We start from the raw sequence: 119,365 nt of genomic DNA, 5'->3' as shown, positions 1-119,365 counted from the left end.
TAACTGACTGTGTCACATTAATTTCGCATCATAAAAGCATTTTGAGATGCAAGTACATTTAACCACGTAGACGGAGTCGCTCACAGCCGCATGATCTAACGCTCTTCGTAAAGCGCGCGTGAGTATTTGAAATAGAAAGCAGCTTCTGTCTGTGATTTTCATATTTTTAATATATAAGCCAACTGCATTCCAAGATATATGATGCCTTCGTAGAACATTTGTAAGTAAAATACCGGCGGGCGAGACTGCGCATTACAAAAGTAACATCACGCAGACCGCGCGTCTCTCATATCTTGTGCAATGAAGCCCGCGAATGTCCTTGTAATTCGCTTCAACTTTTCCGAACTTTATTAAAGATTATTTCTCGTAAGGTTCGAGTGGTGTCGTGTGTGTGTGTGAGAGAGAGAGACAGAGGACAGAGAATACGGTTGTTTATAAAGCACACGCGTCATCACGTATCTGTGTTTAAAACTATTAAGCTCAGACATAAATCTGAAATTATCTTAATCGATACAGAATCGTTGGAGAGAATCTATAACACAATATCACATAAATTGAACAAACTGTTATTTCCTGTTGCCAGGCCCAGAGCCATAGAGAGAGAGAGAGTTGCGACACTCTCTGATGTCGCCGCTATGGCTGTCACGTGGTTCATGTAAGCCCCAATAGTTCCAAAACGTACGCTGGCTGTCATGTTCTTCTATGGGACAGACAGCAGCGATTGCATTATTGAACGGTAAATATAAAATAAAACACACACCCAAGTACTTTTTCAGCTGTTATAGCATTATTGCATTTTGTTAATGTCAGTTTTGCATTTGGAGATAAGTTTTAGGCTATATTTTTGGAGGGAAAAGCTTAGTGTTCATGTTCGCATGGGTAGTAGCACTGGCTTTAGCGGCTCTAAATTAACTTTTCCATATCATTCATCTGATGATGGACGTCTCATGATATTTATTTTAGCAAAACTGGGCTGTATTAGGCTATTGATTCCCGTGATTTTGCTTATAAATTTTGATTCAGCCATTAGCCTACCTTCGTGATCACGCAAAGAGGTCTGCCGTGCCCGTGGCGGTCCGTTCAGAATTCGCTTAGAAGCTAGCTCACTTCTTCTGATGAAAGTGGCCACCCCCAGGACCACAACGTGAAACATGATCATGTTAAGACTAAGAATATTATTTTAAGATTAAGGCCATACACATTATCAAAACTATAACAGATTAAAAACGAATTTAAGCATGGCTGATACCAATGAAGGTTTTCAAATAAAATATTTTTTATTAAACAATGACAGACAACAAAAATGTGTGCTTGTGTGTGTGAACAAGAAAAACAAAAACCAGGGGCAGGTGATCCATGAAACAGACAGGACTGGTGCACGGGGCGTCAGCGTCAACGCTTGACGGAAGGCGTGGCTGAAGTTTGGCACTGACGCCATGGTCATAGCAGCGTCAGCCAATGAAATTTAAAATGTATCCTCAGTTTGCTGCTCTTGAACAGGATGAACGTGATTGGCTGCCGCCTGCCTACTGTATTTGCATAGAGCGATCCTATTGGCTGACGCTTCCGTCTGCGGCGCTTCACTGGCGTTGCTCGCGGCAGAAGTTGAAAAATTCTCAACTTCTGCCGCGAGCAACGCCAGTGAAGCGCCGCCGACGGATCCACAATTCTTTTCGGCAACGCTTGACGTCACCCATTCAAAGTCAATGGGAAGCGTTGACGCTCACGCCCCGTGTGAACGTACCGTAAAGGTCCAGCATTGTTCTCACAAGCCGCTTCACTCAAGACAATAATAACATAATGAAAAGTTAGTATATCCCAAAAAATTTAATTAAATAAAAGTTGCTATAAAGGTGGTAGCGACTCATTACCGAACTCTTAGCTGACGAAGTCGCGCTAGCTAACTAACGTTAGCTAGCAGGCAGTGCTTGAAAATTGGTTGAAACAACCAACATAAAATATACATAATTACGCTGTGCATGTACAAATGAAGACCAGTATAAGCATCGCAAAGGGCCTCTGATACAATATAGACAGTTGACAATTCAAAAGAGGTCGATATTTCGGCAACTTAACTCTGGAACAACTCAACGCGCAGCAATGTAAGTGAATGGTGTCCAACGCCCAAATGACAGTGTTTGGAACTATTCCGATCTTCATATCCCGGAAGTAGGCGGTTAAAAGCGCCGCCATTATTTACAACGGAGGTCTATGGGAGTGTCGCAACTCTCTCTCTGTATGGCTCTGGCCAGGCCTATATGCGTAGCGTGCCAAGTTGATGCTTCATCTGCAATACAGACGCGTGTCACGTGACCAGACTGTAATTGCAGCTTTGCGGTTAAAAAATCGCATTTCATCATATCGCGATATTATCGCAAATGCAATTAATCGTTCAGCCCTACTGATGCCCTCTCACTATTTCGAGTGAGATTCTGAAGTGTGCATACGATGGACACGTTACTTTCCCATGAGGCCACAGGAGAGGATTTATGATTGGAGGAAAAAACGAATACAAACATTTCGGACTCAGTGTGCAACTGTAACGGTCACCAGCTGGAGTGCCCTTGAGAACCACCAGAGGGCACTCCACACCAGACTCTCCTATTCACTCACTAACTACATTTCCCATAACTCACTGCCCGGACTCATCATCTCTGATTGCATTCACCTGTGTCTCATCACCCTGTTAGTCTCAACCTATTTATACCATGTTCACTCATTCACACACTGCGAAGTTTTGTTTGTGTTACACTGCATCTCTGAGCGTTTTTCCCTGGTTTTCTTGTTTCTTGGTTTTTTGGATATCTTGCCTTGTTCCCTGGATTACTCTCTTGCCTCTGGTCCCTGCCTGTTTTGTTGGTTTGTTTATTTGTTTGTTTGGACTGCTTACCTGTGTTTCGACCATTGCCTGTTTATTGGATTTCGTCTTTGGATTACCCCTCATTAAAGCTGCATTTGGATCTCTACCTTCGTGTCTCGGAGCAGTTCGTAACAGAAAACTTCGCCACACCCAGATCCAGCAGCTATGACCTCCAGCAATCCAGCAGTACGGATCTCTCCTGATCTTCCCAGCATGAGCCGGGAGTTTGCTGGACAGATCGCGGCCTTGGCCCTGGATAGCCTCGATCTGTTCCAGTACACCTGGGGGTTTGTTCCTCTCGCTGCCTCTTGCTCTCTAGGTGACGAGGCAATTAAGTTGTGCTACCGGCTGGGGGCTAAGGAGGTCGACCCAAGGGAGCTCCCCGATCTCTCTGGTCTGGATTGGAGAGAGGCACTCTCCAGATGTCTGGAGAGCTTCCTTCCGTGGCACGCCATGTCACCGTCTGCACTTCACGCCAGTCCAGCCGAGCCCGCACTTCACGCAAGATCTGCCGAAGCCAAGGCAGTATGCGTCATGCCCGCCGCCCCTGAGACTGAGAGCGTCATGCCCGCCGCGCCTGAGACAGCAAGCGACATGCCCGCCAAGCTAGAGCCTTCACCGCTGGTCTCGTCCAGCACAGAGCCCTCTTCGCCGCTGGTTCCGTCCAGTTCAGAGCCTTCTTCATCGCTGGTCCTGTCCAGTTCAAAGCCCTCTTCATCGCTGGTCCTAACCAGCTCAGAGTCCTCTTCGCCGCTGGTCCTACCCAGCTCAAAGCCCTCGCTGCTGGTCCCGTCAAGCTCAGAGCGTGCTGATCCTGATCCAGAGACTGTTCACGTCACTTATGCCGAGCCAGAGACTGTTCTCGTCACTTCTGCAGAGCCAGAGCTTCACGTCAGTCCTGCCGAGCCAGAGCTTCACGTCAGTCCTGCCGAGCCAGAGCCAGAGCTTCACGTCAGTCCTGCCCCTGCCGAGCCAGAGCCAGAGCTTCACGTCAGTCCTGCCGAGCCAGAGCCAGAGCTTCACGTCAGTCCTGCCGAGCCAGAGCTTCACGTCAGTCCTGCCGAGTCAGAGCTTCACGTCACGTCCGCCCATCCAGAGTCTCGTCCAGCCGAGACTGAATCTGTTCCTGAGCCTGAATCTGATCCTGAGCCTGAGCCTGAGCCTGAGCCTGAATCTGATCCTGAGCCTGAGCCTGAGCCTGAGCCTGAGCCTGAATCAGTTCCTCTTCCTCTTTCTACGCCTGTGTCTTCGGACAAGATGGCCGACTCCACGCCTGTGTCTTCGGACAAGATGGCCGACTCCACGCCTGTGTCTTCGGACAAGATGGCCGACTCCACGCCTGTGTCTTCGGACAAGATGGCCGACTCCACGCCTGTGTCTTCGGACAAGATGGCCGAAACCACGCCTGTGTCTTCGGACAAGATGGCCGAAACCACGCCTGTGTCTTCGGACAAGATGGCCGACTCCACGCCTGTGTCTTCGGACAAGATGGCCGAAACCACGCCTGTGCCTTCGGACAAGTTGGCCACCGCCGAACCAGTGTCTCCGGACAAGATGGTCTCCGCTGAGCCGGTGTCTGGTCCTGAGCCAGTGTCTGTTCCTGTCCCTGTGTCTGTTCCTGTTCCTGAGCCGGTGTCTGTTCCTGTGCCATGGTCGCCTGGAAGGTCGTCTCCTCCCTGGCCGCCTGAAGGCTCGTCTCCACCCTGGTCGCCTGCACAGCCTGCTCCGCCCTGGTCGCCTGCACAGCCTGCTCCGCCCTGGTCGCCTGCACAGCCTGCTCCGCCCTGGTCGCCTGCACAGCCTGCTCCGCCCTGGTCGCCTGCACAGCCTGCTCCGCCCTGGTCGCCTGCACAGCCTGCTCCGCCCTGGTCGCCTGCACAGCCTGCTCCGCCCTGGTCGCCTGCAGAGCCTGCTCCGCCCTGGCCCTCCGCCCTGCCGGAGTCTTCAGGTCCTCTTCCGCTGCACGGGCCTGGCCCGCCATCCCGCCCCCAGGTCCGCCTCCGCTCCACCTCCCTCCTGGAGAATTTTGAGCGTCTGGAATCCGCTCCTTAAAGGGGGGGGCTATGTAACGGTCACCAGCTGGAGTGCCCTTGAGAACCACCAGAGGGCACTCCACACCAGACTCTCCTATTCACTCACTAACTACATTTCCCATAACTCACTGCCCGGACTCATCATCTCTGATTGCATTCACCTGTGTCTCATCACCCTGTTAGTCTCAACCTATTTATACCATGTTCACTCATTCACACACTGCGAAGTTTTGTTTGTGTTACACTGCATCTCTGAGCGTTTTTCCCTGGTTTTCTTGTTTCTTGGTTTTTTGGATATCTTGCCTTGTTCCCTGGATTACTCTCTTGCCTCTGGTCCCTGCCTGTTTTGTTGGTTTGTTTATTTGTTTGTTTGGACTGCTTACCTGTGTTTCGACCATTGCCTGTTTATTGGATTTCGTCTTTGGATTACCCCTCATTAAAGCTGCATTTGGATCTCTACCTTCGTGTCTCGGAGCAGTTCGTAACAGCAACCTTAAGCTATGCAGCCCGAAATGATTGTATGCGTTTTTTCGTATTCGTCATTCGGTGGCTCTGAATTGTCAAAACACCTCTCAAAATGCTTGCATTTTGAATGCAAATCCAATTATTTTTATGATGGACAAAAGTGCACCCAAATATGCATACCATTTATTATCTGACTTATTTGTAAGGGCAGTTTACATGACGGGATGCACGCGACAGATCCGTACGATAAAGATGATGAAGTAGTATGTCCAAAAGTTGCCTACTTTTTTGCTACACATTCAAAAGTAAATACATTTTCTTCACAAAAAGAGTTTACTTTTATGGCGTAGTGTAACAAGGCGAATTGGGACGCAGCATATGGCTTTACACATGACGATCGCTCTGATTGGTTTTTGGAGTTTTAGGTCTATCCAATTGCGCCGAGAGGCATTTGAGCGACGTCCGTTGGTGACGCCCCTTTGGAAATGATTTGTCTATGGAGCTTTGCCAGACCATAACTCAGTTACTACTGAGAATGGTCTGGTTTTAACCAGGCTAGGCGCACGCCCTTCTCACCTTCAAATGTATGTATGTACGTATATATATACAAATACAAAATCATAATTACATTACATTTTACATTACCATAATTACATTTTCACTCTGGAAATGTAAAAAGACAGACATAAAGATAAAACATAATTTGGTTAATTTCTGACATGTGCAATAGATGGACTAACATAGAAATTATATCATAGCCTAACCCAAAGCTTTGGTACACAAAATAAATAAATAAGTAGATATATTATACATAAATATGTTCATATATACCATCCAATACATGTGGTCTTAACAACAAATATTCATAAAAACTTTACTAAGTTAACACTCATGATAGATTGATGAAGTATCTCATAACCCAGAGCTTTGGCACAAAAGATAAATATATTAGTGAATTGTGTATTTTATTTTATATTCATGTCAACCTCACATCATTCAATACACTGCCTAGCCCTAGAGTAATGGATTAAAGGAACTGTTTGTGCTCCTTACTTTCACAATGATATATTTCTTCAATTTCTCATTAAAAAGGATCAGGATATTTCTATTTCAAACAACATTCCACACGACGATCGATGGCCGTGACGTCATCCGATGTCGTCGCCTCGAGGGAAGTAGGCCTACATAATTTTTTTTTTTTTTTTTAACTAGGCTACATATCAAATTCAAAACAGTATTTAAAATTAAATACACTTTTTCTCACACTAACATTGTTAAACACGATCCTGGGTACATGTTCAAGTTACTATTTCACAATTGTAACCAGAAATCGATTTTATATTAGCATTTTCCCTCGTGAAATGTTGTTTCATGGTCTCTCCAGTCGAGGAGAGAGTGACCTACTTACACAAAAACTTCCAGTAACTCATAAATTAATTTTCATCAAACATCTTTTACACATCTGTTACTGATCATATACTTACAATTCGCTGATTAATATTGTTGGATTTGACTGTTTTAAGCAGAGTGCGAATTACCCCACCATAATTGGGGGGTACTGGCTCTCCTTCACTTCTTCTATGACCATCATGGTCCACTACCATATCAATCCCCACCGTGATCGCCAAGTGCAACATGTGTTGTGCAACACACATACAAGGTCTAAACATGCGACAAACTGATAATCAGTAGGCTACAGAATATCTCATTGTTATTATATATCCAAAAGAGAACAGTTTTGATCAACTCCCAAAAGTTAGAAGTTAAGTGCACTGAAACACCATTCTAATTACTAGTAAATAGTAATACCTTTACAAGAAGCCTATTGCCTATTTCAGGGTTTTTCCAGGCTCAAAAGGAGGCGGAGATGGTAAAATCATAATAATGTATTTTAATAATAAGATAATTAAATGTGTATTTTTTTGTAGATCATCATATAGCCTAATGTGTTTTCCACCATTTTTTCTGTTGGTGGAGCTTGGTACCTCTAGGGGGGTAAAGAAAATGTTGTAAATTTTAAAGATAAATTCATTAATCTGGTGCACTTTGAGTCACCCGAATCCACTATTAAAAACAAATAATCCACCCGCAAACCGCCTATATTTAGATATCTGCATCTGATCATCACATTACAATTATTCAAATTCTCAATGTTAAGCATGATAATATGGTAACATATCACACTGAAGTGGCGGCCGAAATGAGCTTTCTCGGCAGGGTGGCTGGGCGATCCCTTAGAGATAGGGTGAGAAGCTCGGTCACTCGGGAGGAGCTCAGAGTAGAGCCGCTGCTCCTCCACATCGAGAGGGGTCAGCTGAGGGGTCTGAAATTGCTTTACATTAAAATGTTCCTACAGTGAAAATAGTATCCTATATGACAGATTATTTTAGCATGATGTATTCCCCATTGATAAATACAGTGCAAATAGTTCCGTCTCTTTGGATAAAAGTGAAGTGGAAATAAAAACCAATAATAGGATGAACTGTATCATGATAATATGTCCGTAACATTAGATGTCCGTAGATGACCTACCGTACCCATAACTGTTACATTAGAATTAGGGGATAATACAGTTTGTAGGCTACAGTATAAAAATCATTATGTCAATAAAGTTCCCATTAAACATGAAAACCCAACAACAACCCAATGGGAATATATCCTTGTTGTGTAAAACATCTGTTCATAATCTGTGATTATTACACAATTCCTAATTTTACAGTCGGCTCATATTCAGAATGTCCTTTTCGTTTAACGCCAACGGCCGCACAAATGGACTTCCTTTGTGAAGCATTACAAACTACAATGGCCTAAACAGAACTGGAACCTTTGTAAGATATGCGCTCGTCTTCACAAAAAACTAAATGCAGGGTTTTTAAACATCTCGTGTGGAGAAAATATTGTTTATTCTGGTTAGTATGGCAAGCCATGGCAAAAAGCAGGATAACTTGTAGGCTATAGCTTACTTGAAAGAAAAACAAATTTGCCGAGTAAAAACAGAGTTTGTGTTGTTGAATCATATATTTTTTCTAGTAGGCTACAGCGCTTATGACAAATAAAAGTTCTGGATGGACAAACATTAAATGCAAAAACCAGTGTGAATAACAATATCTTAAAATAAACTAGAGAGTGGATACACAGATATGGCCTATTTATGAATGAAATTCATGCATTTATTTGTCATTTAAACTGATGCAAACAGGGAAAGAGAGTAGAAAACACTTATTATCCTGTCGCTCCCTCTAGTGGACAGCATTAAGTATTACGGCCTTCATTGCTCAGATAACGCAAGTCGATGGATTTTTTGGGAAAGTAAGTCTGACCAGTTAGAAGCAAGTTAGACCAGTCTGAGGGTCTGAGCTGAGTTTGGTGAAGCATCAAAGTTCTAGCCGGAGTCAATTTCTCATAATAATAATAACAATTAATCCCAAACCTGGTAATTTTGTCAGTATTTAATTTACATTCACTGATTCTGGCTTCTCTCTTTTCTGTCTCTTTCTTTTCATGTGAACTGAGTAGGCTACACATGCTTGTATTCAAAAATATAAACTTTATTTCTATTCAATTTTCAAAATTATTTATAGCCCATATAGGCTGTGTTACACACGCCCGTCTGCCTTTTGATGTAAATAAAAGACTAGAGTGGTAAATGTTACGGGCATATTGTCATGGTACAGTTCAGCCTATTATTGATTTTTATTTCCACTTCACTTTTATCCAAAGAGACGGAACTATTTGCACTGTATTTATCAATGGGAAATATGCTAATATAATCTGTCATATACTGTAGTTCACATTATTGGGGTCGCTTGCAAGTCGCAGCAGCACGAATTACGTGACCAGCAACATATTTCTGCTTCAAATATTGTGTGTAGTTAACAGTGAGTGGTGGTTTCAGACATTATTTTATTAAAGTGCATTTGTCAGTGCCGCTCTCATACTGACTCTTATTCTGCCTGACAGAAAGAAAAGCTCGTAGCTTACTGAAGGTGGAGCGGTTTGACCAATCAGATGAAAGGGGCGTTTCAGCGGCGACCACATAACGAAAAATGAAAAATCGAGCCAAAATCTCATTTTTCGTTTTTTAAACTAAACTAAAAAACGAATAAACAAGCTGGTTTTCATTTCTCGTTATTCCCTTCCAAACAGGAAATGAAATGATCAAAAAGTACACGGACCCAAGTGCCAGTGGGCTACTTTTCACAGTACTGTAGCTTTGCAGGAAGGTTTCTTCTTAAAGCATCTTGGAGACGTTCCCGCAGTTCTTCTGGATTTAGTTTGTCTCAGTTTTTTCTGTTGAGACAAAAGGTGTTTTACATACAAGTCCATAGCAATACATAATAAATTGTAATTCCTGTAAACTGACAGTAAAAAAAAAAAAAAAGTAATTCATATTATTTCCACTGATGTGCCACTAATGGACAGAACTCTTGTAAATTAAAGAGCTAATAGGCTGTTGGTAAAGTCACACATCACTGCAGCTGCCATTAGAAGCTCTGGTTCCCAGTAAAAGGAGAACTACTGCTCATGCACAATGACTAAATCTAATCAAAATTTATTTCCCAGCCGGGTCCGTCACTTGAAAGTTGAAAGTTTATTTGCACATATAACATTTAAAATACAACTTTACAAATCCATAAAAGAAGAAAACAAAAATACTGTGCGGGAGAGAGTGAGAAGACCTTAAGGTCTTATAAAACCACCTCCCCAAAATCTCATTAAATGGACATAAAATTACATGATCAAGCAAGACAATTTAATCAATACATCAATCATTTTAATATAACAAATTAACAAGATAAACTTATTTACATGTTAACATTATTTTCAGCTCTCTTTTGAAAGAGTTTAGAGTGGTTTTAGTCTTTAAAGCAGGGTCTAAATGATTCCAGAGGGAAGGCCCTCTGTATTTCAGTGTAGATTGATTAGCTGTAGTTCTACAGAAAGGAAGATAAAAATCTTTGCAGTGCCTTGTAGAGTAGGCATGAAAATCCGAAGAATACATGAAAAAGTTATTAAAAGCTCTGGGCATAATATTTGTCATATTCACATACTTATACATAAAAATATTTATGCAATAGATGTTAACATTAAATATTGTCAAAATGTTATATTTTATGAAAAGCGGAGCAGATGATGACAATCTATTTGAATTAGTCATAATTCTTAAGAATTTCTTTTGTATTAATAAAATCTTATTTAAATATGTTAGGCATGTTGCACCCCAAACAATATTACAGTACAGAATGTGGGGATAGATTAAACTGTAATATAATGTTTTCATACATGAAATATCAATTAAAGAGCGAACTCTACTCAGTATACCAACAGATTTCATTATTTTTCTGCAAACATATTGAATATGATATTTCCAGGTTAATTTTTGGTCGACAATGACACCTAAAATGTTTATTTTTTGGTTCACTTGGCAAATTTTTAAACCATCAATTGATACCTCTATGTCCTGACAATCTCCTTTGTTTTTTTGTGCTAAAAATCATAAAATTCGTTTTTTGTATATTAAGAGAGAGTTGATTAACTTTAAACCATTTAGAAATATTTTGTAATTCTTCATTTGCTTCTCTTATCAATGTGTCAATGTTAGAATGAGATAATAGAAGACATGTATCGTCTGCAAACATGAGTGGCATAACATTTTTACAAACAACTCTTAAATCATTGATATAAATTAGAAATAATAGAGGTCCCAAAATGGACCCCTGCGGTACCCCACATAAAAGTTTTCCCCTACTTGAGCTCAAATTGTTAACATAAACAAATTGCTCTCTCTCTTCCAAATAGTTTTGTACCCAAGTTAAGGCTATATGTTTAATGCCATAATTTTCTAATTTTGCTAAAAGAATATTATGATTTACTGTGTCGAATGCTTTCGACAAGTCTAAAAATATACCAATAGTGTTATTTTTCTCATGCAGATTTTTTGTAATTTTGTCAACAAACTATAAAAGAGCCATTTCTGTAGACATGTTCTCTCTGAAGCCATACTGGTGATCATAAAAGATCACATTTTCTGTCAAGTGTTTTAATATCCTTTTATAAGCAAATTTTTCGAGTATTTTAGAAAAAAAAAGTAAAAGTGAAATAGGTCAATAATTGTTAAATAAATGTGAATTCCCAGACTTAAACAAGGGAATTACTTTAGCTAATTTAAGATCTCTTGGTACAACGCCTGTTTTGAGTGACAAAGAGAGAACATAAGTTACAGGCTCAATAATAGAGGAAGCTACTTTCTTTATGAGACTAGCTCTAATTTCATCATGTCCTGGAGCTGTGTCCTTCATCTTTAATATGATTTCAAGCACTTCATTAGGAGTTGGAGGAACCCACTTATTGGGTTCCCCGGAAACATTTCCGTTGTGTTCTGTTCTATTTGCAGCGCGTTTCTGTATTTGTTTGTGTTGTGAACTTTTGCAGCGCGTTTCTGTATTTGGTTGTGTTGTGAGTATTTGGAGCACACATGTGTTGTGAAACTGATGAAGATGTTTTCTTAATTTGTAGGTGTTTTTCTATTTGCATGTGTTTTCTTCAGTTGCAGCGCGTTGAGCTCTCTCGGCCACCGTACAAAGCCCATCAGTGGCTAAACCCACAGCTGCATCACGCAATCAATCCAAAGTCCTTCACAATTTAGCCATCATGGTAAGCAAAGTTCAACATTCAAATTTCATTACCTCACACTTTGTTCTAAACTAAAACATTTATATAGGAGGAGGCTATACAATATAAAGATGTTTTACATACAAGTACATAAACATAATACATTACATGATCATGAATAAATTGTAATTCCTGTAAACTGACAGTTAAAAAAAGAAAAGAAATTCATATTATTTCCACTGATGTGCCACTAATGGACAGAACTCTTGTAAATGAAAGAGCTAATAGGCTGTTGGTAAAGTCACACATCACTGCAGCTGCCATTAGAAGCTCTGGTTCCCAGTAAAAGGAGAACTACTGCACATGCACAATGACTAAATCTAATCAAAATTTACAGTTTTAACTCTATTTGATCTTATGACACAGTTCGTGTCAGATTTTATTGCTAATTTTACAATATGTTTGGAGATTTCAGGAGTTCCCCCATTCAAGTAAATAGCAGTTAGCCTTGCATAACCTAAAAAAAGTTGCTTGGAGGCTTTGCAAATATGGCTTGAACTGATGTTCATTGAAAGCAGAAAGCTTGTCATACTCAACTTTAGCAGAAACCTTGATTTGTTTAGTTTTTCTGAAATTAAACAGTCTGAATAGCCTTTCTTATGGTATAATATAAATAATAATCTGTTTTTGTGTTCAAGCAAGAAAAAACACATGTTGGCTTGGAGTCACATGATGCTTAGCATATTTTTTAACTGTTTCTTTCAGAATTATTATGAACCATTTTTAAAAGTTTGACGTTCTTATATTTTAGATGGAGAAGCTGAAAGCTCTGGGATATGTTCCTCTTCTTCTACTAGGGAAATGTTCGAAGGCCCATAAGTGGACAACGGAGGTCCAGTGTCCCTTTGAGTTCCCACCTGAGGGACATATGGTGATGGACAAAATGCTCATCCTCTTTGAGTATATTTTACAGGGTAAATTGTATTTGCAAGCACTGATACCTAAATACTGTAGCTATACAAGTTTCTATGTTAAACTACACTTTATTTACAGTTTTTCTCCATTGGTTTGGCTAATTTCTTGAAACAGAAATGACATTCTCAAAATAACATGGACAAACCTCCAAACCACTTGGCAATTGTTCACAACAGAATTGAATTTCTCATTCATTTCATCAAATTGCAAATGTCTAAGTACATGTCTCAATGTCTCAGTACATCTTTGCAAATGATTAAGTACAGGTAGCCTATATTTAGCACAATTCCCAAGTGAATAGATCTTGTTGATCTAAACTGATTGTTGATTCTCAGTCTAATGGTTGTTCGCTCCAAAACGTGTCAGCGTCATTTCATTGTATAAGTCATTACATGCACAATAGTCTGTTCAGTTGTCAAAATTAGTCAAGAACATAATACTGAATATGAATATCATATATATATATATATACACCATATAATATTATTGGCCACCGGGCCACGGTGGATGTCCCAGGCCAGCGAGGGGGCAATATAACTATGTGTGCTGCCATATCTGAGAATGGTGTGGCCACTCACATCCCCAGTCTTGGCCCATATACTGTAATACACAGAACCTCCTCATCTTCTTGGACTGCCTTCATTTTGATTTGATCCCTGAAAATGAGAGAGGTCTCGTAGGGCCTCACCTACCACAATATGTCATTGTATGGGACAATGTGAATTTCCACCGTGGCCCGCTCATCAGGGCCTGGTTCACTACTCATCCAAGGATGGTCAAGGTGTTCCTACCACCTTACTCTCCTTTCCTCAATCCTATTGAGGAGTATTTCTCCGCTTGGAGGTGGAGAGTGTATGAGCATCGGGCTCAAGATCAGAGGTCCCTGCTCCAGGCAATGGACGCTGCGTGTGAGGATCTTACAGGAGATCAGTGTAGGGGATGGTTGCGACATGCACGCTGTTTCTTCCCTCGTTGCATCGCAAGGGAGAATATACGCTGTGATGTGGACGAGAATCTGTGGCCAGACAGACAGCAGCGTGTGGATGGCCAGGAGGGTGAGGAGGACGGTGGCCAGGAGAGGGAGGGTGAGGAGAGCGACCACTGAAGAACTGTTAGTTGTGAAACTCCAGCTTTATTTACTGCACTGTAGGCTGCATATCATTTTTTGTTTGTGTGTTTATATTACAGTATATTATGCTGTAAACATTTTCTTTTTACTCTGATGTATGGAAGTTGTTTTATGTGTGTGAATGATAATGGTTACAATTTCCTTGGCAGTATGAGTGCAGTGTGTGATGTCAAACCTTGGAGGCTACTCTTACCCTAAAATCCTATTTCTTTTTTCAGTTTTATACACAATTGTATTCTGTTAGCTAGACAAAAAACAGTACAGTAACCATTGTCAATGAAGGACTGGGCTAAGACTGAAAGGTGGACATGAGGGATATTTCAATGGTCCTCTGCCATAGTGACAAAACATCTAAACATTTTGACTTGCAGTGCTTACACAATGCCAAAGGGACGAAGCATTTTGGGGGCACTGACTGTTTAAATGAGAAGGAAATTTAGTTTTGAAGCATGAATGAACAGTTTTGGGAGAGATATGAGCTTTTTCAAGTGAGCTATAGTGTTGTGCTGAACTGTAAGACTGTTTTGCAAAATTATCTTAGAGTTTTGAGAATGTAATTTCTGTTTCAAGAAATGAGCCAAACCAATGGTACTGAAAAAAAATAAAAAAAAAATATATATATATATGACTTTAATGGTACTTTTTTTAAAGGTTTAAGTCCAGAAGAAGAACAAGAGGTCACAGAAGGTAATGAAGCAGAAAGGCAGGACTTGAAAGAGACTGTAGAAGATGAAGAGGACATTATACTGGAAAACAATGTAGAAATGGAAAGACTGGAGGATGAAGAGCAGATCGAAGAACAACAGATAGAAAGTGGGGAGGAAGAACCAGAGAGACCTGTTGAGGAAGGAGACATGAAAGTGAAAAAAAAGACTAAACAGGCAAAGGAGATGAAGAAACAGGTAAAGAAAAGAATGATCAGTGCACTTAAGATGAAGGAAATGGAAGAGAGAAGAGAGATAGAGGGAGTCGTATTAAAACCAGAATGGTGAGTAGAAGAAGATGGGCTGAAGCAAAGACTCACTTCTATTACTCATTAATAATGCCCAACATGGCAAATTAATCCAACCTTCTAAATAAAAGAGCAAAGTGTTGATTAGAAAAGTGAACACGTCATCCCAGCTGCCGTTAGAAGCTCCGGTGGCTCTAGAAATAGACAGTATTCTGAGATTCGTGTGTATGACGCTCATGCCCATTGGCTGCTCCAGTCTGAAAAGTTTTTTGTTTTTCTTTATACTGTAGGGAAAACATTTTATGAGACTGTAGTTGTCAAATTTTATTGGTGATTTCAAATCTGAAATTTTATCTTAAATGTAATCATTTAACAGTTTTGGAGAATTGGATGTTTCCCCATTCAGAGAGATAGGAGCTGCACTTGGATGACCAAAATCCCTCTGGCTCTCCCTTCATGTCAGTGTCTGGACACAGCTTTGAATGCCATTTGAAAGACATTTATTAGGCTAATAGTTTGACGATCCAGACACAACTTTATTTAGTTTTTCTCAGTATATGGAGTGGACATTAATGAATGATTGGGAATACAGATTTCACTTCTCTTTAAATAAAGCTTATTATCTGCCTGTTATTCAGTTACAACACTTATAGATGCTTTTGTATTTCCATCTCCAGCCTGCAGGAGTATCGCCAAGGACTTCAACAGGGGGATTCACAGCCAATGATTGATGATGCATTTCAGCAGCGACCATTGCAAGTTCAAGTTTACAATGCTTCTTCATGCTTCGATCATCCATGACCTTATCATTGGCTGCTGTCTACCTATATCAATCGTGGAAAATGAACATTTCAGACATTTTTTACACACCATGGATGAAAGATACACCCCAATCTCCAGAACAACAATAACCAGCAAACAGATACCTCAACTAGTGATGAGAGTGAAAGAGTGCATCAAGTCCAGTCTGGTAGATCAGAAATCAATCTCTGTAACTGCTGATATATGGTCAGATCTTACCTGGGAGTCACAGCTCATGTTCTCAACTCTTCAGCCAGTGGGTACACTCTGAACGCCTACCTGCTGGACTGCAGGAGATTCAAAAGGCGTCACAGCTCTGAAAACATTTCAGCTGCATTTGATGAAATACTAGATGACTACAATATCAGTGATAAGGTAGATTTTATCATCACTGATAATGCAGCTAACACCAAGAAGGCTTTTAAAGTCATTATGGCAGACCACTCAGATGACAGTGAGGATGAGGAGGACATGGTTGGGGAACAGTTAGATACAGATTTTCTTCTTGGTTCCCGTCAACGGCTATCCTGCTTTGCCCACAGTCTTCAACTGGTTATCGGGGATGGGATGAAAGAAGTAAAAGTGATGTCTCAGGCAATCTCAAAAATGGCCAAACTTGCCAGTCTGCTGCACAGTGGCACGATTTGAGGCTGTTTTTGGAAGTGGTAAAAGCATTCCAGTCTCAAATGTCACGAGGTGGAATTCGCAATTCAGACAAATACAAGCAGTCATCGAATTAGATCATACTGCTCTAACTCAGATGTGCTCAGTGGACTTTGAGAATGTTGTCCTCAGCTCACGTGAATGGGCCCAGTGTAGAGAACTTACACAAATTCTTGGACCGTTCGCTGAGGCCACTGAATTGACCGAGGGTGCCAAAATTGTTACATCAGCATGGTTGTCCCTACTGTCCTCGAGCTACATTCTCATTTAACAGAAATGGATAGTGAAAAGAGACTCTGTAGGCCACTGACCAACATATACATGCTGGGAGCGATGCTGGACCCCCAGTTCGGGATGAACTGGGCTGAGATGGATGTCAGAACCAGTGGCAGTGCTACCACCATACAAAATACTAAGAAGGAACTGCAGAAGTCACTAACAGGTATTTATTTCAAAATCCCCCCTTTAAAGTACAGTGTATTTGCAAGGTTATTGAAGTGGAAGAAGAAGTGAGTCAAATTTACTTCTGTTTTCTTTTTTTCCAGACAGCTTGATCGCTCAGGCTAAGAAAGTGGACCTGGACATCTGTGAGGAACCCACAGAACCAACACAGGATTCTCCCCCAAACGCCAAGAGTCCACGGCTCCTGGCAAAAGTGAGGTACATACATACCTGGAGGATATTCAGAGCTGTCCGGCAGAGCAGGATGCCCTTGTATTTTGGTTGAAAAACAAGGACAAAAACCGTCATTTGCATGCCCTAGCTGTCAAAGTGCTTTCTGTACCTGCTTCTTCAGCACCAGTTGAAAGAGTGTTCAGTGCTGGAGGGCTCATTATGAGGCCCCATAGAGCCAGTTTAGGAGCGGATATGCTCTCCTTCCCTCATATTTCTCAAGTGTAACAAAACACTTTTGTAAAACTGAATAGTTGTACTTACCTCACCTGCAGACAGAATGCTACACTCTAAAAGTCGATAATTTACTCAGATTTGTTTTTCCTGTTATAGTTCATGTTAAAAAAGCTTTTGAAGAATACACCGTTGTACAAATGCTTGTACAGTTAAGTATACTGTGAAAAATGATTCTTATGAATTTCTTAAACACCTGATAAAATTCTGCAGTTTGTCCTCAAATAAAAAGAACATATGTTAAAGGACAAGTTCGGTATTTTACACTTAAAGCCCTGTTTACAGATCGTATCTGATGAAATAGAACGGTTAAGATTAAAATTTGGACACATGCTCCTGTCCCGAGAATTTTAGGTTTATTTCGCTTTTGTGGACCTATTTTTCCAAACGCGTCACACCCGTGATTCTTCCGTTGAGAGCTTGAATAATAGACACTCCAGCCCAGTTGGTGGCGATAATGCACCTTTGCCAATTTCAAGCAAACCACGGGCATTTCATTGAATACACAGAAGAAGCAGAAGAAGAAGCGGCGGAGTAATACCGTAAAGGTGCTGCGGTCTCACAGCAAGTCAATGGAGTTGGACAAAAACTACGATAAAACCTGTTGGAATGCATCTTTTTCAGCGATTTTTGATGGAACATATCAGTGAACACCCCCTGACCACTCGGTGAGTTTCACGTCTTTGTAAACGAAAGTTTAATGTGTTTTTAGGACGGAATCTTCCAGTGCATATAGACAACCATTGTGGGGGTGGGGGTGGGGGGGGGGGGGGGGGGGGGGAAGCGAAATAAACCTAAAATTCTCGGGACAGGAGCATGTGTCCAAATTTTAATCTTAACCGTTCTATTTCATCAGATACGATCTGTAAACAGGGCTTTAAGTGTAAAATACCGAACTTGTCCTTTAAATTACACTGTGTTCATTGTTGTTTAACCAAACTTTAATGTTTTCTGAAAATACAATGTCTTTCCTATTAACCCACGTCCAAATAACAATATAATACAATACAATATTTTTTTCAGGGAAGGCATAAACCAACCATATATATATATACCAACCACAATATAGCTTCACTGCACATGAAGACACTTCTTTTCTACACTACTGTGTACATCTGCAGTGAAGCTATATTGTAATTTAGTTGCTCAAATGCTCAGTACTAGTACCTAGCAGTGGTAACAGTAGTGGGTTGGTGTTTGTATATCAGTTCTAACACTGCTATTATGAGGTATCACCATATGTCATCATTCTGTTTTCTTTAGATAAGAAGATTATATGATATCAAGGGGAATGTCTATACTTAAAAATCCTGGGTGTTGTGACACTGTTTTTGCTTTTAGATCAACAAATAATAACCCAAAATGATTGTCTTGATAATGTCATGCATAAGACTTTTTTTTCCTGTCCTGGACTCGGCCTTGACTTGGACTCGAACCTCTTTGGACTCGGTCTTGACTCGGACTCGAACCTCTTTGGACTCGGTCTTGATTTGGCTCGAACCTCTTTGGACTCGGTCTTGATTTGGCTCGAACCTCTTTGGACTCGGTCTTGACTTGGACTCGACTAGTCCTGGTCTTGGACTCGACAAAGGTGGTCTTGACTACAGCCCTACCAAGAGGCATTTCAAAGATGGCCACTGAGTGAAATGACTTTGGCTAAAGCCAGTACAATGAGCAAGGAACAATGTGAACTTGAACTAAGGCTAAAAAAAGTTTTGTTTTACTTCACAGCAAGTCAGCTGTCAACATGGCAGCAAAGAGAAAGACACAGGTATAAAATGTTATACAATACAGTTAGCTCTTTGCTAGTCTATTACACATTGTCATCCATTTGGAAAGTTCTCATAATATTGATGTTTATATTTGTTTCAGTGCTGTTTAGATTTTTAGATGTTTAAAAATTGTTTTGCATTTTAACTTTTAGACATTCTCTGTTCAAGTTAAGTAATTAATTCATTTCTAACCAGATTTTACATTTGTACAGAATGTCCATTGCATGCGTCTCTGGACGTATTTCCAGTGGAATTTGTACCCAAGATGCGTCTGAGAAAGGTTGGCATTAATCTGTATTTCAATCTGTTAATGTTGTGTGTTAATAATACCGGTGAAGTTTTCATGTACAGAACATTAATTTAAATAATTTATTAAATGTCGGCGCCAATGGCCTCGTGGTCAGTGCAGACATGTAGCGCCTTTGCGCTCGGGCGGCCCGGAGTCCCGGCTCGTGGACCTTTCCCGATCCCATCCCCCGTCTCTCTCCCACCTCGTTTCCTGTCATCTCTCTACTGTCCTGTCACAATAAAAGGAAAATCACCCAAAAAAAATTATAAAGTCATTAATTTATGTTTTTGCTCAAACTATGAATGGATCAGTATCCCAAAATATTTAGCTCTGTTGTAATGTTAAGAACTCCACATTCAGTGTATGCTAATGTCTAGGGTACTTTATTGCAAAAAATAAACATCTGGAATGGAATTCATATTTGCTTACTGATTACAGTATGAGTACAGGCAGTGCAAAAGAGCATACGGTTAGAAGATCACACACCAATACACAAACAATGATTAATAAGGTGAAGAATTGTAAATTCATATTTTAATATAAAATATTCTGTACATTACTACTGTGAATATAACATATAATCTAACTATATAACATGTAGAGTTCAGGTGTATATTTCCATTGCTTCTGAATATGTTAACAGCAGTTGTTGAAGTTGCTCTTCAGTCTGAGTGGCATTTATGGGTCAGTTTTGGTTAAGATGATAAGAATCCTAAATGATGAATTGGAATTCAAATTTCAGATTTCATGCTTTGATGACAAAACCTGCTGTAGTGCGGATATGCTGGAGCTTTGCTTGTGGAGAAAGGTCTTTTTAAGTGGTGGTGAAAGCTGTCTGTTAAGGTTAGGGGTTAGTTTCTGTTGTAGTAGCATTCACCTTTCAGCACGCCACCTTTCGTTACGTACATCCCTCGACCTGCAGCTTCCCCTGTCTCTGTCTCTGTGCTGGGGGTGTTGCTGGACCACAGTAATGACACATGAGGATGGAGGCTTTCCGTGGTGCTTTGTTAAAAGTTTTTGATGAGTTACGTTAAATGCTTTAAAAATGTAGTAATGATATGTAATGATATGTAATGATATGTAGTGATATGTAAAAATTGAAATGTAATGATGATTTGTTTACTAATTGGCTCTTTATTTTTACCTAATTCAGAGGGACGTAAAGAGGTGTTGGTGCATTGGTTGCCTTGTCCATCCTGGTAAGAATAAGTAAACCGACATGGCAACTTAATTCACCTCTGTACATTTCTCATTTATTGATTGTTGTTTTTACTTTTTTCCCAGTAAGAGGACATGGCCACACACCCGGCAGCCTGAAGATCATGTTCAAATTACTCTCACTCAATGTTAAGTACATTACCGGTACATGAAGACATTTGTTTGTTTGTTTGTTTTTGAACCACAGTTTCTGTTATAGTGGACAAATAAAGGTTTGTGTTTTCACTATGTCCAATTACATCTTTTGACCTTTAAAAAAACACCACATTTGTATGCCTGAAATATCCAGGAGCTGGAGCTAATCCCAGCTAGCACAGGCCAAAGGTAGAAAATCCCCCTGAACAGGTGACCAGTCTGTCACAGAGATGACACACACAATATAGCCTCTAGTTCCTGATTAACTATACCTGCATGTGCGGAGGACACTGGTGAAACCCGTGGTGGTAGTGGCGCAATGGATAAGACACATGCCTTTGGTGTGAGAGACCCGGGTTCGAATCCACTGTGAGACACCAATGTGTCCCTGAGCAAGACACTTAACCCCTAGTTGCTCCAGAGGCGTGCGACCTCTGACATATATAGCAATTGTAAGTCGCTTTGTATAAAAGCGTCAGCTAAATGAATAAATGTAAATGTAAACCCACAGCAACACTGGGGAAACTAGCATTCAGGAAATATGAAGTCATTTTTTAGTCTTACATAGTCATTTTTGAATGTAAGCCCATTGTGTGTGTACAGTATAATATATATATACGGTATATACTTGTCTATTCAGTAAATGTATGGATATGAACAACCATATTCTCTCTAGACTAGAGGCTAGATGTATATTATATTAGCACATAGACACAGATTGCTCCAAATGGGCCCAGTGAGTTGAGTCTAGAGAAAGTGAAGAACCACTACTGCATTAATGCATAAGAACATTTGGTAAATACCATAGTAGAATGATCAAATATTTACCCTTGTATAGTCAAACAATGCTTTTAATAATACAAAACAGAGAAGTTTTTCAAATAATAGTGCTTACACATCCCTTCTGATCAAATTCAATTGGGTGAGAAAAAGTTATAATATATATTTAAGATGAGAGAAATTGTGGGAGGAAATATTATTTGCAGTCTTATAACATTGTATATATGTTATTATAGTTTTTATATATGCTCATTACATATATGCTCATTATAGTTCAGCTGGTGAGATAATAATGGAAAGGTTGAAGGGTCCATTTCCAGGAAACACAGAAGTGATTAAATGTATACCTTTAATACACTATAGATACACTAAATATTACAGAAGCACTTTGGTCAAGAAATACTGCAACGCTTTAATAATTATCAGACTTTTTTTTGTAAGCAAAGAAAAAAAAAGTTTCACTGTAATCAACAAATCTTTTGCTGCATCAGGTTAAACCCACAATGCAATCTGTCGTTTTAGTTTGATATTTAATGGGGGCAAATTTAGTAAGTTTATATTTAACAGGGTAGCAATTGTGAACAATTTTAATAGAGAATTAATTTGGATTTCTTCACCACTACTACTAACCGGTTGGATGACGCATTAGTGATACTGAAAGCTGATTGGCCTTGATGGTTATATATGCGGAAAGGGGCCAATTTAATTAATTTATATGATGTCCGATTTATTCTCCCTTGTGGCTTTTTCCACGGGTTTTAATAATAAAACTGGTCTGAAAGAATGAATATCATATTAAAGAAAACGTCAACATTAAATTTTAATAAATCAGAGTCGATGTGCGCGTGCGTGATTCGAATTTTAGTTGCTAATAGTAACGCATTTTATGAATTCTGCAATCTGCATGTATCCGCACTTCACGATCGACCGCTGTCTGTTGATTGAGAGACGAGGAGAATTAACAGACTTTTTGCTGAGACTTTGCTGACACAAAACTTGATCTTTCAAAGCTATTTTCTGGATTTCTGAGGAGACTTTTATTGTAGAAGGACATCGGGGGATATATCCTTTATATAGAGTTACATTTTTGAAAGCGTTATATAATTTCGGAGAATATTTTTATTTGTTTGTTTAATATTTTTTTCAGGGGTGAAAATTTTTATTTCTGAGGAGATTTCTATTGTATTGTGTTGTGTTGTGTTGTGTTGTGTTGTGTTGTGTTGTGTTGTGTTTTGTTGTATTGCAGTTTGGAGGATATACGTTAACTTAGATGGCTCACATGATGGGCGAAGGAGGTGAGTGCTTTAATTGTTCATTTATGGTTTATGGTATGATGTTGTACAATGACTGACGTTACATTAATTTGATGAACCCATTTGATCACATTTATCTGATTCCTTGCATGCGAAATAAAGTTTTGAATTTGAGTAACTTAACTGAAGTAAAAATTTGTAATTGACCACAGACATTGATTACTGATTATTATTATTAAAATATAACTAACTATGTGATATGTGAAATATCCATCCTAAGATAACTCCAGATCCAGGAGAGCTGCTTTCCCTCAGACGGCTGGTGGTCAGGAGGTTTGGAGACCCGATTCTGATGACCGTGATGATCAGGATCCGCTGCCCCGAGATGGACAAAGTAAGTTACACAATTTCCTTACTTGAGTGAAAGTAATATTACTCAGTTACAAGTAAAAGTTGAAAAGACTGATTTTTACTCAAGTAAAAGTACAGAAGTACTTGTTTTTAAAAGTACTTAAGTATCAAAAGTAAAAAGTAAATGTCAATGCATTGTTTTATTATTGTTGTTTGTAATACTTACAGTACCTTATGCCTCTGAATCTATGCCTGCCTGCCCTCATATCAATATGAAATGTATTTCTAGAACACAGTTCCTGTAGTGGGATTGAATGAGAGATTGAATAAGTGCTCTCAATAACGTCCACAATAGTTTCGGACACCCAGTTTCGGGCTGTTCCCTCAAATAGTGCCCTATTTAAAGTTTTTTGGCTTTTAGTATGAATATGTCAGCCACTGTTATAAGCTAGTGTGCTCCAAAACAATGACATTTAGAAGACCAAACCCAACGTTGAAAATGAAAATCAGATTGATGTCAGAATCCAACTACTTTCTACTCAAGGACCTTGACAGAAATGTAGTGGAGTAAAAAGTACGATACTTGACTTTCAAGTGTAGTGAAGTTAAAGTAAAATGTTTCCAGAAAAAATAATACTCAAGTAAAGTACAGATGCTCAAAAAGTGTACTTAAGTACAGTACTCAAATAAATGTGCTTTGTTACTGTCCACCTCTGCCAGACCCGACCCAGACACAGAGTCAGGATCTTCCTGGATATCTGAGTTTTCTGTTTCTGTGTCCACAGGTCAGGCTCACGGGACGAAGGCGAAGGGGAACCCAGATGATGGACGTCCGTCCACTTCATCTAAACACACTCGCAGAGGTCAGAATAGGCTTTTAATAAAGAAGTTTAATGGCTTAGTTTGTATTTCTATTTTCAATGTCTGATTTGTCAACTAAAGTAACGGTAACACTTTATTTTGATGGTCCCTTTTGAACATTCTGTCGACTATAAGTAACTTTGCAACTACAGACGGGTCTAATAGTTGTTTTCATTCGTTTTTTCTTCATTTCACCAGGACGTTGGAAGAGGCCTGATTGTTTCCTCAGGTTCTGGAAGGCTTTTAAGGCTGTTTTCTGCTGCTGTTCCAGGAATGTTGTGGAGCCTTTTATTCCTCCAGCTGATCCTGTTCCTGAACCATCACCACCCTCTCCAGATCACTCCGGCGTCAAGCCAAATAATGGTAAATCATTATTTCTCCAACATTATTTTAAACAGTATTATCTTGTTTTCCACTCAAAATAAGGCTTGTTTTTACAGAATATTAAAATGATTTCCCCCATTATAATATTATTTTCTCGACCTGCGCTGACAATTTTTAAATAAAACAATGGATCTAGCAACAGTTTTTGATGTCTGAAATGTTCCATCCTCAGGCTGGTCCAGATCCTGGAGAACTGCTTCCAGAGATTCTTCTCCGTGCTTCACGTCATCCTCAGCTTGGACCTCACCCTGGTCCTCACCCCGCCCTGAGACCCATGTCGAGAGGATGTGTAGAGAGTCGCTGAGTCTGAGCAGCCGAGGCTCGTACTGCTCCGAGTGGAGGTGGAGTGGCGATGGATCGGAGAGCCCAAAGCAACAGGGTTTGTCCAGGTCCGACAGCCTCGAAGGGTTTCTGTGTCCTCCGCTGCCGGGTCAAGTTCCTGTCGAGCCAACAGGGTGCCGAACTGCTCAGGGTGCCGTGGAGGCTTCTCCAGTGAACAAGAGCTCAATAGGTGAGACTGAAATAAGGCCGGGCAGTGTAAAGTCTACAGATAGAGATTTTGCTATTTCATGCATAACTGAGTCAAGTTAAAACAATACAAATAACAATAAAACAATGGATCTAGCAAGCTAATAATTGTCTCACATTTTTCTGTTTGTTTTTCAGAGTCCTTTGAGTCTTTCTATAACGTGGAAAAGATGATTGGATCCGGAGGATATGGCAAGGTGTTCCTGGGAACACGCAAATTTGATGGCAAAAAGGTAAATCTTACTGAATTGTACAAACATTTTGCTCTTGCATGCATCAAAACACATTTAAAACAATTTACAGATGGTTTAATAAGATGTTTTTTTTGTGTGTGCAGGTTGCCATCAAGCGGATGCGCAAGATTGACAACGATCTTTATCTTAATATTGTAAGTTGGCCAAAACCTGAATGTGTATGGAGTTGTTTAAGTGCAGATTACTGTAGTTAATACACCCGTAGGAAGCATTAGGTATAAATGTGATCAACAAATAAGCCTAGAGGCACCAAATAACTTTGAGCTGAAAAGGCTCTTTTGAACGCATCTAAAAAGATCAAAGAAAAGTACATTTCAAAATGATGTTTTCTTCAGATTTTTACCCAGCTAACCTTCTGTCTGCTTCTTCTCTCTAGCCTGGGAATCCCGAACCTCTCGTTACAGAAGTGGCGCTGCTGATGATGATGAGGCGAGAATCCATAAGCCCCTTCGTCATACAACTGTACCAGTGGTTTGAAGAGCCTAGAGGATTCACTCTGGTTATGGAGTATCCGGAGCCCTGCGAGAGATTGCTGGACTCAATCACTCGTGATCCTTGGAATGACAGGTTCTCACAGGTCGTCATGAGACAGGCTGTGCAAGCAGTGCAACACTGCATCCATCATGGTGTTTTCCATAATGACATTCATTCACAGAATTTCCTGTTGAAGAAAGACACGCTAGAACTCAAGCTGATAGACTTCGGCTGCGGTCAGCTATTTAGTAGTGAAGGCTACGAGAGCAACATATACAGGGGTGAGCATTTTGGGAGTGTGGAAACCTGAAGCTAGTGACTTACTAATTATTTGATGATGCTTAAAAAAAAAAAGCTCAACGATGTGCAAATGTGTTTCTTACAGGAGTTCCGGATTACTGCCCACCTGAAGTCTTGACAGAACCTCGATTCCACGCCGTCCCTGCAAATGTCTGGTCTCTAGGAGTGTTGATGTACGAGGTGTCGAACGGATGTCTTCCTTTTCTTAATACAACGGAAATCATACAAGCCAAAGTAACATTTGAGAACCGCAACTTTTCCAAATGTGAGTGAATAATGATGAGAACATTGATAAACACACACATAAAGCAAACAATTTGTATAGAAAGTTTAACGGTTGAAGTGTGTCAGAATTTTTATATATAGCGAAAATGCCAGGTCACATGGTCATGACTAACCAGCTCTCTCCTTATTAAAATGTGTACAGACTGCAGGGATTTGATTGGACAGTGTCTATCCCGGGATCCAACAAAACGCCCCAGCTTAGAGCAGATGTTACAACATCAGTGGTTTGATCGTGATCTACACTAGATTGGAGAAGCTGAGGAGATTCACACGATCAGTTTCAGGTGTGTGGAAGTGTAACAGGCAGAGTAGGATTATTATCTTTTGTCTTAGATTCTGGATTATTTGTAGTGAGATTTTCAAATTTGTGTTCATTGTAATGTTCTTGTTATAGTCAAATCACCTTCATTTATATAGCGCTTGATACTATACAGATTGTTTTAAAGCCGCATCCCTGTAGTAAACAGGAAAATAACAGAATCAGTAAACCAAACAGAATTCAATTCTGTTCTAGTTCTAAAAAAACATTCATGAGTTGACTTGTTCTTATACTCTTTGTTTTGGATAGGAAATAACACACTTGCTGAGAGCTCTGAGCTGGAGACTTGACCCGAAGCCAGAAGTCCAACACCAACCTGACAGAAACTCAGAGCCTGTCCACGTCTGAGCAAGAATGTGTTTATTTTGTTTATATTTTATTTCACATTTGTATCTCTTGAATTGGAAATGTTGCATGTATATTTGTAATAAATGTTAAAGAAAATCGTAAATGGGCTTTTTCGTTGTGACTTGTTTTGGGATCCTTTATTAATTTGGATGTATTTTTTTTATTATTAATATGGATTTATTATTATGCAACAATAACAAATACAAAACAGTAACAAACAATAATAGACAAAATAGATACAAATTAAATGAAAACAATATCACAGGCAGAAAAATGGCACATCTTTCACACTGTTTACATGTCTGACATTTATGTATATTGTGACATTTGTTAAACATTTATGATGGTTTATTTGTCCATCCTTGTGATATATTGACTCACTCACTCACTCACTCATCGCCATCTACTGGTGTAATGATGGAACAGAGAGGAGAAGAGGAATCAGGAAAGGACTCTGAAATATGAGTGTTTTTGGTGCTAAACAGACACTGAAGAGGACATAACTGGACAACACTATTATATCACATAATAAACTATTATCTTAAGTCATTAGTGCAGTTCATGATAAGAATCATATTAATAAAAATAAGAGTTACACAACTGGCTACTCGTGCCCACACACAGATTGGCATTGGAGGAGTTTCACTTTTATATTTTATACACTTTTTTTATATTTAGTTTCAACAAAATATCCCTACAAAGATGACAGTTTCGGAAATCCTTTTCCTTCTAGAACCATTTTTTGGTCCCCATGAGGAAAACAGCTTAAAGGCGTGGTATAATGGCCTTTTCACAAGATGTAAAATAAGTCTCTGATGTCCCCAGAGTGTGTATGTGACGTTTTAGCTCAAAATACCCCACAGATATATTTATATAGCATGTTAAAGTCAAAAACCAAGCGGCAACCTCCCTGTCCCAATTCGCCTACTTATACTCCGCCCTAAAAGTATGTACTCTTTTTGTGAAGAAAAAGTGCATACTTTTGAGTGTGTAGCAAAAGAGTAGGCAAGCTTTGGGACATACTACTTCGTCATCTTTAACGGACAGATCTGTGTCGCGTGCGTCCTGTCACCGTAAACTGCCCTGTCAATCATCTTGTCACAGTTAAAATCCTCCATTCAATCTAATTTAATTTCTTATCGTTTCGGAGAGAAATGTAGTTGCACGTTGATCTGCCAGTCGTGGGTCTTTCATGCGGAGACTCTCCTCGTGTGTTTGCAATTTGAATATAATGATGCATTTAAAAGTTATGGCTAAACATATCTTTACAAAAGTTCACAATGCCGCTGCAGATGCAATATAATGTGGACAACATTGAAAAAATACATTTTCGTCATGTTAGATACTGATCTTTAATCACTCAAACCCCTTTATCTAAACCTCTCTACATAAACGCCGGACTCGCGCGTCCTCCATGTCTGTAGTTTTTTAACACTTTTCACTCGTGTTTGTAGTTCTAACTGAATCCTCGTCCAACGCGCGATGGGTTGTGGGCAATATTAGCCGTGCGCATCGATCAAAAAAAATATCAAAAAGTAGTCTTTTAGAATATCTAAATATATATCTAAATAAAAAAACGAGATAGAGAAATCATGTCTAAAAAAAACAATGGGAATCAAAAAGCCTCTCTATGTATTTATATAGGGAGCTGTAGTATAGCCTACAGGCGCTTACAGGACATTACACACATTTATATTTTTTAAAGCCACTGGATGGCGCTTTTCTCACTTGAAAATTTATTTTTTTAAAGGCCTGCACTCTATTTTAGTGTGAAATGTTGCATTTATAAAATAAATAAAAATTATATATATATATATTCTAAAGGGAAAAAAAGCTCATACAATTTTTTTAATTAATGCAAAGTAACATAAAAACCTTTAAAAATTCAAAATAATTATTGATTATATTATAATATAATTTAAAAAAATATTATTGAACAAAAATATATTACATTGGTTTTCCTGGGAGGAAAAAAGTAAAATTTTAAGGCTTCGTCACTTTAGACCGGGAAGAAGCCAAGTGTGACTCCTAAACGAAGAAGCCCAGAGGGTTAACCCTTCAGGTGCTCTTCGTCATTTCTGACCCGAAAATATTCTGTTTTGAATTTTTAAAAATCACAGCTTCATCAGAATGTTACGAAACTTGGTGACTTTTATGGCATTAGATATGTGAGAAAAATTAGAGGTCATGATCCGAGCATGCTAAGTGGTCGTAAAAAAAAATTGTGCCTTTTGTGCTCTTCAGTCAAAAATGACCGACCATATAAGAAATGAATGGGAAATTGACAGAAAGTTTCTGAGAATTTTTGCAGCACAGTTTACTTAAGCACAGCACAGATCGCGCGCTCACTCACACTTAACTTCGGAGAATGTGCTGGCACACGGAAATCACTCTGCTGTATTACAAACCAAAGAAACACTATAAAAATATAATAAACATAAAACTATTACATATATTACATATATCTTCTTATTAATAAATATATATTACATTTTCTTTATCTTTTTATAAGCCTGCCTGAAGAAGGTAGGCTATTATAAATACCGAAACGTCGCAAAAGGCTTGTTTGATCATTTTATTTGTAATTTATTTTTCATTCACATTATTATTTTCTCATTGCACTTACAGGATGGATGTCTTTAGAGGCTGTGTGAGACAAATAAACACTCCACTAAATAGACTCAGACTCTCCAGTAGTTCTCCAGTTTTCAACAGAAATACTTATTTACCTTTTAACCCAAACGCACACTTCCGTGCTAGAGAGCCAGAAGAGAGCTCAAGAGAAAGGAGAAGAGATAGAGTCAAGGCTACACACATGGATGACCGAAGAGATGGTCATGACATGCGTGAGTTCACAAGCAGATCTAAAGGGCCCAGGCCTGGCTCCTCTCATAGACTCACTGCTTTCCACAAGGATTAATTCAGACTGGTCAGAGGTCCAAACAGATCTCCAGTGGTTTTGACCATCGTGCAGTGGTCGCAGGCCCATACAGGCCTCCCACAAAAAATAGGGGGAAACGAAATAAGAAGAAACGAGGGGGAAAACAACACAATAGAACTCCTTATTTTGACCACAATCTCCACAACCACGCAGAGTGTGAATTTTTTGAGGACGTTGTTGGGTCCTCCTCCTCAACAACAAAACCACTTCACTGCCCAGCACTCGGTGCCCAACCAGCACTTTCAAGAAAGGAGTTCCTTGTACAGTTTCCCCTCACGTTCCTTTTCCAACCAGGGAAACAAAAAGGTTTCCTTTATAAACCATGGGGGTAGATTTAGAGACATAGACATCTCTATAGACAGGGAAACACCAATACAAAAGAAGAAAAGGGACAGGACCCCTCACTAATTGCCTCGGGAAAAGACAGATTCGAGGGAAGGCTCAACTCCCGTAGGATCACACAGAGTAATGAGTAGGCTACATACCCGCACAACCAGCACTCAAAAGCACGATCAAATCATTTTACGATTTCATCAGATTAGTGCATCATTTGAGTAAAGTGACCACAAAAGTGACCAACAACCAACCAATCACTTTCCAGAGACTCACGCTGCTCACAAACACGGTTAGGCCAGCGTTCCCCGGAGAGCAGGTTGGCTTGATGCTCGAAGGCAATGCCAAAAACTGGTCATTCACCACTCAGCTGATTCTAGAACAGCACTATGAAACCCTGATAGAAGAGGCTTTGCAAAACAATCACACAGAATGGCCAAAGGCCTTTGAGATCGCTGCTGGTTGAGCGGGTAGAAATTTTCAGAGCCAAGTTAGTACGGAGGCAATCGAGCAGGCAGAAGCCTTAATCATGGCAGAAATGCAGAGCACTTCAACAGCACAGGTGGTTGAAGTTACACGCGCACCGACTTGTGCGGAAATAGTAACATTGGGCGGACATATATCCACCTCCAATGTTGCTACCACCACACAGGTGGCGTGCACAACACCACCACACACAGCCTGCACTGCCCCATCAGTTCGGCCCAGGGACAACGTGCAACACATTGAGAGACAGACTTCACCGGGAAGTGTTAAATCATCACATATAAAATGTCGTTTCACGAGTTCACACGTACATGAAATCTAATGTAGAATTTATGCGTATTTGGCTTGCTGTCCAGGGGAGGGCTCGGAATTTTGCCCGAACCCAGAGTACTCCCCCCTATACTGGGGTAGACCCAGCCGAGTGTGAGGTGATGGGGTGGTGGAGGGATGCTGAGAAACTTGTCGTGAGACAGAAGGTGAGGAAAAGCTTTATTTATACCGGCTTCCTCTTGAGCTGATTGGTTGATTACCTGAACGTGCTCCTCCGGAACTTTGTTACATAAAACTTCATTTAGGATGCAGGCGTTCATGTTTTTGAATGAGCCGGAATTGGATATTTCTTTCAGAGTATGGCATGAAGGAAAGGCGTACATGGTGTATGCAAACTCTGGAAGTATGAAGTGTTTTGAGTGTGGAGATGTGGGCGATAAAAGGATGGCGTGTCCACATTAAGCTCAGAACAGTGAGGAGGCTGCAGGCCATGGCCGCCTGAAGGTCCTGCTCCGCCATGCCGCCTGAACCAGCACTGCCCTGGAGGCTACATGCTCCATATGGGCCACGACCTCATCAGCCTCCAGGACGCCCCCCCTCCCAGACACTTTTACATTTACATTTACATTTACATTTACGGATTTGGCAGACGCTTTTATCCAAAATGCACTTATTAGATTGATGACCCTCCTGGAGAAAAAGTGCCTTGCTCAAGGACACACTGTGTCACAGATCACCCTAGCCACCATCCTCTTCACTACACTTTCCAGCATCCCTCCTGATCCCCACCTGCACATCATCTACAATCACACACACCTGCACCTCATCATCACCCTTATCCAACCTTACCCTTACCACTGTAAAGGCACACTCCTCACCACAGCTCCTTTTCCGACCTTGTTTGTTTGTGTTATGTAGACTCATCTCCCTGTCTCCAGCGATCTACCTCGATCACACTTTGGACTTTCCCTACCTGCTCACCTCATCCCTGCACCTTTATTGTCAATAAATTCACTATTCACCATCATTCTTCCTCTCCTGTGTCTGTATCCGTAACACACTGGTGGTGGCGACTGCGGAGATCGAACCAGCAACCTTCTCCTCACCAGTTCAGAGGTTTAACCCACTACACCTGTGAAGGCCCTTGAGGTTAGCGGAGAAGTCTCTCCCTATACACATTTCCATAAAGCACACACGGAGATGCAGTTGTAACAACAACAAAAAATGTGGTTTATTAATCACAATCTCAGGTTTACATTCTTGGAAGTTTAATTTTGTATTTTTGCTTGGAAAACTGCCACTGTGAAATGCGATACCATTGCATGCAATTGAAGAAATGTCTAATTTCTGAAAGAGGGAACGGAGATGTTATGTCAGAGCGACTGATGAATTGGGATCTAGCCAATGCACACTGGTGTGCGAGATTTGCATCACCCACCCAGCCCTGCGATCCCACTTCAAGTTTTCCGCTGAGGAGCCGAGACGGTGTGTCCCGGCCGTTCAGCGGTGGTACAGCAATTGTGGCAACGGGACGTAATGTCTCCGTTCCCTCCTTCAGGGAACGAGGGTAACAATAGTAACCTAGATGTTCCCTTTCAGTCAGTCACGTTTGACGTTATGTCAGAACGACTGACGAATTGGGATCCCTACTAAAGCGCCACTATTGCTGCCTCTTCCAGCGCTCTGCATAAGCCACCTGATACCCCGCACCTACTGGGGGGGAAGATGGGCCGGGGCTTTACGCATAGAAGATCGAACACTGCTGCTCCTCTGAGACTATTGGATAACACTGGGAAAGCCTGCCTCTTCCAAGCGGAAAGGAACGCTACAGAGACTACATCTGCCCGCAGGGAGGTAACATGTGGAGATTAGGGGGATTCAAGAGATGGCAGAGTGGACTCTGCTAGGGAAAGATAAATAAATACATTTTTGTCTAACTGTGATTTTGTATGTACATTTCTGAAATGCATAACTTGGACAATTACCTCTGAGAACAGATCACTCTAAATTTGAATGTGGACTCATGTATGTTCCGTAAAGCTGCTTTGAAACAATGTGTATTGTAAAAAGCGCTATACAAATAAATGTGAATTGAATTATGCAAGTATAGTCCATTGAGCTAGCTGAGCCATCACTCACAATGCACTCTTGCAGCAAGGCATACAGAGTGTGTTGTGAATGTGACAGAAAATCCTGTGTGTGTGTGTGTGTGTGTCATTAGGTGGGAAAATGTGTGCACTTTAGCATTTAAGCTGACTTTTGGTAAAAGTCGTCAAACAAATTGTAAAAAGTAGCTCAATTTGTTGCTAGGTGCTTTTTAAAAAATCAGTTGATAGTCTGAAAAGTTGCTAGCAATTTTGTTAAATTTAGCAACTTTTCAGACTAAGTTGGCATCACTGCTTTCACGTTTAACGCCAACCAGCAGGGGGCAACAAAGCTAAAACATGCTGATTAGCAAGAAAATGGTTGGTTTTGTGAGCATTCTAGAGTTGAGTCCCATGCTGATATGTTGTCATGGGTTTTATTTTGTGTGTCTGCTCATATCTATAACTGCTCCAGTGGCATAACTGATACATTCGGTCATCAACATTTTTCAGTAGTAATGGTTTATTTTCCCGCCTGAGATTCATCTGACAGACCTCAAAACATTCAATCTAATTTACAGTTACCGAAAGACATGAAAAATGATCTTTGGGCAGTTCATGCACAGTAGGCATCTTAGTACAAAATTACAAGACAAAATAAATAAACTGCATTGTAAAATATTTACAAAGAAAATCAAGACAATCCATTCTTGGCATCTCGTGCATCTTCCAAAAATATACAAACGCTTTTTTTAAGGGGTGTCATTGCAAACAAAAAGCCCAGAGATATCCAGGCGTTAACAGTCAGTCTTTACCCTTTAGTTACCAGAAACACACGGATGTGTAAAGGCATCTTCATGTCAAACGCCTCACGGCTCACAGACCGTATAGAGTTAGACTTCCTCTGAAACTTTTCACAACCGAAGACGCCCGATGGTGCAGATTGTCCACATCAGATGCAGAGACAGTCTCATGAGTAGCTCTCGTTCTCATCCCATGTGGTCATCCATTGCTTCTTCTCAAAGGGATCTAACATGACCTTTCCGTCTTTCAAGAGACGCGTCTCCTTACGAATCCTCACCGCATGATATTTCGGAACGCTGTCCTCATATTTGGAACGTTTGAAAAATCCACACTGACAGAGAAAGAAGAAAACCTCATTAAGAATCATTTTAAAAATGGGTACATTTAAAAAAAAAAATCACTCTGAGTGTGTATGCTTTGGAGAACACTGAGAGATGGGACATGCTTGACAAAACAGGACACGTAGAAGCACATCCATCGACACAATACGAAACAAAACTGAGCTTCACACGGAAAGAGCGAAGCACGCTGAGCAACATGAGTCTTTCCCTTGCTTTGGTCAGAGCAAAGGATGAGTTAGTGAGTTAGGCCACACGTCATGCAGACACCAATCTGCTGCAGCGATCGTGTTTTACCCGGGTAAGGAGAGCTAGGCCTCAGTGGACAGTTTGTCTGAGGGCTGAGTGTGAATCTCAGCTTTGTGAATTGCGGCATCATACTCGTCCTTCTTGGCCCGCTTGAAGAAACCGCACTACAGAGGGGGCAAATTCACGGGTCATTGCAAACATGTCATGAGAAGGTTTGTACTACATTTGTACTGACACAAATGTTCATGGATTTAATATGCAGTGGCCACAAAAAGCATTTGGGCAGTAAAACCTGAATAAAAATGTGTGAATGTCATTGAATGAAAATATTAAAGCCAGTATCATCTGCGTCTCACTCATCATTTTTCCTTCATGTCTTTAATCGGGGTTTTGTGATTTTTAGTAGATGTAAGAAGATCGTTCTCAAGTTTACACAGGTGTAGAGAATTAAACTAACTATCAACATAATCCACAACTAACCCCTTGTGAAAAATAAGTGCATTTAATTGGTTTAAATGTGCACTTGTGACGTACTTCAAATCCTAAAAGTAAAAAAAACTTGCAGATAATACAAAAATAGTTAAATAAAAGGTCACTTACATTTTAATAATGTCAAATTAAACCTTTTACTTTAAAATAATTTTTTGTCATGTTTTAAAGAACTTCTTTTTCACAAAGGACACCTGATAAATCAATGTCACAATGTCATATCCATTGTTTTGTCATTTAAAACTTTATCTATCTCCTACCTATCTATCTATCTTGGAACATGACCATGACTATATATATATATTTATAGATAGATAGATAGATAGATAGATAGATAGATAGATAGATAGATAGATAGATAGATAGATAGATAGATAGATAGATAGATAGATATCGAGGCCATGAATTAAATGGATAGTTCACTTTGAAATAAAATTTTGGTATGTTGTAGCTTACCTCAAGGGCATCCAAGATGTAGGTGTCTTTGTTTCCGCAGTAGTTTCAATTTTGATATTTTTAGGTCAAACCGTTCTTGTCTGTCAGTCATATAATGCAGGTCTATGGTCACCACCTCAAAGAGCATGCACAGAGAAGTCCAAATTAAACAATTCCCCATCGTAAGTACACATTGATGGCCTAAGACACAAAACGAGCGGTTTGTGCGAGAAAACTAACAGTATTTATATAGTTTTTACCTCTTGTACACAACCACGTTCTGGCTTAGTCTGCGCAAGCGCCGGAAAGCGCCGGAAGTGATCTCTCGCGCGTGTACGTCACTCATTGTTTACACAGAGATTTCGGAAGTGTTACCTTTCACTGTGAAGATCTAAACATATTTAGACGTACAGGAAATCGCAATGGAAGACGATTTCGATATATCAACAGACAACTTGCGCAGACTAAGCCAGAACGCGCGCACACGTCACACAGCAGGATGCGCACGCGCCCTCAGATCACTTGGACATGGTTGTGTACAAGAGGTAAAAACTATATAAATACTGTTAGTTTTCTCACACAAACCGCTCGTTTCGTGTCTTAGGCCATCAATGTGTACTTACGATGGGGAATTGTTTAATTTGGACTTCTCTGTGCATGCTCTTTGAGGTGGTGACCATAGACCTGCATTATATGACTGACAGACAAGAACGGTTTGACCTAAAAATATCAAAATTGAAACTACTGTGGAAACAAAGACACCTACATCTTGGATGCCCTTGAGGTAAGCTAAAACATACCAAAATTTAATTTCAAAGTGAACTATCCCTTTAAGAATTATTTCTCGTTTTAAGTAAATATTGCACACGATACAATATTTTGTTCCCTCAATTTTATACATCGGTTTTACCCACATGTCTTGTGCGGTGCTACGTATTTTTGTGGAATCTTTCTTGAAAATTTGATTTTAGTTTTATTTAATGAAATGACATTCATTCAAGTGTACAGTACAGGCTTGTTCGCACCAAGAACGATAACTATAGAGATAACTATATTAGCGTCCACGCCTGTGATGACATAATTCTGTTTTTCTAAGTGTTTGCTTGACTGTCACTTTAAATCCTCGAGCTCATTACATCAGGATGGATTCTGATTGGCTGTCAATGTTTTTATAATTCATGAGCTGGGTAACATCATTCTGAAAGTGATTCTGACGATATCGTTTCTCTGTGCCGTTATTGTTATAGTTGTGGTGTGAACTCTGCTATTCTTTAATATTTAAAACTATATCTTTATCGTTCTCTTTATAGTTATCGTCCTTGGTGTGAACGGGTCTTAAGTCTCCAAATTCTTTTTAGGGCCATGAAAATAGTAAATACCAGAATAAATAACATTTATTAGAAAACAAAAACAAATTCAGAACAGAGAAGTCCACATACAATATGAGCTTTCTACCAGAAATACTCCTTAAAGGACAAGTTCGGTATTTTACACTTAAAGCCCTGTTTACAGATCGTATCTGATGAAATAGAACGGTTAAGATTAAAATTTGGACACATGCTCCTGTCCCGAGAATTTTAGGTTTATTTAGCTTTTGTGGACCTATTTTGCCAAACGCGTCACACCCGTGATTCTTCCGTTGAGAGCTTGAATAATAGACACTCCAGCCCAGTTGGTGGCGATAATGCACCTTTGCCAATTGCAAGCAAACCATGGGCATATCATTGAATACACAGAAGAAGCAGAAGAAGAAGCGGCGGAGTAATACCGTAAAGGTGCTGCGGTTTCACATCACGTCCTACAAGTCAATGGAGTTGGACAAAAACTACGATAAAACCTGTTGGAATGCATCTTTTTCAGCGATTTTTGAGTGAACATATCAGTGAACACCCCTGACCACTCGGTGAGTTTCACGTCTTTGTAAACGAAAGTTTAATGTGTTTTTAGGAAGGAATCTTCCAGTGCACATAGACAACCATTGTGGGGGTGGGGGGGTGGGGGGGGGAAGCGAAATAAACCTAAAATTCTCGGGACAGGAGCATGTGTCCAAATTTTAATATTAACCGTTCTATTTCATCAGATACGATCTGTAAACAGGGCTTTAAGTGTAAAATACCGAACTTGTCCTTTAAGCAACTCTTGTCCATGTGGCTGATGCCCTTGGGTTTTTGTTAGCTTTATGTTTGGGTGTGTGAGTGTTTTATTACCTTCCAGAGTAACAGAACTAGGAGAGCCAGCATCAGAATCCCAGCTAAAACCGCCACAAGAATGATCCACCAGGGAACTCCTCCGAACGGAGTCGCTGTCGTCTCTGGGAACACGGTCAGCCTCACCTGGGCATCAGACGTACAGGTGTTCAACAAATGTCTCTAATGTCACAGACTTAAATGTGTTACACTTTAGGAAACTGTGTTACCTGGGTCTCAGCATTTTTAAGGACAATGTTATTGGCGGAGACATCCAGACTTATGGAGGCTTTCACTATTATATCAAGGTAATTGTAGGACGCATAATCCTGTTGTTGAGAGGAAAACAAAACAGATTGCTTTAACAACCTCAGGCATTATTTCAAGGGAACAAAATAAGCCCTCGTCATTGTCCTTACTTCAAGGAAAGTGGAATTCCACAGCCGGGATTTTAAAACGATGACTGCAGTGCTGTCCAAGCCCTGAAGGGGGCACTTCATCTCCACACATCTGGCATCACCACTGCATGACTATGAGAAATAATAAACTTCACGTTGTTTTGGTCCAATCATTCCTAAAAATGAAAGTTCACTACAAATATAAATAACTAAATCTCATTACCAGAATCTTGTGCTTGCGTTTGTCAGTGAAGAGGGATACTTTACTCCCGTCAGATGGTCTCCTCTCCTCCAGCTCACGCTTTCTCCTGGTTGACGTCGACTCCTAAAAGAGTCACAGATGTGTCTACTTTTTGTCCATGTTTTCAGCATCAATCTCTGCCAGAAAGGTTAACTCTAAAAAAAAATTTCTTGATCTAGCATTATTTTTTATTGAGTGTTCATCAGAGGGGTCCGAGGCCCTTGGACTTTTCTCGCACTTGAATCATGAATACACACACAAACATTTTTTGAAAGGATTCGAGGAGTTTTGTGGTTGAAATTTTAAAAAGTAACAAATCCTTCCCTCGTGGGTCAATTTGACCCCCTTAGGAATTAATGGAATGTGAGGAATTCTTCTGAACACATAGAAAAAAAAGCTCAAAATTCAAACAAAAAATCTTTACCAAAATCTTTTTCATAATGTCTGTATCTGAATGCATACTGAAAGGAACTGACTTTAGGACCCAGCGGAACAGCTCATTCGCTCCATGTAGAGCTATAAGGCCGTCAAGTGGCAAGAATCATGAAATATTGTGTTATATATATGTTTTTTTCCACAAGAGGTCGGCAAAGACAAAGACCCAATGTAAGATATTTTGAGCTGAATTAAAAAGGTCATGCATGAAATTGTGAGTTATTTTGAATATAAGTTGAAAGAATGTGGGGAATATGCTTAAATTACCATTTATTTATTATGTATTGATCAAATCTAATAATTCAAAGGTAAATAAAAAAAATATATATGTGGAATCTATGTGTACCAGATGCGTTATGTTGCTGTCTGGGTCAGATGTAAACTAAGACAGGAATATATCTGGTACCTCACTCAGTCTGAGAGGGTTTATCTCTCTCTCAGGTGAACAGGTGACTAACTGCAGGCCCTTGGTGTTGATCTTCATCAGATAGGCCACTTTCTTTAGGCCACTGGATGTTTAGGGATGCAGTGCCAAAAGACTTCAGAGGCTTTCCCAAATTAATCACCTGCAAAAAAAAGAAAAAGAAAAAATCTTAGGCTAGAAGTAGTGCTTTGCAAAAATGGCTGAAGTGATATCTATAAAGGTGTATAATTCTTTAGTTATCTTGGCATTTACTCTGAATTCATATTCGATCAAGCTGCCGACTTCCTCCTCTGTCTTCATGGCACTCATGCCTCTGATTCGACCTCCAAAATAGACCTGAGACGGCTTGGCAACCCTGATACACAACAATCAGCAATCAGACACTGTATAAACATATCCGCTGACATGTGACAGGACGTTACACAACTAAGACTGAAAAAGAAAGGTGCTTAATTGTGTTGAATGTGCACTTGTGTACTTACATTTTTTAAGTATATTTAAAAAAAAAAAAACACTTGCCTGAAATAAAAGGACACTTAAGTGTACTTAGAGTACACTTTCATGATTGTTTCTTAACAATTAAGTACACTTTTAAAAAGTGTGCTTTGTAATATTGTCAAATTCAATGTTTTATTTTAAATCATTGTTTTACTGATCTTTTGTTTTGTGCACTTATTTTGATGAGTTGACTAACAAAGCATATGTAAGGTACTTGATTATAATTTTAACCTTAGTGTGTTATTTTGATTTTACATTTTAAAAGTCAATATATTTTAAATGTACTAAATTGCAACTTCATTACAGATGTGTTTTCAAATATATAAAAATATGACAACTTTCAATAGAAAGGACATACTTTGCCATCAATGCCTGTCAGCCATACACTTTAACCATATTAAATACTGTATTTCACAAAAGTAATTATGAAATTGCATAAATATATATTTAAGTCCAAGCACTCTAAAATCCAGCTAATTATATGTAATACAAATATAAACTATAATACATAATTATAATTCATTTTGCACTTTTCTTTTATATTCTTTTAAAGTATATTATTTCTGTAATAAGTGCGCTTTTTATCAGTATCCTAATGTGTTCTTTTTCAAAGGGGAGTCATTCTACTAAGTTTATGATGGCAGAGATACAGTACACTAGTAGTTATTAGCAGCTGCTTTTAACCTGGGGTTAAGTGCTTTTCTCAAGCGTACAGTGCTGACATATTGATTTCTGTATTTCTACAGCTTCATGGTAAACCCTGCTTGAGACTTCGCCTTTGAATCAGAAGCCTTGACCCTTAAACACTTTATTCCCTTCCACTTTTTGAACATTTTCTTTATTTTTATTTAAAATCAACACCTCTCTGAACTGATTTATGATGGGGAAAAGGAAAAAGAATGAGTTTGGAAAAAGGTGGATTCGAGCTCGGTTCGGTCACCACGTCCTGATATTCCTGGGTCAACATATTTTGTTGATCCTAGAACAACATTCCTGTCCGAAACTTTAGTCCTAACCCTATCCCTACACTAACCTAACCTAACCCTACCCATAACTTATCCCTAAAATCAGAGGGAAATGATAGGTGAATAACACTGATGTAGAAGCACCTAACTGTGGTTGTAAGCCTAAACTTGACATAAACTATAAACTTGTTTGGTTAACTAAAAAATGTTGGTTGCGCCAAAAGCTAAGGCCACTTGCCTTACTCTTCACGACAGTGATCTGTTATCAGACAGGTTTCTTTTGTAATTTTGTCAGGCTCATCTAGACAATGCTGTGCAGAGTGAGTGTAAAAGCCTCTGCCAACAAGGCAAGTAAATAGACACTCCGTTATGTTTACAGTGAAGGATCTAAAAATGCATTGACTCTTCATTAGATTTCTGTGCAGTAAACTGTGAGTATACCTCAGTGATGGTCTTGTTGGGTACAGTGGAGTCCAGTATTGGCACTAGTTGTGGCAGCGAGCTCTGCCGTTTGCCTCTCTTAGCACTCTGAATGGCCACAAACACCTCGATAGGAATCGCTCTGAGCTTATCCCTGATGCCTTCCTGAAAACCAGAGCACAGCAGATCCCACTCAGTCAGTGTATCGACATAACATTTCATTAATGAGAGCTTAGACAGAGGCTGAATGTCATAATAAAAGTCCCCAAATCCAACAGGAGAATTATAGGAATAGTGTGTCCAGAAATTGTAATCTTTTAACAATACTTTTATGGTGTAACTTTTGAAGCTTGAAAAATCCAGTCTCACATTCATTGTAGTTGTACAGAAAAGCACAACCATTACAAAATCCGTTATAAGTTCTCATTTTGTGTTCCACTGAAGAAAGAAAGTCATATGGGTTTGGAACAACATGAGGGTGAGTGACAGAATAAAACATTTAGGACAAATTGTTACTTTAAAGTTGCCATGAAAATTAAAATTCATCCTATCTATTTTCTAAGTGCATGTTATAACATATTGTGAATGATTAATCCGTGCATATGTTTCATTTTTTTAAAGTGTTTTGACCTTGTAATGTTCAATCAATTTGTCAGACTTCTCTCAGGTGACGAATGCAGAATTTCTCCAATCATTTAGTCTGCTTAAAGAGGACCTATCATGCTTTTTTACAAGTTCAACTTTCTTTAGTGAGCATAAAAAGGTCTGCAAAGTTAAAAAGCACAAAGCCACTCCAAAGGGAGTTATTCTCTATATCATTGAACACTGTTGAACTCCCTGAAACGTCTTGATTGTTGTCATGAGTTTTCTTCCGAGAACAAACACATCACAATATTCCCAGTTTAAATCATTCCCGCCCAAGGTATACTCAAAAAAAAAGGGAGCGAGGCCTGGTTGAGCTAAGCCGTGAGTTAAACTGTGCATCAAATCAAGGTCAAATTTGATAGCAATAGTTACTAATCGGGTGTCGGTGAACATGTCAAACTAGCGATCAAAGACTTCAGATTTTTAGCCTAGGATCATCAGAAGAATCTTTTAGGATTCAATAAATTAGTCTCAGACAGCTAAATCGTGGCCAAAATCATACAGTGTGCTTAAAGTTTTTCCTTCGTACAGACGACACCATTGTCAAAATGATCCCCATTCATACGAATCCGTGAAAACAACTAAACGAGTAATTCTGCTGCCAGGCCTTTAGATGGCGATGAAACACTATAGACTGAACACTTAATACGCATGTGCATGACATCATCGGCTTCAGAGATTCACGTTTTTGTTGTTCACATGGAGACCGTTTTCAAAAACTTGCACTTTGAAACCCGTTTTTAAAAGTTTGCGTTTTCAGGAACCCAAAACGCTGTTGTCGTGTAAATGAATGGCCAAAACAATTAAAAGTTTTACGTTTTTAGTTGAAAACGGTGTCGTGTAAACCTTAGAAAAAGGGCATAATATGGCCTCTTTAAACTCGCCCCTGCAAGCATCCAATCAACAACCGATGAACCAAGCGCCCTATACCCACATTTGTTGTTTATGGACAAAAAATATGGAATAAAATATGGAATAAAATGGAATAAATATGGAAATATATTTACAATATGGAATAAAACGTCTATCACTAAGACTTCAAAGCTTTATTTACTTGTAATCTGAGTTTGGTCTTGTAACAAGCTTTTTTGTTTTGTCCTCTTAGCTCCAGAGTGCCGGTCGACTGGAAGTCCTGATCCATCTCGTTCTTCTCCAGAAACACAACTCTAGATGGGAGACCCAGCTTCCTGCGGTGCCACTCTGCCTCCAATGTACAGGAAATGGCTGGAAAACAAACAAAAACTGGTTTAGAATGTGTGAACCTTTAGACCTCAGAACAAAGAAATGCACTTATTTACTCCAGTGAGCATATCTAGTCTTCTGTAACAGCATTATTAACACAGAATACAATTGGATTAAATCTTAAAGTCCCCCTGTGGTGAAAATCAAGCTTTTAATGTTGTTTATATGTCTATGTGGTATTTTTAATATGCTTTAAGACAAACCATGTGTAAATTCATAATTCAACACCATTGCTGAGTATTTTCTCCTTAAAACTACAGTGAACCAAAGACAAAAACACGGTTTGAAACCGCTGGTGTTTCTGAGTTTTCTCACAAACTACCTTGTAACCAATCAGATCAACGTGTGATCGTCAACGAGTGGATCTCTGAGCTGCTGTGAGTGAGTGGAGGCGGGGCTCATTTGCATATTCATAGAGCCACACATTTTTTTCAAGGAAAAAACATTTAAATATGTCATTTTGGTAGATGAGTTTTAAGGGATAAAATGATTGACTACAGGGGGACTTTGAGGCACGTTCACACTACGAACAAAAACTATAAAGAAAATGATAACTATATCAGTGTCCACTAGCCTGGGAAAACCCAGACTACTTCCGGCGAATTTTAATTCTCTCTCCAGGATAGTCTGGAGAAGAGCCCATTCAAACTCATTTCTGTGCCGCCGAAATCGCGGCACCAATCAGAAACGTTTGGGGAGGGATTTACATGATGACGACAGCGCAGCGACGCTGAAGGAGATTTCATTACAAAGATGGATGCCGCCGTGGAACATCACTCGTTCGAATCATAGACAGTATATAAACGAATCAGTTATCGCGTCTGTTTTGAGCCATTTAAACTTACCGTTTTCGTTAAAGGGATAGAGGGCGCGCGCGCATCCTGCTGTGTGACTTGTACGCAGACTGCGCGCGCCCTCAGATCACTTGGACGCGGCTGTGTATAAGAGCTAAAAACGATATAAATACTGTTCGTTTTCTCACACAAACCGCTCGTTTCGTGTCTTAGGCCATCAATGTGTACTTACGATGGGGAATTGTTTAATTTGGACGATGGGGAATTGTTTTAATTTGGACTCTGTGCATGCTCTTTGAGACCGTGACCAAAGACCTGCATTATATGACTGACAGACAAAAACGGTTTGACCTAAAAATATCAAAATTGAAACTACTGCGGAAACAAAGACACCTACATCTTGGATGCCCTTGAGGTAAGCTAAAACATACCAAAATTTAATTTCAAAGTGAACTATCCCTTTAAAACCGGAGCAAAGAACAACACTCGAAGCATACGTCATCTCCTTCATCGATCTGACTGGTTTTATGACTATCCAATTGCGCCCAGAGGAATTTGAGCTACGTCGGTTGGTGACGCCCCTTTGGAAATGATTTGTCTACATAGCTTCCCCAGACCCTATACTCAGTTTCAACTGAGAAGGGTCTGGTTTTAACCAGGCTAAGTGTCCACACCAATAGACGATAAAAATATATTACAGTATAAGCGCGCTCTACCGCTTTAAATCCTAGAGCTCTTTAAAGTCCCTTTGATTTCTGATCGACTGTCAATGTTTTTATGGTTCATCAGCTAGAAAAAAAACATAGTTGTAGACTGATTCCAACTTTATAGTTATCGTCCTTGGTGTGAACGGCCCTTTAGACTAAACAATAAAAAACTGTAATAGATAAGGAAAGTTTCTCATTATAAGAGCATAAACAGACTTACTGATCTTAGGGTTGTAGGTGTGAGGGTTTGCTCTATATGTGAAACAAGCTTCCACAGTCAAGCTGTGAAGAAACACAAAATTATCTCAAAATGTTCAAAATGTCAAGCACATCTATGAGCGATGCTTTCTAAGTTCTTGTTTTGTCAGTATCTCACCAAATACTGTTGCCACACGTTTTCTTCATCAAGTCAATTTCCTTCGGTGTCACCTTGATGTCTTGCTTGATGCTAATAACCGCTTTGGACCTGAACACAAGACGGATGTTGTTATAGCATCTCAAAAATCTCCAGGTAACAACTTTGATATTAGAAGTGACCTATCAGCACCTGTAAATAAAAACTGTGTCAGAGAGCGACCCAACGGCGAGATCAGGGTACGAGTTCTGATCCAGGTCCATATTTCCGGCCAGAGAATAGCCAAACATCTTAATATTGTGCTGTTTGCCCTCCAGTATCTGCATGATAACATTGGATGTCTTAGTGTTTGTTGATAAAGGCTTTATTCATTTGTTGAACACACTGTGTATAGACTAAAACCATATTTTGTTTTAAAGGTCACAGAGTTAGTACAAAGTTACATCAGAAGAATGTCAAAACCAAAGTACAATCAGATGTTAAAATATGTAAGTATCAATTTTTTTTCACCAATGTTTTATCCTGAAAATGGAAAACCTTTTAAACTGAATAACACTGGAAAATGAATCAATTTCTCACTGATGTGTTCCATTAAAATGGCAGACAGAAGAGAAAACGGAGAGAGACAGAAATTGGAGAGTGTCTAACCTGAGCTGGTTTGGTATTGATGCCGTCAGCAGACCCGTGGTAGATGTACACACTACCAAACCCTGAGTCTGCATATGGAGCTCCTACTGCAATATCTGAGAAGCAAGCAGGAAGAATATTAAACAACCTCGAACCTGAACAAACCAAAACTAAAAAATCAACTCCTGCATCCAACCTTCAAAAGAATCCAGATTGATGTCTCCAATGTTCTCCACAGCCAGTCCAAACATGGAGTCTTTGGTTCCGTTCAGGCGAGTCGGAGTGACGTCCTTCCACCTTCCAGCTTTATTGATGTAAACGTACACAGCTCCACCCACCTCCTCGTCTCTCTGGTAGAACTGGGGTGCACCAACCACAACATCCTGCCAACTGGAGGGACAATACACATGATTTAGCTGCCCACCCTTGTGAAAAAGTACAGAGCCCCTAAATGTCAAGTCAAGTCAAGTCACCTTCATTTATATAGCGCTTTTAACAATATAGATTGTTTTTATAAAGCAGCTTTACAGTGATAATAGGAAATTAAAGTAACAGAGATTGTTTTGGCTTTACAGCAGCTCTAGAATAAAGTTATTGTCCAGATAAAGTTAGTTTTTGATTGATTCACTTCCATTGCAAAGATCATTAGTTATTAACTTAGGGGCCGGGCAACTTCCCCGATACAAAACACATTGTTGTCTATGGTGTAAATATGAATTAAACCAAAGTAAAGAAGATCTTGAAAGGCCAATATCATACAATTTATCTAAAAGAAGATAATGATCAACTAAATCAAAAGCTTTGGTTAAATCAATAAATATGGCACCAGTTAATTTATTAGAATCGAAAGAAGATGTAATATCATTGGTAATTTTTAGAAGAACGCTTGTTGTAGAAAAATTTGGTCGGAAGCCAGACTGAAAAGGAGATATAATATTGGAGTCATTAAAATACTTTGATAATTGATTGAAAATGATTTTTTCAAATATTTTCACCACGCTATTAATTATTGAGATTGGTCTATAATTATTAATGTCATGTTGATCACCGTTTTTATACAATGGAGTAACTCTGGTACGTTTCCAAGATAATGGAGTAGTGCATGTTGTCAGTGATAAATTCAATAAATCAGACAACCAGGACATGTGAGGCCATTTTCAGAAACTTGATTTCCAACCCATCTGGGCCTGCGCTGCTATCTGAGTCTAAACTGTTGATAACCTGCTGAACTTCTACAGGACTGATGAGTCTAAAGGAGAAGGAGTTTTCACAAATATGATTAGGAGTATTAAAATTTGAATTGAAATCAGAAGAATCAGAGGGTATAGGACTACCTTTGGTAAAGTATTGATTAAATGCATTGGCAATTTCAATGGAATCATCAACAATTTCGTTATTTATTCGTATGAAATTAGTTTGTTTTTTGGATGAAAAATTTGTTAAATTATTAATTCTATCCCAGAATATTTTGGGATTGTTATAATTTGTTGCTAGACAATCCTTAAAATAATTTGCTTTAGCATTTCGCGTTTTTGTTGTACATATATTCCTCAACTTCTTATAAGTATCCCATTCTGTAGAATCCCCTGTTGAACGATATTTTCTCCAAGCTCTATCTCTATCTTTGAAAAGATTTATTAAATCGCCATTTATCCAAGGCAAGTGTCTTCCCTTAACTTTGATTATTTTCCAAGGTGCATGTTTATCAATAATTTTGGTGACTTCTAAATAAAAATAGTTCCATGCATCTTCAACAAAAGGGATTAACTGAAATCTATCCCAGTTGATGTTAGTCATGTCCTGGATAAAGTGTTCAGAATTAATATTTTTTGATTGTCTGGCCCTAATTAATTTTGGAGGTAGTCTAGGTATGTTTATTTTCCAGACACAGTAGATCATAGAATGATCGCTAAATGAGTCTGGCAAAACTCCAGATGAAATAATCCTATCTGGATGTGTGACTAGGATCCAGTCTAGCAAGGATGATGAGTTAGAATCCTTTCTGGTGGGTTCTGTTATAAGTTGTGTTAAATTTGAACTACTAAATAAATTACGATCGTACCTGCATGAGCCAGCTAACCAGTTATTATTAAAATCACCCAAAAGTATCATTTCAGTGTGATCATCAAGGGAATTAATAGTTGATATAATACCTTTAGTGGATTCAACCGGAGCTTTTGGGGGTCTATAAATATTGCCTATTATTAATTGTTTATTTTTATGAAGAATTATTTTAACAAATAAAAATTCAAAATACAGGGGATTCTCCTTTGGTGTAACAAGTTCTAAGACTAGAGTTGAGGAAATATATGTAGCCACTCCTCCTCCTCTAGAATTACGATCAGCTCTGTATAAGACATAATTGTCAAGTTTTATATCATCATCTGATCTCGTACTATTGAGCCAGGTCTCGGAAAGTGTGATTACTTTAGGTTTATTATAAGTAAGCCAGGCTCTTAAAAGGTCAATTTTGGGTAGTAAACTTCTAATATTCAGATGAATGATATACATACCTTTACTGATGTTCATAGTACAGTTTTAATATGACAGTAAACAAACAGTCCGACAGACGAAACATGGCAATAGCAAGGACTAGCTGTAAAAAGGTAGAAAAGAGAGCTTATACACTCATTCACATGTACACACACATTTCTACATAAAAACATAATCTAAACAAAAAACAAAACAAAAAAAATAATAGGAAATTAAAGTAACAGAGATTGTTTTGGCTTTACAGCAGCTCTAGAATAAAGTTATTGTCCAGCTAAAGTTAGTTTTTGATTGATTCACTTCCGTCGCAAAGATCATTAGTTATTAACTTAGGGTCCGCTTACACAACACCGTTTTAACTGAAAACAGAAAACTTTTAATGTGTTCTGGCCACTCAACTACTTACTTTGAAATAAGTAATAATAAATGGACCTTTTCAAAAATAAAAATAAATATATACAGACTTTTGTGTGCGCATGAGAAACATCCGTGAATTGTGAAAGAATGGTTGGGAGGAGCATGAAGAATCATTTTCACACATGAATTAGCACCTCTGAATCCAGACCTTAAAATCATTGAAAGTCTTTGTCTATAAAAGATCAAAAATTGATGCTTGTCTTGATGGAAATAAATGTTGTGATGTTATTTCCATCAAGAGGTGCATCAGTCTTTGGTCAAGATCTTGTATTGACTATGCAAGAATCCAGCACTCTGTAAAGTCTCCTCCAGCACATCCCAAAAACTTTTAATGAATGGAAGGTCTGGACTCAGAGGAAATGAGTCATGTGTGAAAATGATTCTTCATGCTCCTCCCAACCATTCTTTCACACGTTGAGCCTGATGAATCCTGACATGGTCATCCTGGAATATGGCCATGATGCGTCTTCCTACATGGCTGTTTAAGAAATGAAAATCTACACACTCCATCAATTAGGGCTAGAAGAACAGTTGCCAAACATATAACATGCTAGAAACTTAATATTCACTGTAATAATGATCCAATCATAGACTGTTAAGCACTTGCCTATTTAAATCCAAACAATTACATTTTTTTTAAAGAATATACTTAAGTGCAAACTGAGTGCAATGTTTTTAGACACTTAAGTACATGTTATGTACAATTAAATGAAAATGTATTATAGTTTAAATGTATATTAAATTCAATTAGCTGAACTGCAGAGTTCTTTTGAGCCACTTAAGTAGGATTTAAGTACATCTTTTAATAATTTCAATTTAATAAAGTCTCTGAAAAAAGATTAAAGTGTACTGCCAAATGTACTGAGAAGCATTTATGGTAAACTAAGATATAGTTTAAAATACATACTAATTTCTTTTGAAACCTGTAGGTCAAGTATTTAATTATATTTTAGATGAAACATTTATAATCATGAATTTACAATTCAGCACATTTAAAATATATGAACTTTAAATTTGATATAAAACACACACTAGTTAAATAACCAAATACTTCACATGTGCTTTTGTATGTTAGTCAACACATCAAAATAAGTGTATACTTCTTTAAAACATGACAAAAGATGGTTAAAATAAATTATTTAAAATGTACTTTAATGTAAAAATTTTCATTTGACATGGCACTTAATAAGTGTGTTAGGAGACACAGTCATGAAAGTGTACTCTCTTTAAGTACACTTAAGTGGCCTTTTATTTGATTAATATTATATTATCTGCAACTATATATATTTTTAAAACTATACTTTTAAGATTTGAAGAGCACTACAAGTGCACATTCAATACAATTATTGGTAGGATTTTATTTTACAGTCCCGTTTCGCATGAACATATGTACTTATTGTAGTAATGACACTAACCGGGTAATAACTAGGTACTAACTCTGAACCTACACCTAAACCTTAACTTAACCCATGCAATTACCTTATATTACTCAATTCTTTCTTAGGTAAGAACACTGTAAGTACACATACTGTAAAATAAAGTGCAACCCAATTATTGAGATTGAGCAGACTTCGTTTTCACAAGGGCACTCACAATCTACCCACTCCTTTTCATAATAAACAACATTTATTTTCTACAGATCTTGTATCCCTCACCCATCTCCATTTAGGTCCACCACAGCAACATCATATCCAAACGAGGACGCGAGTCCTGGTCCTTCCAGAATGTGTTCAGACATGAGCATGGTGGAGGCTTCTTCTTGCTTGCGCAGAAACACCACTGCACCGCTGTGATTGGCTCTCGGCGCTCCGGACACGATGATGAGTTTCCCTTTTTCTGTGATACTGTGGCCGGAATCCAGAGAGAATCCTGTGCATATGCAAGATTCAGTGTCACAAAAAGCATGAGCATCAAAACACACATTCACATTCACAGACACACACACACACACACACACACACACACACACACACACACACACACACACACACACACACACACACACACACTCACCTAAGTAACTGTTGGCTGGTACTGGCACTAGACTTGGATCAAGGCGGTTTTCATCCCCGACCTCATAAGGACCATCATCAAACAAGCCCATTTCCAGCAGAGTGTTGTTCTTCTGCTCGACGCGCACTATACCTAGAGAACAGATGTGATGGGGTGAGTGCTAAACGACAAGATTAATGTGACACAGGAAAACAAATGAGTTCTGGTTATAAGAAACATGTATTTAATTGTGCAAATTCCTGCGGAAAAAAAAAGTGGTTAATTGTATTGAATGTGCACTTGTAATACAAATCTTGAAGTATATATTTTTAAAAACTGTAAGGTAGATAATGTAATATGTATGAAATTAAAGGCCATTTAAGTGTATTGAAAAAGAGAATAGTGTCATGACTGTTTCTGATCACACTTTTTTTTCTTATCACACTTTTAAACAGTGCACTTTGTAATAATGTCAAATTAAAAGTTTTATTTCAAAGTCATTTTTGAAAAGTAATTTTGTCATGCTTTAAAGAAGTACACTTATTTCAATGTGTTGACTAACACTACAGAACATGTTAAATACTTGATTGTAACTGTACGGTGTTATTTGCTATTTTATTAAAACATATTTTTAATGTACTAAGTTTTAACTTCATCATTACAAATGTGCAATTACATATATTTTTAAATACATAGCATATACATTTCTATAGAAATGACATGAAAGTATATTTCAGTTAACCTTATAATATATACTGTGGGTATCAAAAGCACTCAAAAGTTCAGCTAATTGCATTTAATATAAATTTAAACTACAACACATTTTCATTTAATAGCAATTAACATGCTATTAAGTGTCCAAAAGCATTACATTCATCTGGCACTAAAGTACATTCTTTAAAAGTGTATTATTTCTGTAATAAGAACAAGTTACACTGGAATAAAACTGTGTGAATTAAGAAAATAGTTAAAGAGAAATGTTGCAGTGCTCCTCCTCACCAGTGGGGGTCCCTATGCATTTAGAACATAAGGCATATAAATGCATATAAAATGTAAGTAAAGACACTGACTATTTTTATTGATCACTCCATCATAATAAATAAATGGTAGCAATATGATCATGGTCATGAGGTAAGACCATGCAAACAATGACCAGTGAGTCACTTCTGACCTGCTCTCAGCCTCATTCGACACACCCAGACCACACACAGTCTGTTCAATAACGCCTGATGTGTACTCTGCTTTGTTCTGTGAGTATTTCTGTTAGATAACCTGTACCTTTTAACGTTTTGATGGACAGAATGCACGTTATTTTTCAGTTTCACAGTTGACCAGACTTTATGCCTACAAAGTCTGGCTGTATGAGGCTACTTCTGGTCTTCTATACCTCAAAGTTACCACAGAATCCTATCAAACGTGTGTGTGTGTGTGTGTGTGTGTGTGTGTGTGTGTGTGTGTGTGTGTGTGTGTGTGTTTCAACATCGCTCCTAAAGCACACAAAAACACAATTTTATGTATTGCATCAAATGTCATTCCTACCTTTCCAGTTGTACGCCCCTGGCGCTCCAAAGATGTCATAATGGTAGTCTTTAGTGAAGGTGGCAGCCAAGCCTTGCTAACAGGCGCCGAATCGTTCATGACCCCGAGTGTGGCCGTCACAGAACTTCCAGTTCCCCCCATCCTCGTCTGATTGGCTGTCGATGCTCAGGTCTTGACTGAGCATGTAGCAGCGTCCAGTGATGTCACGCGCCTCCTGGGGTGTGTTCGGGAACAACAGACGCTGGTAGCGATGGGCACATGTCTGACACAGAAAGAAAGATAAAGTACGTGTCATTGTGACATTGTGTGACACAAATAATAAATCTAAAATGTCAAAATGATGACAATGTAACTGGAAGTCAATTAATGGTCCATTAGCATTCAACTCTGTTCTTGACGTACCACAATCTTGCCTCCAGGTCCTTGGCTCTGAACCGTTACACCCATCCACTGGTTCTCCTTATTCTCCACAAGAACATCAACTGTGAGAGTCACCGTGAACAGAAACCAAGTCACGATTAGAATTTCAAGATCTATCAGAAAATCCTGGCACTGCTGACTAGATGAGCATTTAAACCAATAAAACAAGAAATTATATTCACGATAGCAGTCATCTACTGCGCCTGGATTCTCATGTGATATTGTTCAATCTCGGGTACACAGATTTTTTGAAGCTATAAGATGATTTTTCTGCTCACCATCATTGTCAAAGTCCACTCGAGTACAGTCATCAGGATGGGTGGTGATGTCACAGCTGTACAACCCACCTGTGATGTTTGCTCCCTGATTGGATAAAGCCCTGGCTGTGGGAGCACCAATCAACAATCTGTACAAAAGAAAGAAAGCAAGAATATATGAATATATATATATTTATTGAAAAATATTGACTATAAAGATAAAAATATAATTAAAACAGACTATTTATGATATGCATTTTTTGCACTTGCTAGAATATTGCATCATGCTAATACAGTATATGTCTACTGGAATTAAGGGTGTTGCAATATACTGGTACTGACAAAAACTGTGATATTTAAAACTTAATTACTGATACATCACATATTCTAATATCATAAATAAACCAGCGACAAGTAACTATCTGCTTGATCCTCCAACACAGTAGGTGGCGGTATTGCACATGTCGCTGGTTGTCACTCATCATAAAATAACAAAAAAGTCGACAACGCAGTGGCTGCATCCGAAATCGCATTTCCCTACTTTATAGTAGGTGAAAAACAGTATGTGACAAAATAAGAATGTCCAATTTCACCATACTCACAAAAGAGAAGCAAAAAAGTACCCTGATGATGCCCTCTCACTATTTCGAGTGAGATTCTGAAGTGTGCATACGATGGACACGTTACTTTCCCATGAGGCCACAGGAGAGGATTTATGATTGGAGGAAAAACGAATACAAACATTTCGGACTCAGTGTGCAACCTTAAGCTACGCAGCTTAAGATCCTTGCACACTGAGTCCGAAATGTTTGTATGCGTTTTTTCGTATTCGTCATTCGGTGGCTCTGAATTGTCAAAACACCTCTCAAAATGCTTGCATTTTGAATGCGAATCCAATTATTTTTATGATGGACAAAAGTGCACCCAAATATGCATACCATTTATTATCTGACTTATTTGTAAGTGTGAACTTGTGAAATGGTTATCAGGAGGTCGGGTCAAGGAAAAGTTCAGGAGTGTGGGAGGCGTGCGTCCGTGACCTTGGTCTGGTTCTTGCCTGTTCGAAGTGGTCAGTGGACAGATGGTCTTTCGATTTTTTTATTCCCTTACCAGCCCGTGCGTCCGACTAAGAGCTTCGGGCTGGCTCGGTTCGGTCTTTGGTTGCGGCGCACGCTAGCCTGGGAAAACCCAGACAACTTCCGGCAAATTTAGATTTGCTCTGCAAGTAGTCTGGCAAAGAGCTCATTCAAGGCCATTTCCATGCCGTGGAAATCGCGGCACCAATCAGAAACGTTGAGGCGGGCTTTACACGATGACGATCGCTCTGATTGGTTTTAGGTCTAGCCTATCCAATTGTGCTCAGAGGCATTTGAGCGACGTCTACTCCGTTGGTGAAGCGCACCAACTTTTAAATGCAGCATTATTATATTCAAATTGCAAACACATGAGGACAGTCTCCATGAAAGACCCACTGGCAGATGAACATGCTACTACATTTCTCTCCGAAACGGTAGGAAATTAAATTCGATTTAATAGAGGATTTTATCTGTGACAAGATGATTGACAGGGCAGTTTACATGACGGGATGAACGCGACAGATCCGTCCGATAAAGATGATGAAGTAGTATGTCCAAAAGTTGCCTACTTTTTTGCTACACATTCAAAAGTAAATACATTTTCTTCACAAAAAGAGTATACTTTTATGGCGTAGTGTAACAAGGCGAATTGGGACGCAGCATATGGCTTTACACATGACGATCGCTCTGATTGGTTTTTGGAGTTTTAGGTCTATCCAATTGCGCCGAGAGGCATTTGAGCGACGTCCGTTGGTGACGCCCCTTTGGAAATGATTTGTCTATGGAGCTTTGCCAGACCATAACTCAGTTACTACTGAGAATGGTCTGGTTTTAACCAGGCTAGGCGCACGCCCTTCTCACCTTCAAATGTATGTATGTACGTATATATATACAAATACAAAATCATAATTACATTACATTTTACATTACCATAATTACATTTTCACTCTGGAAATGTAAAAAGACAGACATAAAGATAAAACATAATTTGGTTAATTTCTGACATGTGCAATAGATGGACTAACATAGAAATTATATCATAGCCTAACCCAAAGCTTTGGTACACAAAATAAATAAATAAGTAGATATATTATACATAAATATGTTCATATATACCATCCAATACATGTGGTCTTAACAACAAATATTCATAAAAACTTTATTAAGTTAACACTCATGATAGATTGATGAAGTATCTCATAACCCAGAGCTTTGGCACAAAAGATAAATATATTAGTGAATTGTGTATTTTATTTTATATTCATGTCAACCTCACATCATTCAATACACTGCCTAGCCCTAGAGTAATGGATTAAAGGAACTGTTTGTGCTCCTTACTTTCACAATGATATATTTCTTCAATTTCTCATTAAAAAGGATCAGGATATTTCTATTTCAAACAACATTCCACACGACGATCGATGGCCGTGACGTTATCGATATCGTACCCCACCAGGGAAACACATTCTTTTCAAATGTAAAATATAATTGATTTATAACACTCACATACGATCTTGGTTTCATATTCAGGCTGATTATATACATTTATACCCAGTAATTTATTTTTACATAATAATTTTCCCTCTTGAGGCACTTCCATCGGAAAACAACATTCCACACGACGATCGATGGCCGTGACGTCATCCGATGTCGTCGCCTCGAGGGAAGTAGGCCTACATCATTTTATTATTATTTTTAACTAGGCTACATATCAAATTCAAAACAGTATTTAAAATTAAATACACTTTTTCTCACACTAACATTGTTAAACACGATCCTGGGTACATGTTACTATTTCACAATTGTAACCAGAAATCGATTTTATATTAGCATTTTCCCTCGTGAAATGTTGTTTCATGGTCTCTCCAGTCGAGGAGAGAGTGACCTACTTACACAAAAACTTAGAGTAACTCATAAATTAATTTTCATCAAACATCTTTTACACATCTGTTACTGATCATATACTTACAATTCGCTGATTAATATTGTTGGATTTGACTGTTTTAAGCAGAGTGCGAATTACCCCACCATAATTGGGGGGTACTGGCTGCTCCTTCACTTCTTCTATGACCATCATGGTCCACTACCATATCAATCCCTACCATGATCGGCAAGTGCAACATGTGTTGTGCAACACACATACAAGGTCTAAACATGCGACAAACTGATAATCAGTAGGCTACAGAATATCTCATTGTTATTATATATCCAAAAGAGAACTGTTTTGATCAACTCCCAAAAGTTAGAAGTTAAGTGCACTGAAACACCATTCTAATTACTAGTAAATAGTAATACCTTTACAAGAAGCCTATTGCCTATTTCAGGGTTTTTCCAGGCTCAAAAGGAGGCGGAGTTGGTAAAATCATAATAATGTATTTTAATAATAAGATAATTAAATGTGTATTTTTTTGTAGATCATCATATAGCCTAATGTGTTTTCCACCATTTTTTCTGTTGGTGGAGCTTGGTACCTCTAGGGGGTCCGGGGGCATGCCCCCCCGGAAGAAAATGTTGTACATTTTAAAGATAAATTCATTAATCTGGTGCACTTTGAGTCACCCGAATCCACTATTAAAAACAAATAATCCACCCGCAAACCGCCTATATTTAGATATCTGCATCTGATCATCACATTACAATTATTCAAATTCTCAATGTTAAGCATGATAATATGGTAACATATCACACTGAAGTGGCGGCCGAAATGAGCTTTCTCGGCAGGGTGGCTGGGCGATCCCTTAGAGATAGGGTGAGAAGCTCGGTCACTCGGGAGGAGCTCAGAGTAGAGCCGCTGCTCCTCCACATCGAGAGGGGTCAGCTGAGGGGTCTGAAATTGCTTTACATTAAAATGTTCCTACAGTGAAAATAGTATCCTATATGACAGATTATTTTAGCATGATGTATTTCCCATTGATAAATACAGTGCAAATAGTTCCGTCTCTTTGGATAAAAGTGAAGTGGAAATAAAAACCAATAATAGGATGAACTGTATCATGATAATATGTCCGTAACATTAGATGTCCGTAGATGACCTACCGTACCCATAACTGTTACATTAGAATTAGGGGATAATACAGTTTGTAGGCTACAGTATAAAAATCATTATGTCTATAAAGTTCCCATTAAACATGAAAACCCAACAACAACCCAATGGGAATATATCCTTGTTGTGTAAAACATCTGTTCATAATCTGTGATTATTACACAATTCCAATACGAATAGCACCGGGAGGCGTCTGTTATTCTCTGCAATGATCAGTCCGCATTTTTAAGCCAGCTAATTTTACAGTCGGCTCATATTCAGAATGTCCTTTTCGTTTAACGCCAACGACCGCACAAATGGACTTCCTTTGTGAAGCATTACAAACTACAATGGCCTAAACAGAACTGGAACCTTTGTAAGATATGCGCTCGTCTTCACAAAAAACTAAATGCAGGGTTTTTAAACATCTCGTGTGGAGAAAATATTGTTTATTCTGGTTAGTATGGCAAGCCATGGCAAAAAGCAGGATAACTTGTAGGCTATTGCTTACTTGAAAGAAAAACAAATTTGCCGAGTAAAAACAGAGTTTGTGTTGTTGAATCATATATTTTTTCTAGTAGGCTACAGCGCTCATGACAAATAAAAGTTCTGGATGGACAAACATTAAATGCAAAAACCAGTGTGAATAACAATATCTTAAAATAAACTAGAGAGTGGATACACAGATATGGCCTATTTATGAATGAAATTCATGCATTTATTTGTCATTTAAACTGATGCAAACAGGGAAAGAGAGTAGAAAACACTTATTATCCTGTCGCTCCCTCTAGTGGACAGCATTAAGTATTACGGCCTTCATTGCTCAGATAACGCAAGTCGATGGATTTTTTGGGAAAGTAAGTCTGACCAGTTAGAAGCAAGTTAGACCAGTCTGAGGGTCTGAGCTGAGTTTGGTGAAGCATCAAAGTTCTAGCCGGAGTCAATTTCTCATAATAATAATAACAATTAATCCCAAACCTGGTAATTTTGTCAGTATTTAATTTACATTCACTGATTCTGGCTTCTCTCTTTTCTGTCTCTTTCTTTTCATGTGAACTGAGTAGGCTACACATGCTTGTATTCAAAAATATAAACTTTATTTCTATTCAATTTTCAAAATTATTTATAGCCCATATAGGCTGTGTCACACACACCCAGAGCCGTCGCATAGACTGTGCGAACTGTGCGACCGCACAGGGCCTCGCGCCAATAGGGGGCCTCGCAATCCTGCTGTTTTTTTTTTTTTTTTTTTTTTTTTTTTTTTTTTTTTTTTTACTTTTTTAAACATCTCGCGGCACGAATGTAACAATTCTACAAATAAACAAAACATATCCAATTAACTGGCAGAGCATTCATTTCGTTCGTTTTTTTTGAAAAAATAAGAGAAGATCTAACGCTGATTTAAATCAAGTGATCAAAGTGCTCGCAGTGTTTTCTCGTGCGGCTTGCGCACACGCCGCACTGTCTTCACTTGGACGCGCGCTTCAATCCGTTGTGGATACTCTAACATAATGCACACAAATGTGTCCCTGCTTGATATACAACCTGATTAACATATTCGGTTTTGATGAGAAAAAAAAAAACTAACGTTATACGAGAAAAATAAAACCATTCGAGATCGGAATCGAACCTACAATCTCTGACACGCTAGGCAAACGTTACACCCCTGGACCATTAAGATACACATTGATTAAATGGGCGGATTCGTAGTTGGACAGTTGATTTTTTTCCCCTCTGAAATAAATAGCAAAAAGTCATAGCTGAGACTATGTCCATGATTATGTATTATTCTACTTGATGGAAACATTTTACAGCAAGATTATGCGTGCAAAAGAATTAGAACAGCTACGTCCGTGTGACTGTAATTCCTGCGCAATTGAGCATACACATCAAAGAGCAGGGCCTCGCACCCCACCTGCGACGGCACTGCACACACCCGTCTGCCTTTTGGTGTAAATAAAAGACTAGAGTGGTAAATGTTACGGGCATATTGTCATGGTACAGTTCAGCCTATTATTGATTTTTATTTCCACTTCACTTTTATCCAAAGAGACGGAACTATTTGCACTGTATTTATCAATGGGAAATATGCTAATATAATCTGTCATATACTGTAGTTCACATTATTGGGGTCGCTTGCAAGTCGCAGCAGCACGAATTACGTGACCAGCAACATATTTTTGCTTCAAATATTGTGTGTAGTTAACAGTGAGTGGTGGTTTCAGACATTATTTTATTAAAGTGCATTTGTCAGTGCCGCACTCGTACTGACTCTTATTCTGCCTGACAGAAAGAAAAGCTCGTAGCTTACTGAAGGTGGAGCGGTTTGACCAATCAGATGAAAGGGGCGTTTCAGCGGCGACCACGTGTGCAAATAAAACATCGAACCCAGAGCCATAAGGTGTGTTCGACATCGGCTGCGGCTGGATGTAACCGATCGGCGAGAGTAGCCGCGTGCAGGCGGGGAGGAGCTGCAAACGGAGACGTGAAGTCGGACACTTTCTGGTTCCCGTAGTGACCGCTCACGTGGTGTTCGCGTACTTTACCACAGCTGCAGTGAAATAAATGTAATATTGGCCAAATAATACACAGATGTTTCAGAGACATTTTCATTCAATAGGCCTACTTTATGTACTGCTTCATACAGCGTCTGTTTGAACAAGAATAAAGTTCAACATAATTGCTACTATTAATGAAGTGGAGTCTATACGTTTTTTAATCAGTTTTAATTTGATAAACATGACACAATATAACATACGACATGAAAAGAGTGTTTACTGTTATAAAAAACTGATTTGTGAGCTTTAGAGTAACTAAAGGTGTTCGAATAAACACGAAACACACGTGATCGTTGTCATGCGGTGAATCCGGCCAATCGTGGGACAGCTGTGTCGTCATCAGCCCTCCTGCAGCCCAGTGCAGTCGCTCCTGAGAAGCTGCGCTGGCTGAGTTCTCCGGCTACTCTCGAAATGCTCTCGCGGTACTTTGATGGCATATGTCACAGTCACGTGGCGTCGGCGCTGTATCAAGTCGGACAAAATTTCTAACCGGCATGCACTGCTTCAAGTCAGCCGCCGATCGGTCTGCGCAGAGCTGTATGAAGTCGAACAAGCCTATAGAGAGAGAGAGTTGCGACACTCTTTGATGTCGCCGCTATGGCTGTCACGTGGTTCATGTAAGCCCCAATAGTTCCAAAACGTACGCTGGCTGTCATGTTCTTCTATGGGACAGACAGCAGCGATTGCATTATTGAACGGTAAATATAAAATAAAACACACACCCAAGTACTTTTTCAGCTGTTATTGCATTTTGTTAATGTCAGTTTTGCATTTGGAGATAAGTTTTAAGCTATATTTTTGGAGGGAAAAGCTTAGTGTTCATGTTCGCATGGGTAGTAGCACTGGCTTTAGCGGCTCTAACTTAACTTTTCCATATCATTCATCTGATGATGGACGTCTCATGATATTTATTTTAGCACAACTGGGCTGTATTAGGCTATTGATTCCCGTGATTTTGCTTATAAATTTTGATTCAGCCATTAGCCTACCTTCGTGATCACGCAAAGAGGTCTGCCGTGGCGGTCCGTTCAGAATTCGCTTAGAAGCTAGCTCACTTCATCTGATGAAAGTGGCCACCCCCAGGACCACAACGTGAAACATGATCATGTTAAGATTAAGAATATTATTTTAAGATTAAGCCATACACATTATCAAAACTATAACAGATTAAAAACGAATTTAAGCATGGCTGATACAAATGAAGGTTTTCAAATAAAATATTTTTTATTAAACAATGACAGACAACAAAAATGTGTGCTTGTGTGTGTGAACAAGAAAAACAAAAACCAGGGGCAGGTGATCCATGAAACAGACAGGACTGGTGATGGCCATAACAATCCTAAAGGTCCAGCATTGTTCTCACAAGCCGCTTCACTCAAGACAATAATAACATAATGAAAAGTTAGTATATCCCAAAAAATTAAATTAAATAAAAGTTGCTATAAAGGTGGTAGCGATTCATTACCGAACTCTTAGCTGACGAAGTCGCGCTAGCTAACTAACGTTAGCTAGCAGGCAGTGCTTGAAAATTGGTTGAAACAACCAACATAAAATATAAATAATTACGCTGTGCATGTACAAATGAAGACCAGTATAAGCATCGCAAAGGGCCTCTGATACAATATAGACAGTTGACAATTCAAAAGAGGTCGATATTTCGGCAACTTAACTCTGGAACAACTCGACGCGCAGCAATGTAAGTGAATGGTGTCCAACGCCCAAATGACAGTGTTTGGAACTATTCCGATCTTCATATCCCGGAAGTAGGCGGTTAAAAGCGCCGCCATTATTTACAACGGAGGTCTATGGGAGTGTCGCAACTCTCTCTCTCTATGACTCTGATCGAACCCATAAACCGATTTGTAAACCACTAACGAAAAATGAAAAATCGAGCCAAAATCTCATTTTTCGTTTTTTAAACTAAACTAAAAAACGAATAAACAAGCTGGTTTTGAATCCGTGTATCATTCGTTCAGTCGTTTTTTGAATTAATATTGAATATAGGAAAATTTGAAAACGGTTCCTTTTTCGTTTTTTAATTTTTTCCAAAAAACGAAAAACAAGAATTCAGCTGGACTTCTCGTTTTTCGTTCTCAGTTAGAAAAATGAATAAACAGCTTGAATATTCGATTTCTACACGTGGGCGGGAATTAAACGCCCATTTCATCTGATTTGTCAGCCGAAGATCAAACTGTTCCGTCATCAGTTCTGCACAGCAGAATAAGAGTCCTCCGTTGTGCGGATTCTTAACGCATTTATTGCAAATACATTTAATCTTTTTCTCATCAAACCACCAGACTAACGAATGTCTCGACACAACCCGTACCGGGGAATAGACTAGATAGGGCTTTCTTCTGTGTATATATAAATTCAACTACGCTTTGCATCAGCTGGCTATATGGGCAGGATAAATGACGGCTGTTAGCCTCGCCCAGTAATTAAAAAAAAAAGAATATTATATAATATAATTAGTTGTAAATTAAATATTTTTAACACTAATACAAAAAGAAAAGAATAATGCATTGACTATATAATAGCCTATATTAACGTTAACGTATAAACTGTCATTCAGACTGACTAGCCTATCTAACAACTGGAGAAGTTTTATGACGTAGGCCTTGTGTTTTATTAAAATGTATTATAATTTATACTACAGGGCCGTTGAATGCTTGAATCTGATTGGTTGACGAACGTTCTAAGGTGTGCATTATTTTCAGGGAAACGCACGGCTAAAGTAGTTCCAGGCAGGTCTTGACCGCATTACCGTTCCATATCACTTCGCGTAGTCAACTGTAATAACGGAAAATAGGATACAATTCATAACAAGAAAAAGCATTTCGCCCCATGCGCTTGATCTGCAATTTTCAATGTCTAGCTTCACAATCAATAGAAACATGCAGTTTAATTTGAATAAATAAACTATAAAGTCCTATCTAATCAATAGAAAATTAAACTGAATATAGGCTAAATAAATGGATAGTCCTGCAGCACGGATTTTTATTGCAGATCATTTAACAAATAAATAATTATTGATAGGCCTACTTGTTAAAAGGGCTTTGGGTTTCATTTATTTGGCTAGTCTGTCATCTGTCAATAATAGAAAGAAAAAAAGAATGAACGAATTAATTAAAACGAATTGAATTAATTAATAAATAATAATATTGACGCACATGCTTTTCTGTCTCATTATTGCAACATCTCTCTCTAATAACTGCATTAATAACTGCATAAAGCCGGGAACACACTTTAAGGCCGGTTATGAATGTAATTTGATACTTATGACTGATCATGCCCAAACGCGTGTTCAGCGCGTTCAGTCTGTGTTCAAAGTCGGTGTTTAAAATCTGCTGCAGTCGATGAAAACAGTCAGAGAATGTGTCAGCGAGTCGTGTGTCCCCAGCATTAGTCTGCTATCAGCGGCTCTAACCTCCGTTACTAACTCTGAAATGACGTTTTGGAATTAGCAACGAAGGCATGGGATTAGATGCGTAAGAAATTAGTCCTACATACAAGAGCGTTTTAATGACAAAAACTTTACAAACGTCTTGAAATACATAATCTGAACAATGTTTCGAGGTGTGGTAACTGTAGTATAAGCGGAATAATTGACTTCAGGCCGTTGAATTATTAGAAAAATAATGCACACCCGAGGTGTAACGGCCACTCCGCTTCGCGTCGTGACCGCATTACCACCTCGGGTGTGCATTATTTTTCTAATAATTCAACGGCCTGTCGTCAATTATTCCTTACTTATATCTCTAGGATGCGCGCTTGTGCGTGGCGCGCCGGGTCATGTTGAGAGGGAAACGCGCGCGTCACATTGTAAAAAAAAAAAAGCATATTCATAAATAGTGTAAAAGACCGGTAAATAAAATACAACATTAACAAACAGTATTAATAACATAATATGCGTATTTTAACGAGAAACTGAAACTGTACAGAGCAGACGTTGGTTTCGGGCATCTCTCATTCGTCCAGTAGCCTATCCATATTTGCAATGTAACATTTGGATGCTAATTAATAATGTAAAGAAGGCTTCGTACTTCATTCGAGTCCCAATATACACGTAAATCAGCATCTCCACAGCAAGGGAAATTAGTTTGGAATGTCAACAGACCAATTAAGCAGAATAACGTTTTATATGTTTGGTTGACTGTGTTTTATTTTAATAACGAACAGGCTGCGAGGCCTGCGACACCCGACATCACTTGGATGTGTTGCTCAACGGGGGATTTAATAGCTACTGTCGTTTAATACTCTCATTCGAAACAGTAACATTTATATGTCTATTTGTGTACTTTCAAAATGACTACAACATATCATGCCTTTGAAATTATTATATAAGAATAATTATTATTATAAATGATTATTATATTCTTTCTGGCGCACACCAAAAATCAACCAAAATAGCCTACAGCCAATAGCCTTCTTGGCGCGCCTATATATTTTTGAAGGTCAACATTAAGATTAATCACAGCGTGCTTCATGTTAAAAAAAAAAACCCCGTGACTTGACTTTACAATCCGGAAAATAGCAAATTATTTCACGGACCCCCTGGCACTTGAGAACTCCTGGTCTACACAGAAGAAAGCCCCATCTAGTCTATTCACCGGTACGGGTTGTGTCGAGACATTCGTTAGTCTGGTGGTTTGATGAGAAAAATATTAAATGTAGTTGCAATAAATGCGTTAAGAATCCGCACAACGGAGGACTCTTATTCTGCTGTGCAGAACTGATGACGGAACAGTTTGATCTTCGGCTGACAAATCAGATGAAATGGGCGTTTAATTCCCGCCCACGTGTAGAAATCGAATATTCAAGCTGTTTATTCATTTTTCTAACTGAGAACGAAAAACGAGAAATCCAGCTGAATTCTTGTTTTTCGTTTTTTGGAAAAAATTAAAAAACGAAAAAGGAACCGTTTTCAAATTTTTCTATATTCAATATTAATTCAAAAAACGACTGAACGAATGATACACGGATTGTTTTCATTTCTCGTTATTCCATTCCAAACAGGAAATGAAATGATCAAAAATTACACGGACCCAAGTGCCAGTGGGCTACTTTTCACAGTACTGTAGCTTTGCAGGAAGGTTTCTTCTTCAAGCATCTTGGAGACGTTCCCGCAGTTCTTCTGGATTTAGTTTGTCTAAGTTTTTTCTGTTGAGACAAAAGGTGTTTTACACACAAGTCCATAACAATACATAATAAATTGTAATTCCTGTAAACTGACAGTAAAAAAAAAAAAAGTAATTCATATTATTTCCACTGATGTGCCACTAATGGACAGAACTCTTGTAAATGAAAGAGCTAATAGGCTGTTGGTAAAACACACATTACTGCAGCTGCCATTAGAAGCTCTGGTTCCCAGTAAAAGGAGAACTACTGCACATGCACAATGACTAAATCTAATCAAAATTTATTTCCCAGCCGGGTCCGTCACTTATTGGGTTCCCCGGAAACATTTCCGTTGTGTTCTGTTCTATTTGCAGCGCGTTTCTGTATTTGTTTGTGTTGTGAACTTTTGCAGCGCGTTTCTGTATTTGGTTGTGTTGTGAGTATTTGGAGCACACATGTGTTGTGAAACTGATGAAGATGTTTTCTTAATTTGTAGGTGTTTTTCTATTTGCATGTGTTTTCTTCAGTTGCAGCGCGTTGAGCTCTCTCGGCCACCGTACAAAGCCCATCAGTGGCTAAACCCACAGCTGCATCACGCAATCAATCCAAAGTCCTTCACAATTTAGCCATCATGGTAAGCAAAGTTCAACATTCAAATTTCATTACCTCACACTTTGTTCTAAACTAAAACATTTATATAGGAGGAGGCTATACAATATAAAGATGTTTTACATACAAGTACATAAACATAATACATTACATGATCATGAATCAATTGTAATTCCTGTAAACTGACAGTTAAAAAAAGAAAAGAAATTCATATTATTTCCACTGATGTGCCACTAATGGACAGAACTCTTGTAAATTAAAGAGCTAATAGGCTGTTGGTAAAGTCACACATCACTGCAGCTGCCATTAGAAGCTCTGGTTCCCAGTAAAAGGAGAACTACTGCACATGCACAATGACTAAATCTAATCAAAATTTACAGTTTTAACTCTATTTGATCTTATGACACAGTTCGTGTCAGATTTTATTGCTAATTTTACAATATGTTTGGAGATTTCAGGAGTTCCCCATTCAAGTAAATAGCAGTTAGCCTTGCATAACCTAAAAAAAGTTGCTTGGAGGCTTTGCAAATATGGCTTGAACTGATGTTCATTGAAAGCAGAAAGCTTGTCATACTCAACTTTAGCAGAAACCTTGATTTGTTTAGTTTTTCTGAAATTAAACAGTCTGAATAGCCTTCCTTATGGTATAATATAAATAATAATCTGTTTTTGTGTTCAAGCAAGAAAAAACACATGTTGGCTTGGAGTCACATGATGCTTAGCATATTTTTTAACTGTTTCTTTCAGAATTATTATGAACCATTTTTAAAAGCTGTAGTGTTTGACGGTCTTATATTTTAGATGGAGAAGCTGAAAGCTCTGGGATATGTTCCTCTTCTTCTACTAGGGAAATGTTCGAAGGCCCATAAGTGGACAACGGAGGTCCAGTGTCCCTTTGAGTTCCCACCTGAGGGACATATGGTGATGGACAAAATGCTCATCCTCTGTGAGTATATTTTACAGGGTAAATTGTATTTGCAAGCACTGATACCTAAATACTGTAGCTATACAAGTTTCTATGTTAAACTACACTTTATTTACAGTTTTTCTCCATTTGTTTGGCTAATTTCTTGAAACAGAAATGACATTCTCAAAATAACATGGACAAACCTCCAAACCACTTGGCAATTGTTCACAACACAATTGAATTTCTCATTCATTTCATCAAATTGCAAATGTCTAAGTACATGTCTCAATGTCTCAGTACATCTTTGCAAATGATTAAGTACAGGTAGCCTATATTTAGCACAATTCCCAAGTGAATAGATCTTGTTGATCTAAACTGATTGTTTGATTCTCAGTCTAATGGTTGTTCGCTCCAAAACGTGTCAGCGTCATTTCATTGTATAAGTCATTACATGCACAATAGTCTGTTCAGTTGTCAAAATTAGTCAAGAACATAATACCATGAATATCATATATGTATATATACACCATATAATATTATTGGCCACCGGGCCACGGTGGATGTCCCAGGCCAGCGAGGGGGCAATATAACTATGTGTGCTGCCATATCTGAGAATGGTGTGGCCACTCACATCCCCAGTCTTGGCCCATATACAGTTTTTCTCGATTGGTTTGGCTCATTTCTTGAAACCGAGATGACATTCTCAAAATAACATGGACAAATCTCCAAACCACCTTGCAATTGTTCACAACAGAATGTCATTTTTCATTGGTTTTATCAAATTGCAAATGCTTTAGTACATGTCTCAAGTGACTCTGTGCTTTTTTTCAAATGATTATGTACAAGTAGCTACAGTTAGCACAATGAGCCCACATTTAACCGTCAAGGTGTTCCTACCACCTTACTCTCCTTTCCTCAATCCTATTGAGGAGTATTTCTCCGCTTGGAGGTGGAGAGTGTATGAGCATCGGGCTCAAGATCAGAGGTCCCTGCTCCATGCAATGGACGCTGCGTGTGAGGATCTTACAGGAGATCAGTGTAGGGGATGGTTGCGACATGCACGCCGTTTCTTCCCTCGTTGCATCGCAAGGGAGAATATACGCTGTGATGTGGACGAGAATCTGTGGCCAGTCAGACAGCAGCGTGTGGATGGCCAGGAGGGTGAGGAGGACGGTGGCCAGGAGAGGGAGGGTGAGGAGAGCGACCACTGAAGAACTGTTAGTTGTGAAACTCCAGCTTTATTTACTGCACTGTAGGCTGCATATCATTTTTTGTTTGTGTGTTTATATTACAGTATATTATGCTGTAAACATTTTCTTTTTACTCTGATGTATGGAAGTTATTTTATGTGTGTGAATGATAATGGTTACAATTTCCTTGGCAGTATGAGTGCAGTGTGTGATGTCAAACCTTGGAGGCTACTCTTACCCTAAAATCCTATTTCTTTTTTTCAGTTTTATACACAATTGTATTCTGTTAGCTAGACAAAAAACAGTACAGTAACCATTGTCAATGAAGGACTGGGCTAAGACTGAAAGGGGGACCTGAGGGATATTTCAATGGTCCTCTGCCATAGTGACAAAACATCTAAACATTTTGACTTGCAGTGCTTACACAATGCCAAAGGGACGAAGCATTTTGGGGGCACTGACTGTTTAAATGAGAAGGAAATTTAGTTTTGAAGCATGAATGAACAGTTTTGGGAGAGATATGAGCTTTTTCAAGTGAGCTATAGTGTTGTGCTGAACTGTAAGACTGTTTTGCCAAATGATCTTAGAGTTTTGAGAATGTAATTTCTGTTTCAAGAAATGAGCCAAACCAATGGTACAGTAAAAAAAAAAAATATATATATATATATATATATATATATATGACTTTAATGGTACTTTTTTTAAAGGTTTAAGTCCAGAAGAAGAACAAGAGGTCACAGAAGGTAATGAAGCAGAAAGGCAGGACTTGAAAGAGACTGTAGAAGATGAAGAGGACATTATACTGGAAAACAATGTAGAAATGGAAAGACTGGAGGATGAAGAGCAGATCGAAGAACCAGAGAGGCCTGTTGAGGAACAGAGATTCAAAAGTCCAGAAAAAGAGCAAGAGGACACAGAGGGTGATAGGACAGAGAGTCAGGACTTAAGAGAGGCTGTAGAAGATGAAGACATTTAATCAGAGAAAATGTAGAAGTGAGGATGAAGGAAAGATCGGAGGATAAAGAGCAAATTGAAGAGCAAGAGACAGAAAGTGGAGGCGGAGAACCAGAGAGACCTGTTGAGGAAGGAGACATGAAAGTGAAAGAAAAGACTAAACAGGCAAAGGAGATGAAGAAACAGGTAAAGAAAAGAATGACCAGTGCACTTAAGATGAATGAAATGGAAGAGAGAAGAGAGATAGAGGAAGTCGTATTAAAACCAGAATGGTGAGTAGAAGAAGATGGGCTGAAGCAAAGACTCACTTCTATTACTCATTAATAATGCCCAACATGGCAAATTAATCCAATCTTCTAAATAAAAGAGCAAAGTGTTGATTAGAAAAGTTAACACATCATCCCAGCTGCCGTTAGAAGCTCCGGTGGCTCTAGAAATAGACAGTATTCTGAGATTCGTGTGTATGACGCTCATGCCCATTGGCTGCTCCAGTCTGAAAAGTTTTTTGTTTTTCTTTATACTGTAGGGGAAACATTTTATGAGACTGTAGTTGTCAAATTTTATTGGTGATTTCAAATCTGAAATTTTATCTTAAATGTAATAATTTAACAGTTTTGGAGAATTGGATGTTTCCCCATTCAGAGAGATAGGAGCTGCACTTGGATGACCAAAATCCCTCTGGCTCTCCCTTCATGTCAGTGTCTGGACACAGCTTTGAATGCCATTTGAAAGACATTTATTAGGCTAATAGTTTGACGATCCAGACACAACTTTATTTAGTTTTTCTCAGTATATGGAGTGGACATTAATGAATGATTGGGAATACAGATTTCACTTCTCTTTTAGGTGCCTGTCTAAAAGACAGGCACCACTACCACCAAAGCCTGCGGGCCCAGCTCGCCCTCCCCCTCCTCCTGTGAGAGCTCTTCGGCCTCTGCCACAACGCCAGGGCCCACACCCTCCTCCTTCTGCTCGAGGTGAACCAAAAACAACTGCTCAAAGCTCTCAGTGATATGTGTCGGGTCCCCGTTTTGATAACAGTAACTTTCTCAAATGTTTACAAAACAAGCGGGAACCCAGTGTGCCTGTATCTTTCTCTATTGCTGTTCTATTACATGATAGAAAGTCTAAGGCCTTCAATAGCCGTACAGCAAACCCAACTAATCTGGTGCCTATTACACGTCAAACTAATATTGCTGTGGGGAAAAGTAAGTCTGTTAAGTTAGCTCTTTTAAACATTCGCTCACTTAAAAATAAATCACTTCTAGTCAACGACTTAATAACCACAAACAACCTGGATTTTATGCTTCTAAATGAAACCTGGCTAGAAGCCAGCTGCAGTGCAACAATCCTCAATGAAACAGCCCCTCCTAACTTTACTTTTATGAGTGTCTGCAGAGCTGTTAAGAGAGGTGGGGGTCTAGCTGCTCTTTTTAAAGATATCTATCAATGTAAGCAAATATCATTTGGGAATTACTTGTCTTTCGAATATCTGGGTATTGTGTTAAAAGGTGCTCCACGCATTTTACTTTTCATTATTTACAGGCCTCCAAAATACTCTCCAGCCTTTGCTGAGGACTTTACAGAACTGTTATCAACAATTACCTCAGAGTTTGACTGTTTTGCCATTGCTGGAGATTTTAACATCCATATAGATAATGCAGAAAATAATATGGCAAAAGAAATCAAAACTGTTTTAAAAACTTTTGATCTGACTCAGCATGTACATGGACCCACACACAATCGTGGACACACTTTAGATTTACTTATCAGTAAGGGTCTAAACATTTCATCGATTGTTATTAAGGATGTAGCACTGTCTGATCATTTCTGTATTTTCTTTGATATATTGATCTCTCCTGCCACTGAAGCCAGATCTGTGTCTGTCAAGAAGAGATGCTTAAATGAGAACACTAGTGTACTATTTATGAAGGCTATATCTTTAACACCAAGCATATCTGCTGACTCTGTTGATTTTCTCCTTGATTCTTTTAACTCAAAAGTTAAAGGTGTAATTGATGATATTGCTCCTGTGAAAGTCAGGAAGAAGAGTGGCAGGGAAAAGGCACCTTGGAGAAACTCAACAGCAGTGCAAAATATGAAAAGACAATGCAGAAAAGCAGAGCGCATGTGGCGGAAGACAAAACTTGTAGTCCATTATAACATCTACAAAGACAGCCTTCATGCTTTCAATATGGAACTAGGCAAAGCTAGACAGACTTTCTTCTCAAATATTATAAACAGTAATTTAAACAACACACGCACTCTTTTTGCTACTGTAGAGAGACTGACAAACCCCCCAAGCCAGATTCCCAGTGAAATGCTCTCAGACAGCAAGTGCAGTGAGTTTGCTTCCTTCTTCTCTGACAAAATCAATAATATCAGAAAGGTGATCAGCACATCCTTGAGTTGCGCTGGGGTCAGACAGATCAAACCACCTGAGAAAGTAGTTACTATGTCTGATTTCAAAGAAATTGATGGCAAAATTTTGGAAGAAACCGTACAGCACCTTAAAACATCAACCTGCGCTCTTGACACACTTCCCACATCTTTTTTCAAAAGTGTGTTAAACAGTTTAGAAGCAGATCTTCTAGAAGTGGTAAATGCTTCACTTCTCTCTGGGAGTTTTCCAAACTCCCTAAAAACTGCAGTTGTCAAGCCCCTCCTGAAAAAGAGCAACCTGGATAAGACCATATTAAGCAACTATAGACCAATCTCAAATCTTCCTTTCATAGGTAAGATCATTGAAAAAGTTGTCTTCAATCAGCTGAACAAATTCTTATGCTCGAATGGATACTTTGACAATTTTCAATCTGGTTTCCGACCGCACCACAGCACAGAGACAGCGCTCATAAAGATAATAAACGATATTCGCTTAAATACTGACTCAGGCAAATTATCAGTGCTGGTACTACTCGACCTCAGTGCTGCATTTGACACTGTCGATCACAACATACTTCTGGACAGGCTGGAAAACTGGGTGGGGCTTTCTGGGATAGTCCTAAAATGGTTCAGGTCATACTTAGATGGGAGAGGTTATTATGTGAGTATAGGAGACCATAAGTCTGAGTGGACATCCATGACATGCGGAGTCCCTCAAGGCTCAATTCTTGCGCCACTCCTGTTCAACCTGTATATGCTCCCAATGAGCCAAATAATGAGAAATAACCAAATTGCTTACCACAGCTATGCAGACGACACACAGCTCTACTTAGCCCTATCGCCCAACGATTATAGCCCCATTGACTCCCTGTGCCAATGCATTGATGAAGTCAACAGTTGGATGTGTCAAAACTTTCTTCAGTTAAACAAAGACAAAACTGAAGTCATTGCGTTTGGAAACAAAGATGAAGTTCTCAAGGTGAACGCATACCTTCACTCTAGGGGTCAAACAACCAAAAATCAAGTCAGGAATCTTGGAGTGACACTAGAGTCAGAGCTTAGTTTCAGTAGTCATGTCAAAGCAATAACTAAATCAGCATACTATCATCTGAAAAATATTGCAAGAATTAGATGCTTTGTTTCCAGACAAGACTTAGAGAAACTTGTGCATGCTTTCATCACCAGCAGGGTGGATTATTGTAATGGACTCCTCACTGGCCTTCCCAAAAAGACCATCAGACAGTTGCAGCTCATACAGAACGCTGCCGCCAGGATTCTGAGCAGAACCAGAAAATATGAACATATCACACCAGTCCTCAGGTCTTTACACTGGCTCCCAGTTAAACTTAGGATTGATTTTAAAGTATTATTACTGGTATATAAATCATTCAATGGCCTAGGACCTCAATACATTGCAGATATGCTCACTGAATATAAACCCAACAGATCACTCAGATCATTAGGATCATATCAGCTTGAAATACCAAGGGTTCACTCTAAGCATGGCGAGTCTGCTTTTAGCTATTATGCCAGCCGCAGCTGGAACCAGCTTCCAGAGGAGATCAGATGTGCTCCTACTGTAGTCACATTCAAATCCAGACTCAAAACACATCTGTTTAACTATGCATTTACTGAATGAGCACTGTGCCAATGTTCGTCCGACTGTTTGTACTGTATTTTATTTTTTATTTTTCTAAACTGTTTTAATTATTCTTATTTCTTTTTATTATTTTAATTTCTTCTATGTAAAGCACTTTGAATTGCCATTGTGTATGAAATGTGCTATATAAATAAACTTGCCTTGCCTTGCCTTGCCTTGCCTTCTCTTTAAATAAAGCTTATTATCTGCCTGTTATTCAGTTCCAACACTTATAGATGCTTTTGTATTTCCATCTCCAGCCTGCAGGAGTATCGCCAAGGACTTCAACAGGGGGATTCACAGCCAATGATTGATGATGCATTTCAGCAGCGACCATTGCAAGTTCAAGTTTACAATGCTTCTTCATGCTTCGATCATCCATGACCTTATCATTGGCTGCTGTCTACCTATATCAATCGTGGAAAATGAACATTTCAGACATTTTTTACACACCATGGATGAAAGATACACCCCAATCTCCAGAACAACAATAACCAGCAAACAGATACCTCAACTAGTGATGAGAGTGAAAGAGTGCATCAAGTCCAGTCTGGTAGATCAGAAATCAATCTCTGTAACTGCTGATATATGGTCAGATCTTACCTGGGAGTCACAGCTCATGTTCTCAACTCTTCAGCCAGTGGGTACACTCTGAACGCCTACCTGCTGGACTGCAGGAGATTCAAAGGGCGTCACAGCTCTGAAAACATTTCAGCTGCATTTGATGAAATACTAGATGACTACAATATCAGTGATAAAGTAGATTTTATCATCACTGATAATGCAGCTAACACCAAGAAGGCTTTTAAAGTCATTATGGCAGACCACTCAGATGACAGTGAGGATGAGGAGGACATGGTTGGGGAACAGTTAGATACGGACTTTCTTCTTGGTTCCCGTCAACGGCTATCCTGCTTTGCCCACAGTCTTCAACTGGTTATCGGGGATGGGATGAAAGAAGTAAAAGTGATGTCTCGGGCAATCTCAAAAATGGCCAAACTTGCCAGTCTGCTGCACAGTGGCACGATTTGAGGCTGTTTTTGGAAGTGGTAAAAGCATTCCAGTCTCAAATGTCACGAGGTGGAATTCACAATTGAGACAAATACAAGCAGTCATCGAATTAGATCATACTGCACTAACTCAGATGTGCTCAGTGGACTTTGAGAATGTTGTCCTCAGCTCACGTGAATGGGCCCAGTGTAGAGAACTTACACAAATTCTTGGACCGTTTGCTGAGGCCACTGAATTGACCGAGGGTGACAAAATTGTTACATCAGCATGGTTGTCCCTACTGTCCTCGAGCTACATTCTCATTTAACAGAAATGGATAGTGAAAAGAGACTCTGTAGGCCACTGACCAACATATACATGCTGGGAGCGATGCTGGACCCCCAGTTCGGGATGAACTGGGCTGAGATGGATGTCAGAACCAGTGGCAGTGCTACCACCATACAAAATACTAAGAAGGAACTGCAGAAGTCACTAACAGGTATTTATTTCAAAATCCCCCCTTTAAAGTACAGTGTATTTGCAAGGTTATTGAAGTGGAAGAAGAAGTAAGTCAAATTTACTTCTGTTTTCTTTTTTTCCAGACAGCTTGATCGCTCAGGCTAAGAAAGTGGACCTGGACATCTGTGAGGAACCCACAGAACCAACCCAGGATTCTCCCCCAAACGCCAAGAGTCCACGGCTCCTGGCAAAAGTGAGGTACATACATACCTGGAGGATATTCAGAGCTGTCCGGCAGAGCAGGATGCCCTTGTATTTTGGTTGAAAAACAAGGACAAAAACCGTCATTTGCGGTCAACGTGCTTTCTGTACCTGCTTCTTCAGCACCAGTTGAAAGAGTGTTCAGTGCTGGAGGGCTCATTATGAGGCCCCATAGAGCCAGTTTAGGAGCGGAAATGCTCTCCTTCCCTCATATTTCTCAAGTGTAACAAAACACTTTTGTAAAACTGAATAGTTGTACTTACCTCGCCTGCAGACAGAATGCTACACTCTAAAAGTCGATAATTTACTCAGATTTGTTTTTCCTGTTATAGTTCATGTTAAAAAAGCTTTTGAAGAATACACCGTTGTACAAATGCTTGTACAGTTAAGTATACTGTGAAAAATGATTCTTATGAATTTCTTAAACACCTGATAAAATTCTGCAGTTTGTCCTCAAATAAAAAGAACATATGTTAAATTACACTGTGTTCATTGTTGTTTAACCAAACTTTAATGTTTTCTGAAAATACAATGTCTTTCCTATTACCCACGTCCAAATAACAATATAATACAATACAATATTTTTTTCAGGGAAGGCATAAACCAACCATATATATATATACCAACCACAATATAGCTTCACTGCACATGAAGACACTTCTTTTCTACACTACTGTGTACATCTGCAGTGAAGCTATATTGTAATTTAGTTGCTCAAATGCTCAGTACTAGTACCTAGCAGTGGTAACAGTAGTGGGTTGGTGTTTGTATATCAGTTCTAACACTGCTATTATGAGGTATCACCATATGTCATCATTCTGTTTTCTTTAGATAAGAAGATTATATGATATCAAGGGGAATGTCTATACTTAAAAATCCTGGGTGTTGTGACACTGTTTTTGCTTTTAGATCAACAAATAATAACCCAAAATGATTGTCTTGATAATGTCATGCATAAGACTTTTTTTTTCCTGTCCTGGACTCGGCCTTGACTTGGACTCGAACCTCTTTGGACTCGGTCTTGACTTGGACTCGACTAGTCCTGGTCTTGGACTCGACAAAGGTGGTCTTGACTACAGCCCTACCAAGAGGCATTTCAAAGATGGCCGCTGAGTGAAATGACTTTGGCTAAAGCCAGTACAATGAGCAAGGAACAATGTGAACTTGAACTAAGGCTAAAAAAAGTTTTGTTTTACTTCACAGCAAGTCAGCTGTCAACATGGCAGCAAAGAGAAAGACACAGGTATAAAATGTTATACAATACAGTTAGCTCTTTGCTAGTCTATTACACATTGTCATCCATTTGGAAAGTTCTCATAATACTGATGTTTATATTTGTTTCAGTGCTGTTTAGATTTTTAGATGTTTAAAAATTGTTTTGCATTTTAACTTTTAGACATTCTCTGTTCAAGTTAAGTAATTAATTCATTTCTAACCAGATTTTACATTTGTACAGAATGTCCATTCCATGCGTCTCTGGACGTATTTCCAGTGGAATTTGTACCTAAGACGTGTCTGAGAAAGGTTGGCATTAATCTGTATTTCAATCTGTTAATGTTGTGTGTTCCATAAAACCGGTGAAGTTTTCATGTTATAACTGTTCTAGATTTAACTAAACCCAAAACCAGTAATACAACTTTTTTCTAAAGGAAACCTACTGCAATAACATAGTCCATTTAACAAAGCATAAACACAAAGCAAAGACTTTCATTGAATGCGGGCTAATCGCGGGCCCTCGCGGGCTAATCTGAGGTACAGAAAGGCCCCGATCTTCTCGTTGCATTTCCTTATATAGACAGAAACTTCTTTCACATGGAAACATCTGCTAACAATGGGAATTTACATTCGGAGTTGACACCTTTTGGGGGTGTGAGACCATTTGTCTAGAGACCACCTTCCTTCGTGTGCCAGCTATCCCTAAACTCTTAAAAACCTTATTACCTTTTGTTTTACTTGTTTGGAAATGAGACCTTCGTACCAGTCGCACTGAGACATTTCAAATGATGCCAAACATATAAAAAACTGGATGATAATTGTTAACATTTAAACCATATAGATTGTGTGTAAATCTCAGGTGATTTTAGCATAAGAGAGAGAGGGTGGGGGGAAGAGGGAAAGAGATGTATTCTGAAGTGAGACTTTTGTCTCAAATGGTGAGTTCAAATATTTCCAGCAAGGTCCTGTCTTCAACCAGACTGTCCGGCATTTTCTAATTTCTCAATTCTTACAGTATCCCAAAATATTTAGCTCTGTTGTAATGTTAAGAACTCCACATTCAGTGTATGCTAATGTGTAGGGTACTTTATTGCAAAAAATAAACATCTGGAATGGAATTCATATTTGCTTACTGATTACAGTATGAGTACAGGCAGTGCAAAAGAGCATACGGTTAGAAGATCACACACCAATACACAAACAATGATTAATAAGGTGAAGAATTGTAAATTCATATTTTAATGTAAAATATTCTGTACATTACTACAGTGAATATAACATATAATCTAACTATATAACATGTAGAGTTCAGGTGTATATTTCCATTACTTCTGAATATGTTAACAGCAGTTGTTGAAGTTGCTCTTCAGTCTGAGTGGCATTTATGGGTCAGTTTTGGTTAAGATGATAAGAATCCTAAATGATGAATTGGAATTCAAATTTCAGATTTCATGCTTTGATGACAAAACCTGCTGTAGTGCGGATATGCTGGAGCTTTGCATGTGGAGAAAGGTCTTTTTAAGTGGTGGTGAAAGCTGTCTGTTAAGGTTAGGGGTTAGTTTCTGTTGTAGTAGCATTCACCTTTCAGCACGCCACCTTTCGTTACGTACATCCCTCGACCTGCAGCTTCCCCTGTCTCTGTCTCTGTGCTGGGGGTGTTGCTGGACCACAGTAATGACACATGAGGATGGAGGCTTTCCGTGGTGCTTTGTTAAAAGTTTTTGATGAGTTACGTTAAATGCTTTAAAAATGTAGTAATGACATGTAAAAATTGAAATGTAATGATGATTTGTTTTGTAATTGGCTCTTTATTTTTACCATTTTTAATTCACAGGGACTAATTTTAATTAGAGGTGTTGGTGCATTGGTTGCCTTGTCCATCCTGGTAAGAATAAGTAAACCTACATGGCAACTTAATTCACCTCTGTACATTTCTCATTTATTGATTGTTGTTTTTACTTTTTTCCCAGTAAGAGGACATGGCCACACACCCGGCAGCCTGAAGATCATGTTCAAATTACTCTCACTCAATGTTAAGTACATTACCGGTACATGAAGACAGTCTTTTGTTTGTTTGTTTGTTTTTGAACCACAGTTTCTGTTATAGTGGACAAATAAAGGTTTGTGTTTTCACTATGTCCAATTACATCTTTTGACCTTTAAAAAAACACCACATTTGTATGCCTGAAATATCCAGGAGCTGGAGCTAATCCCAGCTAGCACAGGCCAAAGGTAGAAAATCCCCCTGAACAGGTGACCAGTCTGTCACAGAGATGACACACACAATATAGCCTCTAGTTCCTGATTAACTATACCTGCATGTGCGGAGGACACTGGTGAAACCCACAGCAACACTGGGGAAACTAGCAATCAGGAAATATGAAGTCATTTGTAGTCTTACATAGTCATTTTTGAATGTAAGCCCATTGTGTGTGTACAGTATAATATATATATACTGTATATACTTGTCTATTCAGTAAATGTATGGATATGAACAACCATATTCTCTCTAGACTAGAGGCTAGATGTATATTATATTAGCACATAGACACAGATTGCTCCAAATGGGCCCAGTGAGTTGAGTCTAGAGAAAGTGAAGAACCACTACTGCATTAATGCATAAGAACATTTGGTAAATACCATAGTAGAATGATCAAATATTTACCCTTGTATAGTCAAACAATGCTTTTAATAATACAAAACAGAGACGTTTTTCAAATAATAGTGCTTACACATCCCTTCTGATCAAATTCAATTGGGTGAGAAAAAGTTATAATATATATTTAAGATGAGAGAAATTGTGGGAGGAAATATTATTTGCAGTCTTATAACATTGTATATATGTTATTATAGTTTTTATATATGCTCATTACATATATGCTCATTATAGTTCAGCTGGTGAGATAATAATGGAAAGGTTGAAGGGTCCATTTCCAGGAAACACAGAAGTGATTAAATGTATACCTTTAATACACTATAGATACACTAAATATTACAGAAGCACTTTGGTCAAGAAATACTGCAACGCTTTAATAATTATCAGACTTTTTTTTGTAAGCAAAGAAAAAAAAAGTTTCACTGTAATCAACAAATCTTTTGCTGCATCAGGTTAAACCCACAATGCAATCTGTCGTTTTAGTTTGATATTTAATGGGGGCAAATTTAGTAAGTTTATATTTAACAGGGTAGCAATTGTGAACAATTGTAATAGAGAATTAATTTGGATTTCTTCACCACTACTACTAACCGGTTGGATGACGCATTAGTGATACTGAAAGCTGATTGGCCTTGATGGTTATATATGCGGAAAGGGGCCAATTTAATTAATTTATATGATGTCCGATTTATTCTCCCTTGTGGCTTTTTCCACGGGTTTTAATAATAAAACTGGTCTGAAAGAATGAATATCATATTAAAGAAAACGTCAACATTAAATTTTAATAAATCAGAGTCGATGTGCGCGTGCGTGATTCGAATTTTAGTTGCTAATAGTAACGCATTTTATGAATTCTGCAATCTGCATGTATCCGCACTTCACCATCGACCGCTGTCTGTTGATTGAGAGACGAGGAGAATTAACAGACTTTTGCTGAGACACAAAACTTGATCTTTCAAAGCTATTTTCTGGATTTCTGAGGAGACTTTTATTGTAGAAGGACATCGGGGGATATATCCTTTATATAGAGTTACATTTTTGAAAGCGTTATATAATTTCGGAGAATATTTTTATTTGTTTGTTTAATATTTTTTTCAGGGGTGAAAATTTTTATTTCTGAGGAGATTTCTATTGTATTGTGTTGTGTTGTGTTGTGTTGTGTTTTGTTGTATTGCAGTTTGGAGGATATACGTTAACTTAGATGGCTCACATGATGGGCGAAGGAGGTGAGTGCTTTAATTGTTCATTTATGGTTTATGGTATGATGTTGTACAATGACTGACGTTACATTAATTTGAAGAACCCATTTGATCACATTTATCTGATTCCTTGCATGCGAAATAAAGTTTTGAATTTGAGTAACTTAACTGAAGTAAAAATTTGTAATTGACCACAGACATTGATTACTGATTATTATTATTAAAATATAACTAACTATGTGATATGTGAAATATCCATCCTAAGATCACTCCAGATCCAGGAGAGCTGCTTTCCCTCAGACGGCTGGTGGTCAGGAGGTTTGGAGACCCGATTCTGATGACCGTGATCAGGATCCGCTGCCCCGGGATGGACAAAGTAAGTTACACAATTTCCTTACTTGAGTGAAAGTAATATTACTCAGTTACAAGTAAAAGTTGAAAAGACTGATTTTTACTCAAGTAAAAGTACAGAAGTACTTGTTTTTAAAAGTACTTAAGTATCAAAAGTAAAAAGTAAATGTCAATGCATTGTTTTATTATTGTTGTTTGTAATACTTACAGTACCTTATGCCTCTGAATCTATGCCTGCCTGCCCTCATATCAATATGAAATGTATTTCTAGAACACAGTTCCTGTAGTGGGATTGAATGAGAGATTGAATAAGTGCTCTCAATAACGTCCACAATAGTTTCGGACACCCAGTTTCGGGCTGTTCCCTCAAATAGTGCCCTATTTAAATTTTTTTGGCTTTTAGTATGAATATGTCAGCCACTGTTATAAGCTAGTGTGCTCCAAAACAATGACATTTAGAAGACCAAACCCAACGTTGAAAATGAAAATCAGATTGATGTCAGAATCCAACTACTTTCTACTCAAGGACCTTGACAGAAATGTAGTGGAGTAAAAAGTACGATACTTGACTTTCAAGTGTAGTGAAGTTAAAGTAAAATGTTTCCAGAAAAAATAATACTCAAGTAAAGTACAGATGCTCAAAAAGTGTACTTAAGTACAGTACTCAAATAAATGTGCTTTGTTACTGTCCACCTCTGCCAGACCCGACCCAGACACAGAGTCAGGATCTTCCTGGATATCTGAGTTTTCTGTTTCTGTGTCCACAGGTCAGGCTCACGGGACGAAGGCGAAGGAGAACCCAGATGATGGACGTCCGTCCACTTCATCTAAACACACTCGCAGAGGTCAGAATAGGCTTTTAATAAAGAAGTTTAATGGCTTAGTTTGTATTTCTATTTTCAATGTCTGATTTGTCAACTAAAGTAACGGTAACACTTTATTTTGATGGTCCCTTTTGAACATTCTGTCGACTATAAGTAACTTTGCAACTACAGACGGGTCTAATAGTTGTTTTCATTTGTTTTTTCTTCATTTCACCAGGACGTTGGAAGAGGCCTGATTGTTTCCTCAGGTTCTGGAAGGCTTTTAAGGCTGTTTTCTGCTGCTGTTCCAGGAATGTTGTGGAGCCTTTTATTCCTCCAGCTGATCCTGTTCCTGAACCATCATCACCCGCTCCAGATCATAATGGTAAATCATTATTTCTCCAACATTATTTTAAACAGTATTATCTTGTTTTCCACTCAAAATAAGGCTTGTTTTTACAGAATATTAAAATGATTTCCCCCATTATAATATTATTTTCTCGACCTGCGCTGACAATTTTTAAATAAAACAATGGATCTAGCAACAGTTTTTGATGTCTGAAATGTTCCATCCTCAGGCTGGTCCAGATCCTGGAGAACTGCTTCCAGAGATTCTTCTCCGTGCTTCACGTCATCCTCAGCTTGGACCTCACCCTGGTCCTCACCCCGCCCTGAGACCCATGTCGAGAGGATGTGTAGAGAGTCGCTGAGTCTGAGCAGCCGAGGCTCGTACTGCTCCGAGTGGAGGTGGAGTGGCGATGGATCGGAGAGCCCAAAGCAACAGGGTTTGTCCAGGTCCGACAGCCTCGAAGGGTTTCTGTGTCCTCCGCTGCCGGGTCAAGTTCCTGTCGAGCCAACAGGGTGCCGAACTGCTCAGGGTGCCGTGGAGGCTTCTCCAGTGAACAAGAGCTCAATAGGTGAGACTGAAATAAGGCCGGGCAGTGTAAAGTCTACAGATAGAGATTTTGCTATTTCATGCATAACTGAGTCAAGTTAAAACAATACAAATAACAATAAAACAATGGATCTAGCAAGCTAATAATTGTCTCACATTTTTCTGTTTGTTTTTCAGAGTCCTTTGAGTCTTTCTATAACGTGGAAAAGATGATTGGATCCGGAGGATATGGCAAGGTGTTCCTGGGAACACGCAAATTTGATGGCAAAAAGGTAAATCTTACTGAATTGTACAAACATTTTGCTCTTGCATGCATCAAAACACATTTAAAACAATTTACAGATGGTTTAATAAGATGTTTTTTTTGTGTGTGCAGGTTGCCATCAAGCGGATGCGCAAGATTGACAACGATCTTTATCTTAATATTGTAAGTTGGCCAAAACCTGAATGTGTATGGAGTTGTTTAAGTGCAGATTACTGTAGTTAATACACCCGTAGGAAGCATTAGGTATAAATGTGATCAACAAATAAGCCTAGAGGCACCAAATAACTTTGAGCTGAAAAGGCTCTTTTGAACGCATCTAAAAAGATCAAAGAAAAGTACATTTCAAAATGATGTTTTCTTCAGATTTTTACCCAGCTAACCTTCTGTCTGCTTCTTCTCTCTAGCCTGGGAATCCCGAACCTCTCGTTACAGAAGTGGCGCTGCTGATGATGATGAGGCGAGAATCCATAAGCCCCTTCGTCATACAACTGTACCAGTGGTTTGAAGAGCCTAGAGGATTCACTCTGGTTATGGAGTATCCGGAGCCCTGCGAGAGATTGCTGGACTCAATCACTCGTGATCCTTGGAATGACAGGTTCTCACAGGTCGTCATGAGACAGGCTGTGCAAGCAGTGCAACACTGCATCCATCATGGTGTTTTCCATAATGACATTCATTCACAGAATTTCCTGTTGAAGAAAGACACGCTAGAACTCAAGCTGATAGACTTCGGCTGCGGTCAGCTATTTAGTAGTGAAGGCTACGAGAGCAACATATACAAGGGTGAGCATTTTGGGAGTGTGGAAACCTGAAGCTAGTGACTTACTAATTATTTGATGATGCTTAAAAAAAAAAAAGCTCAACGATGTGCAAATGTGTTTCTTACAGGAGTTCCGGATTACTGCCCACCTGAAGTCTTGACAGAACCTCGATTCCACGCCGTCCCTGCAAATGTCTGGTCTCTAGGAGTGTTGATGTACGAGGTGTCGAACGCATGTCTTCCTTTTCTTAATAGAACGGAAATCACACAAGCCAAAGTAACATTTGAGAACCGCAACTTTTCCAAATGTGAGTGAATAATGATGAGAACATTGATAAACACACACATAAAGCAAACAATTTGTATAGAAAGTTTAACGGTTGAAGTGTGTCAGAATTTTTATATATAGCGAAAATGCCAGGTCACATGGTCATGACTAACCAGCTCTCTCCTTATTAAAACAGACTGCAGGGATTTGATTGGACAGTGTCTATCCCGGGATCCAACAAAACGCCCCAGCTTAGAGCAGATGTTACAACATCAGTGGTTTGATCGTGATCTACACTAGATTGGAGAAGCTGAGGAGATTCACACGATCAGTTTCAGGTGTGTGGAAGTGTAACAGGCAGAGTAGGATTATTATCTTTTGTCTTAGATTCTGGATTATTTGTAGTGAGATTTTCAAATTTGTGTTCATTGTAATGTTCTTGTTATAGTCAAATCACCTTCATTTATATAGCGCTTGATACTATACAGATTGTTTTAAAGCCGCATCCCTGTAGTAAACAGGAAAATAACAGAATCAGTAAACCAAACAGAATTCAATTCTGTTCTAGTTCTAAAAAAACATTCATGAGTTGACTTGTTCTTATACTCTTTGTTTTGGATAGGAAATAACACACTTGCTGAGAGCTCTGAGCTGGAGACTTGACCCGAAGCCAGAAGTCCAACACCAACCTGACAGAAACTCAGAGCCTGTCCACGTCTGAGCAAGAATGTGTTTATTTTGTTTATTTTGTTAAATATTTTATTTCACATTTGTATCTCTTGAATTGGAAATGTTGCATGTATGTTTGTAATAAATGTTAAAGAAAATCGTAAATGGGCTTTTTCGTTGTGACTTGTTTTGGGATCCTTTATTAATTTGGATGTGTTTTTTTTTATTATTAATATGGATTTATTATTATGCAACAATAACAAATACAAAACAGTAACAAACAATAATAGACAAAATAGATACAAATTAAATGAAAACAATATCACAGGCAGAAAAATGGCACATCTTTCACACTGTTTACATGTCTGACATTTATGTATATTGTGACATTTGTTAAACATTTATGATGGTTTATTTGTCCATCCTTGTGATATATTGACTCACTCACTCATCGCCATCTACTGGTGTAATGATGGAACAGAGAGGAGAAGAGGAATCAGGAAAGGACTCTGAAATATGAGTGTTTTTGGTGCTAAACAGACACTGAAGAGGACATAACTGGACAACACTATTATATCACATAATAAACTATTATCTTAAGTCATTAGTGCAGTTCATGATAAGAATCATATTAATAAAAATAAGAGTTACACAACTGGCTACTCGTGCCCACACACAGATTGGCATTGGAGGAGTTTCACTTTTATATTTTATACACTTTTTTTATATTTAGTTTCAACAAAATATCCCTACAAAGATGACAGTTTCGGAAATCCTTTTCCTTCTAGAACCATTTTTTGGTCCCCATGAGGAAAACAGCTTAAAGGCGTGGTATAATGGCCTTTTCACAAGATGTAAAATAAGTCTCTGATGTCCCCAGAGTGTGTATGTGACGTTTTAGCTCAAAATACCCCACAGATATATTTATATAGCATGTTAAAGTCAAAAACCAAGCGGCAACCTCCCTGTCCCAATTCGCCTACTTATACTCCGCCCTAAAAGTATGTACTCTTTTTGTGAAGAAAAAGTGCATACTTTTGAGTGTGTAGCAAAAGAGTAGGCAAGCTTTGGGACATACTACTTCGTCATCTTTAACGGACAGATCTGTGTCGCGTGCGTCCTGTCACCGTAAACTGCCCTGTCAATCATCTTGTCACAGTTAAAATCCTCCATTCAATCTAATTTAATTTCTTATCGTTTCGGAGAGAAATGTAGTTGCACGTTGATCTGCCAGTCGTGGGTCTTTCATGCGGAGACTCTCCTCGTGTGTTTGCAATTTGAATATAATGATGCATTTAAAAGTTATGGCTAAACATATCTTTACAAAAGTTCACAATGCCGCTGCAGATGCAATATAATGTGGACAACATTGAAAAAATACATTTTCGTCATGTTAGATACTGATCTTTAATCACTCAAACCCCTTTATCTAAACCTCTCTACATAAACGCCGGACTCGCGCGTCCTCCATGTCTGTAGTTTTTTAACACTTTTCACTCGTGTTTGTAGTTCTAACTGAATCCTCGTCCAACGCGCGATGGGTTGTGGGCAATATTAGCCGTGCGCATCGATCAAAAAAAATATCAAAAAGTAGTCTTTTAGAATATCTAAATATATATCTAAATAAAAAAACGAGATAGAGAAATCATGTCTAAAAAAACAATGGGAATCAAAAAGCCTCTCTATGTATTTATATAGGGAGCTGTAGTATAGCCCACAGGCGCTTACAGGACATTACACACATTTATATTTTTTAAAGCCACTGGATGGCGCTTTTCTCACTTGAAAATTTATTTTTTTAAAGGCCTGCACTCTATTTTAGTGTGAAATGTTGCATTTATAAAATAAATAAAAATTATATATATATATATTCTAAAGGGAAAAAAAGCTCATACAATTTTTGTAATTAATGCAAAGTAACATAAAAACCTTTAAAAATTCAAAATAATTATTGATTATATTATAATATAATTTAAAAAAATATTATTGAACAAAAATATATTACATTGGTTTTCCTGGGAGGAAAAAAGTAAAATTTTAAGGCTTCGTCACTTTAGACCGGGAAGAAGCCAAGTGTGACTCCTAAACGAAGAAGCCCAGAGGGTTAACCCTTCAGGTGCTCTTCGTCATTTCTGACCCGAAAATATTCTGTTTTGAATTTTTTAAAATCACAGCTTCATCAGAATGTTACGAAACTTGGTGACTTTTATGGCATTAGATATGTGAGAAAAATTTGAGGTCATGATCCGAGCATGCTAAGTGGTCGTAAAAAAAAATTGTGCCTTTTGTGCTCTTCAGTCAAAAATGACCGACCATATAAGAAATGAATGGGAAATTGACAGAAAGTTTCTGAGAATTTTTGCAGCACAGTTTACTTAAGCACAGCACAGATCGCGCGCTCACTCACACTTAACTTCGGAGAATGTGCTGGCACACGGAAATCACTCTGCTGTATTACAAACCAAAGAAACACTATAAAAATATAATAAACATAAAACTATTACATATATTACATATATCTTCTTATTAATAAATATATATTACATTTTCTTTATCTTTTTATAAGCCTGCCTGAAGAAGGTAGGCTATTATAAATACCGAAACGTCGCAAAAGGCTTGTTTGATTATTTTATTTGTAATTTATTTTTCATTCACATTATTATTTTCTCATTGCACTTACAGGATGGATGTCTTTAGAGGCTGTGTGAGACAAATAAACACTCCACTAAATAGACTCAGACTCTCCAGTAGTTCTCCAGTTTTCAACAGAAATAATTATTGACCTTTTAACCCAAACGCACACTTCTGTGCTAGAGAGCCAGAAGAGAGCTCAAGAGAAAGGAGAAGAGATAGAGTCAAGGCTACACACATGGATGACCGAAGAGATGGCCATGACATGCGTGAGTTCACAAGCAGATCTAAAGGGCCCAGGCCTGGCTCCTCTCATAGACTCACTGCTTTCCACAAGGATTAATTCAGACTGGTCAGAGGTCCAAACAGATCTCCAGTGGTTTTGACCATCGTGCAGTGGTCGCAGGCCCATACAGGCCTCCCACAAAAAATAGGGGGAAACGAAATAAGAAGAAACGAGGGGGAAAACAACACAATAGAACTCCTTATTTTGACCACAATCTCCACAACCACGCAGAGTGTGAATTTTTTGAGGACGTTGTTGGGTCCTCCTCCTCAACAACAAAACCACTTCACTGCCCAGCACTCGGTGCCCAACCAACACTTTCAAGAAAGGAGTTCCTTGTACAGTTTCCCCTCACGTTCCTTTTCCAACCAGGGAAACAAAAAGGTTTCCTTTATAAACCATGGGGGTAGATTTAGAGACATAGACATCTCTATAGACAGGGAAACACCAATACAAAAGAAGAAAAGGGACAGGACCCCTCACTAATTGCCTCGGGAAAAGACAGATTCGAGGGAAGGCTCAACTCCCGTAGGATCACACAGAGTAATGAGTAGGCTACATACCCGCACAACCAGCACTCAAAAGCACGATCAAATCATTTTACGATTTCATCAGATTAGTGCATCATTTGAGTAAAGTGACCACAAAAGTGACCAACAACCAACCAATCACTTTCCAGAGACTCACGCTGCTCACAAACACGGTTAGGCCAGCGTTCCCCGGAGAGCAGGTTGGCTTGATGCTCGAAGGCAATGCCAAAAACTGGTCATTCACCACTCAGCTGATTCTAGAACAGCACTATGAAACCCTGATAGAAGAGGCTTTGCAAAACAATCACACAGAATGGCCAAAGGCCTTTGAGATCGCTGCTGGTTGAGCGGGTAGAAATTTTCAGAGCCAAGTTAGTACGGAGGCAATCGAGCAGGCAGAAGCCTTAATCATGGCAGAAATGCAGAGCACTTCAACAGCACAGGTGGTTGAAGTTACACGCGCACCGACTTGTGCGGAAATAGTAACATTGGGCGGACATATATCCACCTCCAATGTTGCTACCACCACACAGGTGGCGTGCACAACACCACCACACACAGCCTGCACTGCCCCATCAGTTCGGCCCAGGGACAACGTGCAACACATTGAGAGACATACTTCACCGGGAAGTGTTAAATCATCACATATAACAAGCCACCTGATACCCCACACCTACTGGGGGGGAAGATGGGCCGGGGCTTTACGCATAGAAGATCGATCACTGCTGCTCCTCTGAGACTATTGGATAACACTGGGAAAGCCTGCCTCTTCCAAGCGGAAAGGAACGCTACAGAGACTACATCTGCCCGCAGGGAGGTAACATGTGGAGATTAGGGGGATTCAAGAGATGGCAGAGTGGACTCTGCTAGGGAAAGATAAATAAATAAATTTTTGTCTAACTGTGATTTTGTATATGTACATTTCTAAAATACATAACTTGGACAATTACCTCTGAGAACAGATCACTCTAAATTTGAATGTGGACTCATGTATGTTCCGTAAAGCTGCTTTGAAACAATGTGTATTGTAAAAAGCGCTATACAAATAAATGTGAATTGAATTGAATTATGCAAGTATAGTCCATTGAGCTAGCTGAGCCATCACTCACAATGCACTCTTGCAGCAAGGCATACAGAGTGTGTTGTGAATGTGACAGAAAATCCTGTATGTGTGTGTGTGTGTCATTAGGTGGGAAAATGTGTGCACTTTAGCATTTAAGCTGACTTTTGGTAAAAGTCGTCAAACAAATTGTAAAAAGTAGCTCAATTTGTTGCTAGGTGCTTTTAAAAAAATCAGTTGATAGTCTGAAAAGTTGATAGCAATTTTGTTAAATTTAGCAACTTTTCAGACTAAGTTGGCATCACTGCTTTCACGTTTAACGCCAACCAGCAGGGGGCAACAAAGCTAAAACATGCTGATTAGCAAGAAAATGGTTGGTTTTGTGAGCATTCTAGAGTTGAGAAATGACATGATAATAGTCATCATCCCATGCTGATATGTTGTCATGGGTTTTATTTTGTGTGTCTGCTCATATCTATAACTGCTCCAGTGGCATAACTGATACATTCGGTCATCAACATTTTTCAGTAGTAATGGTTTATTTTCCCGCCTGAGATTCATCTGACAGACCTCAAAACATTCAATCTAATTTACAGTTACCGAAAGACATGAAAAATGATCTTTGGGCAGTTCATGCACAGTAGGCATCTTAGTACAAAATTACAAGACAAAATAAATAAACTGCATTGTAAAATATTTACAAAGAAAATCAAGACAATCCATTCTTGGCATCTCATGCATCTTCCAAAAATATACAAACGCTTTTTTTAAGGGGTGTCATTGCAAACAAAAAGCCCAGAGATATCCAGGCGTTAACAGTCAGTCTTTACCCTTTAGTTACCAGAAACACACGGATGTGTAAAGGCATCTTCATGTCAAACGCCTCACGGCTCACAGACCGTATAGAGTTAGACTTCCTCTGAAACTTTTCACAACCGAAGACGCCCGATGGTGCAGATTGTCCACATCAGATGCAGAGACAGTCTCATGAGTAGCTCTCGTTCTCATCCCATGTGGTCATCCATTGCTTCTTCTCAAAGGGATCTAACATGACCTTTCCGTCTTTCAAGAGACGCGTCTCCTTACGAATCCTCACCGCATGATATTTCGGAACGCTGTCCTCATATTTGGAACGTTTGAAAAATCCACACTGACAGAGAAAGAAGAAAACCTCATTAAGAATCATTTTAAAAATGGGTACATTTAAAAAAAAATCACTCTGAGTGTGTATGCTTTGGAGAACACTGAGAGACGGGACATGCTTGACAAAACAGGACACGTAGAAGCACATCCATCGACACAATACGAAACAAAACTGAGCTTCACACGGAAAGAGCGAAGCACGCTGAGCAACATGAGTCTTTCCCTTGCTTTGGTCAGAGCAAAGGATGAGTTAGTGAGTTAGGCCACACGTCATGCAGACACCAATCTGCTGCAGCGATCGTGTTTTACCCGGGTAAGGAGAGCTAGGCCTCAGTGGACAGTTTGTCTGAGGGCTGAGTGTGAATCTCAGCTTTGTGAATTGCGGCATCATACTCGTCCTTCTTGGCCCGCTTGAAGAAACCGCACTACAGAGGGGGCAAATTCACGGGTCATTGCAAACATGTCATGAGAAGGTTTGTACTACATTTGTACTGACACAAATGTTCATGGAATTAATATGCAGTGGCCACAAAAAGCATTTGGCCAGTAAAACCTGAATAAAAATGTGTGAATGTCATTGAAATTAAAATATTAAAGCCAGTGTCATCTGTGTCTCACTCATCATTTTTCCTTCATGTCTTTAATTGTGTGATTTTTTGTAGATGTAAGAAGATCGTTCTCAAGTTTACACACTATCAGCATGATCCACAACTAACCCCTTGTGAAAAAGAAGTGCATTTAATTGTTTTAAATGTGCACTTGTGACGTACTTCAAATCCTAAAAGTACAACAACTTGCAGATAATACAAAATTAGTTAAATAAAAGGTAAATAAAATTTTAATAATGTCAAATTAAACCTTTTACTTTAAAATAATTTGTTGTCATGTTTTAAAGAAGTATATATTTTGATGTGTTGACTAAAGCACATGTAAGGAACTTGATTATATAGTTATTTGATATTACAAATGTACTACATTGCAACATCATCATTGCAAATGTCTAATTGTAAATATTTTTAAATATGACTAGTTTCAATAGAAAGGGCATTAAAGTATGACATGCAAATAACATACAACTGGCAATAGAAATGGCAATAAAGTATAGGGGAGAGCGGGGCACAAAGTAACGCTTTTTGACTTTCTCAGTTTGTGTAAATCTACTTATGGTTCAGAGTATTTATTTTTTCCCACATTAATTTCCCACATGTCTAGTACAATTATGTGTTTTTGTTTTATTAATACAGTATATACTTTTTTCTTGACATACCCAGAAAGAATGGAAGTGAAATGTGACAACATGCCCCATAGGTGGGGTACATTGTAACATGTGTGGGGCACATTGTAACATAACATATGACAGCTTAAAATGTTATCTGATCTAATAAAAAAAAAAAAAAAAAAAAACTAAAATATTTTCTAAATAAAATACAATTAAAAATTTTTTTCATATAAAATAATGGCAATTTTTAATAATTAACACGAACACATGAAAACACAGCTATACAACATAGTTCAAAACAAATAAATAATTAGTAATTTCTGAACATTGACTCTCAGTCTTTATTCACCTTTTTCTCACGTTTTCCCAATAAAATGAATAAAAGTATAGAATATAATAGCATATTTCTAATAGGGGCACATTGTAACGCAGTGTTACAACATGCCCCCGCCTGCACAACTGGGGTTTAAACCCTGCTAGTGTCTTCTGCTAGTTAGCGAAGCATTAAATAACTACCTCAACTGTTAAATAACATCTTGGAGATTAAAATAATATCAGATTTGTCTTATTTTAAATAAACACAAAAAATTGAGATGAAAAATTAACTTAAGTAAGAAATTTACTTTTGCTATGGTTTAATAAATGTCTATGGATATCTTCCAAAAAAAAAAAATTGGGGCGGATTTTGTTTTCTATATAGTGTTGATATGGCAACTAGTAAATACACAAAGTTTCGTCATCCAAGCATGTGCGGAAGTATTTAAAACAAGCGCGTTACAACTAGCCCCGCGTTAGGTTGTGCCCCGCGCTCCCCTACTTTAGTTTAGATGCTTGGCAGTACACTTTACCATATTTCAAAGACAGTATTAAATATATAAAGATGTACTTTATGTCTTAAGTGGCTCAAAAGCACTCTAAAGTTCAGCTAACTGCATCTAATATAAATTTAAACTATAACGCATTTTGATATAATTGCAATTAACGTGCAATTAAGTGTCCGAAAACATTACATTACATTTTTTTTAAGTATATTATTTTACAGTATATTATTTCTGTAATAAGTAGCCTACTCTTTTAAAAGTATGTGGTACTTCTTTTTCACAAAGGACACCTGATAAATCAATGTCACAATATGATTTATATCCATTGTTTTGTCATTTAAAACTTTATCTATCTCCTGCCTTCCTATCTATCTTGGAACATGACCATGACTATATATATATAAGTAGATAGATAGATAGAGGCCATAAATTAAGAATTATTTATCTTGTTTTAAGTAAATATTGCACACAATACAATATGTTGTTCCCTCGATTTTATACATCGTTTTTTCACGCATGTCTTGTGCGGTGCTACGTATTTTTAGGTATCTTTCTTGAATAAATATAAAATAAAAAATATTCTATTTGATTTTAGTTTTATTTAATGAAATGACATTCATTCAAGTGTACAGTACAGGCCCGTTCGCACCAAGAACGATAACTATAGAGATATCTATATTAGCGTCCACACCTGTGATGATATCATTGTGTTTTTCGTGTGTGCTTGACTGTCACTTTAAATCCTCGAGCTCATTACATCAGGATGGATTCTGATTGGCTGTCAATGATGTTTTTATAATTCATGAGCTGGGTAACATCATTCTGAAAGTGATTCCAACGATATTGTTTCTCTGTGCCGTTATCGTTATAGTTGTGCTGTGAACTCTGCTATTCTTTAATATTGAGAACTATATCTTTATCGTTCTCTTTATAGTTATCATCCTTGGTGTGAACGGGTCTTAAGTCTCCAAATTCTTTTTAGGGCCATTAAAATAGTAAATACCAGAATAAATAACAGTATAGTATTAGAAAACAAAAACAAATTCAGAACAGAGAAGTCCACATACAATATGAGCTTTCTACCAGAAATACTCCTTAAGGAACTCTTGTCCATGTGGCTGATGCCCTTGGGTTTTTGTTAGCTTTATGTTTGGGTGTGTGAGTGTTTTATTACCTTCCAGAGTAACAGAACTAGGAGAGCCAGCATCAGAATCCCAGCTAAAACCGCCACAAGAATGATCCACCAGGGAACTCCTCCGAACGGAGTCGCTGTCGTCTCTGGGAACACGGTCAGCCTCACCTGGGCATCAGACGTACAGGTGTTCAACAAATGTCTCTAATGTCACAGACTTAAATGTGTTACACTTTAGGAAACTGTGTTACCTGGGTCTCAGCATTTTTAAGGACAATGTTATTGGCGGAGACATCCAGACTTATGGAGGCTTTCACTATTATATCAAGGTAATTGTAGGACGCATAATCCTGTTGTTGAGAGGAAAACAAAACAGATTGCTTTAACAACCTCAGGCATTATTTCAAGGGAACAAAATAAGCCCTCGTCATTGTCCTTACTTCAAGGAAAGTGGAATTCCACAGCCGGGATTTTAAAACGATGACTGCAGTGCTGTCCAAGCCCTGAAGGGGGCACTTCATCTCCACACATCTGGCATCGCCACTGCATGACTATGAGAAATAATAAAGTTCAAGTTGTTTTGGTCCAATCGTTCCTAAAATTGAAAGTTCACTACAAATATAAATAACTAAATCTCATTACCAGAATCTTGTGCTTGCGTTTGTCAGTGAAGAGGGATACTTTACTCCCGTCAGATGGTCTCCTCTCCTCCAGCTCACGCTTTCTCCTGGTTGACGTCGACTCCTAAAAGAGTCACAGATGTGTCTACTTTTTGTCCATGTTTTCAGCATCAATCTCAGCCAGAAAGGTTAACTCTAAAAAATGTTTTCTTGATCTAGCATTATTTTTTATTGAGTGTTCATCAGAGGGGTCCGAGGCCCTAGGACTTTTGTCGCACTTGAATCATGAATACACACACAAAATTTTTTTGAAAGGATTCGAGGAGTTTTGTGGTTGAAATTTAAAAAAGTAACAAATCCTTCCCTCGTGGGTCAATTTGACCCCCTTAGGAATTAATGGAATGTGAGGAATTCTTCTGAACACATAGAAAAAAAAGCTCAAAATTCAAACAAAAAATCTTTACCAAAATCTTTTTCATAATGTCTGTATCTGAATGCATACTGAAAGGAACTGACTTTAGGACCCAGCGGAACAGCTCATTCGCTCCATGTAGAGCTATAAGGCCGTCAAGTGGCAAGAATCATGAAATATTGTGTTATATATATGTTTTTTTCCACAAGAGGTCGGCAAAGACAAAGACCCAATGTAAGATATTTTGAGCTGAATTAAAAAGGTCATGCATGAAATTGTGAGTTATTTTGAATTTAAGTTGAAAGAATGTGGGGAATATGCTTAAATTACCATTTATTATGTATTGATCAAATCTAGTAATTTAAAGGTAAATAAAAAAAATAAAAAAAATAAAAAAAATGAATTGCATTAAAAAATAGAAAAAATATGTGGAATCTATGTGTACCAGATGCGTTATGTTGCTGTCTGGGTCAGATGTAAACTAAGACAGGAATATATCTGGTACCTCACTCAGTCTGAGAGGGTTTATCTCTCTCTCAGGTGAACAGGTGACTAACTGCAGGCCCTTGGTGTTGATCTTCATCAGATACAGCAGCCATTTTCCCACAGAACTTTCTTTAGGCCACTGGATGTTTAGGGATGCAGTGCCAAAAGACTTCAGAGGCTTTCCCAAATTAATCACCTGCAAAAAAAAGACAAAGAAAAAATCTTAGGCTAGAAGTAGTGCTTTGCAAAAATGGCTGAAGTGATATCTATAAAGGTGTATCATTCTTTAAAGTTATTTTGGCATTTACTCTGAATTCATTTTTGATCAAGCTGCCGACTTCCTCCTCTGTCTTCATGGCACTCATGCCTCTGATTCGACCTCCAAAATAGACCTGAGACGGCTTGGCAACCCTGATACACAACAATCAGCAATCAGACACTGTATAAACATATCCGCTGACATGTGACAGGACGTTACACAACTAAGACTGAAAAGAAGGGTGCTTAATTGTGTTGAATGTGCACTTGTGTACTTACATTTTTTAAGTATATTTTTAAAAAAAACACTTGCATGAAATAAAACACTTTCATGATTGTTTCTTAACAATTAAGTACACTTTTAAAAAGTGTGCTTTGTAATATTGTCAAATTCAATGTTTTATTTTAAAGTGCATTTTAAATCATTGTTTTACTGATCTTTTGTTAAGCTTTAAAGTGCACTTATTTTGATGGGTTGACTAACATACTAAAGCACATGTAAGGCACTTGATTATAATTTTAACCTTAGTGTGTTATTTGATTTTACATTTAAAGTCAATATGAAGAGTTCAGATGCAAAAGCCTCTAAATGCCATCTGAAATTTTCTCATAGAATGATCATTTTTATCAAGCTCGTATATTTAAATTCAATAATTTCACTTAAATGGCAATGAAGATTACCTTTTAACTTGGGGTTAAGTGCTTTTCTCAAGCGTACAGTGCTGACATATTGATTTCTGTATTTCTACAGCTTCATGGTAAACCCTGCTTGAGACTTCGCCTTTGAATCAGAAGCCTTGACCCTTAAACATAAGAGTCCCAGAGGCTCTGCATGTTCTGCACAAAACCTGATGTTTAATATTACTTTAAAATGCAATGGAAGTCAGAAAAGATCTCCTTAATGTCTCTGCTCACACCCTCAGCTTCTGTTACTGCTGAAAAAAGACCCTAAAAATCTTGTGTATCTCCTTTCGAGATTCAAAAGAGATCTCAAAAATGTCTCAAACTGTGCTTAGATATGCAACGATCCCACATGAGATGAGAAATAAAGTGATGATACGCACCCTTGTACAGAAAGAAGAAGTTCAATCACCACTTTGGCTTTGGCTTTCACTTTGGTCAGGCCCTCCTGTGAACTCGTTCTGTATGTGGATGTCATAAACATCATATATACATTAATCATACAATTAGTTCATATAAACATGCTTAAATCAAGAGTGTTTTTGATAGTTTTAATATTTCATACGTTTCCAGCTGAAGGTTGATCTCAACTTCTTTGGTGTCGAGTGATATCTTGCCAGTGCTCAATATAATATAGAATTTTACCTGCAAAACAACCATTTTTATTAAAATGACAATTCATGAAATAGATTAATACGGCATCGTTGAAGTATTACTGACCTCTGAATCCCGTTTAAAAGGGTTTCCCAGCTCACCGTCTGCCAGAGAGCCATTCTGATTGGCAGCACAGATCACATGTTTATCCTATAGGATATAAAGTATGGATCGGTGGTAATTGATTGAATTAGCATTATTATTGAAATGTAAAGTTTATGCATTTAGTCTACTGACAGAACCAACTGAACAACAATAAGAGAGAAAGAAAGATAAAGAGTTCATAGAAATATAGCAACAATATTTTTGTATTAATGGTGAAATAATGAATAAAACCTTAAAAAATAGTTAAATGAAATTCAGACGAGTGCCACAACGGAAAGGTTCAGGTCACGTGACTCAGATATAGACTTTAGACGTGTGATACACTTACAGTAGTTCTCAGAGATATGGAAGCTTTAGCTAAGTTCTGCCAGGAAGACTCAATCACTACGTCACTTATTACCTTCATCTCTATCCAATCACGTCTTCATACTTTCTGTATAAAAGATGGTACTTACTCATGTTTGAGTTCGCAGATGCCGACGCGACATCAACCTCCATCCTCCCCACCACCACCAGGATGGTCCTGTCCATACCTTCTAGGGGGGTCGGCTGCGCCCCTGCCTTCGTCTCCAGGCAGGAGATGCAGATCCGCTACCCTCGGATTACGAGCTATGGACGGGGCCTACGCCAAAGAACTTTACAATGCTTGCCGGGCTGCCAATAAATATATGCTTTGTTACATCACTTTATCTTCCGAGTCTTTCTGGTAGAACTGAATCCAGAGTATGAGAGAGATTCATCAAACTGCCCCACCAATTTGGCTTCATGAGCATCATCTCCATTTCTGTTCCTCACTGTGACCTCCAGAGCAATGTCCTTCTGATCACTCAGAGAAATCACCGGCACACCATTCTCCCTGAGAGACGGATTTGAGCATTTAACACACTGCACACCTACAAAGAAACCTTTTATACTGATATATGCTCCTTAAATGACAAGCAATCTAGTCAGTAGTCATTTAATGTAATAAACAATCTAATTATATGTATTGCTATTTGATACATTAAGATTTCTCAATTTCCACTTGTGATTGGCTCATATTTCTATATCGATGTAAAGAGAGCTAGTGTGTGTTGGGTTTATGTTGCATGTATTGCTGGTACACACAGAGGTAGAGGAGGGAACACATCTTGTTTGGACTCCCTGTAGCAGAACCTGTACTGCAGATGTAGGTTACTCTGACAGATGTTGTCCGTGCCACAACCCTCCTTCAGGAAGTTCACCTACAGGCCAGGAAACAAGGTTTATTATATCACTTCATTTATCAGCCTTTTACAATTTTTGCCTATGCAAAAATTATTGTTGATATTGATTATATAATATTACATTTACTATATTGTATTATATTATATAAGTTATAAAAAGTACTGTTTTATAAGGTACTACAATACACTGAGGTGCAAATAATATCTGCCACTAAGTGCAAATATAGTGATAGATCCGATTTACACTAATTGAAAATAGCAGTATTTTATTTGTGTAAATAGTAGTTAGATGCTATTTATACTAATAGCGAATTATACTATTTGTACTAATAGCTATTTATGCAAATAGCAAAATATATATTGTATTGTAGTACATTATAAAACAGTATACAATAATAACATATTCAGTGTCTATTAAAATAAAAAAATGTATGCTTTTTTATTGGGACATTATTTGTCCCTGTGCCAAACCCTATAAACACTTTATTCCCTTCCACTTTTTGAACATTTTCTTTATTTTTATTTAAAATCAACACCTCTCTGAACTGATTTATGATGGGAAAAAGGAAGAATGAGTTTGGAAAAAGGTGGATTCAAGCTCGGTTCGGTCACCACGTCCTGATATTCCTGGGTCAACATATTTTGTTGATCCTAGAACAACATTCCTGTCCGAAACTTTAGTCCTAACCCTATCCCAACACTAACCTAACCCTACCCATAACTTATCCCTAAAATCAGAGGGAAATGATAGGTGAATAACACTGATGTAGAAGCACCTAACTGTGGTTGTAAGCCTAAATTTGACATAAACTATAAACTTGTCCCTCAAACCTGATTGGTTGATTGGATTGTTGTTCCAGGATCAACAAAGATGTTGACAAAGGAGATCACCATGATTTTGTCAAGTAAGACATGTTCCTGGATTGACATATTTTGTTGATCCTGGAACAACATTATTGTCCGAAAGATTTAGTCCTAACCCTATCCCTACCCCTAACCTAACCCTACCCATAACTAATGAGGGGAATGATAGGTGAATAACACTGATGTAGAAGCACCTAACCCTGGTTGTAAGCCTAAACTTGACATAAACTGTAAACTTGTCCCTCAAATCTGATTGGATGATTGGAATGTTGTTCCAGGATCAACAAAGAGGTTGATCCAGGAACATGTTGTACTTGTTCTGCGGTTGGTTGTGCTAAAAGCTAAAGCCACTTGCCTTACTCTTCATGACAGTGATCTGTTATCAGACAGGTTTCTTTTGTAATCTTGTCAGGCTCATCTAGACAATGCTGTGCAGAGTGAGTGTAAAAGCCTCTGCCAACAAGGCAAGTAAATAGACACTCCGTTATGTTTACAGTGAAGGATCTAAAGATGCATTGGCTCTTCATTAGATTTCTGTGCAGTAAACTGTGAGTATACCTCAGTGATGGTCTTGTTGGGTACAGTGGAGTCCAGTATTGGCACTAGTTGTGGCAGCGAGCTCTGCCGTTTGCCTCTCTTAGCACTCTGAATGGCCACAGACACCTCGATAGGAATCGCTCTGAGCTTATCCCTGATGCCTTCCTGAAAACCAGAGCACAACAGATCCCACTCAGTCAGTGTATCGACATAACATTTCATTAATGAGAGCTTAGACAGAGGCTGAATGTCATAATAAAAGTCCCTAAATCCAAAAGGAGAATTATAGGAATAGTGCATCCAGAAATTAAAATCTTTTCACAATACTTTTATGGTGTAACTTTTGAAGCTTGAAAGATCCAGTCTCACATTCATTGTAGTTGTACAGAAAAGCACAACCATTACAAAATCCGTTATAAGTTCTCATTTTGTGTTCCACTGAAGAAAGAAAGTCATATGGGTTTGGAACAACATGAGGGTGAGTGACAGAATAAAACATTTAGGGAAAAATTGTTACTTTAAATTTGGCATGGAAATTTAAATTCATCCTATCTATTTTCTAAGTGCATGTTATAACATATTGTGAACGATTAATCCGCGCATATGCTTCGTTTTTTAAAAGTGTTTTGACCTTGTAATGTTCAATCAAATTGTCAGACTTCTCTCAGGTGACGTATGCAGAATTTCTCCAATAATTTAGTCTGCTTAAAGAGGACCTATCATGCTTTTTTACAAGTTCAACTTTCTTTAGTGAGCATAAAAAGGTCTGTAAAGTTAAAAAGCACAAAGCCACTCCAAAGGGAGTTATTCTCTATATCAGTGAACACTGTTGAACTCCCTGAAACATCTTGATTGTTGTCATGAGTTTTCTTCCGAGAACAAATACATCACAATATTCTCCATTTAAATAACTCCCGCCCAAGGTATACTCAAAAAAAGGGGGCGAGGCCTGGTTGAGCTAAGCCGTGAGTTAAACTGTGCATCAAATCAAGGTCAAATTTGATAGCAATAGTTACTAATCGGGTGTCGGTGAACATGTCAAACTAGCGATCAAAGACTTCAGGGCCCGTATTCATAAAGATTCTAAGAATCCTCTAAGAAAACTCTTAATTTAGCTTAAAAACTTTTACGTAGGAGTCTTAGCTTAAAAGCGATTGGGGACCGATCTGAGAGCAACTCTGAGTAAGGAAAAGCCAAAAACTTTCATCTTAGTAAGGAGGCGGGGTTGACCCCGTTGCTATGTATGACACAATCTTTTGAAGACTGTGATTGGTTGGTTGTCCAAGAAGAAAAAAAAAAAAGTGATTTTAAGTATAGGGTCTATTCTAAGCCTTCACTTTGAAATTACATGCGTCATTTTTCCTATTTGACCGTTCTCACACACACACACACACACACACACACACACACACACACACACACACACACACACACACACACACACACACACACTATATATGTGTATATAAATCCTTTTTTTTTTATTTACCATGCTGTTAATTTCCTATAAGGTATTTGATTGGCTTAGAATGATAAAAATTGTTCCACTCTTTCCAATTACACTGATTGCTGGCATGTCTATTTAAGTGGTGGTTTGAATGTTGGTTTTAATGTATCAAACATGGAATTTTCCCAGTTGCCAAATATCGTAATGTAGTGATTATTTTCATTTCTGGCGCTATGGCATTTCTGTGCTGTGTCGGAGATGTTAGCGTGTCTCTAATAAGATCAGTCACAAACATGATCCCTGCACGATCTAATCTATAGCGTCTTATTAACTCACTGTTATTCATTGTCTGCAACACATTTCTTCTCCCTTTTCGTCTTTCTGCGATTTTCTCCTCTGCTAAAGAAACTCTTAAGCCTCTTAAAAGTCCTTGTCCGTGCTCCTAACAATTTTGACCTTAAGACCTCTTTTAAGGGTTAAGATGCTTTCTGAATTACTTTTTTCTTTACTAGGATTTTTTCTTTAATTTTAAGAGTAAACGCCCACATTTCTAAGAATTTTCTTAGAATTTTGTCACTAGGAGCTACTCTTTGCATTAAGATTCTTTATGAATACGGGCCCAGATTTTTAGCCTAGGATCATCAGAAGAATCTTTTAGGATTCAATAAATTAGTCTCAGACAGCTAAATCGTGGCCAAAATCATACAGTGTGCTTAAAACTGAGAAGTTTTTCCTTTGAGTTTTCCGCGTACAGACGACACCATTGTCAAAATGATCCCCATTCATACGAATCCGTGAAAACAACTAAACGAGTAATTCTGCTGCCAGGCCATTAGATGGCGATGAAACACTATAGACACTTAATTCGCATGTGCATGACATCATCGGCTTCAGAGATTCGCGTTTTTGTTGTTCACATGGAGACCGTTTTCAAAAACTTGCACTTTGAAACCCGTTTTTAAAAGTTTGCGTTTTCAGGAACCCAAAACGCTGTTGTCGTGTAAATGAATGGCCAAAACGCATTAAAAGTTTTACGTTTTTTGTTGAAAACGGTGTCGTGTAAACCTTAGAAAAAGGGCATAATATGGCCTCTTTAAATTCGCCCCTGCAAGCATCCAATCAACAACCGATGAACCAAGCGCCCTATACCATTGTTTATGGACAAAAAATATGGAATAAAATATGGAATAAAATGGAATAAATATGGAAATATATTTACAATATGGAATAAAACGTCTATCACTAGGACTTCAAAGCTTTATTTACTTGTAATCTGAGTTTGGTCTTGTAACAAGCTTTTTTGTTTTGTCCTCGTAGCTCCAGAGTGCCGGTCGACTGGAAGTCCTGATCCATCTCGTTCTTCTCCAGAAACACAACTCTAGATGGGAGACCCAGCTTCCTGCGGTGCCACTCTGCCTCCAATGTACAGGAAATGTCTGGAAAACAAACAAAAACTGGTTTAGAATGTGTAAACCTTTAGACCTCAGAACACAGAATACATTTGGATTAAATCTTAAAGTCCCCCTGTGGTGAAAATCAAGCTTTTAATGTTGTTTATATGTCTATGTGGTATTTTTAATATGCTTTAAGACAAACCATGTGTAAATTCATAATTCAACACCATTGCTGAGTATTTTCGCCTTAAAACTGCAGTGAACCAAAGACAAAAACACGGTTTGAAACCGCTGGTGTTTCTGACATCACAAACTACCTTGTAACCAATCAGATCAACGTGTGATTGTCAACGAGTGGATCTCTGAGCTGCTGTGAGTGAGTGGAGGCGGGGCTCATTTGCATATTCATAGAGCCACACATTTTTTTCAAGGAAAAAACATTTAAATATGTCATTTTGGTAGATGAGTTTTAAGGGATAAAATGATTGACTACAGGGGGACAAAAAAATATATTACAGTATAAGCGCGCTCTACCGCTTTAAATGCTAGAGCTCTTTAAAGTCACTTTGATTTCTGATCGACTGTCAATGTTTTTATGGTTCATCAGCTAGAAATAAAACATAGTTGTAGACTGATTCCAACTTTATAGTTATCGTCCTTGGTGTGAACGGCCCTTTAGACTAAACAATAAAAAACTGTAATAGATAAGGAAAGTTCCCTTTCAAGGGAACTCGCGTTGCGTCGAATTGACGCTATGGGGAACGCTTTGCGTGATGACGTCTTGAAGCACATGTAAAATCAGTCCAATGGTGTGGCGGAACGTCAGAGGCGGGTGACGTCACGTACCAGGAAGCTATAAAAGCCGGCCCGAAACAGAAAACGAAAGCTTTCTGAATCTTCAGTTGCGCTCTGTATGAAATCTGTCTGTATATTTGGTGTTGTCTGTCTATATCATATATATATATATTCAGTATGGCGAGCAAGCAGCAGTTTAGAGTGTGTGTCCATCCCTGCCCGCGTTATTTAACGGGAGGTGATACTCACGCTCTTTGTGTTGTTTGTTTGGGTGCGACGCGCTTCCATTGCGTTCGCTCCGATCCCGATCGCGTTCCCCAGGGCTCTGGTCCCGCCGCTGCCGAGGCACGGCGGCAATCACAGACCTGGGGTTCGCAAATGGATCTATCAGTGGATGTTGAGACGGGCTCTGCCTTATCTCAGCCTCCTTCTGATAGATCCAGTGCCTCTCATCAGGGTGTGGAAGCACGCGTTGCGGTTTCTTCCCCCCCGATGGAGGCACCAATACTGCAATTGTCCAGCTCTGAGGAGTTGGACGTTGTTAGTATTGACGCTGAGTCTGAGGATTCGCCACCTCAGTCTCATGCGTTTGAAGAATTGCTTGATGTTATCACTAGAGCTGTCGAGCGATTATCTATTGAGTGGCCATCTCGTGCACAGCCTCAGTGCAGAAGCCTTCCGTTTTTCCCCGATCTCCACACCGAGGTGTCGAGATCGTGGGGGAAACCAGTGTCATATCGAGTGTATACTGCACAAACATCACACTATTCATCCATTCACAATTATAAAGAGCATGGTTATGGGGAGATGCCGAGGGTGGAAGAGACGCTCGCGAGCTATCTCTCTCCAGCAACGGCATCTTCTCTGAAGGCTCCTGCACTTCCATCCAAGCCAGTAAAAGTTACATCTTCCCTGGTTCATAAAGCTTATGCCGCCGCCGGTCAAGCTGCAGCGTGTTTACATACAATGTCCATAATGCAGGCTTACCAGGCTGAGTTATTGGGTGATTCTGAGGATGGCGGGGGTATTAGTGCTGATACGGTGTCTGAACTGCGTAGAGCCACAGATTTGTCTCTCAGGGCCACCAAGGAGACGGCTAAATCCATCGGCCGCTCTATGGCAGCCCTGGTGGCCACTGAGAGGCATCTGTGGCTCAACTTAAGTGACATAAAGGACAAAGAAAAACATGTTCTTTTAGATGCACCAGTATCCACGCAAGGGTTATTTGGAGACGCAGTTAATAGTGCTGTAGCGAAGTCACAAGAAGCTTCAAAACAGGCAGCTGCACTTCAGAAACTTCTCCCCCGCCGTTCTTTCTATGAGGCTGCTGAGCGGGAGCAGCCTCACTCCTCTAAAAAGAGCGCTGAGCACCGCGCCACTCAGAAACAGAGCGTTTCCTCCCGTGCTCCCCCACAAAAATCTCGGGGACACGGAGGGCGCTCTCAAACCCAGCAGTCTTCGAGGGGTAAAACGGATCTGCGGACCGTTATTACCGCCAAGAAGGCTGCTGGGAAAAAGTCCTGATGTCTGAGGGCTCAGGACAAATGAGGGTAGTCCCCCCGAAGCAGAGCGGTTAACACCTCTTTTCACGGTGCCCGTCTCTCTTCGGTGCCCTCAGGGGACCGTTCTGCCAACCCTGCCGCCTCCGGTGTTACAGGGCGCAGCGGTCTCCGGCGAGCACATATCTCAAGGTCCACCCGGAAACGTAGTGGCCTCGGGATGCCCGCCCCCTCTGAGGAGGGTGCTAGAGCAGTCTGTTCGGTCGTTCCCTGCCGGTGCGCCGTTACAGGGCGACGAACCGACTACTCAACAGCAACACAATCCAGAAACCAGTCTCGAGAGGCTGGTACCTCTAGTAGAATCTTTGACAGCGTGGAAGCTACTGTCAAATGTTTCTCGTTGGGTCCTGCAGACCGTGGCAAAAGGGTATCAGATACAATTCTAGAAACGCCCAACTCGGTTTATGGGGGTCCTGCCCACAGTGGTGGGCCCCGAGCAGGTTCTGCTTATGGAACAGGAAGTAAACACTCTGTTAGAGAAAGGGGCCATAGAATATGTACCTCCCTCCGACAGGGAAACCGGGTTTTACAGCCGGTACTTCATAGTTCCAAAGAAGGACGGGGGATTGCGTCCCATTTTAGATCTTCGAGTTCTGAACGAGTCATTCATTCAGCTCAAGTTCAAAATGTTAACATTGAGACAAATCGTGTCACAGATCAGGTCCGAGGACTGGTTTGTCACGATAGACCTCAAGGACGCATATTTCCATATTTCCATCCGTCCTTGTCATTGGAAGTTCCTGAGGTTTGCTTTCGGGGGCAAAGCATACCAATATCGAATTCTTCCATTCGGCCTGGCTTTATCACCCCGCACTTTCACCAAATGCGTGGATGCAGCTCTGGCGCCTCGGCGCCTCCAGGGTATTCGCATCATGAACTACATCGACGATTGGTTGATTTTAGCTCAGTCGCATCAGTTGGCGGTTCAACATCGAGATGTTGTTCTCGCCCACATGAAAGAGCTGGGGTTACGGCTGAACGCCAAGAAGAGTGTGCTTTCTCCACTTCAGAGGACCACTTTTTTAGGCGTGGTTTGGGATTCAGTGTCGATGCAGGCGCGCCTGTCACCGCCACGTGTAGATTCCATCCTTGCAGCTGTGAAAAGTGTAAAGCTAGGCCAGCTACTCACTGTCAAACAGTTCCAGAGACTGTTGGGTCTCATGGCAGCAGCTTCCAACGGGATACCTTTTGGACTACTGCACATGAGGCCCCTGCAGTGGTGGCTCAGGACCAGAGGGTTTTCCCCGAGGGGCAACCCATTTCGCACAATCAAGGTCACGCGGCGATGCCTACGTGCCTTGGTTATGTGGAAGAACCTTGGTTCCTGCCCCAGGGCCCAGGGCCCAGTGCTGGGAGCTCCTTGTCGTCGCAAACTGCTAACGACGGATGCTTCCCTCACGGGTTGGGGAGGGTCGTGAGGGTCGCTCATCTCAAGGTCTGTGGGAAGACCATCATCGTTCCTGGCATATCTATAGCCTAGAGATGTTAGCTGTCTTCCGGGCTCTGAGGAGCTTTATCACAGGTCTCAGGGGACACCATGTGTTAGTACATAAGGACCACATGTCGGTAGTCGCCTATATCAACCACCAAGGGGGTTTGCGCTCGCGCCCATTATCCAATCTGGCACGCCACATCCTCTTGTGGTCCCAGGGGAAGTTGCTGTCACTCAGGGCAGCCTACATCCCCGGGGTACAGAATATAGGAGCAGACACTCTGTCGAGGCAGGGGCCGAGGCCCGGGGAATGGAGGCTCCACCCCGAGGTGGTGGAGCTGATATGGAGGGAGTTTGGCCAAGCACAAGTGGATCTGTTTGCGTCTCGAGAGACGTCTCACTGTCCACTTTGGTTCTCCCTCATGCATCCAGCTCCTCCGGGACTGGATGCTATGGTACAGACGTGGCCGAGGCTACGTCTGTACGCTTTTCCCCCAGTGGCTCTGCTCCCGGGAGTTCTGGAGAGAGTTCGCAGGGACCGGGTTTGCCTGCTTCTTATAGCCCCGCGCTGGCCGGGCAAAGTATGGTTTCCCGATCTTGTGTCCCTCCTCGACGGGCATCCTCTGGAGCTTCCTGTCAGGAGGGGCCTTTTGTCCCAAGCAGGGGGCTCAATATTTCACCCCCGCCAGAACTGTGGAACCTGTGGGCTTGGCTTCTGAGGGGGCCCAGCTCATAGAGTCAGGTCTCTCAACTGAGGTTGCTGAGACCATTCTACAGTCCAGAGCTCCCTCCACGAGGAAACTTTATGCCCTGAAGTGGAGAGTATTCACTTCTTTGTGTAGTGACCGTCAGTTGGATCCAGTCAACTGCCCAATTGGTACAGTTCTGGAGTTCCTGCAGGACCGGTTCACTGCAGGTCTGACCCCGTCCACTTTAAAGGTTTATGTGGCGGCCATAGGTGCTTACCACATTCCTTTGGGTGGAATGTCTGTGGGGAAAGACCCTTTGGTATCTCGTTTCCCTCGTGGCACTTGGAGGTCCTCCTCCCTTTCGAAATCGGACCAGGAGGCGAATAATTTGCTTTGCCCTGTTCGGGCGTTAGACGCATATGTCCACAGAGCTGCCCTGTGGCGTAAGAGTGATCAATTGTTTGTTCGCTTTGGGTCCCCTAACAATGGAGGTCCAGTGTCTAAGCAAAGGATGAGCAAGTGGGTGGTTGAGGCTATCTCACTTGCTTATGAGGCGGCTGGACAGCCTTCTCCTTTGGCTGTCCGGTCGCACTCTACTAGGAGTATGGCGGCCTCTAAGGCCCTTATATCAGGAGTATCTTTACAGGACGTTTGTGATGCGGCAGGCTGGTCCTCACCGCACACCTTCGTCAGGTTCTACTCGTTATTGTCTTCCTAGTGCTGCGCAATTGATTTCACACAGGACAGACATTTGTAGCTATGGTGGCGTTGGTATAGACGTTCCCCATAGCGTCAATTCGACGCAACGCGAGTTCCCTTGAAAGGGAACGCCTCGGTTACGACTGTAACCTCGGTTCCCTGAAGAGGGAACGAGCGTTGCGTCACCTTGCCATATCTCCTTCATGTCTGTCAGCACGACTTCAGACTCTACGAAGCTTTCGTTTTCTGTTTCGGGCCGGCTTTTATAGCTTCCTGGTACGTGACGTCACCCGCCTCTGACGTTTCGCCACACCATTGGACTGATTTTACATGTGCTTCAAGACGTCATCACGCAAAGCGTTCCCCATAGCGTCAATTCGACGCAACGCTCGTTCCCTCTTCAGGGAACCGAGGTTACAGTCGTAACCGAGGCGTTTCTCATTATAAGAGCATAAACAGACTTACTGATCTTAGGGTTGTAGGTGTGAGGGTTTGCTCTATATGTGAAACAAGCTTCCACAGTCAAGCTGTGAAGAAACACAAAATTATCTTCACACAGAACAAAGTTCAAAATGTCAAGCACATCTATGAGCGATGCTTTCTAAGTTCTTGTTTTGTCAGTATCTCACCAAATACTGTTGCCACACGTTTTCTTCATCAAGTCAATTTCCTTCGGTGTCACCTTGATGTCTTGCTTGATGCTAATAACCGCTTTGGACCTGAACACAAGACGGATGTTGTTATAGCATCTCAAAAATCTCCAGGTAACAACTTTGATATTAGAAGTGACCTATCAGCACCTGTAAATAAAAACTGTGTCAGAGAGCGACCCAACGGCGAGATCAGGGTACGAGTTCTGATCCAGGTCCATATTTCCGGCCAGAGAATAGCCAAACATCTTAATATTGTGCTGTTTGCCCTCCAGTATCTGCAAGATAACATTGGATGTCTTAGTGTTTGTTGATAAAGGCTTTATTAATTTGTTGAACACACTGTGTATAGACTAAAACCATATTTTGTTTTAAAGGTCACAAAAGACAGAGTTAGTACAAAGTTACATCAGAAGAATGTCAAAACCAAAGTACAATCAGATGTTAAAATATGTAAGTATACATTTTTTTTCACCAATGTTTTATCCTGAAAATGGAAAACCTTTTAAACTGAATAACACTGGAAAATGAATCAATTTCTCACTGATGTGTTCCATTAAAATGGCAGACAGAAGAGAAAACGGAGAGAGACAGAAATTGGAGAGTGTCTAACCTGAGCTGGTTTGGTATTGATGCCGTCAGCAGACCCGTGGTAGATGTACACGCTACCAAACCCTGAGTCTGCATATGGAGCTCCTACTGCAATATCTGAGAAGCAAGCAGGAAGAATATTAAACAACCTCGAACCTGAACAAACCAAAACTAAAAAATCAACTCCTGCATCCAACCTTCAAAAGAATCCAGATTGATGTCTCCAATGTTCTCCACAGCCAGTCCAAACATGGAGTCTTTGGTTCCATTCAGGCGAGTCGGAGTGACGTCCTTCCACCTTCCAGCTTTATTGATGTAAACGTACACAGCTCCACCCACCTCCTCGTCTCTCTGGTAGAACTGGGGTGCACCAACCACAACATCCTGCCAACTGGAGGGACAATACACATGATTTAGCTGCCCACCCTTGTGAAAAAGTACAGAGCCCCTAAATGTCAAGTCAAGTCAAGTCACCTTCATTTATATAGCGCTTTTAACAATATAGATTGTTTTTATAAAGCAGCTTTACAGTGATAATAGGAAATTAAAGTAACAGAGATTGTTTTGGCTTTACAGCAGCTCTAGAATAAAGTTATTGTCCAGCTAAAGTTAGTTTTTGATTGATTCACTTCCGTTGCAAATATCATTAGTTACTAAATTAGGGTCCGCTTACACAACACCGTTTTAACTGAAAACAGAAAACTTTTAATGTGTTCTGGCCACTCGACTACTTACTTTGGCCACTCAACTACTGACTTTTGTGTGCGCATGAGAAACATTCGCGAATTGGGAAAGAATGGTTGGGATGAGCATGAAGAATCATTTTCACACATGAATTAGCACCTCTGAATCCAGACCTTAAAATCATTGAAAGTCTTTGTCTATAAAAGATAAAAAAATTATGCTTGTCTTGATGGAAATAAATGTTGTGATGTTATTTCCATCAAGAGGTGCATCAGTCTTTGGTCAAGATCTTGTATTGACAATGCAAGAGTCCAGCACTCTGTAAAGTCTCCTCCAGCACATCCCAAAAACTTTTAATGAATTTAAGGTCTGGACTCAGAGGAAATGAGTCATGTGTGAAAATGATTCTTCATGCTCCTCCCAACCATTCTTACACACGTTGAGCCTGATGAATCCTGACATGGTCATCCTGGAATATGGCCATGATGCGTCTTCCTACATGGTTGTTTAAGAAATGAAAATCTACACACTCCATCAATTAGGGCTAGAAGAACTGTTGCCAAACATATAACATGCTAGAAACTTAATATTCACTGTAATAATGATCCAATCATAGACTGTTAAGCACTTGCCTATTTAAATCCAAACAATTACTTTTTTTTTTAAAGAATATACTTAAGTGCAAACTGAGTGCAATGTTTTTAGACACTTAAGTACATGTTATGTACAATTAAATGAAAATGTATTATAGTTTAAATGTATATTAAATTCAGTTAGCTGAACTTCAGAGTTCTTTTGAGCCACTTAAGTAGGATTTAAGTACATCTTTTAGTAATTTCGTTATTACTTAAAGTGGACTGCCAAATGTACTGAGAAGCATTTATGGTAAACTAAGATATAGTTTAAAATACATACTAATTTCTTTTGAAACCTGTAGGTCAAGTATTTAATTATATTTTAGATGAAACATTTATAATCATGAATTTACAATTTAGCACATTTAAAATATATGAACTTTAAATTTTATATAAAACACACACTAGTTAACTTCACACTTCACATGCGCTTTAGTATGTTAGTCAACACATCAAAATCAGTGTAGTACTTCTTTAAAACATGACAAAAGATTGATAAAATAAATGATTTAGAATGTGCTTTAATGTAAAACTTTTCTTTTGACATGGCACTTAATAAGTGTGTTAGGAGACAGTCATGAAAGTGTACTCTCTTTAAGTACACTTAAGTGGCATTTTATTTGATTAACATTATATTATCTGCAACTATATATATTTTTTTTTTAAACTATACTTTTAAGATTTGAAGAGCACTACAAGTGCACATTCAATACAATTATTGGTAGGATTTTATTTTACAGTCCCGTTTCGCATGAACATATGTACTTATTGTAGTAATGACACTAACCGGGTAATAACTAGGTACTAACCCGGAACCTACACCTAAACCTAACTTAACCCATGCAATTACCTTATATTACTCAATTCTTTCTTAGGTAAGAACACTGTAAGTACACATACTGTAAAATAAAGTGCAACCCAATTATTGAGATTGAGCAGACTTCGTTTTCACAAGGGCACTCACAATCTACCCACTCCTTTTCATAATAAACAACATTTATTTTCTACAGATCTTGTATCCCTCAGGACCCTCACCCATCTCCATTTAGGTCCACCACAGCAACATCATATCCAAACGAGGACGCGAGTCCTGGTCCTTCCAGAATGTGTTCAGACATGAGCATGGTGGAGGCTTCTTCTTGCTTGCGCAGAAACACCACTGCACCGCTGTGATTGGCTCTCGGCGCTCCGGACACGATGATGAGTTTCCCTTTTTCTGTGATACTGTGGCCGGAATCCAGAGAGAATCCTGTGCATATGCAAGATTCAGTGTCACAAAAAGCATGAACACACATTCACATTCACATTCACGTTCACAGACACACACACACACACACACACACACACACACACACACACACACACACACACACACACTCACCTAAGTAACTGTTGGCTGGTACTGGCACTAGACTTGGATCAAGGCGGTTTTCATCCCCGACCTCATAAGGACCATCATCAAACAAGCCCATTTCCAGCAGAGTGTTGTTCTTCTGCTCGACGCGCACTATACCTAGAGAACAGATGTGATGGGGTGAGTGCTAAACAACAAGATTAATGTGACACAGGAAAACAAATGAGTTCTGGTTATAAGAAACATGTATTTAATTGTGCAAATTCCTGCGAAAAAAAAAAGTGGTTAATTGTATTGAATGTGCACTTGTAATACAAATCTTGAAAGTATATATTTTTAAAAACTGTAATGTAGATAATGTAATATGTATGAAATTAAAGGCCATTTAAGTGTATTGAAAAAGATAATAGTGTCATGACTGTTTCTTATCACACTTTTTTTTCTTATCACACTTTTAAACAGTGCACTTTGTAATAATGTCAAATTAAAAGTTTTATTTCAAAGTCATTTTTGAAAAGTAATTTTGTCATGCTTTAAAGAAGTACACTTATTTCAATGTGTTGACTAACACTACAGAACATGTTAAATACTTGATTGTAACTGTACGGTGTTATTTGCTATTTTATTAAAACATATTTTTAATGTACTAAGTTTTAACTTCATCATTACAAATGTGCAATTACATATATTTTTAAATACATAGCATATACATTTCTATAGAAATGACATGAAAGTATATTTCAGTTAACCTTATAATATATACTGTGGGTATCAAAAGCACTCAAAAGTTCAGCTAATTGCATTTAATATAAATTTAAACTACAACACATTTTCATTTAATAGCAATTAACATGCTATTAAGTGTCCAAAAGCATTACATTCATCTGGCACTAAAGTACATTCTTTACAAGTGTATTATTTCTGTAATAAGAACTCTTTTTTTAAAAAGTATGTTACTTTGGAATAAAATTGTGTGAATTAAGAAAATAGTTAAAGAGAAATGTTGCAGTGCTCCTCCTCACCAGTGGGGGTCCCTATGCATTTAGAACATAATACATATAAATGCATATAAAATGTAAGTAAAGACTCTGACTATTTTTATTGATCACTCCATCATAATAAATAAATGGTAGCAATATGATCATGGTCATGAAGTAAGACCATGCAAACAATGACCAGTGAGTCACTTCTGACCTGCTCTCAGCCTCATTCGACACACCCAGACCACACACAGTCTGTTCAATAACGCCTGATGTGTACTCTGCTTTGTTCTGTGAGTATTTCTGTTAGATAACCTGTACCTTTTAACGTTTTGATGGACAGAATGCACGTTATTTTTCAGTTTCACAGTTGACCAGACTTTATGCCTACAAAGTCTGGCTGTATGAGGCTACTTCTGGTCTTCTATACCTCAAAGTTACCACAGAATCCTATCAAACGTGTGTGTGTGTGTGTGTGTGTGTGTGTGTGTGTGTGTGTGTGTGTGTGTGTGTGTGTGTGTGTGTGTGTGTGTGTGTGTGTGTGTGTGTTTCAACATCGCTCCTAAAGCACACAAAAACACAATTTTATGTATTGCATCAAATGTCATTCCTACCTTTCCAGTTGTACGCCCCTGGCGCTCCAAAGATGACATAATGGTAGTCTTTAGTGAAGGTGGCAGCCAAGCCTTGCTGACAGGCGCCGAATCGTTCATGACCCCGAGTGTGGCCGTCACAGAACTTCCAGTTCCCCCCATCCTCGTCTGATTGGCTGTCGATGCTCAGGTCTTGACTGAGCATGTAGCAGCGTCCAGTGATGTCACGCGCCTCCTGGGGTGTGTTCGGGAACAACAGACGCTGGTAGCGATGGGCACATGTCTGACACAGAAAGAAAGATAAAGTACGTGTCATTGTGACATTGTGTGACACAAATAATAAATCTAAAATGTCAAAATGATGACAATGTAACTGGAAGTCAATTAATGGTCCATTAGCATTCAACTCTGTTCTTGACGTACCACAATCTTGCCTCCAGGTCCTTGGCTCTGAACCGTTACACCCATCCACTGGTTCTCCTTATTCTCCACAAGAACATCAACTGTGAGAGTCACCGTGAACAGAAACATAGTCACGATTAGAATTTCAAGATCTATCAGAAAATCCTGGCACTGCTGACTAGATGAGCATTTAAACCAATAAAACAACAAATTATATTCACGATGGCAGTCATCTACTGCGCCTGGATTCTCATGTGATATTGTTCAATCTCGGGTACACAGATTTTTTGAAGCTATAAGATGATTTTTCTGCTCACCATCATTGTCAAAGTCCACTCGAGTACAGTCATCAGGATGGGTGATGATGTCACAGCTGTACAACCCACCTGTGATGTTTGCTCCCTGATTGGATAAAGCCCTGGCTGTGGGAGCACCAATCAACAATCTGTGCAAAGAAAGAAAGCAAGAATATATGAATATATATATTTATTGAAAAATATTGACTATAAAGATAAAAATATAATTAAAAACAGACTATTTATGATATAAATTTTTTGCACTTGCTAGAATATTGCATCATGCTAATACAGTATATGTCTACTGGAATTAAGGGTGTTGCAATATACTGGTACTGACAAAAACTGAGATATTTAAAACTTAATTACTGATACATCACATATTCTAATATCATAAATAAACCAGCGACAAGTAACTATCTACTTGATCCTCCAACACAGTAGGTGGCGGTATTGCACATGTCGCTGGTGGTCACTCATCATAAAATAACAAAAAAGTCGACGACGCAGTGGCTGCATCCGAAATCGCATTTCCCTACTTTATAGTAGGTGAAAAACAGTATGTGACAAAATAAGAATGTCCAATTTCACAATACTCACAAAAGAGAAGCAAAAAAGTACCCTGATGACTAGGGCTGAACGATTTTGGAAAATAATCTAATTGCGATTTAGTTTTACCAATATTGCGATTGCGATTTAATATGTGATTATTTTTTAAGCTCTTTATCTTTTCTATTAATCAACAAAAACAAGCAATAAATCATTGTAAAATAGGGAACGGAATCTTTAGGCACCTCATGAGCCCATCACATTTTCTTTTCTTTAACTGATCTTATTAATAAAACTTAAAATATTTAATTACATAATTATAAGTAGGCCTGCTTATAATAATTACACATTAAAAAACTAAATTAATACAATTCTTAATAATTTTAACAAATATAGCTTCAAAACAAATAACAAGGAGGGGAAAAAAATATTACAAGCAATAAACAAAGAGTGCTTTCAGTATTTAAGAGTAGGCTGTCGGAACGTTTTCATCTCTTTTGAAATGATAAGATGTGGTTTGTCCTGTCTGTTTAATAACTGACTGTGTCACATTAATTTCGCATCATAAAAGCATTTTGAGATGCAAGTACATTTAACCACGTAGACGGAGTCGCTCACAGCCGCATGATCTAACGCTCTTCGTAAAGCGCGCGTGAGTATTTGAAATAGAAAGCAGCTTCTGTCTGTGATTTTCATATTTTTAATATATAAGCCAACTGCATTCCAAGATATATGATGCCTTCGTAGAACATTTGTAAGTAAAATACCGGCGGGCGAGACTGCGCATTACAAAAGTAACATCACGCAGACCGCGCGTCTCTCATATCTTGTGCAATGAAGCCCGCGAATGTCCTTGTAATTCGCTTCAACTTTTCCGAACTTTATTAAAGATTATTTCTCGTAAGGTTCGAGTGGTGTCGTGTGTGTGTGTGAGAGAGAGACAGAGGAATTAGAAGCAAGCAGAATATAAAGCACACGCGTCATCACGTATCTGTGTTTAAAACTATTAAGCTCAGACATAAATCAGAAATTATCTTAATCGATACAGAATCGTTGGAGAGAATCTATAACACAATATCACATAAATTGAACAAACTGTTATTTCCTGTAGCCAGGCCTATATGCGTAGCGTGCCAAGTTGATGCTTCATCTGCAATACAGACGCGTGTCACGTGACCAGACTGTAATCGCAGCTTTGCGGTTAAAAAATCGCATTTCATCATATCGCGATATTATCGCAAATGCAATTAATCCCTCTCACAATTTCGAGTGAGATTCTGAAGTGTGCATACGATGGACACGTTACTTTCCCATGAGGCCACAGGAGAGGATTTATGATTGGAGGAAAAACGAATACAAACATTTCGGACTCAGTGTGCAACCTTAAGCTACGCAGCTTAAGATCCTTGCACACTGAGTCCGAAATGTTTGTATGCGTTTTTTCGTATTCGTCATTCGGTGGCTCTGAATTGTCAAAACACCTCTCAAAATGCTTGCATTTTGAATGCGAATCCAATTATTTTTATGATGGTCAAAAGTGCACCCAAATATGCATACCATTTATTATCTGACTTATTTGTAAGTGTGAACTTGTGAAATGGTTATCAGGAGGTCGGGTCAAGGAAAAGTTCAGGAGTGTGGGAGGCGTGCGTCCATGACCTTGGTCTGGTTCTTGCCTGTTCGAAGTGGTCAGTGGACAGATGGTCTTTCGATTTTTTTATTCCCTTACCAGCCCGTGCGTCCGACTAAGAGCTTCGGGCTGGCTCGGTTCGGTCTTTGGTTGCGGCGCACGCTAGCCTGGGAAAACCCAGACAACTTCCGGCAAATTTAGATTTGCTCTGCAAGTAGTCTGGCAAAGAGCTCATTCAAGGCCATTTCCATGCCGTGGAAATCGCGGCACCAATCAGAAACGTTGAGGCAGACTTTACACGATGACGATCGCTCTGATTGGTTTTAGGTCTAGCCTATCCAATTGTGCCCAGAGGCATTTGAGCGACGTCCACTCCGTTGGTGAAGCGCACCAACTTTTAAATGCAGCATTATTATATTCAAATTGCAAACACATGAGGACAGTCTCCATGAAAGACCCACTGGCAGATGAACATGCTACTACATTTCTCTCCGAAACGGTAGGAAATTTTATTTGATTTAATAGAGGATTTTATCTGTGACAAGATGATTGACAGGGCAGTTTACATGATGGGATGCACGCGACAGATCCGTACGATAAAGATGATGAAGTAGTATGTCCAAAAGTTGCCTACTTTTTTGCTACACATTCAAAAGTAAATACATTTTCTTCACAAAAAGAGTTTACTTTTATGGCGTAGTGTAACAAGGCGAATTGGGACGCAGCATATGGCTTCACACATGACGATCGCTCTGATTGGTTTTTGGAGTTTTAGGTCTATCCAATTGCGCCGAGAGGCATTTGAGCGACGTCCGTTGGTGACGCCCCTTTGGAAATGATTTGTCTATGGAGCTTTGCCAGACCATAACTCAGTTACTACTGAGAATGGTCTGGTTTTAACCAGGCTAGGCGCACGCCCTTCTCACCTTCAAATGTATGTATGTACCGTACGTATATATATACAAATACAAAATCATAATTACATTACATTTTACATTACCATAATTACATTTTCACTCTGGAAATGTAAAAAGACAGACATAAAGATAAAACATAATTTGGTTAATTTCTGACATGTGCAATAGATGGACTAACATAGAAATTATATCATAGCCTAACCCAAAGCTTTGGTACACAAAATAAATAAATAAGTAGATATATTATACATAAATATGTTCATATATACCATCCAATACATGTGGTCTTAACAACAAATATTCATAAAAACTTTATTAAGTTAACACTCATGATAGATTGATGAAGTATCTCATAACCCAGAGCTTTGGCACAAAAGATAAATATATTAGTGAATTGTGTATTTTATTTTATATTCATGTTTAAAATTAAATACACTTTTTCTCACACTAACATTGTTAAACACGATCCTGGGTACATGTTCAAGTTACTATTTCACAATTGTAACCAGAAATCGATTTTATATTAGCATTTTCCCTCGTGAAATGTTGTTTCATGGTCTCTCCAGTCGAGGAGAGAGTGACCTACTTACACAAAAACTTCGAGTAACTCATAAATTAATTTTCATCAAACATCTTTTACACATCTGTTACTGATCATATACTTACAATTCGCTGATTAATATTGTTGGATTTGACTGTTTTAAGCAGAGTGCGAATTACCCCACCATAATTGGGGGGTACTGGCTCTCCTTCACTTCTTCTATGACCATCATGGTCCACTACCATATCAATCCCCACCGTGATCGCCAAGTGCAACATGTGTTGTGCAACACACATACAAGGTCTAAACATGCGACGAACTGATAATCAGTATAGGCTACAGAATCTCTCATTGTTATTATATATCCAAAAGAGAACTGTTTTGATCAACTCCCAAAAGTTAGAAGTTAAGTGCACTGAAACACCATTCTAATTACTAGTAAATAGTAATACCTTTACAAGAAGCCTATTGCCTATTTCAGGGTTTTTCCAGGCTCAAAAGGAGGCGGAGATGGTAAAATCATAATAATGTATTTTAATAATAAGATAATTAAATGTGTATTTTTTTGTAGATCATCATATAGCCTAATGTGTTTTCCACCATTTTTTCTGTTGGTGGAGCTTGGTACCTCTAGGGGGGTAAAGAAAATGTTGTAAATTTTAAAGATAAATTCATTAATCTGGTGCACTTTGAGTCACCCGAATCCACTATTAAAAACAAATAATCCACCCGCAAACCGCCTATATTTAGATATCTGCATCTGATCATCACATTACAATTATTCAAATTCTCAATGTTAAGCATGATAATATGGTAACATATCACACTGAAGTGGCGGCCGAAATGAGCTTTCTCGGCAGGGTGGCTGGGCGATCCCTTAGAGATAGGGTGAGAAGCTCGGTCACTCGGGAGGAGCTCAGAGTAGAGCCGCTGCTCCTCCACATCGAGAGGGGTCAGCTGAGGGGTCTGAAATTGCTTTACATTAAAATGTTCCTACAGTGAAAATAGTATCCTATATGACAGATTATTTTAGCATGATGTATTTCCCATTGATAAATACAGTGCAAATAGTTCCGTCTCTTTGGATAAAAGTGAAGTGGAAATAAAAACCAATAATAGGATGAACTGTATCATGATAATATGTCCGTAACATTAGATGTCCGTAGATGACCTACCGTACCCATAACTGTTACATTAGAATTAGGGGATTATACAGTTTGTAGGCTACAGTATAAAAATCATTATGTCTATAAAGTTCCCATTAAACATGAAAACCCAACAACAACCCATTGGGAATATATCCTTGTTGTGTAAAACATCTGTTCATAATCTGTGATTATTACACAATTCCTAATTTTACAGTCGGCTCATATTCAGAATGTCCTTTTCGTTTAACGCCAACGACCACACAAATGGACTTCCTTTGTGAAGCATTACAAACTACAATGGCCTAAACAGAACTGGAACCTTTGTAAGATATGCGCTCGTCTTCACAAAAAACTAAATGCAGGGTTTTTAAACATCTCGTGTGGAGAAAATATTGTTTATTCTGGTTAGTATGGCAAGCCATGGCAAAAAGCAGGATAACTTGTAGGCTATAGCTTACTTGAAAGAAAAACAAATTTGCCGAGTAAAAACAGAGTTTGTGTTGTTGAATCATATATTTTTTCTAGTAGGCTACAGCGCTCATGACAAATAAAAGTTCTGGATGGACAAACATTAAATGCAAAAACCAGTGTGAAAAACAATATCTTAAAATAAACTAGAGAGTGGATACACAGATATGGCCTATTTATGAATGAAATTCATGCATTTATTTGTCATTTAAACTGATGCAAACAGGGAAAGAGAGTAGAAAACACTTATTATCCTGTCGCTCCCTCTAGTGGACAGCATTAAGTATTACGGCCTTCATTGCTCAGATAACGCAAGTCGATGGATTTTTTTGGGAAAGTCTGACCAGTTAGAAGCAAGTTAGACCAGTCTGAGGGTCTGAGCTGAGTTTGGTGAAGCATCAAAGTTCTAGCCGGAGTCAATTTCTCATAATAATAATAACAATTAATCCCAAACCTGGTAATTTTGTTAGTATTTAATTTACGTTCACTGATTCTGGCTTCTCTCTTTTCTGTCTCTTTCTTTTCATGTGAACTGAGTAGGCTACACATGCTTATATTAAAAAATATAAACTTTATTTCTATTCAATTTTCAAAATTATTTATAGCCCATATAGGCTGTGTTACACACGCCCGTCTGCCTTTTGGTGTAAATAAAAGACTAGAGTGGTAAATGTTAAAGACATATTATCATGGTACAGTTCAGCCTATTATTGATTTTTATTTCCACTTCACTTTTATCCAAAGAGACGGAACTATTTGCACTGTATTTATCAATGGGAAATATGCTAATATAATCTGTCATATACTGTGGCTCACATAATGGGGTTGCTTGCAAATCGCAGCAGCACGAATTACGTGACCAGCAACATATTTCTGCTTCAAATATTGTGTGTAGTTAACAGTGAGTGGTGGTTTCAGACATTATTTTATTAAAGTGCATTTGTCAGTGCCGCACTCGTACTGACTCTTATTCTGCCTGACAGAAAGAAAAGCTCGTAGCTTACTGAAGGTGGAGCGGTTTGACCAATCAGATGAAAGGGGCGTTTCAGCGGCGACCACATGTGCAAATAAAACATCGAACCCATAAACCGATTTTTAAACCACTAACGAAAATTAAAAATCGAGCCAAAATCTCATTTTTCGTTTTTTTTTAAACTAAACTAAAAAACGAATAAACGAGCTGGTTTTCATTTCTCGTTATTCCATTCCAAACAGGAAATGAAATGATCAAAAAGTACACGGACCCAAGTGCCAGTGGGCTACTTTTCACAGTACTGTAGCTTTGCAGGAAGGTTTCTTCTTCAAGCATCTTGGAGACGTTCCCGCAGTTCTTCTGGATTTAGTTTGTCTCAGTTTTTTCTGTTGAGACAAAAGGTGTTTTACATACAAGTCCATAACAATACATTAGCATGAATCAATTGTAATTCCTGTAAACTGACAGTTAAAAAAAGAAAAGAAATTCATATTATTTCCACTGATGTGCCACTGATGGACAGAACTCTTGTAAATGAAAGAGCTAATAGGCTGTTGGTAAAGTCACACATCACTGCAGCTGCCATTAGAAGCTCTGGTTCCCAGTAAAAGGAGAACTACTGCACATGCACAATGACTAAATCTAATCAAAATTTACAGTTTTAACTCTATTTGATCTTATGACACAGTTCGTGTCAGATTTTATTGCTAATTTTACAATATGTTTGGAGATTTCAGGAGTTCCCCATTCAAGTAAATAGCAGTTAGCCTTGCATAACCTAAAAAAAAGTTGCTTGGAGGCTTTGCAAATATGGCTACCAAGAGAACTGATGTTCATTGAAAGCAGAAAGCTTGTCATACTCAACTTTAGCAGAAACCTTGATTTGTTTAGTTTTTCTGAAATTAAACAGTCTGAATAGCCTTCCTTATGGTATAATATAAATAATAATCTGTTTTTGTGTTCAAGCAAGAAAAAACACATGTTGGCTTGGAGTCACATGATGCTTAGCATATTTTTTAACTGTTTCTTTCAGAATTATTATGAACCATTTTTAAAAGCTGTACTGTTTGACGTTCTTATATTTTAGATGGAGAAGCTGAAAGCTCTGGGATATGTTCCTCTTCTTCTACTAGGGAAATGTTCGAAGGCCCATAAGTGGACAACGGAGGTCCAGTGTCCCTTTGAGTTCCCACCTGAGGGACATATGGTGATGGACAAAATGCTCATCCTCTGTGAGTATATTTTACAGGGTAAATTGTATTTGCAAGCACTGGTACCTAAATACTGTAGCTATACAAGTTTCTATGTTAAACTACACTTTATTTACAGTTTTTCTCCATTGGTTTGGCTAATTTCTTGAAACAGAAATGACATTCTCAAAATAACATGGACAAACCTCCAAACCACTTGGCAATTGTTCACAACAGAATTGAATTTCTCATTCATTTCATCAAATTGCAAATGTCTAAGTACATGTCTCAATGTCTCAGTACATCTTTGCAAATGATTAAGTACAGGTAGCCTACATTTAGCACAATTCCCAAGTGAATAGATCTTGTTGATCTAAACTGATTGTTGATTCTCAGTCTAATGGTTGTTCGCTCCAAAACGTGTCAGCGTC

The 119,365-nt window shown here is 39.0% G+C and overlaps 5 protein-coding genes, 1 long non-coding RNA gene and 2 pseudogenes across 9 annotated transcripts in view; 6 read left to right on the top strand and 2 right to left on the bottom strand.

Moving 5' to 3' along the window:
* The first annotated feature begins 16,662 nt into the window (after positions 1–16,662).
* LOC309503481 (uncharacterized protein) lies at positions 16,663–21,104 on the top strand. Of its 2 annotated transcripts, XR_014207660.1 has the most exons (6): positions 16,663–16,932; positions 17,036–17,150; positions 19,128–19,167; positions 19,381–19,448; positions 20,611–20,656; positions 20,742–21,104. XR_014207660.1 is itself a non-coding variant. In XM_082176321.1 (4 exons), the coding sequence occupies exons 1-4, from the start codon at positions 16,722–16,724 to the stop codon at positions 19,441–19,443; spliced, it is 429 nt and encodes a 142-aa protein (XP_082032447.1). In that variant the 5' UTR covers positions 16,663–16,721; the 3' UTR covers positions 19,444–19,675. The 2 variants fall into 2 exon arrangements, 1 of the variants encoding a protein (XP_082032447.1); XM_082176321.1 differs by lacking the exons at positions 20,611–20,656; positions 20,742–21,104 and having other exon boundaries at positions 19,381–19,675.
* A 3,620-nt stretch (positions 21,105–24,724) lies between these two features.
* LOC309502604 (serine/threonine-protein kinase pim-2-like) lies at positions 24,725–27,054 on the top strand (the record flags this gene model as incomplete). The annotated part of the gene is made up of 7 exons (XM_082175004.1): positions 24,725–24,950; positions 25,106–25,200; positions 25,305–25,355; positions 25,598–25,976; positions 26,081–26,260; positions 26,423–26,564; positions 26,849–27,054. The coding sequence occupies 6 exons, from the start codon at positions 24,725–24,727 to the stop codon at positions 26,524–26,526; spliced, it is 1,035 nt and encodes a 344-aa protein (XP_082031130.1). The 3' UTR covers positions 26,527–26,564; positions 26,849–27,054.
* Positions 27,055–33,481: 6,427 nt separating this feature from the next.
* Positions 33,482–55,535, bottom strand: LOC309502603 (integrin alpha-6-like; annotated as a pseudogene). The gene is made up of 20 exons (XR_014211806.1): positions 55,528–55,535; positions 52,450–52,577; positions 52,154–52,233; positions 51,752–52,013; positions 50,234–50,365; positions 49,876–50,089; positions 45,510–45,703; positions 45,335–45,429; positions 44,879–45,006; positions 44,708–44,797; positions 44,552–44,613; positions 42,643–42,812; positions 40,927–41,108; positions 39,313–39,415; positions 39,043–39,202; positions 38,184–38,285; positions 37,982–38,092; positions 37,793–37,891; positions 37,584–37,709; positions 33,482–34,196 (listed from the first exon to the last, which is right to left on the bottom strand). The product of XR_014211806.1 is annotated as an integrin alpha-6-like (transcript).
* An 8,983-nt stretch (positions 55,536–64,518) lies between these two features.
* Positions 64,519–67,753, top strand: LOC309503563. The gene is made up of 3 exons (XR_014207732.1): positions 64,519–64,836; positions 65,613–65,757; positions 67,616–67,753. It is a non-coding gene; the product is annotated as an uncharacterized lncRNA (long non-coding RNA).
* Positions 67,754–72,070: 4,317 nt separating this feature from the next.
* On the top strand, positions 72,071–78,665 carry LOC309502602 (uncharacterized protein; the record flags this gene model as incomplete). The annotated part of the gene is made up of 6 exons (XM_082175003.1): positions 72,071–72,849; positions 73,351–73,372; positions 73,476–73,590; positions 74,797–74,836; positions 75,050–75,106; positions 78,642–78,665. The coding sequence occupies exons 1-6, from the start codon at positions 72,472–72,474 to the stop codon at positions 78,663–78,665; spliced, it is 636 nt and encodes a 211-aa protein (XP_082031129.1). The 5' UTR covers positions 72,071–72,471.
* On the top strand, positions 78,041–82,827 carry LOC309502601 (serine/threonine-protein kinase pim-2-like). Its single transcript, XM_082175002.1, has 11 exons — positions 78,041–78,690; positions 78,929–79,039; positions 79,782–79,859; positions 80,056–80,202; positions 80,396–80,734; positions 80,890–80,984; positions 81,089–81,139; positions 81,382–81,760; positions 81,866–82,045; positions 82,202–82,343; positions 82,628–82,827. The coding sequence occupies exons 1-10, from the start codon at positions 78,666–78,668 to the stop codon at positions 82,303–82,305; spliced, it is 1,509 nt and encodes a 502-aa protein (XP_082031128.1). The 5' UTR covers positions 78,041–78,665; the 3' UTR covers positions 82,306–82,343; positions 82,628–82,827.
* Positions 82,828–87,597: 4,770 nt separating this feature from the next.
* Positions 87,598–111,597, bottom strand: LOC309503500 (integrin alpha-6-like; annotated as a pseudogene). Its single transcript has 24 exons — positions 111,540–111,597; positions 111,244–111,323; positions 110,842–111,103; positions 109,275–109,406; positions 108,929–109,142; positions 106,772–106,965; positions 106,597–106,691; positions 106,134–106,261; positions 105,963–106,052; positions 105,799–105,860; positions 100,032–100,201; positions 97,340–97,483; positions 95,820–95,935; positions 95,398–95,568; positions 94,674–94,757; positions 94,519–94,598; positions 94,337–94,414; positions 93,323–93,425; positions 93,034–93,210; positions 92,139–92,240; positions 91,937–92,047; positions 91,748–91,846; positions 91,539–91,664; positions 87,598–88,331 (listed from the first exon to the last, which is right to left on the bottom strand). The product of its transcript is annotated as an integrin alpha-6-like (transcript).
* Positions 111,598–118,049: 6,452 nt separating this feature from the next.
* Positions 118,050–119,365, top strand: part of LOC309503809 (uncharacterized protein) — an 8,618-nt gene continuing 7,302 nt past the window's right edge. The window contains exons 1-2 of the mRNA XM_082176619.1: positions 118,050–118,145; positions 118,832–118,976. The gene's annotated coding sequence lies outside the window, so the exon portion shown is untranslated. The remainder of the gene's footprint in view (positions 118,146–118,831; positions 118,977–119,365) is intronic.

The sequence above is a fragment of the Leuciscus leuciscus genome (genome assembly GCF_965113295.1).
Source record: "Leuciscus leuciscus genome assembly, chromosome: 7".
Taxonomy (NCBI): domain Eukaryota; kingdom Metazoa; phylum Chordata; class Actinopteri; order Cypriniformes; family Leuciscidae; genus Leuciscus; species Leuciscus leuciscus.
This window is presented reverse-complemented; position numbering and strand designations above follow the sequence as displayed.

Coding starts and splice junctions, on each gene's coding strand:
- LOC309502601 (XM_082175002.1), top strand. CDS start 78,666: ATGGCTCACATGATGGGCGAAGGAG. Junction 79,040..79,781: donor GCTGCCCCGGGATGGACAAA/GTAAGTTACACA, acceptor CTGTGTCCACAG/GTCAGGCTCACGGGACGAAG. Junction 80,735..80,889: donor AGTGAACAAGAGCTCAATAG/GTGAGACTGAAA, acceptor TTTGTTTTTCAG/AGTCCTTTGAGTCTTTCTAT.
- LOC309503481 (XM_082176321.1), top strand. CDS start 16,722: ATGGTTGTCCCTACTGTCCTCGAGCTACATTCTCATTTAACAGAAATG. Junction 16,933..17,035: donor ACTGCAGAAGTCACTAACAG/GTATTTATTTCA, acceptor CTTTTTTTCCAG/ACAGCTTGATCGCTCAGGCT. Junction 19,168..19,380: donor CAGCAAAGAGAAAGACACAG/GTATAAAATGTT, acceptor ACATTTGTACAG/AATGTCCATTGCATGCGTCT.